The sequence below is a fragment of the Schistocerca serialis genome, chromosome 8, assembly GCF_023864345.2.
Source record: "Schistocerca serialis cubense isolate TAMUIC-IGC-003099 chromosome 8, iqSchSeri2.2, whole genome shotgun sequence".
NCBI classification, from domain to species: Eukaryota; Metazoa; Arthropoda; class Insecta; order Orthoptera; family Acrididae; genus Schistocerca; species Schistocerca serialis.
This window is the reverse complement of record NC_064645.1, coordinates 267606884-267751062: the sequence shown is the minus strand read 5'-3', so window position 1 is coordinate 267751062 and position 144179 is coordinate 267606884. Positions and strand designations below refer to the sequence as shown.

At 41.2% G+C, this 144179-nt stretch overlaps 2 protein-coding genes across 2 annotated transcripts; one reads left to right on the top strand and one right to left on the bottom strand.

The window, feature by feature from the left end:
• Positions 1–35111: 35111 nt before the first annotated feature.
• On the top strand, positions 35112–58172 carry LOC126416801 (NADH dehydrogenase [ubiquinone] 1 beta subcomplex subunit 3). Its single transcript, XM_050084671.1, has 2 exons — positions 35112–35276; positions 57702–58172. Exons 1-2 carry the CDS (start codon positions 35131–35133, stop codon positions 57880–57882), a joined length of 327 nt encoding a protein of 108 aa, XP_049940628.1. The 5' UTR covers positions 35112–35130; the 3' UTR covers positions 57883–58172.
• LOC126416800 (acyloxyacyl hydrolase-like) lies at positions 58140–128678 on the bottom strand. The gene is made up of 11 exons (XM_050084670.1): positions 128361–128678; positions 128088–128244; positions 127845–127980; positions 127489–127662; positions 124080–124343; positions 123841–123945; positions 115408–115601; positions 115159–115331; positions 103594–103712; positions 84511–84684; positions 58140–58538 (listed from the first exon to the last, which is right to left on the bottom strand). Exons 1-11 carry the CDS (start codon positions 128443–128445, stop codon positions 58410–58412), a joined length of 1710 nt encoding a protein of 569 aa, XP_049940627.1. The 5' UTR covers positions 128446–128678; the 3' UTR covers positions 58140–58409.
• Between the last annotated feature and the right edge of the window lie 15501 nt (positions 128679–144179).

Genomic DNA, 144179 nt, shown 5'->3' with positions numbered 1-144179 from the left:
GCAATAATCGCCCCAATAATAATTTTGATTTCAAAGCAATTTTTACAAAAGAACCTTTTTAATTGAACCAACGATCTCCTTCCATTTCCTTTAAAGAAAAGTTTCAGTTAAATTTCAAAAAAAAGAAAAATATTATTTGCAATGCATTTCCTCCAAGCAGTGGCCAACGATAAGAGCAGAAACCTGACATGCAGTTATACTGAGGTAAAAAATTAATTCTGATTTTTGCACAGGGCCAAAGACCGATATTTCGGTTTAATTGAATTTTCATTGCCACTGAAGTTTCATTAGCACTGAATTATCTTTTATTATATTTTTTGTGGGAGCTTACATCTTGAGTCAGATTGCGATTCAAACACTTAATTGTCATAGTCAGTAGATTTTTTATTGGAGGGAGGTTACGTTTGGCTGCATTTCTATTAAAATAATATCTTTTAAATTTTTGGAGGGAGGTTACGTTTGGCTCCATTTCTATTAAAATAATATCTTTTAAATTTTTGTGGGGAGGTTACAACCCCCAGACAGAATCGTTCTAGGAAACCGGATACGTATATACACTCCTGGAAATTGAAATAAGAACACCGTGAATTCATTGTCCCAGGAAGGGGAAACTTTATTGACACATTCCTGGGGTCAGATACATCACATGATCACACTGACAGAACCACAGGCACATAGACACAGGCAACAGAGCATGCACAATGTCGGCACTAGTACAGTGTATATCCACCTTTCGCAGCAATGCAGGCTGCTATTCTCCCATGGAGACGATCGTAGAGATGCTGGATGTAGTCCTGTGGAACGGCTTGCCATGCCATTTCCACCTGGCGCCTCAGTTGGACCAGCGTTCGTGCTGGACGTGCAGACCGCGTGAGACGACGCTTCATCCAGTCCCAAACATGCTCAATGGGGGACAGATCCGGAGATCTTGCTGGCCGGGGTAGTTGACTTACACCTTCTAGAGCACGTTGGGTGGCACGGGATACATGCGGACGTGCATTGTCCTGTTGGAACAGCAAGTTCCCTTGCTGGTCTAGGAATGGTAGAACGATGGGTTCGATGACGGTTTGGATGTACCGTGCACTATTCAGTGTCCCCTCGACGATCACCAGTGGTGTACGGCCAGTGTAGGAGATCGCTCCCCACACCATGATGCCGGGTGTTGGCCCTGTGTGCCTCGGTCGTATGCAGCCCTGATTGTGGCGCTCACCTGCACGGCGCCAAACACTCATACGACCATCATTGGCACCAAGGCAGAAGCGACTCTCATCGCTGAAGACGACACGTCTCCATTCGTCCCTCCATTCACGCCTGTCGCGACACCACTGGAGGCGGGCTGCACGATGTTGGGGCGTGAGCGGAAGACGGCCTAACGGTGTGCGGGACCGTAGCCCAGCTTCATGGAGACGGTTGCGAATGGTCCTCGCCGATACCCCAGGAGCAACAGTGTCCCTAATTTGCTGGGAAGTGGCGGTGCGGTCCCCTACGGCACTGCGTAGGATCCTACGGTCTTGGCGTGCATCCGTGCGTCGCTGCGGTCCGGTCCCTGGTCGACGGGCACGTGCACCTTCCGCCGACCACTGACGACAACATCGATGTACTGTGGAGACCTCACGCCCCACGTGTTGAGCAATTCGGCGGTACGTCCACCCGGCCTCCCGCATGCCCACTATACGCCCTCGCTCAAAGTCCGTCTACTGCACATATGGTTCACGTCCACGCTGTCGCGGCATGCTACCAGTGTTAAAGACTGCGATGGAGTTCCGTATGCCACGGCAAACTGGCTGACACTGACGGCGGCGGTCCACAAATGCTGCGCAGCTAGCGCCATTCGACGGCCAACACCGCGGTTCCTGGTGTGTCCGCTGTGCCGTGCGTGTGATCATTGCTTGTACAGCCCTCTCGCAGTGTCCGGAGCAAGTATGGTGGGTCTGACACACCGGTGTCAATGTGTTCTTTTTTCCATTTCCTGGAGTGTATTTTATCATTGTACTTACAATTAACTATTACGATCGCTGTCTCAATTGGACTGCATTCGACAATGAGTGAAGTATCGTTAATACGTCCTGTTGACGGCTGTAGCTCTGGAAATAGAAATATTTCTACCATTTTTATGACCTGATATTCTTCTCCAAGTAAAATAAAGTCTTCCATTCCCTTTGCGACTATCACAGTATTCCATATCAAATCCATATCATCCTTACAATTGGAAATAGTAATTTTCTTTTCACATGTCGAAACTCAAACACACACACACATATACATACTTTATAAGCCTGATGTTCAAGGTGAACCTATCACATATCTCCAATTACTAAGTATAATACTTCCCCAATAACTGATTGTAGGCGATACGAAACAATACTGACCGAAAATCAGCGTTGGGTCGACATGTCTCGTAAGTTTTTCTTGTGAGTGGTATGACAGTATCTTAGAGAGAGAAACGTAACTGTCTCACAAGCCGCCAGATGTTAAAAACACGGTCGCAACGACTATGTTACTGTCACAAGCGGTCTTGGTTCTATAGGTGCTCATAAGTATTGCTATCGATACCCATGTCAAAATCTATACAAGCCTTATAAATCGAGGTACGGCATTATCTCCGAATGAAGTAGTTTTTACAAACAAATGCTGTGACACTGAATATAGACGGTGATCGCCAGACCAACAGCGCGGTTACACGTCGCTGACGGGTTTAAGCTCGTAATAAAATCACCGAATTTAGAAAGTGATTCGGCTAAGGAAAGCGGTAGGAATCCGGTATTTGAAAACTCCTTCACGTCACTGCTAGATATTTCTCCAATATTTGTAACGCATTCTGTCTCGATGCCATGTCAGAGGTTCTGCGATATATCCACTGGATTACAGTAGATGGTATGCTGATTCAGGTCGTAAGAAATGTACACTAACTTTTCAGATCTCTGGGGCTCTGCTTTCTGATAGAAATGATGTCTACAACTTTGAATCAAGACTTTCAATTAAACCACATACCTGCTTGGGATGCTGTGGAGAAGTCTTTTAATGATTACATTAACTAGTGAATCATATTTCTGGCACTCCCGTATCTCGAAATGAGTCACCTTTTTCGAGCCTATCAGTTACAGTAAAATTGTAGATAGTCCCTATGCATCTTGCAGCTGCCGCTCAGACTCTGCATTGCCACCCTGCAGCTTTGCGCACGTGATCGTTCCAATTTAAGTCTGAATTGAGCAGAAGACGGAGAGAGCTATAGCTACAACATTCTACAACATGTGTAGAAACAGGCTAAGCTGAGTTAGTGTGACAGGACTGTGTTTTGACCGTTCGATGGAAACGCGAACATGTTGTTGTAGCTCCGCCAACAGTGTATGATGTGTAAGGTCAGCGCTAGAGGAAACCCACTCCTGCGACATGAGGTAGTATAAAGACAGTACAAAAAGTTACTGGTAAAATTAGGAAGACTCAACATTATACACAGGGTGTTACAAAAAGGTACGGCCAAACTTTCAGGAAACATTCCTCACACACAAATAAAGAAAAGATGTTATGAGGACATGTGTCCGGAAACGCTTAATTTCCATGTTAGAGCCCATTTTAGTTTCGTCACTATGTACTGTACTTCCTCGATTCACCGCCAGTTGGCCCAATTGAAGGAAGGTAATGTTGACTTCGGTGCTTGTGTTGACATGCGACTCATTGCTCTACAGTACTAGCATCAAACACACCAGTACGTAGCATCAACAGGTTAGTGTTCATCACGAACGTGGTTTTGCAGTCAGTGCAATGGTTACAAATGCGGAGTTGGCAGATGCCCATTTGATGTATGGATTACCACGGTGCAATAGCCGTGGCGCGGTACGTTTGTATCGAGACAGATTTCCAGAACGAAGGTGTCCCGACAGGAAGACGTTCGAAGCAATTGATCGGCGTCTTAGGGAGCACGGAACATTCCAGCCTATGACTCGCGACTGGGGAAGACCTAGAACGATGAGGACACCTACAATGGACGAGGCAGTTCTTCGTGCAGTTGACGATAACCCTAATGTCAGCGTCAGAGAAGTTGCTACTGTACAAGGTAACGTTGACCGCGTCACTGTATGGAGAGTGCTACGGGAGAACAATTTGTATCCGTACCATGTACAGCGTGTGCAGGCACTATCAGCAGCAGATTGGCCTCCACGGGTACACTTCTGCGAATGGTTCATCCAACAATGTGTCAATCCTCATTTCAGTGCAAATGTTCTCTTTACGGATGAGGCTTCATTCCAACGTGATCAAATTGTAAATTTTCACAATCAACATGCGTGGGCTGACGAGAATCCGAACGCAATTGTGCAATCACGTCATCAACACAGATTTTCTGTGAACGTTTGGGCAGGCGTTGTTGGTGATGTCTTGATTGGGCACCATGTTCTTCCACCTACGCTCAATGGAGCACGTTATCATGATTTCATACGAGATACTCTACCTGTGCTACTAGAACATGTGCCTTTACAAGTACGACACAACATGTGGTTCATGCACGATGGAGCTCCTGCACATTTCAGTCGAAGTGTTCGTACGCTTCTCAACAACAGATTCGGTGACCGATGGATTGGTAGAGGCGGACCAATTCCATGGCCTCCACGCTCTCCAGACCTCAACCCTCTTGACTTTCATTTATGGGGGCATTTGAAAGCTCTTGTCTACGCAACCCCGGTACCAAATCTAGAGACTCTTCGTGCTCGTATTGTGGACGGCTGTGATACAATACGCCATTCTCCAGGGCTGCATCAGCGCATCAGGGATTCCATGCGACGGAGGGTGGATGCATGTATCCTCGCTAACGGAGGACATTTTGAACATTTCCTGTAACAAAGTGTTTGAAGTCACGCTGGTACGTTCTGTTGCTGTGTGTTTCCATTCCATGATTAATGTGATTTGAAGAGAAGTAATAAAATGAGCTCTAACATGGAAAGTAAGCGTTTCCGGACATATGTCCACATAACATATTTTCTTTCTTTGTGTGTGAGGAGTGTTTCCTGAAAGTTTGGCCGTACCTTTTTTTAACACCCTGTAGATACTGCAGTCCGAAGCAGATCCGTGTCCCTAAGGGTCCATTCATGTCTATCACCCCAACATTCTATGATCATTATTCTATACCATCGAACAAAGAAAAATTATGAGCTCTAAAAGCTCTCCTGACATCATCTGATAGAAAACTCGACAACATTTTTACCACAGCTCTCCCTTCCCATGTATCGAAAACAAATACCCTCTGCGTGCCGGCATCAAGCATATGTGGCGCTCCTATTAAATATACAGGTATTGATACACTGGAGCAGGCGGCCAGTGATCTAAGTCGCTTTTACAGACCAGTGTCAAGTGTCAGCGCCAACATTATAGGAGGATTACTGTATCCCCCAGACTATACTGTTAGTCGCAAGAGAGGCTCCCTGTGTCGTTGTTCGAAACATTGTCTTCTTTCTGCTGTAGCACGCTTTGTACAGTGCCATACATTTTTTTTTCCACCACGACTTCGAGGTCAGTGTCAGATTCGAAACTGACATTAACATGTTCTGATCCATTTCTCTCACAGAATACTAGACGTAGCATGGTGTAAATCATGTTGTTGCTGCATCTACCACAACACACACACACACACACACACACACACACACACACAATGGATGATTTTAAATAAAAGACAGTCACAACATAAGGAAATAGAAGAGTTTTGCAGTGTTGTGGAGCGTTTACAAACAGCTGGCCAAAGGTGATTGACGACCTCTGCGTTTAAACTCATCTGTCTCAGTGACAGGATAGCTGATGACTCTGCGTTCCATTTCGATTGATTTCTCATTGATGCGCACTTGCCCGCAAAAGGCAAAGGTCCCGAGTTCGAGTCTCAGTCCGGCACACAATTTTAATTTGCCAGGAAGTTTCATATCAGCGCACACTCCGCTGCAGAATGAAAATTTCATTCTGGGAGAAAATTTGTTGAAAGATTCCTTTACTCTGATAATGACAATGATAGGACGGCATGTGGGCTTAATGCCGTTCTAAAAAGAAGTTGGGAACCTTTCAGTGTTTTTAGTATAAACTCATTAGTCAGGTACACAATTGCGCGCCAGTAATGAGTGGCAGTCTTGGGGGTGTACAGACTCTGATGCAGAGCACTTTCCCATATCCCATGTCCATTGTTATGTGCACCAAATGAATTTGGTTATTCAGAATGATTGTAGTAATAACATAAAGTCTGTTAGGTTATTCTTCGCAAATATTTCTAAATTTACTATGTTTTTCTCTTCATTGCCTCAGCAAAGTGATTTGTTACAGATACTCTGCAACAAGAGAATTCCCTCAGATGGAACTTCCAGTCTCATGTAGTAAATTACGTTCAAGAAAACGAACTTACTGGAATGTTTTAATATGATGAGGAAGAAGATTCCTGGGACTACATTACAATAAGAGATGCATTTGCAGTAAGAAATTTACTTCATAATCCAGACTTCTTGTTCCTTCTGAATTTTTTCTACAAGATTATGAAACATGTAGATATTCTGTATAACACAGTTCAAATACTGAGTGCAAATACCATAACTATATCCACTACATTGTGTTATTTTGAGTCAGTTGTTTCTGAAATACGAGAGAACAATGATAGGTATCGAATTTCTGAAGATGATTGTTTTGCTCCTGCACAGAAACTTTCCAAAAACGTGTATGAGAGGAAGATTCCAAAACTCTCCTGTGTTCTGTGGTTTCTAAATTATTGATCCAAAAAAGTTTGCTTTTCTCAAAAAAATATTTCACAGCCACCTTAGCCAATTCTTTTTCATAAGTTACAGTCCCTATACTTGCTACAATAAATTGAAAACTGAACTATCAGTTATTTATCACAGTGATACGTTTAAAGTCATTCATTGGTTTGTGAGCTGTTCACCTTTCTTGTGGGACATTCCTTTAAGGAATCGTTCACTGAGTGCATAAGACTTTTAAAATGGCACTGACTATGTTTCAAAAGCAGAAGCAGAGCTCAGTTTCAGCTCTTTAAAAAGAATTAAGACCTTCCTTAGGAACAGTATGGGACAGGAAAGGCTGAATTTACTGGCTGTTTGTTCCATTCATAAGGAGGAAACCAGTGAAATCCCTAACTTAAACAACGGAGTAATCGATATGTTTACCAGTCAGAAGAATAGGCGTGCACAACTAGTCTATGAGTAACCTGTCAGGATAGGGGCCTCATTAGTTAACGTGCTAGTTGGGTAAAATATATGTGAACCCGCTCCTAGCCATGGTTTTTACTAGAGTTTTTGTCCTTGGCCGTAAGGCAAAATGCATGGGGCCCCTTTTTTTGCTCTCTGGTGCATTCCTAATGGGGAAGAAGTGACTTGTTTCTTCCCACAGTTACAACCATTTTTCTTTGTACATCAGTCAGACTACTAAACTCCAACTAGAATATGCACATCGAGTAGGAGTCCCGGCGAAATTCGGTTTGAACCAAAACAGCTCCAAGCACCTAAAGGTATTCACCACAACACTACCTCACACACTAACAAAAGTACCTGGAAAACCAGTGAAGCTGGTGGACCAGACCAACTACAATATTACACGCACACACGCAAATGGTGAGTTCACATCTCTGTATATTTTATTATTAGCTGCAGTATTTCGTGGATTATATTTCTAACTCCATATTTACTATCTTTAGAATATGTTTAAGTTTCATGACATAAATGAAGATTACATAATGAAATTTCAAAACAATTCCATCATAAAGTTTAATAACTTTTATCAGGACCGCACAAACGAAAGCGAGCATGAGCCGCCATTGACTATCACTGAAGTTTCACTGCAAAATTTTGGAAGTAATAACCAATACGTCTGACTACTTCTTTTACCAGTTTCATATTTGTAAAGAAAGTTACTATAGTGATCGCCCCTCCTTTTGCTATTTGTGATCATAATGCTACATATCCAGCAGCACTTGCGACTGTGTATGCCAAACATCTGGAACACTGAGCAAACGAAGAAGGTAATACTGTCTGTTTTTAATGTCCATAATTTTAGAGGGTGAAAGATGCGAAATAGTGAACCACGCCGCGTTTTAATAATAAACAAGAGTTCTGGCGGTGTGCTAATCCATGGCCGCCGCCATTGGCAGCCAAGGTCGTCAAGCTGACTACGTCGCAGTTCGTGATGTCAGTCCGCCAGCTAGGCCTATGTAGCAGCATAGGGTTAGGCCTTGATTTCGACGAATTTGGACGACATAACAGCTATTCTAAAATTGTAACCAGTTACTTTTTTAGATATGTTTCCAACAAATAACACTGTAACTTCGAAACGCTAATTTCCTACAGTAATATGCCGTCTTTATGTTGACATTACACTCTTTATTCTCATTTCGTCGCAACGATAAACTTTTCGGTAAGTCACGCCTACTTCAAACAGCATGTTATGACACTTCTCATTCGAAGTTTACGGATACAATTTCAGCCATCAGGCAGTCTTGTGAGATGCAGATGTACAGTACATCCAGGCTTGTAGTTTTCTTTTTTTCAGTCTACTGTTATTTGAAAGCTTCAATCATGTTTTTTCCTGTGTATATTGCATTAAACTAGAGTAACAGTTCCTAGGAAACTGCAGAACAGTATCGATTACAGTTTTATATGTCTGCCCCCTTGGCTGAGTGACAGCTGACTGCCATGCATTGCGCCTGGAATCGATTCTCGCTCAAGCGGGAGATTTTGTGTTGTCCTCCTCATCATTTGATCATCATAGACGCGGAAGTCACCCAATGTGATGTCAACTTAAAACACTTGCAATTCGGCAGCCGAACTTCCCCAGGCAGGGGACTCCCGGCCACAGCATTATACATGGCAGTGAAGTAATAATAATAATTTTTTAACAAACTGTTATATGTTATTCATCAGCAAGTTGAACATGGATTTTATCACAAGTCAAACACAATATATTTAAATGCTTTTACACACCTTTTCGAGAAAGAGTGAACTGGGTACTTTTGTGTTAGTTATACAAGAAGCGTAACTGATCCATTATTTTTTAAACTTAAAATTGTCTATGTTTTATAGATTATTTCATATTTCTCACTTATTAATCATGATATGAAAGATTTCAGGTCGTGGAGAGAAAAAGGTACTATAGGCTCCTTGAGCCCTGCAACAACATTGAACATAAAAAACGACAGAAATATTTTTTAAACTGTGGACAATACACATTTTAAACAAAAAACATCGCACCACAAGGGAATTACCAGAACTTATCGGAAATCAGTAGGTTTGACATGAATGTATAGACAAACAAATGATTACAGTTTCAGAAAAATGGATGATTTATTCAGGAGAAACAGCTTCACAAACTGAGAAGATCAACAACACACTGGTTCACCTCTGACCTTTATGCAAGCAGTTATTCAACTTGGCATTGATCGACAGAGTTGTTGGATGTCCTCCTGAGGGATATCGTACCAAATTCTGTGCAATATGAGCTTTAGATCGTCAAAACCCGAAGCTGCTTGGAGTGCCCTGCCTATAATGCTTGAAACGTCCTCAGATGTGGAGAGATGGGTGGGGGGGGGGGGGGGGGGACCTTGCTGGCCAAGGTAGGGTTTGGCAAGCACGAAGACAGGCTGTGGAAACTCCCAACATGTGCAGGGTGGCCGGGGAGGAGGGGGGAGGGGGCATTAGCTTGCTGAAAGATAAGCCAGGGTGGCTTGCCATGAAGAGCAACAAAAGGGAGCATAGAAAATCACCAGTGTACAGCTGTGCTGTAAGAGTGCTGCGGATGACCACCAAAGTGGTCCTGCTACGAAATCAAATGGAGCCCAACACCATCTGTACTGGTTGTTAGAGCGTGCGACAGGCGGCATTCTCATTGCTGTCTGGGGCATGTCGAAACACATCTTCAGTTGTCATCAGAGCTCTCTTCAAACCGAGATTCATCATTGCAGACAATTCTACTCCAATTAGTGAGATTCCAGACCGAATGTGCTCGACGCCATTGCAAATTGGCTTCTTAGTGTACAGATCTCATCGGTAGTCTACACAAGGGGCACCGTGAGCTCAGCCCCCTTTCTTTGAACTGCCTGTTGATGATCCTTGTAATCACTGAAGTACCAATTGCGCGTCAAATCGACGATAATGATGAATCCAGGGCTCAGTATGCCTCTTTGACGACGCTCAGGCCTCAAGTTCTGTCATCCCTTCTAGATGGACAGCTTCCTTCTTGACACTGTGTTCGGTCATGGTTCGCTCATTCCTGCCAACATTGTTGTATAGTGGCATCGCTCCTCCTCAGATATCGAGAGATTCTTCGATTACTCCTGCTGGCGTCTTTGAGCCCAACTACACATCCTCTCTCAAGTCCTGAAATCTGCGTGTATCGTTCATGTGGCTGTCTGTGAGGCATAGTTACTGTCCAACTTAGTATACAGAACGAAATTTGCAAAGCCTTTATGTGCTGGTATCGACAGGCCCCCTGTTTACTATCCTTGCCAGTTGTGGAGTGAAGTTGCACTGCAGCATCACACATTCATCCATCGACCCAGTAAGTTCACAGTTTTGCATTTTCCACCTACACCTATATGAATATCAGTTTGTGATCCACCTGCGTAATTTCTTCGTGGTGCATCGTTTTTTATGTTAGAATGTATAAAACTACTTATTTTAGTCTGTAATACACAGTTTCAAACTGTAGAACATGTTGCAAACATTCCAAAGACTGGTCTGTGGCATACTGTGTACCTATAAGTACATTTGAGATCTATTGCACAATTTGAAGCACTTGTCTACTGAAAACGATTTATCAGCTCAATAAGACTTACACTTTTTTCATAAACTAGTTGTATCGGTGTACAATATGGAACAGTAGTAGATCAAAGAATGTTTCACTATGTTTTATGTGTGCAGCATGGCCATATGAAGGTTCAGCCAGCGCACAGTACATGTATGTCAGCTGTTGTGTGTGGCTGTGTGTGGTGGGCATTCTAGTCCCAGTGGAATAAGGTTGGTATTCCAGCTCAAAACTGCATGTTCCACTAAAGTGCGCGTCATTTATGTTGGAGGCGGAGTTTAGGTTCGTTCTGCGCATCTGACGTCACAAAACACAGTCAGCCAATGAACAGAGAACGATGTTGCCACATCTCGACTGCAGTGCAGAGCATGGACGAGTGTCTTCAGTTTTAGAAACGTTCAGTCATAAATAAAGTAATAGAACAAAAGCAATGTCTTGATAGCAGACATTCTTTTATATAAAGTTTGGAGAAAACATTCTTTATACCAATTGCTTCATATTCTATTAATTAATTAAACCAAACAAGCAATAAGACTCCTAATTCAGGCGATAGCAAGGAAAGGTGTTTGTACCACTCTCACAAACCGCTTTTTCGCAATAAAGAACAGCGGTAATTGTTTATTTCGACGAAGCGTGAGTAATTCATAGTCATACCAACAGTGTTTGTCAGTATTTTGCGTGACGTGTTATACTCCCTCATGGCGTTATGTAGTCAGATGAGGTGCGTTAGCGTAACGGTGAAGGGGTTGGGCTGCTATGCGAAAGGTTCAAACCTTGTGCGGTGCTTAATATTTTCATTATTTAAAAACAATATCGAAGTGCCTTACTTCACGAATTATATTCGTTTGAATGCAGTATTTTGAAATTTCTAGTGCTTTGTCTCTTCATTAACCCTTTCGTTGCTGCAGACACGTGCTCGCCGCGTTCCGCGCTGTGCGCGATTTTGTCGTCACTGCACTGCTCGCCTGTGCAGACACATGGTGTTCCCACTGCTTTGACACACTTATCATTCGACACTCTTATCGACTGATAAGTGTGTCAAAGCAGTCGGAACACTGTGTGTCTGCACAGGCGAGCAGTGCAGTGAGAAAATCGCGCACAGCACGGAATGCAGGAAGCACGTCTTTGTAGCAGCGAAAGGGTTAATGCGGCTGTGGTGGCTTTACTTCATGAACTGCGCGCTCCCCCCTAAACGTAAGCTTTCGAACTATGCTATACTATGGCGCTGCTTCTATGGGCGCGTGCGTCGTGTGCAACTGGCAACGCAGCAATCTCCCGCGTCTGGGCGGGCATGCGCGAGCCGCCAAGATAAAAGAATTGAACAATAGCATATATCTTTTGGTCTTCACTCCAGACATATAGTAATGTACAGGGTGCATCAAAGAAAAACATCCAATTTTGCATGCTAATATTTCTGAAACTAATAAACATATACTATGAATTTTGTTTTTTGATCAACAGCAAACTCAATTTTTTTTTTTGTCATACCTTCTCATAGGTGTTCAATAAGCCCCCTTGAGATGCATGGTGTAGGTCAACGCATAATTCAAATTGTTCCCACAATGCAGCGAGCATGTCTTGAGTTACAGCATCTACAGCTGCTGTTATGTGATGTCTGAGTTCATTCATTTTTGTTGCTAACGAAAGCACATAAAGAGAGTCTTTTATAAACCCCCACAATAAGTAATCACATAGAAAGTGAGGTCCGGTGACCTTGGAGCCCAGTAACATAAGACTGAATCATTTGATCCAGTGTGATTGATCCATCATCCAGAAATCCTTTGATTTAAAAATTCCTTCACTTCCAGATGCCAGTCTGGTGGTGCTCTTCCTGTTGGTAAATGAAGTCGTTAGAATCAGTCTCCAACTGTTAGAAAAGAAATTTCTCAAGCATATCGAGATATGTGCTTCCTGTAACAGTGTTCTCAGTAAAGAAAAATGGACCATACGCCTTTTCCCATGAACCAGCATAAAACACCTTAGATTTTGGAGAGTCCCTCTCATATTGTAAAACTTCATAAAGTTGTTCCATAGCCCATACTCTCACATTATGACAGTTCACCTTTCCATTTAAAGGGAATGCTGGTACGTTACAAAACACTAAGCATGGAAGAAAACTGTCATCTTCCATCTTGTTAAGAGCGAAATTACAGAAATCCAAACGTTGTTGTTTGTCACCTTCATGAAGAGTTTACTGTAGCTAAATTTTTTATGGTTTCATGAGTAAACGTCTACGGAACACACACCAGACGGAGGCATGTTGAGCTATCGAGCTGCATGGTGAACGGATTTCTGTGGACTCTTTGTGAAGCTATGGTGGATGCATTTGAAGTCTGTGTCAGACACTTGGGGACAGCCTGGCGATTAGCCCGTCCACAACAACCTGTTTCTCAGAATTGTTCACGCCATCTAATGTTCAAATGTGTGTGAATTGCTAATGGACCAAACTGCTGAGGTCATCGGTCCCTGGACTTACACACTACTTAAAGTAACTTATGCGAAGAACAACCCACACATCAATGCCCGAGGAAGTACTCAAACCTCCGGCGGGAGTGGCCATGCAGCCAGTGACATGGTTCACGCCATTGTCTAATGCATTGTGCTGTAGGAGGATCCACACCATATCTAGTACGAAAGTCACACTGAACATGAACAGTCACACTGACATGCACTGCGCAAAACGTACAACACAAAACGCTTTCTGTTGTCCATTTTTACTAGAACTGAAGTGGGCACGCATTGCTGCTACCTAGCAGGAACCATGTAAAACTCGAAAGTTTGCTCTTTCTAACAGTAGGTTGTTCATACACATATTTCAAATAACATAACTTACAATTTTTTTTAAATCGAATAATTCTTTTTGATATGTCCTAAGTATATAAACACACAACAACAATAATGGTGTCACTACAATTTTCTTAACTCATAACAATGAACGAAGTTAAAAGGAGGGATTTGTGGCATGACGAAACAGAAATATGAAATCACATTTGAATAGCTGATTGCAGAAACAACACTTGTGTAATTTTGTAGATGTCATAGAAACTGCTTTGGAAGAATTTCTAAAGAGGAAAGAAATGAAGTATTTTCACTTTTCTACAACATGACATCAAAGGACACACAAGATTCTTATCTCCAAGGGCTGATTACTGTAGGTAATATTTCCAGAAGACGAAGAAGAGTATCAGAAGGAGGCAACTGCAAACCAAGATGCAACAACTTTCACTATTTTATTAATTCCAGCACTGGACGATCAGAGGTATGCAAGAAAGCTTTCTTAAGTATCCATGGTGTCACAAACCAAAGGGTAAGGAGGATAAGCAATCTGCTTGCTTGTGAAAAGTCGCCTAGTGACCAGAGGGGTAAAAATGCATCAGGAAATACAATCGGTCGTGCAGAAATAAGTTTGATAATTGATCACATAAATTCCTATCCCCAAAAAATTACTCACTATGGCACAAGAGAACAGCGTTGTTAAATGGCCAACTTAATGTAAAAATCATGCATGAGCAGTTCAGATTACGACATCCCTCAACATCCATCAACAAAGGAGGTGGCTTACAAAACACTCGTTCAACCTATACTTGAGTATTGCTCATCAGTGTGGGATCCATACCAGATCGGGTTGGCGGAGGAGATAGAGAAGATCCAAAGAAGAGCGGCGCGTTTCGTCACAGGGTTATTTGGTAACCGTGATAGCGTTACGGAGATGTTTAACAATCTCAAGTGGCAGACTCTGCAAGAGAGGCGCTCTGCATCGCGGTGTAGCTTGCTCGCCAGGTTTCGAGAGGGTGCGTTTCTGGATGAGGTATCGAATATATTGCTTCCCCCTTATTATACCTCCCGAGGAGATCACGAATGTAAAATTAGAGAGATTAGAGCGCGCACGGAGGCTTTCAGACAGTCGTTCTTCCCGCGAACCATACGCGACTGGAACAGGAAAGGGAGGTAATGACAGTGGCACGTAAAGTGCCCTCCGCCACACGCCTTTGGGTGGCTTGCGGAGTATAAATGTAGATGTAGAATGTAGATGTAGATCCCCAAGCAAGTAATATTAAGTACGACTTTTATTTAAAAATATTCAAAGAACGTTTTTCTCTTACATTTGGTCGACCACAAGTTGACACATGTGGTACTTGTGGAGCGCTTCAAATATATTACGAAAAAAAACACTGAATGAAAAGGCTAAGAGGGTTGCCGCTGCAGAAATGATGGTTCATAAACGCAGAGCTGCAAAGTTTTCTGCTCGTATTCGTGAAGTACAAGTATTGTGTCAAAAAGGCGAGGATGTTGCAGGTATTGCCATAGGTTTTGTGCAAAATGTGTCCCTTCCTACCATTCCAGTTCAGGAAGTTTTCTACTTTCGGCAACTCAATGTTAATGTATTCACTATCCACAAACTGAAGACAGAATATGCAACATTCTACATTTATCACGAAGGTGCAGCAAAGAAGTCTGCACCTTTCTACTGGATTACGTACGAAACGAGTTGCCACCAAACATAAAATACCTGCATATATTTTCAGATGGCTGCCCAGGGCAGAATAAGAATAATACTATGGTCAGGTTCCTCATGGTAGTTGCAGCATCTCAGCTTTTACTCAGAATTTATCATTATTTCCCTGTCAGAGGCCATTCATTCTTATCCTGTGACAGGAACTTTGCAGTGATTAAGAGGAAAATTCGAACTGTCGATAGGATTTATAGCATCATGCAGTTTGTAGAACTTATTGTTGCTGCAAGTACCTTTAACAAATACCAGGTTAAAGTTGTTTCAACAGAGTTTGTACTGCCTTTCAAACAATGGTGGCCTAAATTTTACAAATGCAATGCCTTGTCTTTGGAAACAATGAACAGCAAAGTGCTCACAAGGAATGAGAAACAATCCTTCACCGTTTCAGAATTCATGGAATTTGAATGCAACAGTGAGTGTAGTGGGAACGTCATTGCAAAACCATTCATTGGAAACCTGGTGACCCACACTTTTTGTTTACTTCTTGATTTAAAAACAACAGTAACTCTACCGACGGCTGAAGCATAAAAAAAATGTGTACCACTAAGTGAGAAGAAAATAGCTGACCTCAAGAAATTGGAGCCGTATATCCCTGAAGAGCACCTATCCTTTTAGAGAGCTCTCTACAACTGGCCTTCAGTAGACAGCAGAGGGCCTGACAGTGAATAATAGACATGGGCACAAGCAATAATTGACTAAGCTTGCTATTTACCTGATTGTAGTTTGTAGTTAAAAGTAGTTGTTCACAATCTGTTATGTAGATATAAAATAAGAATTTTGGTAATGAGAAATAATATAGCTGACCTTCAGAAACTGTTATGTAGCCTCATAATAACAATTTTTGTATTGAACACAATAAAGTTACAAATAAACTGCTGAATAACACAGACTTACATTTCTGGCAACCAACTGATTTCAGAAACAGCACATGTCCACAAACTTTGCATATTTAAATCATTATATAATCTAATCATTCCATCATTGAAAATAGTGTCTTAGACATCAACAGGAACTGTGCTGCTCAAAGTAAAATAGAGCTGTCAAAGAAAATAGAATACTCAGGACCACAAACTTATTTTTCCATTTTTTTCAAAATCAACATGCATGGATTAATGCTGTTTCTGCAATCAGTGATTCATTTGCAGCAAAGCGTTAAAAATGTCACAAACTTTTGTCTGATAACAGTTCTCATTCTGACAAAGCATTTATAAATAATATTCCATTTGGCAGACAAAATGATATAGCAACATACGTTAAATTGGAAATAATATGGAATACTAAGGCAAAATAAGGAAATATGCGGTATGTACAAGAGAGATTGACAGCAAAAAGTTCATGAAACATTACAGGGAGGTTTTCCTTTCCCAGTCACAATACAGGGTGTTTCAAAAAGAATACCACAACTTTAAAAATGTGTATTTAATGAAAGAAACATAATATAACCTTCTGTTATACATCATTACAAAGAGTATTTAAAAAGGTTTTTTTTTCACTCAAAAACAAGTTCAGAGATGTTCAATATGGCCCCCTCCAGACACTCGAGCAATATCAACCCGATACTCCAACTCGTTCCACACTCTCTGTAGCATATCAGGCGTAACAGTTTGGATAGCTGCTGTTATTTCTCGTTTCAAATCATCAATGGTGGCTGGGAGAGGTGGTCGAAACACCATATCCTTAACATACCCCCATAAGAAAAAATCGCAGGGGGTAAGATCAGGGCTTCTTGGAGCCCAGTGATGAAGTGCTCTGTCACGGGCTGCCTGGCGGTCGATCCATCGCCTCGGGTAGTTGACGTTCAGGTAGTTACGGACAGATAAGTGCCAATGTGGTGGCGCTCCATCCTGCTGAAATATGAATTGTTGTGCTTCTTGTTTGAGCTGAGGGAACAGCCAATTCTCTAACATCTCCAGATACTGTAGTCCAGTTACAGTAGCACCTTCGAAGAAAAAGGGACCAAAAACTTTATTGGCTGAAATGGCACAGAAAACGTTCACCTTAGGCGAGTCACGTTCATACTGAGTTGTTTCCCGCGGATTCTCAGTGCCCCATATACAGACATTGTGACGGTTGACGTTCCCGTTAGTGTGGAAAGTTGCTTTATCACTAAACACAATCTTTGAAACGAAAGATTCATCTGTTTCCATTTGAGCAAGGATAAAATCACAGAAATCGATTCTTTTATTCTTATCTGCTGCATACAGTGCTTGAACCAATTTCAGACGATAAGGTTTCATAACTAACCTTTTTCGTAGGACTCTCCATACAGTTGATTGTGGAATTTGCAGCTCTCTGCTAGCTCTGCGAGTCGATTTTCCTGGGCTGCGGACAAATACTTGCTGGATGCGTGCTACATTTTCATCACTCGTTCTCGGCTGTCCAGAAATTTTCCCTTTGCACAAACACCCATTCTCTATAAACTGTTTATACCAACGTTTAATACACTACCTATCAGGAGGTTTAACACCATACTTCGTTCGAAATGCACGCTGAACAACTGTCGTCGATTCACTTCTGCTGTACTCAATAACACAAAAAGCTTTCTGTTGAGCGGTCGCCATCTTAGCATCAACTGACGCTGACGCCTAGTCAACAGCGCCTCAAGCGAACAAATGTACAACTAAATGAAACTTTGTAGCTCCCTTAATTCGCCGACAGATAGTGCTTAGCTCTGCCTTTTGTCGTTGCAGAGTTTTAAATTCCTAAAGTTGTGGTATTCTTTTTGAATCACTCTGTATAATGGTAGTGTTATAAATTTGTGTAAACTGTTATGTTTTATTTTTAATTTTCTATTACTTCCTCATTCTGTTAATATCTTAAATATTCGTTTTCGAGTTTGGTGTAATTGTCTACCTATATGTTAAGGATAATGGAAACCAGCATCTTGTAGGTATTAGTAAATGGTCTCGCTTACCAATAATTTACGCATACTGGAAGTCGACTTCTTGTAGACATCAGCAAACGATCTTCCACAGACACTTGAATCTGTACAAACGTTTGTAGACAAATATTTATACCAACTGCTTGGTTCACCACAATCTGATTAAAAGCTGCATAACAGAATATGTAAAAATACCAACTTCCACTACAATATCTGATGGCAAAGCACTACAGACAAGATTTTGAAAATATTTATCTGTACAGTTGTGCCCAAAATAAAATTAGTGCATGTGTTACAATTGAGCAATTACATTGTTTTCTTTTCTGGAGACCCACAAACCTACAGAATAGTAGACTGGTCAATATCAACATTTCCTACACTTAAATTATTCAAAACACTTACAAACTGAGTCATGTCAACATCCAGAAACATTTTATTAGTGGCGCTCACATCATTCGTTACTAACTTACTTTCAGAAAATAAAATAAAACAGAAAGTTGAAGTCTTGAGCATGGCAAGAAATTCTAGTGATAATGAGCTGTCTTAGACATAGGACACTTTTACACTGCCTGTATGAAACCTAGTCTATGTGGATGGGCTTACAGCTGGACCATCTGCAAACAATGTTCCAGCAGACAAAGGCGAATGTTCACAGTCTTACCATGCCTGCTGTCAACAACATATTTGACATGGTATGTGAGTCTATAGGTAAGACTGGCAAACCGTTGGAAAATTAGTAATGTAAGACAGAAAGACGAAGAATAAAACAACAGATAATCGAACTTCCTTAATGTAGGCAGAAATGAACAAACTGAACACAATTCCCTTCATTTCTACATTTACACAGTTGCATACGTATAGTCTGCAGATAAGTGTTCACAATCATGAATTACTGATAGTGGTTCATGCATACAGTGAGTTTACATGGTGTAAATTATGAAATTGTCAAAGTTGCTAGAGTTTATTATTACAAATTTAAAACATTTGTGCATTTTATTATTGTTATTATAGTCATAGTAACCTGCAGCATGTTAAAAGTGTGGATGGTGGTAGCTTAATTTAAGAAGGGGAAGCAGTAACAACTGTGACTCCTCCCCCAGAACAGAAGTCTGTATCCTCCCATTCTATTGTTGTGAGAAGCATAGAATAACTGCTCACTCATCTCTGTGTGCATTGTAATTAGCGCAATTTCGTCTTTACAGTCCCCATGGGAATGATATGTAGGAGCTGTAACACATTCCTAGATTTCTTACATAACTGTGAATCTTGGAACTTTGTGATTAGTATCTCATTGGATAGTCATCATCTATCTTCAAGTGACGCCAATTCAAGTTTTTTCGCAGTATCGTAATGCTCTTCCATAGGTCAAACAAACAAACAGCCATTCATGAAGCCCTTCTTTGCTTATTTTCAATTTCCATTGTTAGTTCCATTTGGCACCAGTCCTATGAAATTTGAGCAATATTCTAGGATGAGTTGCACAAGTGTTTTGTAAATAATATCTTTTGTAGACTGGTTTTATTTTCCCATTATCCTACCAATGAACAGAAGTCTGCCACCTGCTTTGCCTATGTGAGTAGTTACACCCAGGTAGTTGTATGAGTTGAATTATTGGAAAGTGTATCATTGATGTTGTAGTCATAGACTACCACATTTCTGTATTTTTTGAAGTACACGGTTTTACACTTTTGAACATTCAAAACAAGTTTCTAATCCTTGTATCAAATTTAAATCTTCTTCAGTTCTGACTGAATATTTGAACAGCAGTTTTCAGTGGGACTTAGATAAAGCATCGTTTGCAAAAGGTCTGATGTTACTATTATGTCCATTGCCATGTCATTTACGTACAATATGAACAGGAATGGTCCTAATGAGTAGTGGGGTAATAATGGCATGAGCGCAATTTGTTTGTGACAGTCGCATATGTTCAGGGGCAAAATTGATTGATTTATGACCCACCTACCCCCTTAATCTATTGTTCTGCTAAGTGAATTACGACCTCCTAGGGATAATCTGTCCTTCTGAGAAACCCCCCACCCCTCCCCCTCCTCCCCATTCCCCTACAAACATCCAAATCTCCTACATACATGTACACTTTCAGGCCTGAGTTACTCGAAAAGCCTCCTCCCACTCTATCAATTTGATTGAATAATTAATTAAGACAATAAATGAATTAACTCCTCTCCCTCAGGGAAATGCCCCAGCCCTACCCTCCCACTCACCCCTGGAAATTGGCGGGCATCTGCTGGAGAGGAAGGATCTCACGGCAGGAAATTCAATTACACAGTGAAGGATATACTGCTTATTCATAAAATTCGATTTACAGGGGCTGTACCTCTTGCTCATCATTCTCTACTGTTTGAGAATACATAGAAAAGAAGTAATTAAAACGCTCGCTTTTTTCATTCCAATCACTCAAGGAATATCTTCAATGTAACTCACCGCACATCATTACACTGTTAAAATTTTTCAGTTGTGAAGCACAAGTCCACTGTCCACCAGGCCATAGAATGCGCCAGTGGGCAAGAGACCAAACTATGCCCACTCAGACCCCAATGACTGCTGTCAGCCACACCACACATGAGTTGCCTCATACAGTACATAGACTGGATGTCACACTAACCCTTGAACAAAAGCGTCAGGTGACAGCAGCCCTTTGATATTTGGTACCTGAGAAATTCCTGTTGAAACACTGCCCCTCCCCCCCCCCCCCCCTCTCCTCTCTCTCTCTCTCTCAAGTGGATGCTTCCTGTTTGTATGAACCATTGTATGAAAACACATATAGAGCAAGATGCCTCCCATCCCCCTCTCTACCATTCCCCTCCCTGCTCCCCCTTACCACTCATACAGACCTGGCATTAGTAGTTAGTACACCCCTTTGTTCTCACACCTTCACTGCTATGGTAACCTGTAACGGTTGGAACAAAGACATTCAAGAAGAAGTAAGTAGCATCTGTCATGTACGACACTAACCCAACCTTCACCCTGAAAAATGGAGTGGGTACCTGGTAAACTACCCCAGCTGTGATTGTCTTAGAAATAGTCCATCACTCTATCAGATTTACTGATGAATTAATTAAATCGATACCCTTTGTGGGCAACCAGTTTTTCCTTGCATCCAATTAGTGGATACTAGGACTGGTATATTTGATAGGATGTGATCCCACAACTGCCCGGTTTCCAAAACCCTACTGGATTTTTCCCCTTGCCTCCTAGTGTCATACCTCCTACCTCCATTACCTGCCCTCCTCCCTCCCTCTCCCTCTCCTGTAGGTAGTGATACCAGTTTTCCAGGCCTCTTCTAGCCTATCACTGATGGGTCACAAAGAGATCCATCTGCCACCAGTGATATACTGTTTCTCGTCTGCAGAAAACCGTCACAGATGCATAAAAGACTCAAAAGCAGGACGCTTCCTGTAAGTCATTAAACGTGTTTCTCGGAAAGACAGACCCCCCTGGAACAATAACGAAACACTTTCCTATTCGTCATGGATGAAGAACTCAATGGTCAATAGCAGAGTGCTTTTAAATGTTCTGGATATTCCGACACTGTCTGAAAGTGATCCTTGGCTAAGTAAAATTAGTCTTATGTAGGAAAAATATTGAAATAATACATCCCATGTAAATGAGACACACATGAATCTTTATACTAGCCGTCTCACACTGTGACGATCCACCTACCCTGCCACCTAACAGGTGGAGAGCAGTGTCCACACTTGCTAGTCTCCACTCCTGAATGCGGTTATAAACCATCATAACATATGTTTATTCTAATTCTTTAGGTAAACCGTCTGAAGTCTGTCCGGCAGACGTTTCAGATGCTCCACTGTGCTGAATAACAGCTTTGAGCTTTGTGTGAGTGGAAGGATGATATTCGTGCTGTACAGGCAGCAGAGGAATAGACACTAGAAGAATTTTACACAGATCACTTGCTCCTCATGGACTAACATACTGTGTATCTGCTGAAAGTGTTACCATTCCTAACAGCTCAATTGCTGTAATGTTATCTCATTTATTCTTTTTAAGAGAAGGTGACTGAATAAACACAAACACTCATTTGCTGTGTGAAGTATTATCATCACAAATTTTCCAGGTGTGATTCTTACACTTGCTGCAACAAATATTGTACTGACAGATCTCACCACACATCGTATAAAGGGTGTAGTCTTATACTTTTAAAACGAATACTGTGACAGTGCAAATAGTGGATATGAGACTACATCAATGAAAACTCCAGCTAAATAGTGTAAACTCCCTCTCCAGGTGTGATTCTTATGATTGCTACAATGGAATACTGTACCAACAGACTTCACATCATGTAAATGGTGTAGTCTAACACTTTTAAAATGAATGCTGTGATGGGAACAGTACAAACAGCGGTTATAGTTCTAAAATCAAGGAATCTCCAGCTAAATTAGAGTAATCTCACAGACGTGATACGAACTTATGCTTGCTACAATGATTATTGAACTGAGAACATTGAATTTTGCATTCAATGTACTGCAAAATAAGCATCTAAGTAAACCCTGCAGTCCTTAAACATACATTCAGCTAGCAATTTTCAAACACTTTGGTGAGTAGAAGACTTCATGAATAATATAATGCTGGCAGGACCAAACAACAACATAATAATAAATATTGAGCGAACATTTCAGGATGGATAGATGTGGTTTTCTAGGAAGTGGTACCAGAGTGTAACGTAGTCCTCCTACAAGTGAGCAACTACTTGAAAAAATAGGAACTTCTCTGTTCACTATGAGTGCAATCCATCCTTGGTTCTACAGAAAGGCAAAACATACACGAGTGCAACTGAAATAAGTGGGGACAGGGGCCAGTGCAACGTGGAAGTGGGGTGGATGGTTGAGTGTGGAGGACAACCCAACATCCTCAAAACTAAATAAAGTGTATAAATAAAAACTCTACCTTACGTCCTTCTCAAACAGCTCAGCACAGACTGCATCTTTTTCTTGCCAGTTCACAAGTGGGGAAGGATAAGGGAAGTGGGGGAAGGGGTAGTGGAGGAGGGAAGGGCAGGGTTGGGGAATTTCACAGGATGGGGAAAAGTGGTTCAGAACTGAACAAGTGTCCCTTTTCCCAGAGGGGTGGGGAGGGGTAAGGGGAGGATTGGGGGAAAACCACTCACCAGAACAATATGATAAGAAACCCTTGGGGCGAGGAGGGGTGGGGTTTACATGAGAACCAGTCAGAAGAACAATAGTTTAAGGTCATAAATCGATCAGCCACCACAATTTAATTAATTCGCATATCAGTTTGATATCAAAAGTGACCTCATACCCCCATTGCCTCAATACTTTCATTCAGTGTCCCTCTTCAAAAAATGTTCTGCGACCGCCGATTTTACATCTTGTTGTTGGTTTGTGTATTAGTGATGATTCTTGCACATGTCCCGCGCTGTGTGAATTGACCAGCTGATGTAAACCTTCTGACATTTTGTATATACTCTGCTTTGTAAGTCCCAAGTCTTCTTTGACAGAAACGAGAAGTGCCCTAATTTGGGAGGCAGGGAAACACAATCTTAATGTTAAAAATCTTTCAAATTCTTTCAGTTTTAAACTATGTGCTCCAAGCAGAAAGAATAAAAACCACTATCTATTCTCCTCTTCATGGGTCTTTGGGAATGATTCAAACACCATAGCCCAACAGATTTTCCTTAAATGCAGCCGTCAAATGTGAAGGTGCATGCGTTAAACTTTCCCCATCAGAAATAGCATATGCTCTGTGTACGGCACTCCTAAGGCCGCCATTGTGTTCATATAGTGAATGACAGCTCTTAGCTTCAGATACCTCTCAGTATGTGTTGGCTTTTGGTGCTTCCTATGTCCAAGAACCACCTTGTTTTTTGTAAACCATGACAACCAAACATGGAAGCCTCCCACCACTTATGACCTCCCCAATAAATTTAATGCTCAAATGAAGACAGCTATAGTGGTCCCAAAATCAGTTAAGGTTAGAATGACCAAGACCAGACAGATACGTTATTGTCATGTGTTTTGGTTGCCAAGACCAGATTGTATGGTTTGCGTCAGATACATAAGGAAGATGTACATTTACGCCCTAAAGTTAGTAATTGGTAACATTCACTTACAACCTGGCGAAATACTTAAAATCTGTTGTTAGCCTATGTGGTAAATGTGAGCAATATATCTCCAGTCTTGTGGATTTTATCACAGCTAAAATATTTCAGGCTGGATCCTTCAGATTTACTAGTGAATTCTTATGAAATATCTCTATTTGCATGAGTTCCACTGGAACAGTCTTTGAGTATGATTAGTGAAAAACTGGATGAGGGATTAGTGAAGCTTTGTCATCATCTGCTGAGATCCATGTATTTTTTATTTAATGACAACATTTTTTGACAAAGTGTTGGAGAAGCAGTGACTAGCCCTTTATCACTCATAGTTGCCAATTTATTTATGGAGGACTTTGAGGCTAGGGCTTTGCGGACTTCATCTTTGGAACCAATGCACTTTTTGACATGTGCTGATGATATCCTTTACCTTTTATGATACTTCACATCATGACTTCATCCTAGCACTAAATTTACCATGGAAGCCGACAGTGATGAGAAACTTCCAATTTTGGATATCATGTCACTCTGGGATATGGTGTCCATCAAAAGCCAGCACGTATTGACTGGTATCTGCATGCTAAGGGCTGCCATGCAACATACCAAAACAATAGCACCCTTCAGACTGTGGTATGCAGGACATATGCTATTTCCGACACATGCAATTTAATACAGGAACTTGCACGTTTTATGTCTGTGTTTAAGAGAAGATACTCTGGGAAGCAGATTCATCAGGCTGTCCATCTCTGTAGGTGCACAAAAAGGAGCATAGATCTGTAGCCTTTAGTCCTTATGCTGGCAGTGTATCGTTTAAGGTTAAGAATATCGCCGCATCATGATGCTACAACAACCTGAAAATCTGGCAGTAGTAGAACATTATTTAAACAAGGAAGAGGGGATAAAATTTCATGAGACCTTGATAGCTGCTAGGTTTTCCAGTTTTTGGAACAGTACAGTTTGATTCTTGTAAATAAGAAAACAGCAACCAGCTGCAATTGTAATGTTAGTTATTTCCACAAATAGTGCAACTGCTGGTTTCAAACCGACGGGATCATCATCAGACATCTGTTCACATCTGTATGCCATTTGATAAAGTTTGTTGGGTCTTCATTCCCCATTATGGTGAAAGATTCTTAGTATGGTGGTGCCCTATAGTAAAATGTAACTGCCATTAATAATGATTGAACACAATGTAAACAGATCTTTGTGGTTGAGCTGTTGTAGTTATATTTTACTTACATTAAAAACCCTGTGACATTATGTTGCAGTGTTGTTTGCTAGTGTTCACAAAATACTGTAAAGTACTGTATACAAAGAACTTGTTCGATTTTATATGTATCACATAAAGCTCCACATACACAACAAAAAGTTTTGGCCACATGAGAGAATGTATACAAAGATGGCGATATCACAAATACAACACTGCCAAATAAATTTTCTCTCAGAGACAATAGGTACATTGATTTACAATAGAAATTTACAAAGAATAAACACTAAATTATAATATTTTACATCAAATAAGCATTAATTATAAATAAAGTAAATACATGTAGAAACCAGTATGGTGGAAAATGTTACTTAAATGATATTATATAAATATTGTGGTATACATAGGAACAAAATAAAGGGCGAGAAATAAGTCTAAGTAACTAAATAAACATTACATTAGTCGATACTATACTAACATATGATGCCAAGTTGAAAGTTTAAATTTATTTGATATTTGTGTTAACATATGACTGACCAAGCTGTTATACTTTTGTGTAGTGGTTCAATTTGAGTTACTATCTATGTTGTTATCAAAGGAGTAGTGTTTATTTCTGTTTCAGATAAGAAAATAGGTGAATGAAATTTTGTAAAAAGGCAGCATTGGCTAAGTCTGTTTGCTGAGAATATGATGTGGTAATTTCCTTCAGTGGACATATATTTCTATGTCTCAGCACAATGCCACACATGAATGTTGTCTTTAGTGTGTTTTACTCCATGTCTGTTAAGAGTTATGTGCACACATCAAGAAAGTTTTGCATCACCTCAGTTCTGAGAATTCCGGAACCTGTACAGAAAATTGGAATACAGATCAACATAAACATCATTTCTGCCATTTTTATTGCTCATGAAAACCACACATTTCATGCTGTACCAGCACACAGCGAGACCTTCAGAGGTGGTGGTCCAGATTGCTGTACACACCGGTACCTCTAATACCCAATAGCACGTCCTCTTGCATTGATGCTTTCCTGTATTCGTCGTGGCATACTATCCACAAGTTCATCAAAGCCCTATTGGTCCAGACTGTCCCACTCCTCAACAGCTACTCGGCGCACATCCCTCAGAGTGGTTGGTGGGTCATGTCGTCCATAAACAGCCCTTTTCAATCTATCTGAGGCACGTTCGATAGGGTTCATGTCTGGAGAACATGTTGGCCACTCTAGTCGAGCAATGTCGTTATCCTGAAGTAAATCATTCGCAAGATGTGCACGATGGGGGCACGAATTGTCGTCCATGATGACGAATGCCTCGTTAATATGCTGCTGTTATGGTTGCACTATCGGTTAGAGGATGGCATTCATGTATCGTACAGCCGTTATGGCGCCTTCCATGACCACCAGCGGCGTACGTTGGCCTCCCATAATGCCACCCAAAAACATCAAGGTACCTCCACCTCTTCACCTTGCTGCACTCGCTGGACAGTATGTCTAAGGCGTTCAGCTTGACCAGGTGGCCTCCAAACACATCTCTGACGATTGTCTGGCTGAAGGCATATGCGACACTCAACAGTAAAGAGAACGTGATGCCAATTCTAAGTGGTCCATTTGGCATGTTGTTGGGCCCATCTGTACCACGCTGCTTGGTGTTGTCATTGCAAAGATGGACCTCGCCATGGACATCAGGAGTGAAGTTGCACATCATGCAGCCCATTGCGCACAGTTTGAGTCGTAACACGACGTCCTGTGGTTGCACGAAAAGCATTATTCAACATGGTGGCTTTGCTGTCAGGGTTCTTCCGAGCCATAATCCGTAGGTAGCGGTCATCCACTACAGTAGTAGCCCTTGGGCGGCCTGAGCGATGCATGCCATCGACAGTTCCTGTCTCTCTCTGTATCTCCTCCATGTCCAAACAACATCGCTTTCGTTCACTACCAGACGCCTGGACACTTCCCTTGTTGAGAGCCCTTCCTGGCACAAAGCAACGATGTGGACCCGATCGAATCGCGGTATTGACCGTCTAGGCATGGTTGAACTACAGAATACATGAGCCGTATACCTCCTTCCTGGTGGAATGACTGGAACAGATCGGCTGTCGGACCCTCTCCATCTAATTGGCGTGCTCATGCATGGTTATTTGCATCTTTCGGCAGATTTAGTGACATCTCTGAACAGTCAAAGGGACTGTGTCTGTGATACAATATCCTCAGTCAACGTCTATCTTCAGGAGTTCTGGGAACTGGGGCGATGAAAAATTTTTTTTGACGTTTAGACATTACAAATGTAGATTTTGATGGGTGTTCCAAATATGTGGTACAAAAATGTTCTTTGAGCCAAATCTCGAAGCTTCTCCCAGTTTTTCCCGTATAGTAGGAGGAGCAACTCTGGCATCAGCGTTTATTTTTGATCTGTTGTATGCCAATTGTTATTCCTTGAATAGTGGTTGATGTTAGTGGTTTGAGTGGAAGCTTATATGAAGGGCATGCAGTAAGTAAGGCAATATATTTTTTTTTCTGAAAGCATGTTGGTTTTATTTAGGATTCCAATAAACCATATTATTCCCTACTCTCTTGGCTACAAAACCCCATTTTTCCACACAATCTCCATTCAATGTGTCGGCCTTACACCACCTCCTGGGTGGTCCTGTATGCTGCATGATACCACTCTACTGGTCACGCCAGAGCCAACGTCTTGCTGCATCAATAACCTCCACATCGTCCACATACTGCTTTCCTACGGAGTGTATCCTTCATTGGGCCATATACCACACAGATGGTCCTTTGTTGCTTTTTATCATCTTTCGTTAGGCGATGAGGAATCCAGTGGGCACACATCTTTGAGTACCCAACTATTGGACATCCAGTTAAGCATCGACGTGGTTGTGATCCATCGATAACCTTGAATGACAGTGTCTGCACATTTCAACATTGCAGGAGTCATAGGAGCGTGCAACTGACCTACATGTTTGCGCGATCTTGTTGTGATAATGACAGACGCCTCATCCAACGACTCACCATGCTTTTGGTTCACAATCAGGTCTCCGCAACATTCAGTCAGCGCCTGTAAATGTCTGGGATGCTCTGGTTTTCTGCAAAAAGAAATCTAATTACAGTCAGAAAATCTAAGACGGCTCTGGTAGAACAGTGCAGTAGGACTTCAGTCTAAGCTATAAAGCAGATTTGTAACAACTCACATAGTAAAGAATGCAAAGCAAAAGTGTGATAAAAGGCATCCTGTGTGTGAAATGTAAATTCTAGTTATAAAATTTTTGAAAACATTATCAGCGATCTTTAAAATTAAAATTTAAAGATTAAAAACAGTCTTGATCGCAACTTTGGAATAACTGCAACGCTGGAAAAACTGCTCCAGTGTCGAGGGTCGGCGCAACTTGCACCACAGAGTCCACCCACCGTTCTGGGGTCTGAAGATGGTTATTAAATAGAATCGAAACCGGTCACTCCAATAAAAATAAAAAGTTGCGATCAAGACTGTTTTTAATCTTTTAACTTCTGGTCACATGAAAAGTATGAACATGTGAATCTCAAGTTCATAAATAATAATGTTAGGTGGTCATGTCGTAACTGTATTAGTGATGAATACGATAAATTCGAAAGACGAAATAATCATGTTACTGAATAGTAGCATTGAGGCTCTCAGAGAAGAAATAGTAATCTTGAAGCAAGAGAACACGAAACTATTTAATGAAAAACGTATACAGTTTCGTAGAAACAGTGATGGAAAATGGCCACAAAACAAATTCAAAGTGTTAAAAGTGATGAGCAAACCGAATAAGTAATAATAATGACGAAGATCATATAGAAAGAAATATAAAATATGTTGAAGCTAGAAATAAATATAAGGGGATTGCGGTAACGTACAAAAACATAAGAAGAAAGCATCAAGCAAGTGACAAACAAAGCGCCAGAAACGACTTAATAACTGGCGATTCACTAATTAAAAACGTTGCAGTACCGAATACTAAAATAAATGTCCGCCCAGGTATAAGTATACCTCAATTAAATAATAACTTCAAGAACATGCAAACAAAATGCATTCCCGCGGGTAAACCGCAATGAAAACTATAAAGCCACTTTCATCCATATAGGGACGAAATCACTTCGAAACAGCAGCGAAGAAGAAATCTAATACGAAGCACGAAATCAAAGCCGGACAGTGAAAAACGTATACCTAGCATCAAAGCTAAGTTTAAGCAGTATCCTGCACGGAATATCAGTAACTGAAAAATACATAAACATGATAAACAATCGCATCAGAGAGCAGTGCAACTGACATGGTGCAGTTTTTGTGGATTCTAATGAACTTGTTAGTGATAAATGTTTTGGACAAGATGGGATACATCTAAACAGGCTATGTTCGGTTACATTCAGCGATATTTACAGTGATATTTGTAATATCATACTTAGTTGGTAAACTAGAATGCAGACATGAGGGTGTAAAAATTAATGTAAATAAACAAACAGCGTTGCAAAATAGATGCCATTAAGAATATTCAAAAAAGTAACAATACATTATTAATGCACTTGAACACAAGTCGGTTAAGTTCAAACTATACAAATGAAAAGAAACAAAACTTGACGACTTGCAAATCATTTTCTCAGACATACCAAATATCAAAGTTGCGTGCTTGAATGAACACTGGCTTACAAAGGACAGTATCAAAATCTTAAATAACGTTGTTAATTTCAATGTTGCTAGCAGCTTTTGTAGGAGTAATTTAACTTGGGGAGGATCAAGCATAATTGTGGAAAGATCAATGAAATATAAAGCAAGATTGTATTTCGATTCACTTAATGAAGAATGTATATTAGGATGCTGCTGTGTACAGAATTCCAAGTGCAGAAATAACGAAACAATTTTTGTCGAAATTCCAGTGTTTAGATTTAGGACTTTCCAATCATTGTGCTCTGTTTATGAAGCTACCAAAAACATTAGAACCTTGCTCCAAAATAACCTGCACCATATTCCAGTTCAGCACAGAAAATATGAACTTATTCCATCACAGAATAAAAATGAGGTGGCTACAACCCTGTCTCACTCCCTTTCCAACCACTACTTCCCTTTCATGCCCTTTGACTCTTATAATTGCCATCTGGTTTCTATACAAATTGTAAACAGCCTTTCGTTCCCTTATTTGACCCCTGCCACATTCAGAATTTGAAAGAGAGTATTCCAGTCAACATTGTCAAAAGCTTTCTCTAAGTCTACAAATGCTAGAAACGTAGGTTTGCCTTTCCTTAATCTATATTCTAAGATAAGATGTACAGTCAGTATTGTCTCACGTGTTCGAACATTTCTACAGAATCCAAACTGATCTTCCCCAAGGTCGTCTTCTACCAGTTTTTACATTCGTCTGTAAAGAATTCGTGTTAGTACTTTGCAGCTGTGACTTATTAAACTGATAGTTCAGTACGTATCACAGCTGTCAGCACCAGCTTTCTTTAGGATTGAAATTATTATATTCTTCTTGAATTCTGAGGGTATTGCGCCTGTCTCATATATCTTGCTCACCAGATGGAAGAGTTTTCTCATGACTGGCCCTCCCAAGGCTATCAGTAGCTCTAATGAAATGTTGTCTACGACCAGGCCCCTGTTTCGACTTATGTCTTTCACAGCTCTGACGAACTCTTCACGCAATATCATATCTCCCATTTCATCTTCATCTACATCCTCTTCATTTTCCATAGTATTGCCCTCAAGTACATCGCCCTTGTATAAACCCCCTATATACTCTTTCTTTCTTCTCTCCTTTCTTTGCTTAGAACTGGTTTTCCATCTAAGCTCTTGATATTCATACAGATGCTTCTCTTTCCTCCAGAGATCTCTTCAATTTTCCTGCAGGCAGCGTCTATATTATCCCTAGTGACATATGCCTCTACATCCTTACATTTGTCCTCTAGCAATCCCTGGCAGCTACAGAGCAATCCAGCTTAAAAACTGGAAATGTTTAGGATATCCATAATCCTACACCAAAATGACAAACATGGTAATTATAGGAACGGCTAAGGAAATGCTGACTGACTATAAAATAACTTCCAGCTGCTTCAATAAACCTTTGAAGGTAACAGTGGGAAGCAGTGGAAGAATGAAACATGACACCATTCAGGTGACATAGTCTGGTTTACTGATGAGTCGAAAACAAAGATATGGGGTAAACACTAGACTAGAGAGAGTAATTACTCTAGTGACTCTGGTCATGGTATTCCAGGCAGAGAACTTGCATAGGTGCTACAAGGATGGTGACATCTAGATTTATTCAGACAGCCGAGCAGCTGAGAAATCTCTATCAGTCCCTGCAATGAGATCAAAGATGTTGCAGTCTGCCATGACCCCTTATGACACGGTGGAGCAGTGGTGTAATCAAACCCACACAGCTGGATCACTAGACAGTGTTTAGAGTATTGGACTAAGACCAAAAACATAAATATTCCAAGCTAATGATGCCAAAGCCATTCTTTAAGAGAAGTTCTGAAATCCTAGGATTAAGCACAAAACAGATTAAAATCATGGTACTAGTGCCAGAGACTGGCCATGGGAAGTTTGAGAAACTTTTACACATGACAGGTATAGAGAAAGAAGCACCTTAGTGTAGACTATGTGGCTAGGAGGTTGAAACCACATCACATTTAATCTTCAGTCACAGAGCTTTGGAGGTCAAAAGACACAGAAAATGCTGGTCATTAATTCCTGAAAAAACTGTGTCTAATAAAGAACCAGTAAAGGGTCTCCACTACTCTTTGAAATACTGGCTGGCCTTTCTAGAATGACAGGGAGAGAAGCTATGGCTGAGACTAGACCACTGTTGTTTTATCTCCCTGTATATTTCATATTCAAATCATATTAACTCGTTAAACAATGTTCAGAATGCATACATACATCCTTCCCACCTTATCCATAGTATTTTTTTCTTTCTGTGTATCAAGTAACCTCTGTAGAGCTGACCTCTTCAATCTTAAGGAACAGTTATTTAATGAGAATTGTTTTATTAATTTACGTTCTTATTTATGCACAGTGATAGCTTTTCTTCATCTGGGTACTGTGATACCTAACCAATTTTTCGTTTTCATATATCTGACCTTTTTTGTTGAAAACACTAATGAAAGAAAAAATGTCTAAATCCTCAGGGAATATGGTTAATATGTCACTTAAACATAGTAAACGATACAATAAAGACAGATTATAATAACTGTAATTAGTTGCCTCTTCATCTCTATCACTATATTCCTTACTGTTAACATTCCAAAAACATTTTTGAGTACCACATATTTCGATAAACGAACTCTCTAGACCAATGGAGCATATATTTGTGGCAATTTCTGTTTAAATGCTACAGTTTTACTGATGATATGTGATTTATGAACAACTCTGACTCACAGTTTCAGCACATCTCATATTTGCACAAATTTCTATTTCACACTTAACTATCTACCTGTGAGGATGAGATGTGCGCAGACAGATCATTGCGTCTGAACCTGCGTTATTCTCGCCGTGCTCACCATTGTTTCTGATTACTGCAGACGTTACTTTACTTTGCTACAAATCGTGTTTCTGTATAGGGTCTTGGTATGTACTCCTCCATTAAAATCATTCTTTCTTCTAGTTTCATAATTGTCAACTCGCTGTTCGAAAATGGGAAAGAAGTAGGGACGATTCTCACGAATGTTTTTAGGTATGAATTAAATGTCTCATCTAGTGTGTTCTTGGTAATTGGTCGATGAAATGTTGACAAAATTAGGGCCAATTCCTAATGACTGTCACATCACATGATGTACTATCCCATCAAAACATTGTACAATGCTTGTCAAATAGCAGCATCCACACTAGCTGTCCCATCACGTCACGTCACGGAACCGTCAAGGTTTCTCGGGAAGGAAGTTTTGCCAGCTGACATCATCTGCCCGTTTTTGATAACGTGATCCCCATGTTAATTTCCTCTCGTTATGGGGTCAGGATCAGATCTTTGTGGTGGTTTTTGTTGTTAATATCAGTTCATTTTTGCTCATTATGCGTTATAAATTGTTTTGTTTCGTTATCTCATTTGTTGAAGTATATAATAAATGAAGAAAGATTAATTGGAGCAGTGAGGCAGCAGTCTGAATTGTACAACATGAGTGTACTAAATTACGTACTCTCTACTACATTTGGAAAGTAGTTTTTTATACATACCAGTACAGTATTTAATATCTTATAGTGAAATGCATTGCAACATGGCTCCAACTTAAAGTGAAAAAAGTACTATGGGTAGAATCAGATTGACTAATAGATGGAATTTATTTGTTTGGCATTTCTACCGTTTCACAAAGAAATGGATTGAAACTGTTAGCCAATGTGGGTTGTTTCTTTAAATATGTTTGTGGCAGGCTTATTTACTGTTAAGTAATTCACTGGATTGTGTGTGAAACGGCTTAGCCAGCGTCAGTGGCCAACAATATTTACGTGGTCTCACTGCCTAACCCCAAGACAAGTTCTTGAACTATTAAAAGCCAAATGAAATACGGAAAGGTAACCTACAAATCTCGAAGGGAAAAGTATTGAGGGATGTATGACTACTGCACAAAAATTTGCGGTAGACAAGCAGCTCAACCTCAAACCAATTTTTTGCAGAATGTGATGGCTACTCGTAACACAGTGCAACTTTTAGTAACTCTGGGTTCAGTTTGACGTAACAAATGAAAAAAAATTGTGCTTGGACTTCCTAAAATATAAAACGAAGATTCATCTTTCTCGAGTTCCTTGTATAATGTGTGAAGTTCCCTTCTGTACCACTTAATGACATTTTTCGGACCCATACGTCATATGTTGTTTTGCACTCCTGTCTTCCTTCTCTAATACAGAAGCTATCTCTGCAAGCTGTCAACAATTTGAGTCCAAAAAACGTCAATGTCGTACAAATGTGGACTCTAACATCTTCGTACATGAGCTACCACGTTGTGTATGTGCACTTTGCGGGTAAAAACAGTTGAAAATAATCTTGCAAAGATCGTTCCCGCAAAAAAAAAAAAAAAAAGAAAAAACAGGCGAGGACAGCCATGCAAGTTGAGATCACGTGTCTTGAATTGACTAAATGTGCCGTGACGTGACCGACCATAGAAAAATCTATGATCTACGTGACGGACAGTGTGAATACACCTTTTGACGGTTCTGTGAGATACGTCCAGTGTCAATTGGCCTTTAACTGTGACATCTGGTTAATATTTATTTTATTTGTTCATACATCTGTAGATACATTTTTTTGTACTATGTCGTTATTATACTTAGATATACATAATAAATTCATAAAACATACATGTATACATTATTTGACACTGAATTACGTGTGGCTGCTACGAGCAGTCAACATTCAAACTGTATAGATAATAAATCATGGATCTGTAAACACTGTGAAGAGCAAAACAAGTGTTAAACTGCATGCGAAAACTTGCGATATCTCTACTGACACACACATCGACCTATATAAACATACACCCTTGTGCCCACACGGCTGATACCAAAGATAGTAACACTAAGCTACTGCAGGTAGTATCGTTGCACAGGTTCTAGCAGAAATAACAGTAGGTAAAAAATACAATGATTTCAACGTTCTGATTCAGATTTTTTTTTTCCATGTGTGATTTGTAAATTTGAAATATCAGAAGTTGGTTTGCCTTAGCAATGGGCGGAGATCATGGACATGGACACGGACATGGAAAACCATATGAAGTACCGGATTGGCGAATATACAAGGTAGAAGATTGTCCTCAGTTGTTAGCTGTCCAGAAGGCTCTGGCGCAGAAGGGACTTAAGGATCCATGGCTCAGGTAATGCTTACGGTATATTTTTTAAATGAAAATGTTCGATAAAAATATCCGAGCATAACATTCACGTATTTGGTGTAGACAAACACACACTGCTGGCGACGAAAATATCGTTTTGTGAAGTGAGATGTACCTTTTTTTTTCCTTGTAGTTGCTGGAGTCTTCCCTCTGTAGGCGATAAAAGCCATTGTAAGTTGAAATATTTACCCCGTTTTAATAATTGCACAGCTTGTTATTTTGGCTGTGATTGTACCTGTAGGGAAAAAATTAATAGGCTACTGTATCAGTTACGAAATGACGCTATTACGTTATATGTTTGACTTGTTAATTCTCCACTGTTGCTCCATCCTCTCTCTCTCTCTCTCTCTCTCTCTCTCTCTCTCTCTCTCTCTCTCTCTCTCTCTTTTTCCAGTTAAAATCCCTGTCCAGGTATTGTAATTTAGATTTCTCATGATTTTCCCCCAAATTGCTTAAGGCAAATGCTGGAAAGGTTCCATTGAACAGGCATGGATTATTTCCACTTGATTCCTTTAGAGGTGGAGCAATCCACTTCTAATGACTTCATTACTCCAGAATGAGATCTTCACTCTGCAGCGGAGTGTGCGCTGATATGAAACTTCGTGGCAGATTAAAGCTGTGTGCCCGACCGAGACTCGAACTCGGGACCTTTGCCTTTCGCGGGAAAGTGCTCTACCAACTGAGCTACCGAAGCACGACTCACGCCCGGTACTCACAGCTTTACTTCTGCCAGTATCTCGTCTCCTACCTTCCAAACTTTACAGAAGCTCACCTGCGAACCTTGCAGAACTAGCACTCCTGGAAGAAAGGATATTGCGGAGACATGGCTTAGCCACAGCCTGGGGGATGTTTCCAGAATGAGAAAAGTTTGGAAGGTAGGAGACGAGGTACTGGCAGAAGTAAAGCTGTGAGTACCGGGCGTGAGTCGTGCTTCGGTAGCTCAGTTGGTAGAGCACTTTCCCGCGAAAGGCAAAGGTCCCGAGTTCGAGTCTCGGTCGGGCACACAGTTATAATCTGCCAGGAAGTTTTGACTTCATTACTGATGAGACATTAAACTGTAATCTTTATTTCTTCTTTCATGTTTTAAGTTTTGCCAGTGTTTTTTAATATTTTAGAAATTGAATACCATATTGTTTCCACATCTGTTTAGTGAAAATTGTCATCCTGAGAACTGTTGTGCTGTCAACTGTATAAAGCTTCAGAATTTTATTTCACTGTGTTGTCACGCACTTGAACATCTCTTCCTAGCAATTTAAGACAAAGGTCTGCCTCAGTGTCCCAGTTTTCTTCAACACTCAACTTTGTATATATAGTGAATTTTGCAGTTCCAAAAGCTCCAAGTTTTAACTTCATTGGTAAAAGTTTTTGTTATTCACTACCCTTTTTAATTTTGCTAAACTTTTCATCAGTTCTTCCTGTTTCATAGTGCACATATTTATGCATGTCACCAAGTTACTGATGTGTACGTCATTTTCGTATTTTTAATGATTTATTTCATATTTACTCATGATTCACTCAATATTGCATGTCACTTACACTCCTCATTCTAATTAGTCTACTGCATAATCTGCGTGCAGTAGCTTATTCAGTATCTTTGCACCATGTACACAAATACCCTCTGAGCACAAGGAGGCAAAATATACATTGAAATTATTTTTGGCTTGTATTCTGACTGTCCAAATCACATTTCAGAAGAAACTGATTTCTATGATCTGCAACATAAACCTTTAAAGAGTAAATGTACTGGAAAGTGAGTGGGAGAATTAAAGATCCTTGGGGACCTGTGCGAGATGTTTAGTTTCTTACATTACCTGTGGATGATGATTGTGGAACTCACAGATGTGCATTTTCTGTCATATTGGCCATTTACATAATTGATTTCAATTTTCATCTTAATCTACAACAAATTTGAATGAGTGTAACATAACTATATGCATATTGTCCATTAAGAAATTCATTTATGGAGTAGGTGTTGTCAACCAGAAGTGATTAAAGTTCATTTTTAAAAGTTTCATTATGTGGCATCACCTTTTATTTGTGGGGGAGGTTGTCAAATATTTTTGATTGCATACTTTGCAAATTTCTGTGTGAGAGCATGACTTGGCTATGGATAGTGAGGGCTAAATTTGTTCCTAATATTATATTACGAATGTTGTTTCTATAGAGATTCCTTCTGGGTTGTATGGCTGTGGTCCATGGAACTCTTCTATCCCTGACATTGTATCCAAAGCTGTGTTGGGCATCTTCAGAGGTGCTCCTGGTTGTGCTAAGTCTTTCTGTTAGGGATAGAAGAGTTCCATGGACTACGGCTGTACAACCCGGAAGAATTCTCGGTAGCTGAAACATCCGGTCATGAAAGCCTTCATTGTATGGTTATTACCATCATTTATAAATTGTGCCTGATTCTTTCTATCAAAAGACTGTGTATTGAATGGTTGTTGTTAGCGTGCTTAATACTTTAAATAGTTGCCTGGACGTAATTTGAGGAAGGATACCAGGTACTATCTTCAGAGCATGTTTCTATGCCATAAATAATTTTTGCCTGTATGTGGAATTGACCCAGAAACTTGGGATACACTAACAGATACTGAGTGCTTGCTTCATCCAATTGAATAATGATGTGGCATGTGATATCCTGTAAGCAAAAATAGAAAGAGAATACAACACTCACAATGTTTCCTGTAGTTTTTAAAATGTGGGTTGTGGTCATGCTGATCTATTGTGTGGGTGAGACTGACGTTAGGTTGGAAGGTGTGACACTTAGGTTAATGTGGAAATTATTCTGCATGGCATCAATGAATGGAAGTGGGGAAGTCAATTTTTGAGTCATCAAATCACTGAAAACAATAATTGGACATGGAACAATTGTTACTGAACTAAAGTGTTTGAGAATATCATGTGATTAAAAGGTCTGATGGTTTGCAAACCCAAGAGTTTTGAACAGTCTGTTTTACATATTTTTCTTGTGTGTGCTGTTGCTTTTGAAACTGTATCTTACCTTGTACAGAATTGAGTTAGACCTAACAGCCAACCATACATTGTAGTACCATCCATTTGCCCTGATCAGTGGCTGTTCTGTTCTGTGACATCATGGTGGCTTGGTGTATTTGGAATGATTCTGATTTGCAGAGGGGTGTTAGAATATGTGATGATGTTTTCTAGTGTGGGATGTTTGATTCTAAATTTTTTGTGAATGATGGTAATAACTCACTGGATTCTTTTGTTCCATTGGTAAGGATAATACTGTGTTTGCATCAGTTAGTGTTACTTTCATGTTGGCAGTTAGTTTTCAGATTCAGAATTATTGGCATGGCATATTATTTGTGATCATAGGTTTAAGGTTTATTTAATTTCTTTTTTATTGGTGTACAACAAATAGTTTTAAGAGTATGTTCCTGTGTGCCGCAAAGGGGGATGACATGCTGACCACAATTAAATTCGTACCTTAGTCCACTGTAATTGTTGAGAATGTGAAGTGTCATGTTGGCAGAAGATGTACGGGACTCACCATGTTGCTGCATCGTGGTCCATGGGTAAGTGGGTCGGTGTATGGCATTCAGTCTGGAGGGGTTCCTGGTTTGATTGACCATTTAACAGATAGTGTTGTTACTTTTGCTATCGCTTGTCAATTGAGTTTTGTGTTCAAGAGAAGGGCGTTGATGACCAAACTTAGTTCGAACAGGTAGCATTTATGGTTTTTGTCTTATTTTGTTTTTCGTGCGTGTGGGTGTAGGTATGTCAGTTGCATTTGGTGGTAAATTTTTTACATTCTTTTTTTCCTTTAATGTGCAGGGTGTTAATGCAATTTATGAAATTTTTTAAAGGTATGTTGTCAGTTGTTCGTGAATATGCTGGATTTTGGGTGATAGGTATTGTGGCGTTATTACTTTAATTCATACTAATTACTAAAGCTGTGTCCAGACATTATGGGTACGTTTTTCCTGGTCATCCTCATTAACTTACATTTTTCTACTTTTAGAGGCAGCCGCCATTCTCCGTACCAACTATTTGTGTCTGTCATCTTGTCAGTCCCCCCCCCCCCTCCCTATGTCACGAACCATGGACCTTGCTGTTCGTGGGGAGGCTTGCATGCTTCAGTGATACAGATAGCTGTACCGTAGGTGCAACCACAATGGAGGAGTCTGTTAAGAGGCCAGACAAACATGTGCTTCCTGGAGAGGGGCAGCAGCCTTCTCAGTAGTTGCAGGAACAACAGTCTGGATGATAGATCAGGCCTTCTAACATCAACCAAAATGGCCTTGCTATGCTGGTACTGTGAACGGCTGAAAGCAAGGGTCAACTACAGCCTACTTCTTCCCGAGGGCATGCAACTTTACTGTATGGTCGAATGAGGATGGCATCCTCTTGGGTAAAATATTCTGGAGGTAAAATATTCCTCTATGCGGATCTCCAGGTGGGGACTACTCAGGAGGATGTCATTATCAGGAGAAATAAAGCTGGCATTCTACAGATCGGAACGTGGAATGTCAGATCCCGTAATCAGGCTGATAGGTTGTTGTTGTTGTTGTTGTTGTTGTTGTGGTCTTCAGTCCTGAGACTGGTTTGATGCAGCTCTCCATGCTACTCTATCCTGTGCAAGCTTCATCTCCCAGTACCTACTGCAACCTACATCCTTCTGAATCTGCTTAGTGTATTCATCTCTTGGCCTCCCTCTACGATTTTTACCCTCCATGCTGCCCTCCATTACTAAATTGGTGATCCCTTGATGCCTCAGAACATGTCCTACCAACCGATCCCTTCTTCTGGTCAAGTTGTGCCACAAACTCCTCTTCTCCCCAATTCTATTCAATACCTCCTCATTAGTTATGCGATCTACCCATCTAATCTTCAGCATTCTTCTGTAGCACCACATTTCGAAAGCTTCTATTCTCTTCTTGTTCAAACTATTTATCATCCATGTTTCACTTCCATACATGTCTACACTCCATACAAATACTTTCAGAAACGACTTCCTGACATTTAAATCTATACTCGATGTTAACAAATTTTTTTTCTTCAGAAACGCTTTCCTTGCCATTGCCAGTCTACATTTTATATCCTCTCTACTTCAAGCATCATCAGTTACCTTGCTCCCCAAGTAGTAAAACTCCTTTACTACTTCAAGTGTCTCATTTCCTAATCTAATTCCCTCAGCATCACCCGACTTATTTCGACTACATTCCATTATCCTCGTTTTGCTTTTGTTGATGTTCATCTTACACCCTCCTTTCAATATACTGTCCATTCTGTTCAGCTGCTCTTCCAAGTCCTTCGTTGTGTCTGACAGAATTACAATGTAATCGGCGAACCTCAAAGTTTTTATTTCTTCTCCATGGATTTTAATACCTACTCCGAACTTTTGTTTTGTTTCCTTTATTGCTTGCTCAATATACAGAGTGAATAACATCGGGGAGAGACTACAACCCTGTCTCACTCCCTTCCCAACCGCTGCTTCCCTTTCATTCCCCTCGACTCTTATAACTGCCATCTGCTTTCTGTACAAATTGTTGTAAATAGCCTTTCGCTCCCTGTATTTTACCCCTGCCGCCTTCAGAATTTGAAGGAGAGTATTCCAATCAACATTGTCAAAAGCTTTCTCTAAGTCTACAAATGCTAGAAACGTAGGCTTGCCTTTCCTTAATCTTTCTTCTAAGATAAGTCGTAAGGTCAGTATTGCCTCACATGTTCCAACATTTCTGCGGAATCCAAACTGATCTTCCCCAAGGTCGGCTTCTATCAGTTTTTCCATTCGTCTGTAAAGAATTTGCGTTAGTATTTTGCAGCTGTGGCTTATTAAACTGATAGTTTGGTAATTTTCACATCTTTCAACACCTGCTTTCTGTGGGATTGGAATTATTATATTCTTCTTGAAGTCTGAGGGTATTTCACCTGTCTCACACATCTTGCTCACCAGATGGTAGAGTTTTGTCAGGACTGGCTCTCCCAAGGCCGTCAGTAGTTCCAATGGAATGTTGTCTACTCCCGGAGCCTTGTTTAGACTTATGTCTTTAAGTGCTCTTTCAAACTCTTCACGCAGTATCATATCTCCCATTTCATCTTCATCTTCCATTTCCATAATTTTGTCCGCAAGTACATCGCCCTTGTATAGACCCTCTATATACTCCTTCCACCTTTCTGCTTTCCCCTCTTTGCTTAGAACTGGGTTTCCATCTGAGCTCTTGATATTCGTACAAGTGGTTCTCTTTTCTCCAAAGGTCTCTTTAATTTTCCTGTAGGCAGTATCTATCCTACTCCTAGCGATATATGCCTTTACATCTTTACATTTGTCCGTCCCTGCTTAGCGATTTTGCACTTCCTGTTGATCTCATTTTTGAGACGTTTGTATTCCTTTTTTGCCTGATTCATTTACTGCATTTTTATATTTTCTCCTTTCATCAATTAAATGCAATATTTCTTCTGTTACCAAAGGGTTTCTACTAGCCCTCGTCTTTTTACCTATTTGATCCTCTGCTGCCTTCACTATTTCATCCCTCAAAGCTACCCATTCTTCTTCTAATGTATTTCTTTCCCCCATTCCTGTCAATTGTTCCCTTATGCTCTCCCTGAAACTCTGTACAACCTCTGGTTCTTTCAGTTTATCCATGTCCGATCTCCTCAAATTCCCACCTTTTTGCAGTTTCTTCAGTTTTAATCAACAGTTCGTAACCAATAGATTGTGGTCAGAGTCCACATCTGCCCCTGGAAATGTCTTACAATTTAAAACCTGGTTCCTAAATCTATGTCTTACCATTACATAATCTATCTGATAGCTTTTAGTATCTCCAGGGTTCTTCCATGTATACAACCTTCTTTCATGATTCTTAAACCAAGTGTTAGCTATGATTAAGTTATGCTCTGTGCAAAATTCTACCAGGCGCCTTCATTTCTTAGCCATAATCCATATTCCCCTACTATGTTACCTTCTCTCCCTTTTCCTACTCTTGAATTCCAGTCACCCATGACTATTAAATTTTTGTCTCCCTTCACTACGTGAATAATTTCTTTTATTTCATCATACATTTCATCAATTTCTTCGTCATCTGCAGAGCTAGTTGGCATTTAAACTTATACTACTGTACTAGGCGTGGGCTTCGTGTCTACCTTGGCCAGAATAATGCGTTCACTATGCTGTTTTTAAGTTACCCGTACTCCTATTTTTTATTCATTATTAAACCTACTCCTGCATTACCCCTATTTGATTTTGTATTTATAACCTTGTATTCACCTGTTCCTCCTGCCACCGAACTTCACTAATTCCCACTGTAGCTAACTTTAACCTATCCATTTCCCTTTTTAAATTTTCTAACCTACCTGCCCGATTAAGGGATCTGACATTCCACACTCCGATCCGTAGAATGCCAGTTTTCTTTCTCCTGATAACAACATCCTCTTGAGTAGTCCTTGCCCGGAGATCCGAATGGGGGAATATTTTACCCAAGAAGACGCCATCATCATTTAATCATACATGTAATCATACAGCTGATAGGTTAGAAAGTTTAAAAATGGAAATGGATGGGTTAAAGTTAGATATAGTGGGAATTAGTGAAGTTTTGTGGCAGGAGGAACAAGACTTCTGGTCAGGCGAATACAGTGTTACAAATACAAAATCAAATAGGAGTAATGCAGGAGTGTGTTTAATAATGAATAAAAAAAATAGGAACAAAGTTGACAGGTTGAATTCTGCAAAGAGCATAACCTAGTCATAGCTAACACTTGGTTTAAGAACCATGAAAGAATGTTGTATACATGTAAGAGGCTTGGAGACATACATAGATTATATAATGGTAAGACAGAGATTCAGGAACCAGGTTTTAAATTGTAAGGCATTTCCAGGGGCAGATGTGGACTCTGATGACAGTCTTTTAGTTATGAGCTGTAGATTAAAACTGAAGAAACTGCAGAAAGGCTGGGATTTAAGGATATCAGACCTGTATAAACTGAAAGAACCAGAGTTTCAGAGAGCATTGGGGTATGATTGACAAGAACAAGGGAAATAAATATAGTAGAAGAAGAATGGGTAGCTTTGAGAGATGAAATAGTGAAGGCAGCAGAAGAGAAAGTAGGCAAAAAGGCAAGGGCTGGTAGAAATCCTTGGGTAACAGAAGAGATACTGAATTTAATTGATGAAAGGAGAAGATATAAAAATGCAATAAATGAAGCAGGCGAAAAGGAGTACAAACGCCTCAAAAATGAGATCAACAGGAAGTGCAAAATGGCTAAGGAGGGGTGGCTAGAGGACAGATGAAAGGATGTAGAGGCATATACCACTAGGGATATGATAGATACTGTCCACAGGAAAATTAGACACACCTTTGGAGAAAAGTGAACAACTTGTATGAATATCAAGATCTTAGATGGAAAATCAGCCCTAAGCAAAGAAGGGAAAACAGAAAAGTGGAAGGAGTATGTAGAGGATCTGTACAAGGGAGAAGTACTTGAGGGCAGCATTAAGGAAATGGAAGAGGACGTGGATTAATATGAGACAAAAGATAAAATACTACGTGAGGAATTTGGCAGAGCACTGAAACACTTAAGTCGAAACAAGGCCCCAAGTGTACACAACATTCTGTTAGAACTACTGACAGCTGTGGGAGAGCCAGCAAGGACAAAACTCTTTCATTTGGTGAGCAAGATGTATGAGGCAGGTGAAATACCTGCAGACTTCAAGAGGAATAGAGTAATTCCAATTCCAAAGAAAGCATGTGCTGACAGTTGTGAAAATTACCAAACTTGCAGTGTAATGAGTCATGAATGCAAAATACTAACATAAATCCTTTACAGAAGAATTGAAAACCTGTTAGAAGCCAACCTCAGGGAAGATCAGTTTGGATTCCAGAGGAATGTAGGAACACGCGAGGCAACACTGTCCCAACAACTTGTCTTAGAAGATAGATTAGGGAAAGCATTTGTAGACTTAAAAGAGAAAGATTTTGACAATATTGAGTAGAATACTCTTTCAAATTCTGGAGGTGGCAGGGGTAAAATACAAGGAGCAAAAGGCTTTTTACAGTATGTGCCGATACCAGATGGCAGCTATGAGAGTTGGGGTCATGGAAAGGAAGCAGTGGTTGAGAAGGGAGTTAGATAGGGTTGTAGCTTATCCCGATGTTACTCAATCTGTGTATTGAGCAAGCAGTAAGGGAAACAAAAGAAAAATGTTGTGTAGGAATTAAAATCCATAGAGAAGAAATAAAAACTGAGAGGTTTACCAATGACGTTGTAATTCTGTCAGAGACAGCAAAGGAATTGGAAGAGAAGTTGAATGGAATGGACAGTTTCTTGGGAGGAGGATATTAGACGAACATCAATAATAGCAAAATGAGGATAATGTAATGTAGTCAAATTAAATCAGGTGATGCTGAGGGAATTAGACCAGGAAATGACTCATTTAAAGTAGTAGATGAGCTTTGGTATTTGGGAAGCAAAATAACTGATTATGGTCGAAGTAGGAAGGATATAAAATGTAGACTGGCAGTGGCAGGAAAAGCATTTCTGAAGAAGAGAAATTTGTTAACATCGAGTATACATTTAGGTGTCAGGAAGTCCTTTCTGAAAGTATTTTTATGGAGTGTAGCCATGTGTCGAAGTGAAGCATGGAAAATAAACAGTTTAGACAACAAGAGTATAGAAGCTTTTGAAATGTGGTGTTACAGAAGAATTCTGATGATTAGATGGGTAGATCATGTAACTAACGAGGAGGTACTGAATTGAATTGGGGAGAATAGAAATCTGTTGTACAACCTGACTAAAAGAAGGATCAATTGGTAGAACACATTCTGAGGCATCAAGGGGCCACCAGTTTAGTAATGCAGGGAAATGGGAGGTGGGGGGGGGGGTGGTAAAAATTGTAGAGAGAGACTAGGAGATGAATACAGTTAGCAGATTCAGAAGGATGTATGTTGCAGTAGTTCCAGATGAAGAGGCTTGCGTGGGGTGGAGTATCATGGAGAGCTGCATCAAACCCGTTTTTGGACTGAAGATGACGACAGCAGCAACAGTATTGAAACTGTATATTTGCAGAATAAGCAAGTATGAATACAAAATCCACATAGTACAGCATGCTGGTCTCAGAAACTGTGGAATGCCATTTCATTGCTGTAGTGCATTAAAGATCTCTCAAACAGCGATCTTTTCTTTCGTGTTTTGTTGTGCTTCAGTGCATGAAAGTGCGATACCGATATATAAAAATTCCACTTCCCCAGTGGTGGATTCCATGTAACAGAAAGCGAAGATGTGCTAAATAAATCAGTTAACTTGTCTTTGGTTCAACAAAATAGATTCATTTAGTCGCAAAATGTACTGAACTGAGCTTCTTCATTAGTTAATCGATGTGTGTTCATTTTTATACCAAACTGGACCCAATGGAATTTTGCACACAGTTTTTCATTTAGTGTATGACTATTAATGTGTATTTCTGTTTCTAGCAGGTCAGTTTTGCTTTTATAAAATCACAAAATATTTGCTCTTGTCGGGTTAAGACTTACCTGTTCACTATGAACTAATTGTAGGCCTGTACAGCTGTCTACTAAGCTGTGTTGGTAAGGTTGAATATCAACCTTTAAGTGCATTTTTGTCATCAAAAAACTTTAGCCATAGCTCACACTGAGTTGATACGATACGACAAGACATGTGATGCAACTTGGGGTATGATGCAGAACCAACCTGCATTGGCCTTGTCAATAGGAATGTAGTTCGAGCAGCTCAACTGGTTCGCACTGGGACAACATCCAACATACGCCTCTGTATCGCCCATTGCGATATAGAATGCTGATCATCCCATGTAACTTGTCTTAAGATACATGACCAGGGAAATTTCATGTCATCTGATGTGCCTAGAAAGCATTTGTTTTATGTAGATGAAGCAAAGCTACACCCATCTCTGTAGTTACTTTCTGGATAAAACTTTAGCATAAAAAATTAAATACCACTGTCTTGGGATTTGCGTGCATTCCCCACCATGCAGTTTTGAGGAAACTATTCAGTAAATAATAATATATTTTTCCAAACCTTATTGTCTGACATCACGGCTTCGTAATGAACTGGTTTTCTTCTCGTTATTACCAATAGTTACTGTCCTTTCTGAGATAAGTAAATCACCAGGCATATTTTGGAAAGCTTGCAGTGAAGTACGTAGTCATGGGGCAGTTTGTTTGATGGGTTTTAGGTCATGGCTGCGTATGAACTATAGCTAATATATCAAAATTGTTTTTCCATTCATTGGAAAGTATGAGAAAGAGCTATATGTTGGAGATTTTCTTCAATGAGGTTGGTAGCTAGATGTCAAATGCAATGTTAGTAGCACCAGCGTAGTGTCTCCTGTTTCCCCTTCTCATATGCTGTGATAGTAGCTGAAGTGGGATATGAAAAACTTACCGAAATGAAGAAACTAGGAGTCATCAGCTGATGATTCTGACTAGATATTTTTGTCAATCTACGCTCCATGATATTTGGAAATTTTGTGCAGTGCATAAGAGAACTGGAAAGTAAATTCACGTTACTTCTGGATGAGCAGCTGGATGAAGTCGATGAGGACATGCTGGGATTTTTCTTGTTGTGGGCTTCTTCCAATTCTTCAGATACACTGTCTATGCACAGTTCACCACCCACTGCTACTCCATTAGTGGTGACAATATCACTTCAAATACGACGGCATTTCTTCTGAATACTCCCCAAGCTGAATCATGCACTACTTTGTGAAATTAAACAGTTGTAAAAGTACTATCTTAGGTTTATTAAGTTGTAACCATTATTTATGCATGTACCACATTAATAAAGTGCCGTACTAAGTGGTCTTTCAAAAAGTAAACTTTTCATGGTGACATTTTTAATTTCATTCACACACTTTCACGAACTTACCTTACTGTAATGTGTAGCTACCCAGCAGGAGAAATAGCAAGTAGAAAATATGTATCATGCTTTGTCACAGGAGCTGATACCAGTTGCTACAAAAAACGGAAACTGTCTAGGCTCTGTAGAATTCAGAATTCTGTAGAATGGAATTTTTCATATTGAGAGACCTTAAGAGAAACCACACCCATACTATATTTGATATGTGTAGCATTGTATTGGTGCACACAGAGGAAGACCGCACTGCAGTTCCTTCTCTAAATTCTCGCACAAACGAAAAAATGGCTGACATCGAAATAAGTGTCCAAGGAATAGAGAAGCAACTGGAATCACTCAATAGAGGAAAGTCCGCTGGACCTGACGGGATACCAATTCGATTCTACACAGAGTACGCGAAAGAACTTGCCCCCCTTCTAACAGCCGTGTACCGCAAGTCTCTAGAGGAACGGAGGGTTCCAAATGATTGGAAAAGAGCACAGATAGTCCCAGTCTTCAAGAAGGGTCGTCGAGCAGATGCGCAAAACTATAGACCTATATCTCTTACGTCGATCTCTTGTAGAATTTTAGAACATGTTTTTTGCTCGCGTATCATGTCATTTCTGGAAACCCAGAATCTACTATGTAGGAATCAACATGGATTCCGGAAACAGCGATCGTGTGAGACCCAACTCGCCTTATTTGTTCATGAGACCCAGAAAATATTAGATACAGGCTCCCAGGTAGATGCTATTTTTCTTGACTTCCGGAAGGCGTTCGATACAGTTCCGCACTGTCGCCTGATAAACAAAGTAAGAGCCTACGGAATATCAGACCAGCTGTGTGGCTGGATTGAAGAGTTTTTAGCAAACAGAACACAGCATGTTGTTATCAATGGAGAGACGTCTACAGACGTTAAAGTAACCTCTGGCGTGCCACAGGGGAGTGTTATGGGACCATTGCTTTTCACAATATATATAAATGACTTAGTAGATAGTGTCGGAAGTTCCATGCGGCTTTTCGCGGATGATGCTGTAGTATACAGAGAAGTTGCTGCATTAGAAAATTGTAGCGAAATACAGGAAGATCTGCAGCGGATAGGCACTTGGTGCAGGGAGTGGCAACTGACCCTTAACATAGACAAATGTAATGTATTGCGAATACATAGAAAGAAGGATCCTTTATTGTATGATTATATGATAGCGGAACAAACACTGGTAGCAGTTACTTCTGTAAAATATCTGGGAGTATGCGTACGGAACGATTTGAAGTGGAATGATCATATAAAACTAATTGTTGGTAAGGCGGGTACCAGGTTGAGATTCATTGGGGGAGTGCTTAGAAAATGTAGTCCATCAACAAAGGAGGTGGCTTACAAAACACTCGTTCGACCTATACTTGAGTATTGCTCATCAGTGTGGGATCCGTACCAGATCGGTTTGACGGAGGAGATAGAGAAGATCCAAAGAAGAGCGGCGCGTTTCGTCACTGGGTTATTTGGTAACCGTAATAGCGTTACGGAGATGTTTAATAAACTCAAGTGGCAGACTCTGCAAGAGAGGCGCTCTGCATCGCGGTGTAGCTTGCTCGCCAGGTTTCGAGAGGGTGCGTTTCTGGATGAGGTATCGAATATATTGCTTCCCCCTACTTATACTTCCCGAGGAGATCACGAATGTAAAATTAGAGAGATTAGAGCGTGCACGGAGGCTTTCAGACAGTCGTTCTTCCCGCGAACCATACGCGACTGGAACAGGAAAGGGAGGTAATGACAGTGGCATGTAAAGTGCCCTCCGCCACACACCGTTGGGTGGCTTGCGGAGTATCAATGTAGATGTAGATGTAGATATCTTCTCTTCAGAAGAGCTCAAGGTTGCAACTAACCCGACCCCCAAAAACATTCTAAAACCATCAATGAAACTATTAGAAACTCTTCCACAGAAATTCACAGCACCAGTAACTCCATAAGTCATCACCTGTACTTACCTGTACAACCAGCTCCTCCAATCTGTACCAACCCCCCACCCCCCTCCCCAGACTGCTCACGACTCTTTTATGAGTTTATGCTTGGCTACTACATGGCTCCAGCCTTTGCAGCACTACTTCCCTTTCTGTGCTGCAAGCCTGTACTTCCATTATCCTTGTCCCCCTCTGCCTTTCCATTGGATAGTCTTTCTGGTGTAGAACTTAATTGAATGTGGTGCATGATTCAGTACACTGGTTTTTCCGTTTCACTTTTGGTGCTCTCTACACCATTTCATTAATAAACAGATAGTCCCTGTTGGGTTTGACCTGCCACCACTTTTCCAAATTTTCCAGAAGTGTGGATTGTGCTGCAAAGGTCACCAAATGTAGTGTCTGTTCCACCTCTGTGTCGTTGCACCTCCACACCTTTCCTTTCCAATAAGGTACTATGTCCAAAACCCAGCATGGTAGCCATTAGCCATCTTGCAGTGTGGGGGGGGGGGGGGGAGAGGTCTTCAAGAACTTGCATAGTAGTAGCCCCTAACCTCGCAAGAATCGCACTGTTGGGAGTCTGAGATACCTCCCCATTCATGCCAAGGAGCGTGTGTCTGTTGTGACTGGGGCACAGGGACTCTGAGCAACAGGTCGCTGGCCAGGCAGGTGTTGCTGAGGCTGGGTGGCACCCATGGGGAGAGACCCCATTTGGAGTGGGTGGTACCATGGTGGATAATGTGCATGTGAGAGTGATATGACCCCAAAATGTTTCCCTCTATGGCTATGCCATGGGAGGAACGTTGGGTTAAGTGATTAGCAGAGAAATATTCCCCCCACCCCCATCCCACCCTCCCCCAATACCTGGTTTGTAAAACAAACACAGATGGGGATTATTTTTTGGTCACAAAGGCTTTATTCCTTGTAGAGATTATAGAGGACAAGTTGGGACAGTTTCTGTCATCTCCAAAGTGAAGAGTGGATCAATTGTGATTAAAACAACATCCCTGCCTAGTTATGGGCGTTACTTGCTTGTGACAAGCTGGGTAACATTCTGGTGAATATCACTCCTCATAATAGTCTAAACATGGTTCAAGGCATCAGTCTTCATCATGCCCTCCTCTTGCAGTCTGGTGATGAGCTACACACCAACTATGAGTGATGGGATGAACACTTTGTCCATCACGTCCATAGGTGGCCAAAAGACAATAGGGTTGCTACCGGGGCCTTCATATTTGTCTTTCAGGGTAATTCATTGTCTATGCATTTTGATGCTAGCACAATCTGTAGGGATTGCAGATGAACGTTCCTTGTGCTCCTCGCCCTTTCTGCATCGGCTGTGGAGAGCACTTCCCCCGGCTCATGAGACTGCACTGTCTTTCAGAGATAAAAAAAAAAAAACAAGAATATAGGACTCCAGACAGACTGACATACCAGGAGAACAAGAAAAAGTATGAGCATCTACATCGTGCACGCATGACATTGTTGTGCACCACAGCTATGATGATGTTGCTGTCTCTGCTGACGGTACTCTCTTCATTATTAATACTACAACGAGATCTCAGAGCCACTCAATTGTGCCTGCCCCTTGATGGTTGGGGGCTCTCCTCCTGCTGCTTCCCCCATACCCACTTTGGGGGCAATGCCTCTCCACCCACTGTGGATGCAGATTTCCATCCCTCAGCTGGAGAAACATCACCCTCATCTGGCTTCTCATGTCAGGAAGAGGTCCCTCGAGATACTCCCCTCCAAGGTTTCTGCTGGCCTGTAACCAGATATCAGCTAGTGGCTGAAGGAGTCACAGGATGCTGGTCGTAGTGCTTGCCACCAAAACCCATATGTTCTGCTTCTGTGGCAGTGGCAACAATCCCAGTGGCCTCTGATATTCCCGATCACACCACACAACATGTCTTAGAACTTGTCTCATGATCCCATACCTTTCCAACCAGTGGTAGCAAGTGACCCTGGGACATAACCTGACCTCGTGGTCCATCCACACCTTCATGACAGCATGATTCTCCAGTAGAATTGTATTGTTTTTTTCCACCACTTGGCCGAGCTACATCATCTCTTAAGCCCTTCTCCTACTTTCTGCATTGCTGTTCAGGAAACTTGGTTTCCAGCAACATGAACCCGTATCCTTTGTGGCTACTGGGGATATTTTAAGAATTATGAACTCTGTATCTAGCGAACTTGAGCCTCTTGATACAACTTTGGAAGCTGTGGCTGTTTGGGTAAGGGCATCTCAGTATTTACCATCTGTAATGTTTATCTCCCTCCCAATGGTGGAGTGTCTCAGAACATACTGCCTGCATTGGCGTCTCAGCTCCCCCCACGTTACCTAATCATGGGCGACTTCAATGCCCATAACCCTTTGTTTGGCGGAGCCAGGATGGCTGGCCCTGGTAAAGACATCAAAAACATACTAGCAGTTCTTGACCTCTGTTTCTTGAATATTTATGCCTCCACATACTTCAGTGTGGCACATGGAACTTACTCGGCCATTGATCTTTCTGTTTGCAGCCCTGGTCTTCCCATCCATCCTCTGGAGGGACTGCAGTGACCTGTGTGGTAGTGACCACTGCCCAGTCTTCCTGTCCCTCTCTGTGTCACTCCCCTAGGCACCCACCTACATTAGCTCTCCTCAGTGCCAACTGGTATGCTTTCACCTCCACTGTCCTTCTGCTCTCCCAGGTAAATAGAGGCATTGACAAAGCTGTCCAGAATGTAGTAACAATGGCCATTTTGTTAGCAGGAGGCATAGCAATCTCTATTCTTAAGGATCCCTCCATAGGGATCCTCCATAGTACCTTGATGGACCATGGAAATTGTTGAGGCCATTAGAAATCGTAAGCAGGCTCTCAATGCCGTTAATGGCATCTATCAGCCAAGTACGTCATTGCATTTAAACTGCTCCATGTCTGGGTCCACCATTTAAACGACGGAAGCAATAATGCTGGGAATGGTACATTTCAACCATTAGACCATGTACTCTTCCATCAAGGTTTTTGTGAAGATCAGGTGTTTCTATGGATACCAGACCTTTGCAGGTGTAATTGGTATTTCCCTGAACAGTGCTGTTTTCACTGACCCAGACACTGTAGCTTAACATTTTGCTCTGCATTATGCTCAAGCCTCTGTGTTTGAGAACTATCAACCTGCCTGTGATGGCCTTTAACTGTGGATTGCACTTATCTTTCACTATATGCCAGATGTGTACCTGTAATACACACTGCTGATAATTTGGTTTGCCTGGAGTTTGCCATCCGACAGCTTTTGACTGGCGTCATCACCTTATTGCTGTCTTCTTTGACATACAAAAGTTTTATGACATCATGTGGTGACACCACATCCTTGCCACCTTACATGAGTGGGGTGTGTGGGATCCAATTCCAGGTTTTGTCCAGAACTTCTTGTTACACCAAACTTTCCGTGTATTAAGTGTACCTCTGTTTTTAGTGGCCATAAATGGTCTAGCAGCAGCTGTGTGGTCTTCAGTATCAACCTTCTTGTACGCCAACAATTTTTGCTTTTACTATTTCTGGTCTGAAGCTGCCAAGTAATCACAACTAATCCAACTACTCTCTCTCATCCTTGAATATTGCTGTCCTGAAATAGAATGTACTTGGCAGACCTGCAGCTGCTGCTACAGTCGCTATACCCAGCTGTCGTATCCCTGCAAGAAGTGAAAATATGGCCTCAAGACTGCTTTTACCTTTCACCTTGGTACATTACAATCTTCACTCTATCTCCTGGGGGTGTAATGATAGCCGGATTATTCTGGTTGCTCAGTGTTGCTGTTTGTAATTCCCTTCCTGAAATTGCATTTTCTGTTGGAAACATCTATGTACTCTCTTTCCGCTCAGCAACAGTAGTGCCCACCATCCCAATTGGGAGTCCCCAGAGGCTGCACGAAGCAGCTTTCTGTTGGCAGATATTCTGGACCAGCCAAACATTGTTTCCCATAACACAGGTGAACTTCTAGTCTAATCTATTGTCTCAACTGACCATCTTCCATGTGTAATTTGCTTGCTGAACCATATACGATCTGTTTGTAACATGACTTGGCTGCTTTCTGAAGTTGAGTGGAAACTCTGCTTTTTATTTGTGATCTTTGACAAACAATTCCACCAGGTTGAGTACCTTTCAAATATCATCTCTGCTGCTGTACATTCCATACCCTGAATGTCTTCCGTCCCCCCGACAGACCGCATCCCCTTGGTGGACAGAAGACTGCTGATGTGGGATTCGTGTGCAAAGATGTGCTCTTAGTGTCTTTAAACACTACCTCAGGGTGGAGAACTGTGTCTGGTATAAACAGATGCATGCAAAGAGTCTTTGGATCAACAGATAGCAAAAAGAGCCTCTTGGATACACCTTGTTAATTTTCTAGACAAAATCCCTTTTGTGATTTGGGATAAATTTCATAGTGTTTATGGCAACAAGTTTCTTCTAATACATAGTATGACCATTGCAAACAACATTAGAATGGACCTTGTTGATACCTCCAACAGCTTGGCCGAGTTTTTCAGGTACTTAGAGTTCCGCCCATTACAATCCTTCTTTCCTGCCTCGGAAGTGAGTGGTGGACTCTTTCATTTCTTATAATCACAAATGCTCCAGTAATTTTTTTACTGTGAAGGAGCTAGAGAATGTCTCTCCATCATGATATTCCTCTGATCTGAAGCTAAATGACATTAACAATCAAATGTTGTGGCACTTATCTCCTGATGACAAGTGTCTTTTCCTCCATTTGTACCTGGAAGGAAGCCATCATACCACGTGTGCCTAAGCCTAACAAAGAGACATGATCTTTCCCAGCTACCATCCCATTTCTCTCACCAGTAGCGTCTGCAGTGTGATGAAATGAATGATTAGTATGAGGCTAGTATGGTGGCTCATCACAAAAATTGCTAATAAACATTCAACGTTGAGGCATCACTGTGCAGTTGTCCATCTGATTACACTGTAAACCCAAATCGTGAACAGTTTTCAATGTAAGTGCTAGAAAGTAGTAGCTGTAGTTTTTTGATTTGGAAAAGGCATAGGAGACTTGCTGGAGGACAGGTATCATTCCTACGTTACACAGATGAAGCTTTGGAGGCAATACGTCCCACTTCATTAGTGAATTTTGGAGACTGGGATTTTCATGTATGCATGGGTCTGGCTTTATCATACCTTTTATCCAAGGGAATGGGATACCTCAGAGCTCAGTATTGGGCATAACTTTATTTGCTGCAGTAATCGACTCTGTTATTGACTGTGTCCCACCAGCCCCCCCCCCCCCCCTCTCTCTCTCTCTCTCACACACTCTCTCATGAATTTCTGACACCAAAAGGAATTTCTCCCCCTGTCCCTACATCATCAGTCCCACTGCTCTTCCGGTCATCAAAACCACTTGTGATTAACACTAGATAGAGACCCAAATTGATTGCCCCATACATCCTACTTGTCAGCTGGATATGTCCTTCCCTGAATGCCTTGCATGTTCTAAGTCCCACTTCATGGAGAGTGGTCCAGATGGTCCTTCTTAATTTGTATTAGTCCTTTGTCTGATCGAAGCTGGACTACAGAAGCATTACATATTTGTCTGCACAATTGTCCTTTTTTACATCACCTTAATGCAATTCACCACCACAGAAACAGTTTGGCCACTGGTACATTCTCCACCAGTCCAGTAATGAGCCCCAATGTGGAATTGGCTGAATTACTGCTGTCATTCCAGCACAATGTCCTGCTCTGCAAATACGCTTGCTGATTGTCCTCGGTGTCCAGCAACCCATCTAATGCTTACTTTTTTCATTATTACCTTGACAGCCAATATGAGGCGTACTCTGCTTCCATTTTGCTGCCAGAGTTAACTTTCATATCCTACTTTGAAAGCTTCATTTCACATCCTTACCTCTGTGCAAAGGTCCATGCCCATCTTTGACTTACTTTGCTTCCAAAGGAGGCAGCTCTGGCTGTGGTCATTTACTGGACATTTCTGGAACTTCAAATGCAGTTTGGGGACAGCACCTTAATTTACAGTGATGGTTCTTAGTATGACCATGGCACAGAGTACACCTTTGTTGTTGGTGAAGAAATCTTCTGGTATTATTGTTAGACCAGTGACCAATTTTTACTGCAAAGCTGTTTGCCATTTATCAGACCATCTTGTACATTCATAGAGATGAAATTTCTGAATGTACACATACTATCCTATAGTACAGCAGATCCAGAAGTGCCTTCACGTGCTCACTGATGCTAATATTAATGTATAATTCATATAGGACTATAAAATATGCCGGGGGATGAGGCAGCACCTGCTGCTCCTGCTGCTACTACTATGAAACATTCTATCATTTTGGCACAGTCATCCTAATCAGATTAAACCCCTCTCCCCACAGTTCAAGCAACTTCTTCTCGTCCATCTTGTTGTAAGGAGAAATTTTAACTAGGCTGTGTATTGGGCAATGCCTACCTGCAGTCATCGGTTCAGCAGTGACATTGTTCTAGTTTGCTCTCACTGTAATGAACCACTGGAGTGTGCCAATGTCAGTTTTTGGTACACCTTACACTATAATGTGCATTTATCATCACAGCCATCCAAGGTTCTGTAGAACACATTCTATGCTTTACTAACAACAACAACATGGGAAAGCAGCATTAATTTTAGCCCTTGGACACTAGTTGTCTAGAAATTCTTCCCAAATGACCTCTTTAAAAAAAGACTAATTGAAACTGTTGATTTTAACTTCTATTGTTTTTCATTGCCCTTTTCCTGCTTCACTGTCACTATTCATTGTCATTTCATCCACCTACTAATGCCATTTACATTCCTACTGGCATAAAGAACCACAGAGCACTTTCCGCAATCAGTCATTTAAAGATTCTATCCGGACACTTATGACCTCAATTGTTTTGCAACCTAAAGACACTCCCAACCTGCAGAAAAAGGTCCCTAACTGACAAGCTGTGTTCAAGAATGGGATGAAAGAGGCTTAAGCATGCTACCTATTTTGTGAAGTGCTTTATATATTATATTTCATGATGATTTTTGCAGCTAACCTCTGCATGTCATGTGATTTTCTTGCAGATGATTTAATGTGGCTGAACAGCCACTTCAGGTCTTTTCACATGCACGAATGTAAATATTTCACCGTTGTGAGTTTCCAGTAAATGAAAGCCAATGTTGTTCTTGAACAACAATGAATCTTTTCACCTATTTATGCTGACTGAGCCATCTGTCAGTCAGACTTGAGCCTTGAGTCTTGATCCTGTACAGGTCTTTCTGCATGTCACTACAGTTTTATGCTGGTGTGCCTTCTGTATGCACATCACCATCATTATTCCCAAAGGGCCAGGCCAACATTATCCACCAGCTCTTTCATATGTTTGACTGCATCCTTATTGAACGAAGGTACAAATAATTTTGCTGTAAGTAGATGCAACTAATCCATAATACAAACTTTTCACCTAGCATCATTATACTTCAATAAAACTGTGTATCTTCTTTTGAAATTGGTTGAGGGCAACCCAGTATTGACATGCCTCAGAGTTGAGGCATTTGATCAAATTTAGTGCCCTTTTCATCTTGCTGAATCAACTGTAAACTTCAGTTATCACTTTCATCCCATTGTTTGTGTTATCTTAAATCAACCTAGCTGGTCACTTTGAAATATGATTGGTATATAGAATGAGCAGAGTATGTAAACAGATTAAAAATATTAGTTCTCTGTAACCATCGTAGCTGGTGGACACACAAGCAGTCTAGACATTTTGGGTTAGTCCATATCCTTGTTCCAAACGTGGTCACCACTTGGTTTACACTCGTCTGAAACAGCAACCTCAGTTTATACATTGTCTTACTGGCATAGTCATTAATACCTAAAAAGTTCTGGAAAGTGTCGTACGAATGCATTTGTGATCTGCAATGAGCACATGCGGCACCCTTTTTGTGTAAAGCTTTATTATGTTCAGTTCTTGGTGCAGGTGATGACCTTTGATATCTCTAGAGCATTCATAATTTAATACATCTTTAACACCGTGATCCAAAATCATATCATGCACCTTATCTATGATTTCCTGTGTGCTTTGCACTTTTTGGCTGCCTTCATGTGGATTGTCTTGGATGGTTTCATAGCCACATTTAAACCAGCTGCTCATTATTTCATGGTGGAAATTGAAGGTGAAGAGCGACCAAACACATTTACAAGCCGCAAATGAATTTTGGTAGATGTTAAACCTTCTTTTACAAGGAATTTAATCGCTGCACGATACTTCATGTTTTTCCATTTTCAACACCATGTGCATGACAACTGTTTCAAATGACTGTTTACAGTCATCTGCTACCTGAAATGACTTGCATGGCATGTATTAACAAATGTACCAGTGAAGAACTTTGGGTTGGGGGTGGGGAATTGAGTGCATAGTGCTGTGATCTCTGGGCGAGATGAATTTCACAACCAATATTGAAGAAAAATGTGATACTATATGGTATTCTTTTTCAATAAAAGTGACTGACATTCTACAGAAGTTTTGGCTCTAACTAGATGCTGATACCTTTGTATTATAAAACTGTGAATTATGTACTTTTGAAATAAAACAAGCTTCAGAACTACTGCTACAACTAAACATTACTATTGTTTACAGGAACGAAGTGTGGCGATTCCTTCCACAAAATTACGGCACAGAAGGACAGAGGCTCAGAACACTTTTATTCAGGGGATTTAAATACGGTTTTGCAGCTTTCTTAGTAACAATTGCAGTTGAGAAAGCTTGGGAGAAGATGCATCCTGGAAGTGGACATGGGCATGGCCATGATCATCATTAAGAAGTATTTTGTGAAGTCTGCAGATACGTGATGAACATTAGTGTACATAAGTAGCTTTGTTGCATTGTAGTACTGTGATGATTGTTGTCAGAGGCTTTGACACTGTTATAAAAACCCTACTACTGTGTTTCAAACAGGATCTCAGTTGTTTCATACTAATTTTGTATGTGTAACAAGCAAAGCACTGGCTGAGATCTACCATCGTGTGGTAGTGTTGGTACAATAATAGTTACAAGTGACTAAAAGATACACTTGAAAACAAAATAAATACTGTCTTGTAATTGTGGTAACATTGCTTTTTACAAATAATTACAAAAATCATGAGTTTTTATAAAATTTCTCAGACAAGATGAATATTTGTCATTGTCTGTCCCAAAGTGGCTTGATCTTTCTGGAAGAAAATCGTGAGTAACTACAGCATAAACAGTCGTTGTTCCAATGTTTCTTTTCGTAGGTTTTTTTTTTTTCCTTCTTTAAACGAGGTAGTTGCCACAGTATTATTGTCATTGCTCTTGTTTGTCAACTAATTAGTGGCCATTTTGATCACCAAATATTTTTCTGATCTTTTCATTGTGTGGATTGGTTTCACCAAGTGCCTGAGGAAATTTTTTGCTGATGTCCCGCCACAGATTTTCAGCAAGCAATGGTTGAGCAATCTGTAAAAACAAATGTTTATGGTGATGCATATTGTCACTTTCTTTTGAAGAAAGGAAGCAAGTTAAAAATTATAGTTCATGCAGAAATCATGTAAGCACACTACACTTGCTGAAGATATTGGGAAGTCACTCGGATGAACACAAGGTACAAGTAGGAGATACAAAGTTCCAGGATACATTTAATGAACATTGTATTCAAACAGTTTCTTTGGGGACCACCCTTATTGTTAATAAATGCTCAATGAACATCAGCAACAGACAGACAGTGTCTACCACAGATGTACTTACATTCAATACAGAAGGTACTTTGTATGAATAGAGTTTGTAGAAACAAAGTACTTACCAGACATCAGTATTTCTTAAAAGTTATAACTCATGTCACAAAGATTTCTTGGACACTAGAAACTACTGCAATTTCAGTTCAATATTTCATTTACCCCTTTTTGAGGTCAAAATTTACTAATAAAATTAGTATCACCTCTCCAGTAATGATGGATACTGAGCTATGACCATGGGTTTGAATTACTTTTCATTTAATATCTACCCTCATGTTCATAATAGCATTCTACTTACCTTCTGTTGGAAGATATACCAGCACTCCTTGCATTGTAAGTAAACTTGTGCTACAGTGGATGGTATTACAAAGAGTTTCTGTAATATGGTGATCAATGGCGTGTGCACACACGTGATGACACAACACAATGAACCTTGGCAGCAGATCAGGAGATACGACCATGTCAGTCAAGATGTGGATGGTACGGAGGAAAGTTCAGTGTGTTCTGTGGCTTGCTAAGTTAGAATCCATGACCAACTTTAAACATAAATATTGTTGTGTGTACCATGAAGAGCCACCACATAGAAGTAATGTTAATTGTTGAGATAAGCAATTTGTTCGACAAAACACATTCTGATGGGGTAAGTGCCAAGTCTGTAGAAGCTATACGGAATAGCTAACTAAGGAGCCCCAAAAACCCTGCGTGCATGTGTCCAAGTGATATGTGCAAATGATTTGAGTTTGTTACAGATATGCTTCACGAGATCAACTAAAATATTTATGAAGAAGATTTTGTTCATCACTGTCAAAAGATGAGCTTGATGTAACACTCCTAAGGTGAACCTGTGATGTGCCATGATACAATTATAACCCCACTTTTTGTGGGGAAGACTGTGATGTCAAACTATCCCCTTGACATGTTGCAATTCTATGCACTGCCATAATTTGCAAAAGGTGTCACCCTTCAACAAGCCAGCACTCCTCCACACTATGGGAACAATGTTCACAGGTTTCTGGATACAAAATTTTCCCAGCAGTGGACAGAAACGAGTGATTTCAAGTCATGGACAGTAAGATTCCCAGACCTAACACCACTACACTTAAACTGTTGGAGTTATTTGAAGTAACAAGTTTTTACACAAGATACCGTTACATTTGTGTGGGACAAACTACAATATCATTTAGTGGTGTGTAGGGAGAAAAATGGAAGACACACTGAACTGCATTGAACAGGTATGCACACTTGGAGAGTTTCCCTTTCATTTCCATCTTGTTTCACGTACTTTCATTGCTTTTCTGTGACCATTTAAAACTACACCATTACTGTTTGGGCACACTATATATCTGCAGTGGAGAGTAGTGCTACTTACAGAAAAGAGCATAGTTTTACAAACTGTGAAGTAAAATTTGCATCAGTTTGTGTTCTGTCAATGGGTTTTTGTTAAAGTGTTAACTCATGATTTAAATGTTACTATTATTGTGCAGGGAAAAAATCACTTTACTTTGTGGCCAGTTTTGTGTTACCTTTTGACAGCTTATTTTTCAGTATTTCATTAAAAATGAAAACATGTTAACTCATATTTACTAAATGTCATACATCACATTTATATATTGGAAAGAATAAGAAACTTCCAAATACCATATTTACTCGAATGTATGCCACACTTTTTTTGTTTTTGTAATCCAAAAAACTGCCTGTAGCTTAGAATAGAGTGCAAAGAAAGCAGAAGTTCTGAAAAATGTTGGTAGGTGCCGGCACAACTAACTTCTGCCGTCGAAAAAATGTAGCGCTACACAGGCTTGCTTTGCAGGCACAAAGATAAATACTGACGCCAAAACCTCTGCATCATTACATGAATTAAAAAAAAAGGTGGAAGACAAGCTTTTTTTCTCCGCCCCAAGTTTCGACCACTGCATTTTCCTACATTATCCAACGAAGTAAATACAAATTCCGTATTGTTCATCTTCAAATGTAGCAGCATTTCAATGTGCTACGAAAATCCGACTGGCAAGACTGTTTGGGATGTTTGCCAATATGGCTAACTCTACTTTCTGAAGTTTTTCCTAACTCTTCACCATAAGAATAATACGAATATAAACATTTTGCCATGTATTATTTCGTGTTTGCTGCTATCTCATTTAAATCCTGTCTGCATAATAAACTACGAAACTAGAGTGAGAAAACAGCAAACGCGGAAGAATATACATATCATGTCATGTTTATATTCGTATTATTCTTATGCCTAATGGTGATAGTCAGAAATGAAACGGCAATTGAATAGATTTTTAAATCAAGGATGACTCTAATTTCTGTGCAGAATCTAATGTACTAAAAAGGCGTCTGCAAAGATTTTCAAACGGAGAAAAATTTTTGCTAAACTCTCGTTCGGAACATCTTCTGTCATACGCAGTCTATTTTTGGTTCTTGTTGACCATAATCAAAGAAAGCAGCAGTGTAAGTAACAACAAATAGTCTCTTGCCACTGTTTCGCTAATGAGATGATTCCTCCTCCCCCCTTTTTTTTTTAAATTGTAAGCGGCGGTAGCTTGCACGAAAGCAAGCCATGCCGCGAGCGGCGACAGGCCGTAAACACTCATTATCAGAATGAGGCAAACAATGCATGACACAGTACAGTAATGCATTTTCAGCTTAGAGTGACGTAAACACCTATAACAAAGAGAACGGCACTTATCAGATCAAAGAAAAATAAGCAATCAATTCAAACCAGACTAAGCATGTGAAACAGGAAGGGTACCCATATAAAAACGGACGGAGCGCCTGACGCATAGCAATGGCTACATGGTAAAGCTTAACTGCTAAGCTTACGACTCGAACCAAACTACTATAGCTGTATCGTCATTAATTCAACCTGAATTGCCTCATATGACAATGGACCAACTTTGTTTCGATTTGGAGGTGCGGCCTAAAACTTTTCTCTCCCCTTGAATTTCGAGTCTCATTTTTCAGATGCGGCTTAGATTCGAGTAAATGCGGTAAATCTAATCAATAAAAGAAAAAAAAAAGCTCTTCTACCTAAGATAGTGAGTTTCTTAGAAGGAAGCTCACATCCAAGAGATTATATAGCCATTTGGTCTACATATTGGAACTAGCTGAGAAACCCAGCATTGCCTAGGTATTTACTCCAGTCTCCTGTTAGTCCATATCCTGCTTTGGCCCCCTTCTCTTTTTCACCACCTCCTGCCCCATCTCTCTACCCATTACCTCTCTATTTATCCACCTCTGTACCCCCTCTTCCTCTCCCTCACCCCTCTTTCTTTATCCACCTCTCCCCATCTCCTGCCTGTCCACATCATCACTCACCCCAATAGGAGGCTGGTAATTCATGTCCAAAAGTATTTATTACCAGATCATAACTGGCATGTGTGCTAAAATTTGACTATCATTTCAGTACCTTTGCCCACACATGCAGCACATGCCAAATATATTTCGCACATGTTTGGACACACGTTTCATAAGCATGTCTTGTAACTTTTGCCCTGCAGTTAAAGTTCACACATGATGTGTCAAAATATAATAGAGGTTGAAGTCTATTCACAAAAACTTTATTATTGAAATATACAGTTTAGGATTGTACTTAAATGTAATCCAGCATGCCTATGGCCCCCATTTAAACGACGAACAAAATTTTACATTACGGCTCAGTATGTAGACACTGGGATGGCTGCCACTTTGCTATGGATATTTTCTTTCAGTTGCTACAGAAAAGTCTGATTATTGACACACACTTTAGATCTGACATAACCCCATAAGAAAAAAAAAATGCAAGGGGGTAGATTTGTCACCTCTCTTGCAGATAAATTTGCAGGGAAAATTTCACTAACTTGGAGCGTAAACTTTTGGATGTGTTTGCTATGTCTCCGTCTTGCTGAACCATCAAGGTGTATACAGCCCGGGAGATCCGGGAAAAACCCGGGATTTTTTTAGAATTCCGAGATTTTTCATTGTTTTAGATTTCAGTTAAATTTTTGTAGGTTTGATGTGTAAGATCTGATACGCTGATAAAGAACTTTAGCCCACTACTCCTGAATAATACTGCAGCAATGAACCATAAATCAGAGAATAACACCAAAATAAAAGTTTAGTTGCATAGAAAATGGGTAATTTACACAATGCACAGACCAGTTTGCCGACACCGAAAAGTGTCAAAGGCTGTAGGTCAAAGATTATGCAGTACGTCCGTAACAACTAACGTGCATTCGATGTGCGTGACGTCACAATTGTTTACACTTCTGACAGGTCACTGGAAAAAATTGCGAATAGTGGCTTGAGAAGTGTTAGTTTCAAAGTAAATTTCCACGCAAGATGATTTATGTTACGTGTGAGACTGTGCAGTGAATTTCTTAAATCACAGGGCGTCATAACTCTAATTCAAAACGTAACACTTTGAGGATCAGCCATTTGAAAAATTTCGGGCCCAAAAGATAAGTCATTTATGCCACTATTTAAAATTTTACCGGCACATTTGTATATGATATGACCTAACGAGTAACACACGCTAAACAAAAGACCGAGCTTCAAGTTAGTTTTCATATTTAATGTTGTTCTTTCATAGATAAAAAATTTTGCAATCAATGGCAAAAAGTATAATTGACCTTCAAAAAAAGTGCATAATGTGTTACTGAGCAATGTCACAAGTCTCTTCATGCCAGAACACTTAGACTTTTCTATAGTATAGAAAAGACGAAGTGTTCTGGCATGAAGAGCAATACCAGTTCGATTCTTTGCCGGTGAAATGTCTCTTCGTCTCTGAACAGCTCCAACTAATCCTATAAATGGACAACAGAAGGCAGCATCAGTCAAGCAGCGACAGGTAGCGGGACATCCGTACCTTGCTCTCGTAAGAAATTAGTCTAGTTTTAGAGCAAAAACCTGTGTCAAGTGCAGCTACTACTCTAAAATTTGCTTCCAGTAAGGACAAGTATGTCTTTTACTTCTTCCATTCCTCAATTTTCCGGATTTTATTATTTCTATTTAAATAAAAAAGCTTGCGATTTAATCGATGTTAAAGACCTTTTATTATTCTAAAACGAAAGAAAGTAATGAGATATTTTTTCCGTAAAATATTGTGCATTTTTACAGTCTTTTCTTTTCGGATTTTCGTGTTGCTAAATTTTACATCTGATCTTTATTTTCATACTTAATTTCTTAAATTAGATTTATTTTTCAAATATTTTTGAATCACGATAGTTATTGTATGAAATGTATATTTAAACATATTGGGAGTCAGCAGTTTAAAATAAATAACGCTATCATATTCATTTGTTTTAAAAACATTTTATTAAACATTTTAATTATTATTAGACAATACAAAAAATAATTTAGAAGGAAGTACCATGTTTAACAATAAATACTGTAATTTAGGAATTGACTTTGGAGAATAACTCACTTGGAGCTGTGTGCGAGAGCATTGATTCAATCTGTAATAGATTCTCGCTCTATTTGAGCGTTTTGAATGGTCCCCTCAAGTTTTGCCTTATTCTCTTTAAGCTGTTTTATTTCTGCATCAACAATCTTCCTTTTAGTCAGATGATCCATTTTTCTGGATGACCCGTCGTTTCGATTTTTGTGGTCTTCCGCATATCGATCTCGTGAGTTTCTTACAGAGTGTATAAGGAACTTTGTCATAAGCACTCCATGGACTCCGCCGTGTGTCTTGACTGCGTCGTACACCAGTCTTCTGCTCACTAGATTGTTCCCTCCTATTCTCGAAGAGGTACTCTTTGTTCACCGAGAATCCTCACTCCGCAGCTGCTTGACTGTGCAACAAAGTGAGCGCGATTTCCATAGCCTTCTGCAGCTCGTGGCACATTGCATACTGGTTCTTGAGACATTTCATCCAGAACTTATCCAGCCGGTGCTCCTTTTTGTTGAATGTTTCGAATTTTACTTTGCAGTTCTTCTTTACAACACAAGCGTATTGCACTTCTGCTTTATCGGCACATCCATCATCTAACTAATTGCTCTCCACCAAAATCTGTAGAAAGGAATGAAATCGTTTGGAACCAGAATCCCTGCACGCTATTGTGGGATCAAAGCAGCTTACAGCTTTTGTCAACCTAAGGTGTAGGGGAGATTTCTCCATCAACTTTGACACGAGCTTGATCATTCCTCTTCTGCATTCGTTCCAGAACTTACTGATTTCACAGGCTGCGAGAGACCTGCACTTTCTGAACTCATTCTTGACGGTGAACCCAATCTTGATGTGGTTCACACCCAAAAGATTGGATTCTTTGTCCAAATTAACTGATGGCGAGATCTTTGTCGGCTAGACAAATCATGTCATCATTGTCTCCATTATCTCTGTCAAAGCAGAGTGGGGGAACGGTGCTAGTGGCCAGTCGGATTGGAAATCCTTTAGGAAAGGTGTCAAGTCTCCAGCAAGAGTCTTGAAAAAGGCAATTTTCGGACCGAGTAGCTTGTCCTTGAGGTGATCCTCCACTACTCTGTAGCTAGCACATTTTGGTTTGTTTCTTTCTTCCAGCTTAGCAACAAATACTCGTAGAAACGGAAGCATTACTAGAGCTCGCTCAGCAACTTCCACATTCTCCAGCCATCGGATCGCGCAAAACTTTAAGGGACAGAGTTCCGATTCTGTTGTCGAAATATACAGAGCTCTTCTGGCACGGACATCCTTAAAAAGATTGTACAAGGCACGTAAAAACTGAATTATCATCCACTGGGTTTCCTGAATTGTGGACTTGAAGGCGCCGTGAACAACGTGAAGCCTACACGTTCCAATTTCCAATAAAACGGTGTCTACTCAAACAATTTCTTCAAAAAAATTTTTAAGTTCCCTTAAGAACGCGAAGTTGACATTAGGACCGTCGATCGATACTTGTAAAAGTTTTTTTCATTGCTTCGCCGGGAATTTTTTTCTTGGAGGACTCGAGTAGCTTAGCTGCCGTCGAACTACCTAGAAAAGCCGATGCGTAGTAACAGGTGCACACTAGATTTTTTTTAATGTCCCAATAACCCACTAAAATGTCCATTTGGATTCTTTTGCACACCTTGTTCAAGGATTCGTCAAAACAAACAACAATCTGTGATGCGTTTACGAGATCAGCTTTAATTTCCGACTCAAAGAAGGGAGCTAGTCCATATTGCACGATATAACCGATTTTGTCCTTTTGTAAACGCATGCTCCTGGCCACTTCACTGTCTGGGAGCATTGCAGGGAAAAGTAACATGTCGTTCGCAGAACTACGCAGTGACTTGTGTGAAACGATGCACTCCAAACACCAGTGTCTGCAGATGTGGTAGTGGAAGTAGAATCTGTCTGCTGGGTTGAAGTGGTCACCGCCGGTCAGGTGTAGACGTACAAACTTGCTGTGCTTCTCATGGCAGCTGCTTTCACAACGTGCTTCTTGGATTTTGTCATGTGACTTGTAAGAGCCGATCTTCCCATACTACGGATGTTAATGAGGGTCCCTGGACATAATCCACATTTAGTACTATAAGGGCCGGTGGGTACTTTCACCAAGCAGTCCTTGAATGCTGGATCTGAAAGCCAGCTATCTTGAAAACCAATCGACATGGCGTAGTTGCAGTGATTGTTGGTGGGTAACCTGTATTGGAGAAAGAGGAACGAAGGATGTAAATAAGGCTGCGCCTCATTATTAAGCATAATGAAATATGACACAATGAGTGTTACCTATCTTGTCAGTTTATAAAACTTTGCCCCGCACGTGCGCAGAACTGAATTCAATAGTTGAGCCGAAGACACTGACTAATGACAGATTGTGTGATTTGAAAAGCGAGCAAGGCACGCTTGACAACACTGCCTCTGCCAAGCAACAATCAGTGTTAATTATGATATTATTAGTAGCGCTGAGTTTGTTGACCCTTTAAGAAACTATGAGTGACAAGACTTGTCAACCATTCTTACTCCAGTAATCTGTTGCAAGTTTCTAGCTAATTTCACCTCCATTATAAAGACGAAAGATATTAAGGCCACCGCACTTATCAACCAAAGTTCTGAAGGCTTCGCCACCTTTTCGTTCTAGCTTACTCCTTACTATAGGTCTCTCTCTCTCTCTCTCTCTCTCTCTCTCTCTCTCTCTCTCGGCTGCTATTGGTTATTTGGTCTTATCTCCTATTCACGATTTCTAAGTTATGATGTCTGCCGGTTACGAACGGCTTTGCCTCCCAGTTACTTCACAGCTGAGGCGCTCTACTGTACATAAAATTTCTGAAGTGCTTTAGGACTTGGTAGACATTCTGTTGTACATATACCAATTTTAATTTAATGCCTAGATTGTGTACATGTTGATTTACCTGTAGAGGAATGATTTACCCGCTTAATTTTCAAATAGGTTTTAATTGACATCCAGTATATTGATAACGTCGCTTTTTATGTTTTCCTCTGTACCTAGAAATGTAATAAATGCTGTTAAGCTGTTATTGTTGTCTTCACATTATGTTTTCTTGCTGTTCTTTGATGTACTTGCAAAGCCCCCTCTCCATATTTTTCTGCTAATCAAGTTCACAGTGAAGGAAACACTCTGGATGATAATTCAGTTTGTACATGCCTTGTAAAACCTATTTAAGGATTTGCATTCCAGAGTAGCTCTGTATATTTGGACCACGGAATCGGAACGGTTGCCCTTAAATTTTTGCGTGATCCGATGGCTGGAGAACTTAGTTGTTGCCGAGTGCGCTCTAGTAACTGCTTCTGTATCTGTGAATGTCTGTTGCAAAGATAGAGCACAAAAACAACCCAAAACGTGCTAGCTACATGGTAGTCCATGATCATCTGAAGAACATGCTGCTTGGCTCAATAAACTCATATTTCAAGACTCTTGCTCCAGACTTTTCTTCTTTAATTATTGACCAACTTACATAATGTTTTTGTTTACCACTTATCCGCCAGCTAATATTTTCCTGTCATACTGTCTCTAAGTTTTTTTTTTTTCTCTCTTTACATATACCAAGTTATCAGTGGATGTATTATTACGGCGTTTCACGGTATTGGGATTTTGAGCAGGCATGTAATGATGTCAGCTGCAGAAGGCGATGGCTCGTCTTTCAAGTGATCAATTGCTGGCTTGGACATCTCACCTCGCCTCCTCAGCTCGCAGCGATGTCTGTTCCCACTTCATCCAGTCACTGGGTCGCTTTGCATTGACCAGCTGACGCCGTGGTGACTGCTCCTATTCTGTCCCACCCTTCATTGCCACTCCAGTCCCACTCAGGCAGAACGCAGAATGCTCGCAAAGATCCCCAGACCTTGCTGTGTGTGCTCGCAGCCTTATGTCAGTGGGTGTTTAAATGTTGTACAGTATATTCGGGGTTTCGAATAAAAACAATGTAAAAGTTGTTGCATCACTCTTCGAGAAAACATGACACAGACTACAGCTAAGAATAAACTTCACTTTGTAAAGGTTCTCCTAAATCGCTGCAGCCATGATCACAAAATAAAAATTAAATAAATTGTGTTATTGGAAAACGGCTTATGGAAAGCTTAGGGGTTTTATACTTCCAAGCACTTTAGGAAACAAAATTCAGCAAAAAACAACATGTTTTGGTAAGATCTTTGATTCGCATCAGCATTTGAACTGCATGTTTGCATAATATGAAGGTAGATGTATGAAATACATCAAATACAGCAGTTCAGTTTCCAAAGCATTCTTAGGTTCCTGCCTAACCATGCCCTCTGGAAAAAACAAAAAACGTTGTTAATGCCCAATATTATATGTGAAAGTTCAGCTTTTCATGAAGATATAGTGTACTTACATTACTTTAACCCATTAACCTTCCGTCTTTGTATGGTCGCACTGCTTAACAATGATGCTGCTAGTGGTTGATTACATAACGTGGCTTCTGCTCTGAACGAGGCCCACGAGAAAGGCAGACCACGGCGCGTACGTCACAAAGGACGGCATGAGCTCGCTCGTTCCCGTAACTCAGCGGGCAAAATGCATTTTTAAATCTGTCACCTCGCAACTGGGTGCGTGCGTACTAATGAGAATTGCATCTTGTACTGGAATCTGTTATTATGAAGTCTTACTGATTACTGTTCATACAACAAAATTTAAAATCAATTCTCGATAGAAATGGTGTAACCGCTCGTTTATAGCATTTAGTCTCTTCTTTGTAACAGTTCTCTTTTCATAGAAGGTGTGGTGCCTTTAACCAACTGATAATAATTTTGACATGATTTTAATTGCCAAATTAGAGCCTCTTAGTAGGCCCACGGACTTCCTATCATTGTAGGATTAATAATAGTGGATTCCAATAGACGATGCAATTCTCGTTCGTACATACACATCTAGTTAAGAGTTGACCGGTGTACAGACGCACTTTGCTGAGTTGAGCGAGCTTAGCCTACCTTTGTAACGTACGCACCGCGGCCTGTCTTTCTTGTAGGCCTCGTGCTCTGAATAACTGCTGTCATTCGCTAGCGAGACCACGTGACATGAGCTATGACTGGCTGACAAAACTGCATTGCTCAACACAATCTCTATTTTAGAGCTTCGGAAGCTACCGTGCTGTAATTTATGTATATACTTTTGCAATACGAAAATAAACTGTGCATACTGTCTTGCATCAAACATCTTTCCAAACACATTGTTTTTCCTGGAGTTCTTATCCTAAAGTGCTGGGACGTCCTCCGCCAGTATAAGACCTTTACGATTCAAAGGACTGATAGGTTTTACAGCTCCGAGTGAAAGTATTCTGTTGCTTAACACGGATGTATTTTCACCCGCTTTATATGTAATTTCATCCGGGAATTTTTTTTCTTGTCCATGTGGACACCCTGACCATGTTCTTTGGTTATAAGTAGGGAAGTTTTGCAATTCAGGCACCAAAAAGTCATCACATAATGTTCTGAACTCACTGTAACTGCATGACCACTCTCATCTCAAAGTACAGGTCAGTTGTTCCTTGAGATGATGTCAAAGTAACTTCCGGCAAATGAATGCCTTTATCATGCTTCTGTTAATATTATTATTATTATTATTATTATTATTATTATTATTATTATTATTCATTCCATGTAGGCTTTCACGGCCGGCGTCTTTATCAGTAAACTCTTCCGGGCTAAGTTGCCGTGGTCGATCTGTAGAACTTCTTCTCCCTGACGTTTCGTTCTCCGTAGTTAACGAAACGTCAGGGAGAAGAAGTTCTACAGATCGACCATGGCAACTTAGCCCGGAAGAGTTTACTGATTATTATTATTATTATTATTATTATTATTATTATTTATTCCCCCCCCCCCCCCCTCCAGTAGTGGTGGCAGTTTTGCTAATTGACATGACCGTTCAGGTGAAAATGAGCCTCGTCAGAAAACAAGACAAAGTTAAATGAAGGACACTCAGTCACATCATTAAAAAACTACAGCTTATGTCTGGCATCCTGAGGTTTTAATTCCTGCACCAATTGGATTCTGAAAGGGTGCAGTTTAAGGTCTTTGCAATTTGATCAGTGTTGAACCAGTCTCACCAAACGTTTTGATCCATTTCCAGATAAGAGGAATGCTTAGATCATCATTTACATTATGAAATCCACAATCACTGCAAAATTTGCTCTGTGCTATAGTCGCCAAATCAGGTTTTGTAAAATTCTCTCACACAGAATGTGCAGTCTGCTCCTGAGAAGCAGTCAGTATAGACTAAATTCCTAAAAGCCACGCAAACAATGAACATAGCCCCACTCTCCTCTGATTTGTTGTGCATGCACGGAGAGCTCTTAAATTGTAAACTTTCTTTTGAGACACCCTATACAATGATACCATTCACAGGTATATCCAGTGGTATGTGCCTACTGCCTACAACTAATTCTATTCACAACATATTTTACAAAGATGCAATAAATTAAAATGTCACAAATCTCAAGTGTTTATAATGTCATATTCCTTGAACTGTGAAACATTCCACGTGGGAAAAATATATCTAAAAACAAAGGTGATGTGACTTACCAAACGAAAGTGCTGGCAGGCTGATAGACACACAAACAAACACACAAAATTCAAGCTTTTGCAACCAACGGTTGCTTCATCAGGAAACAGGGAAGGAGAGGGAAAGACGCAAGGATGTGGGTTTTAAGGGAGAGGGTAAGGAGTCATTCCAATCCCGGGAGCGGAAAGACTTACCTTAGGGGGAAAAAAGGACGGGTATACACTCGCGCACACACACACACATATCCATCCACACATATACAGACACAAGCAGACATATTTAAAGACAAAGAGTTTGGGCAGAGATGTCAGTCGAGGCAGAAGTGCAGAGGCAAAGATGTTGTTGAATGACAGGTGAGGTATGAGTGGCGGCAACTTGAAATTAGCGGAGATTGAGGCCTGGTGGATAACGGGAAGAGAGGATATATTGAAGAGCAAGTTCCCATCTCCGGAGTTCTGACAGGTTGGTGTTAGTGGGAAGTATCCAGATAACCCGGACGGTGTAACACTGTGCCAAGATGTGCTGGCTGTGCACCAAGGCATGTTTAGCCACAGGGTGATCCTCATTACCAACAAACACTGTCTGCCTGTGTCCATTCATGTGAATGGACAGTTTGTTGCTGGTCATTCCCACATAGAAAGCTTCACAGTGTAGGCTGGTCAGTTGGTAAATCACGTGGGTGCTTTCACATGTGGCTCTGCCTTTGATCGGGTACACCTTCTGGGTTACAGGACTGCAGTAGGTGGTCGTGGGAGGGTGCATGGGACAGGTTTTACACCGGGGGCGGTTATAAGGGTAGGAGCCAGAGGGTAGGGAATGTGGTTTGGGGATTTCATAGGGATGAACCAAGAGGTTACGAAGGTTACGTGGACAGCGGAAAGACACTCTTGGTGGAGTGGGGAGGATTTCATGAAGGATGGATCTCATTGCAGGGCAGGATTTGAGGAAGTCGTATCCCTGCTGGAGAGCCACATTCAGAGTCTGATCCAGTCCCGGAAAGTATCCTGTCACAAGTGGGGCACTTTTGGGGTTCTTCTGTGGGAGGTCCTGGGTTTGAGGGGATGAGGAAATTGCTCTGGTTGTTTGCTTCTGTACCAGGTCGGGAGGGTAGTTGCGGGATGCGAAAGGTGTTTTCAGGCTGTTGGTGTAATGGTTCAGGGATTCCAGACTGGAGCAGATTCGTTTGCCACGAAGACCTAGGCTGTAAGGAAGGGACCATTTGATGTGGAATGGGTGTCAGCTGTCATAATGGAGGTACTGTTGCTTGTTGGTGGGTTTGATGTGGACAGACGTGTGAAGGTGGCCATTGGACAGATGGAGGTCAACATCAAGGAAAGTGGCATGGGATTTGGAGTATGACCAGGTGAATCTGATGGAACCTTAATAAAAGTCCTCAATCTTTCCTCTCCCACATCCACACCGGCTGTTCACAGCATCCTCCTACAGGCCAACCAAAATTAGAACAGCATGCCACCCTCCACCTCAAAAAACTATCCAATCTCCTGGTTTCCCACCTCCGGAAAGGCAACTCACTCACCCTTCACAACCTTTCTAGCAAACCTCAACCTCCTCTCATTGCACACAGACCCAGTCCCTCCCATCTACTCAATCTCCCACTTCCAGCTCCACTCCCCCCACACCTCAAAATTCCAATCACCACAATCTGGAACCACAACACCCTAATTCAGTACCTCCAAACCTCTCTCCCAATCCGAAACCTCTGTCCTATCCAAAGGCCTCACCTTCAGCCCCACTCCCAGATTCAACCAAACAGCCCTCGTCAAAGATTTATTGTCCTACACTCGTACTCTCTGCTGGAAATATCACTTTGCCACGAAGAAAAATGATCCTAATCGTACTCCTAATGTTCCAACTACCCAAGACACTATCCAAATTGAACCCTGCCTGGAACAGTTCCATCCTCCGTCACAGTGGGACCCACCTCCTCTTCCTCAAAATCACCCTCTCCAAACCTTCCAAGAATTTCTGACTTCCAGCCTTGCCTCTCAATCCTTCTTAAAAATCCTTAATCCTACTCCCAACATCACCACTGCTGAAGCCCAGGCTATCCGTTATCTGAAGGCTGACCGATCCATCGTCATTCTTCCGGCGGACAAGGGTTCCACGACCGTGGTACTTGATCGTCGTGAGTATGTGGCTGAGGGACTGCGTCAGCTTTCAGACAACACTACATACAAAGTTTGCCAAGGTAATCCAATTCCTGATGTCCAGGCAGAGCTTCAAGGAATCCTCAGAACCTTAGCCCCCCTACAAAACCTTTCACCTGACTCCATCAACCTCCTGACCCCACCGATACCCTGCACCCCTACCTTCTACCCTCTTCCTAAAATTCACCAACCCAATCATCCCGGCTACCCCATTGTAGCTGGTTACCAAGCCCCCACAGAATGTATCTCTGCCTACGTAGATCAACACCTTCAACCCATTACATGCAGTCTCCCATCCTTCATCAAAGACACCAACCACTTTCTCGAACGCCTGGAATCCTTACCCAATCTGTTACCCCCAGAAACCATCCTTGTAACCATTGATGCCATTTCCTTATACACAAATATTCCGCACGTCCAGGGCCTCGCTGCGATGGAAAACTTCCTTTCACGCTGATCACATGCCACCCTACCTAAAACCTCTTTCCTCATTACCTTAGCCAGCTTCATCTTGACCCACAACTTCATCACTTTCGAAGGCCAGACATACCAACAATTAAATGGAACAGCCATGGGTACCAGGATGCCCCCCCCCCCCCCCCCCCCCCCTCATACGCCAACCTATTCATGGGTCGCTTAGAGGAAGCCTTCTTGGTTACCCAGGCCTGCCAACCCAAAGTTTGGTACAGACTTATTGATGACATCTTCATCATCTGGACTCACAGTGAAGAAGAACTCCAGAATTTCCTCTCCAACCTCAACTCCTTTGGTTCCATCAGATTCACCTAGCCCTACTCCAAATTCCATGCCACTTTCTTTGACGTTGACCTCCATCTGTCCAATGGCCAGCTTCACACATCCGTCCACATCAAACCCACCAACAAGCAACAGTACCTCCATTATGACAGCTGCCACCCATTCCACATCAAGCGGTCCCTTCCTTACAGCCTAGGTCTTCGTGGCAAACAAATCTGCTCCAGTCTGGAATCCCTGAACCATTTCACCAACAACCTGAAAACAGCTTTCGCATCCCGCAAATACCCTCCTGACCTGGTACAGAAGCGAATAACCAGAGCCACTTCCTCATCCCCTCAAACCCAGAATCTCCCACAGAACCACCCCAAAAGTGCCCCACTTGTGACAGGATACTTTCCGGGACTGGATCAGATTCTGAATGTGGCTCTCCAGCAGGGATACGACTTCCTCAAATCCTGCCCTGAAATGAGATCCATCCTTCATGAAATCCTCCCCATCCACCAAGAGTGTCTTTCCGCCGTCCACCTAACCTTCATAACCTCTAGGTTCATCCCTATGAAATCCCCAAACCACATTCCCTACCCTCTGGCTCCTACCCTTGTAACCGCCCCCGGTGTAAAACCTGTCCCATGCACCATCCTACCACCACCTACTCCAGTCCTGTAACCCGGAAGGTGTACACGATCAAAGGCAGAGCCACGTGTGAAAGCACCCATGTGATTTACCAACTGACCAGCCTACACTGTGAAGCTTTCTATGTGGGAATGACCAGCAACAAACTGTCCATTCGCATGAATGGACACAGGCAGACAGTGTTTGTTGGTAATGAGGATCACCCTGTGGCTAAACATGCCTTGGTGCACGGCCAGCACATCTTGGCACAGTGTTACACCGTCCGGGTTATCTGGATACTTCCCACTAACACCAACCTGTCAGAACTCCGGAGATGGGAACTTGCCCTTCAGTATATCCGCTCTTCTCGTTATCCACCAGGCCTCAACCTCCGCTAATTTCAAGTTGCCGCCGCTCATACCTCACCTGTCTTTCAACAACATCTTTGCCTCTGTACTTCCGCCTCGACTGACATTTCTGCCCAAACTCTTTGCCTTTACAAATGTCTGCTTGTGTCTGTGTATGTACAGATGGATATGTATGTGTGTATGTGTGTGTGTGTGTGTGTGTGTGCGCGCGCGAGTGTATACCTGTCCTTTTTTCCCCCTAAGGTAAGTCTTTCTGCTCCTGGGATTGGGATGACTCCTTACCCTCTCCCTTAAAACCCACATCCTTTCGTCTTCCCCTCTCCTTCCCTCTTTCCTGATGAAGCAACCATTGGTTGCAAAAGCTTGAATTTTGTGTGTGTGTCAACCTGCGTGCAAAAAGCATTGCAAATAGATAGTAGCAACAAAGTAATTTAAATGTTTTGTATGATGCACTAGTTTTTCATGTATTCTGTGTTTATGGCAGTTAAAGAGATATACAAGTGCTGTGAGTACTGTCTGCAAAGTGTGTCACAAATACCATTACTAGTAAAGAAGTAGTAAATTAAAATGTCATGATTTATGTGGCAGCTCTCCTGCATTAACAGAAAAAAATGCAGTAAGCAATAAACATTTTTCCTTTCATCATTTTGTAGGGGTTGGCAGCGAGAAAAAGTGTTGTAAAGATTTGAATTTATGTGTATAGTTTGTTGCAAGTCTCCAAGTGTTCTCATTCTCAAACAATGGTAACTGAAGTATGGATATTCTCGCATTGGGAGCAACACTGCCTTTTCACCTCCTACCTGTTTAATAGGTGGATGATTCTTACCCCCCCCCCCCCCCCCCAGTGATTCTTCCATACATTTTTATAATTCGTATTGATTTGGAAGACAATGCCTTCATCCCAACAACTGAGAATTTTTGGTTAGAGTTCCACTACCTGCAGACAAGGAAAGCTGCTTCTCCACTCAATTTGGAAAGAATTAGTATCCTTGCAGAATATCAACACCTCCAGAGACCTGCCATTTCAGACATGTGTGTCACTCTTTCCCATGTTCTCACTGACAGGGTCTGTCATCCTAGGGTTAAAACCAGAACTGAAGGCTGTAAATGTGGTCTTGTATGGATCTATGTCCATGAAAGTCGTCATCCTGATTTGAAGGTGTGACCCAGGGTGTTTACATGGTTCCTTCGCCTGTGCCTGTAGTATTCCTCTTCCTGTGGCTCAGAACTTGTTCATTTCATCAGCAAAAACTGACTTTCTCACACTAATGATGCCTTGTTCAAGCAATTTTAACTTGTAGTAGTTCACTGTACACATATTTTCAAAATAGTCCACTTTCCATCATATTTATTATCTATACTCTTTGACTTAATATTGCAGAGTTAAAGTTCTCCTGAAATTCAGCTCCCATGCCATTCCCAGCACTTAACTTTCTTGGTCTCCACAATCGTTCCTAAAGAGGTGACACATTTGTTGATATATTTACATTGTCCATTGATGAAACAGTGTGGAATAACACTACAGAATGGTGTATTCATGCTATACGAATTGTCAACACGAATTGTCAACACAATTTCAGGTCACTCAGTTCAACAATGAAAGTCATGATGAATGTGCCAGTCTTACAAAAAGGGTGAATATAGTGTTAGCAGTTTCACTGGTGGAAGCAATTCTGAATGGACATTTTTTGTGAAGGTTGTCCGGTAAAGTTTAGACACTGCTGGGAAACTGGAAGACCAGGAATAATATCAGATAAACAATACATCAGAATTTATTTGCTTGAAAAAGTATATACGAACAGATAAAGTAGTTAGGATGCAGTAAATATAATTTTGTTTTATGAATTGCATTTTGTTTTTGTGTGAGGCCAAATAATGACAAAATACCGTGTTTTTCTCCCTCAGGACAGCTGATTTTTGCTTATTGAAAATTTTCTTCTTAAAATGAAAACTGCTTCATATATGTTGTTGTTGTGGTGGTGGTGGTCTTCAGTCCCGAGATTGGTTTGATGCAGCTCTCCATGCTACTCTATCCTGTGCAAGCTTCATCATCTCCCAGTACCTACTGCAACCTACATCCTTCTGAATCTGTTTAGTGTATTCATCTCTTGGTCTCCCTCTACGATTTTTACCCTCCACGCAGCCCTCCAATACTAAATTGGTGATCCCTTGATGCCTCAGAACATGTCCTACCAACCGATCCCTTCTTCCAGTCAAGTTGTGCCACAAATTCCTCTTGTCCCCAATTCTATTCAATACCTCCTCATTAGTTACGTGATCTACCCATCTAATCTTCAGCATTCTTCTGTAGCACCACATTTTGAAAGCTTCTATTCTCTCCTTGTCCAAACTACTCATCGTCCATGTTTCACTTCCATACATGGCTACACTCCATACAAATACTTTCAGAAACGACTTCCTGACACTTAAATCTATAATTGATGTTAACAAATTTCTCTTCTTCAGAAACGCTTTCCTTGCCATTGCCAATCTACATTTTATATCCGCTCTACTTCGACCATCATCAGTTATTTTGTTCCCCAAATAGCAAAACTCCTTTACTACTTTAAGTGTCTCATTTCCTAATCTAATTCCCTCAGCATCACCCGATTTAATTCGACTACATTCCATTATCCTCGCATTGCTTTTGTTGATGTTCATCTTATATCCTCCTTTCAAGACACTGTCCATTCCGTTCAACTGCTCTTCCAAATCCTTTGCTGTCATCGGCGAACCTAAAAGTTTTATTTCTTCTCCATGGATTTTAATACCTACTCCGAATTTTTCTTTTGTTTCCTTCACTGCTTGCTCAATATACACATTGAATAATATCGGGGAGAGGCTACGACCCTGTCTCACTCCCTTCCCAACCGCTGCTTCCCTTTCATGTCCCTCGACTCTTATAACTGCCTTTCCTTAATCTAGCTTCTAAAATAAGTCGTAGGGTCAGTATTGCCTCACGTGTCCCAACATTTCTACGGAATCCAAACTGATCTTCCCCGAGGTCGGCTTCTACTAGTTTTTCAATTCGTCTGTAAAGAATTCGCGTTAGTATTTTGCAGCCGTGACTTATTAAACAGATAGTTCGGTAATTTTTACATCTGTAGCACCTGCTTTCTTTGGGATTGGAATTATTATATTCTTCTTGAAGCGTAAGGGTACTTTGCATGTCTCGTACATCTTGATCACCAGATGGTAGAGTTTTCTTAGGACTGGCTCTCCCAAGGCCATCAGTAGTTCTAATGGAATGTTGTCTACTCCCGGGGTCTTGTTTCGACTCAGGTCTTTCAGTGCTCTGTCGAACTCTTCACGCAGTGTCATATCTCCCATTTCATCTTCATCCTCTTCTATTTCCATAATTTTGTCCTCAAGTACATTGCCCTTGTATAGACCCTCTATATACTCCTTCCACTTTTCTGCTTTCCCTTCTTTGCTTAGAACTGGGTTTCCATCTGAGCTCTTGATATTCATACAGGTGGTTCTCTTTTCTCCAAAGCTCTCTTTAATTTTCCTGTAGGCAGTATTTATTTTACCCCTAGTGAGATAAGCCTCTATATCCTTACATTTGTCCTCTAGCCATCCCTGCTTAGCCATTTTGCACTTCCTGTCGATCTCATTTATGAGACGTTTGTATTTCATTTTGCCTGATTCATTTACTGCGTTTTTATATTTTCTCCTTTCATCAATTAAATGCAATATTTCTTCTGTTACCCAAGGATTTCTACTAGCCCTCGTCTTTTTACCAACTTGATCCTCTGCTGCCTTCACTACTTCATTTCTCAAAGCTACCCATTCTTCTTCTACTGTATTTCTTTCCCCCAGTCCTGTCAATCGTTCCCTAATGTTCTCCCTGAAGCTCTCTACAACCTCTGGTTCTTTCAGTTTATCCAGGTCCCATCTCCTTAAATTCCCACCTTTTTGCAGTTTCTACAGTTCATAACCAATAGATTGTGGTCAGAGTCCACATCTGCCCCTGGAAATGTCTTACAATTTAAAACCTGGTTCCTAAATCTCTTTCTTACCATTATATAATCTTGATGGTGTTAGGACAGCAACCAGCCACAAATTTACTTTCAGTCCTAACACCATCAACATTTGTCTTCAAACAACAGCCATGGTCTCCATCATGTCATCATATGACAAAATTGCATTATATGATCTATCTGAAACCTATCTCCAGGCTTCTTCCATGTATACAACCTTCTGTTATGATTCTTGAACCAAGTGTTAGCTATGATTAAGATGTGCTGTGTGCAAAATTCTGCCAGGCGGCTTCCTCTTTCATTTCTTACCCCCAATCCATATTCACCTACTACGTTTCCTTGTCTCCCTTCACTATCTGGATAATTTCTTTTATTTCATCATACATTTCTTCAATTTCTTCGTCTCTGCAGAGCTAGTTGGCATATAAACTTGTACTACTGTAGTAGGCGTGCGCTTCGTGTCTACCTTGGCTACAATTATGCGGTCACTATGCTGTTTGTAGTAGCTTACCCAGACTCTTTTTTTTTTTTATTAAACCCACACCTGCATTGCCTCTATTTGATTTTGTATTTATAATCCTGTATTTGCCTGACCAAAAGTCTTGTTCCTCCTGCCACCGAACTTCTAATTCCCACTATATCTAACTTTAACCTATCCATTTCCCTTTTTAAATTTTCTAACCTACCTCCCCGATTAAGGGATCTGACATTCCATGCTCCGATCCGTAGAACGCCAGTTTTCTTTCTCCTGATAACATCCTCTTGAGTAGTCCCCACCTGGAGATCCAAATGGGGGACTATTTTACCTCCGGAATATTTAACCAAGAGGATGCCATCATCATTTAACCATACAGTAAAGCTGCGTGCCCTCGGGGAAAATTACGGCTGTAGTTCCCCCTTGCTTTCAGCTGTTCGCAGTACCAGCACAGCAAGGCCGTTTTGGTTAGTGTTACAAGGCCAGATCAGTCAATCATCCAGACTGTTGCCCCTGCAACTACTGAAAAGGCTGCTGCCCCTCTTCAGGAACCACACGTTTGTCTGGCCTCTTAACAGATACCCCTCCATTGTGGTTGGACCTACAGTACAGATATCTGTATCACTGAGGCACGCAAGCCTCCCCACGAACGGCAAGGTCCATGGTTCATCTATACATAATCTTTATTACCATGTATTGTAAAACAATTTTTTTTGCAAGCAGAAATATCACTTGTACTACGCAATAAAATGTAGTATTAAGGAGTTATAGCTTTGTAAAATCCAGGAGTACTGCGCAACCGAGTACGATGACAAAAAAAGTTAATTTGCAATGCTAGCAAATAATGTCTGTGTTAGAACTTCCTTCCTGAGAAACTTTGACAGTTTCAATGTTGCCATTTGAAATGAATTGTGTTGTTTCGACATTTAGTTTGATGCCCTCAGTACAACTGCCTTCAATTGTGAAACTGACAGTGATATGATACAGCCACAAAAAGCCATATGGAACTACCATGTATTACTGTTCATTTACTGGCACAGAATTCTAGTCTATCTTCCGATAATGTGAAAATGTCACATTGTCAATATCTAATGTAATAGAAAAGTCCATTAAATCAGCCAGTTTCCCATCATCATCTCAATTGGATTCTCATAAACAATGGTAGAATTTGTTCATCTAGCAAGCAAATGTTACCACCTTCATCACAGAAGTTCCTTGTCTTGTGTCTTCTGACATTGAATCTACAGTATCAGTTCTTTAAGAGTATGCTGAATAGTCAATTTAATAGTGGAAATAACTGAGAGCTCAGATTTACTATATTTTTATGCAGGAAATGAAGTCACATTATTGTAAAACTAATTATGGATCCCATTGTGGTTGCCTCTTTGAGGTGAGGGCTTGATATCATCAGATGGGGACTGCTGGTTAGTGCTCGCAAGCAGCAACTGTTGCCATCAGCTGCTTGCCTGCATGCCTTAACCACCAGTCTTCATCTGATATCAAGCTGTTGCCTGGAAGAAATATTGCGAGATAAACAGAATGACCTCCATGCCAACCAACGCGGATTCCAAAAACATTGATCATGGGAGACCCATCTTGCACTTTCCTCACAACATACTAAAAACCTTGGATCAGGGCAACAAGACAGATGCAGCATTTATCAATATCAAAAAAGCATTTGACACTCTATCAGCGAACCCTCGGTAAGTGCCAGAGCCATCATAGAGGTTGTCGAGATGGCAGCTAATGCAGCAGTGTAAGCAGCATGTGTGGATACAATGGTTAAAGGGTTACCTACCACAGCTGCAGCAGAGGTTCTAAGTGATCATCAACAAATGACAAGCTACAGCCAGGTACATTTGTTCTCCTGAATGAAGACAATGTGCTACCCATCTTGTGGCAGTCAGAGGTCATTGGTTGCACACAGTAATTGGAACCCAACTTGTGGTGACAGCACACAGCAAGTAAGGCTACCTGGGTTTCCACACAATGGGACAGCCACACAAGGGCAGAATAAGGGGAGGTGGGTCATGACTGTCAATCCATGCAGATGTACCTGTAATTGTCTCACAATGCTACGTTAAATATACAGTCCACTTTTATCAACCATAAAGAGGGAGGCTGTGCAGAAACACAATTTCCGTGTCTGCTTAAAACCATGGGTCAAGATAGTCTGGCAGATGCAGATGCCTTGATTTCCAAAATGCATTTCACTCAGCACTGCAACTACTTATTATTAGAAGTACAATTGTACAGGGTATCAAGCCATATTTGGCTGGATTTTTTTTTTTTTTTTTTTTCGAGAGGACACAGCAAGTTATCTTCGGTGGAGAGTCATCACAGATGTAGAAATTACTTAAGAGTATGGCCCAGGGAAGTGTTGTGGCCCTGGCTGCTTATGTTGCATATTTATGACCATGTGGACATATTAACAGCTCAGACTTTCCACAAATTATGCAGTTATATGTAATGTACTGTGTGAAATAAGCTGCATACATATTTAACCAGATCTAGATAATATTTCAGAGTGTTGCGAAGATTGGCAACTCCACAACATTAAAAAATGTATCCTGTAATTATATCAGATTCACAGTTGGAACTGATCAACTTGTACAAAGAACTGGGTGTAACACTTCATAGGAATATGACATGGAGTGATCACATAGGCTCAGTTGTGGTAAATTAGGTGGCAGTCTGTGGTTTACTGGTAGGATATTGTAGAGTGCAATCAGTCTACAAAGAAAATTGGTTACAAATAACATGTGTGACTTGTCCTAGAATATGGATCCAGAATATTAGACATAAACCAAATTTGACTAATATGCAATATTTTAATGTCTTCAGAGAAGGGATCACAAATGGTCACAGGTTTGTTTGACCAGTGTGTGTCACAGATGCTAAAGAAACTGAACTGGTAAGACTCTTGATGATGATGAAAACCATCCAGAGAAGGCCTGTTTACAAAGTTTCAAGAACTGGCTTTGAATTGTGGTGCTAGGAATATACACTGTGATCAAAAGTATCCAGACACTTGGCTGCAAGTTCGTGGCACCCTCCGTTGGTAATGCTGGAATTCAATATGGTGTTGGCCCACCCTTAGCCTTGATGACAGCTTCCACTCTCGCAGACATACATTCAGTCAGGTGCTGGAAGGTTTCTTGGGGAATGGCAGCCCATTCTTCACAGAGTGCTGCACTGAGGAGAGGTATCAATGTCGGTTGATGAGGCCTGACATGAAGTCATTGTTCCAAAACATTCCAAAGATGTTTTATAGGATTCAGTTCAGGACTCTGTGCAGACCAGTCCATTACAGGGATGTTATTGTTGTATAACCACTCCGCCAAAGGCCGTGCATTATGAACAGGTGCTTAATCGTGTTGAAAGATGCAACTGCCATCCCCGAATTGCTTTTCAACAGTGGGAAGCAAGAAAGAACTTAAAACATCAGTGTAGGCCTGTGCTGTAATAGTGCCACGCGAAACAAGGGGTGTAAGCCCTCTCCATGAAAACCATGACCACACCATAACACCACCCCCTCTGAATTTTACTGTTGGCACTACACACACTGGCAAATGATATTCAATGGGCTTTCGCCATACTCTCACCCTGCCACTGGATCACAACAGTGTGTACTGTGATTCGTCACTCCACAAGACTTTTTCCACTGATCAATCGTCCAATTTTTACGCTTCTTACACCATGCACAGTGTCATTTGCCATTTACCGGTGTGATGTGTGGCTTATGAGCTGCCGCTCGACCGTGAAATCGAAGTTTTCTCACCTCCCACCTAATTGTCATAGTACTTGCAGTGGATCCTGATGCGGTTTGGAAGTCCTGTGTGATGGTCTGGATAGATGTTTGCCTGTTACACATTACGACCCTCTTCAACTGTTGGCAGTCTCCGTCAGTCAATAGGCGAGGTCGGCCTGTACACTTTTCTGCTGTAAGTGTCCCTTCACGTTTCCACTTCACTATCACATCGGAAACAATGGATCTAGGGATGCTCAGGAGTGTGGGAATCTCATGTACAGACATATGACAGAAGTGACACCTTATCACCTGACCACGTTCAAAGTCCATGAGTTCCGCAGAGCACCCCATTCTATTCTCTCATGATGTCTAATGACTGCTTAGGTCACTGATATGGAGTACCTGGCAGTGGGTGGCAGCAGAATGCACCCAATATGAAAATAGTATGTTTCTGGTGGTGTCCGGATACTGTTGATCACTTAGTATACCACAACCCCCTACATATCACTGTAATAGGATCGCGAGGACATGATTAGATTAATTGCAGCATGCACTGAGGCATGTAAAAGGTCATTCATCCTGTGCTCCATACATGAATGGAACAGGTAAAAATTCTAACAGGTACAATGGGATGCACTCTTTGCTATGCATTTCATCGTAGTTTCTGAGTAGAGATGTAGATGAGAGCCAGTGGTGATCCCAAGGGCCATGTATTGAACGTTTTTCACCAGGAAAGTCAGAAGATTTGTCGATATAAATTACTTTTTAATTTGGTCTGTTACTCAGTGCAACTTATGATAGAACTACAATGATTTATTTCAACTATAAGACAAGTTGCATGCTTAACATGGCAAGTTTCTGAACAAGTTTACAGAATACTGCCATAGCTTTTTAATGAAAAGAACAAAATGATCTGTGCAACTGCAGAAACAATAAACAAAGCAAAGTGGCAGTTAATATTTTTTCACTTTTTTTTTATCAGCCCAACGTGTAGCTATGGGCAACCGATAGAGAAAAGACTTACTTACTTTGGGGTTTTCCAGTTCTTGCAAATTTACTTACAGTTCCAGGTGCTGCAATAAAGACTAGCTTAGTTTCATTTACACATTTCAAATACTTAAGCTCTTTATTCACTGAAATTAAGTTCTACTCAAAAATGTTACTCCTTTTTCTTGTTTTATTTGTTGCTACAGCAAACTATATTATAAATAAGTGGTTTATCAGTATGTGCAAGGGTGTATCAGTTAAATATGATGGTTACAACATACATTTCCATAGCTGTAAAAGATCATGTTATTTGTTTACTATGGAGATCTGCAAGTCTCAAGAGTATAATTATCAGACATTAGAATGAGTTTTGTATTCCTCAGCAGTTCTGTTGAAGTTTGCAAATGTGTAAACTTGCGCTGTTGGCTAGCAAGTCAATTTTAACATTATGCAGAAGTTCCTCTAAGCAGAATTTATAAAGCCATTGTTTACATAGCAACTTAAATGCTGCAGCTACACTTCTTTTATTGGTGATGGTTGAGTAAAAAGTAATGCAAGGGAACTTCATGGACTCTAACACCAATAAGCAGTAACTAATTTGAAATGAACACTCATTGGTGTGTGTGTATGTGTGTGTGTGTCTCAAAAACATTCTTCTCAAAACCATAAAATATCTTACCTGATTGGGATGAAAACTGTCAACTGGATCCAAAAGCTGCCATACTTGGTTTCCTTTCTCAGTCCATTCTTTGAATACTTGATGTATAGGATTTTCCAGATAAAACACCTCAAAAGATGAAAACTTCTGCTCTTTTGCTATGTTTTCTAGAACATCAGACAGTTCTTGTGCCCTCTGAAAAAGTATCAATTTTATCATACATCTCCAATCTGTAGAGAAATGTCACAATAGTTTATAACAAAGTAGTGAAAGAATGAACTTAATTTTTCTTAAATGCTATATTTAAACTTTTGGAATTTGACCACAGAAATGGAAATTTTCAATCATGAAAGTCGTAAAACAGAGTTTCGTCAGAAATGAACTTGTGACAACAAGAACTAATCTGTGGAATTGTCATACGAGACTTAAGCAGCGTTAATTCACACTACTGAATGCTTACAATACAGGTGGGCAGTGTGGGAGAATGTCCAATTTATGAGAAGGGCCCAAAGCTTATTGTGGTCAGCTGAAATGAAATCAGTAACATGTGTTTATTTTGGCAAAAATTTATGCCAGAGTTTTTCATACACAGATCAGCAGTTTCACGTGAAAGGAACAAATGTATCGTGACTGGTAAAAACAATGAAATTACTGACAGCTTGGGATGATAGTGCTTGAACTGGTCCCTCTTGTAAGAAGCTGAAAGGTGTAGGGGGAAGACAATCACATATGGCCACATTACAAAAATGGCAACAAGCTGATTTCCCTCAGAAGCATATTATTTTGATCATGTTGGAATGTTCTATCAAAGAGGTATCTACTACAGCCTGCTCTTATTTTATTGCAAGTAATATTAGTAGTTACATACACCAGAACAATTGTAGGTATCTACAGTACAAAAATGTGTACTAATATGATAGCTAAAAGGTAAGAGTGGTTCTTGAATGAGTCTGGATTAATTATACCAGAGTCTATCACTCACACTGAGTTGGACCTTCTGCCTGGTTTGCTGGAGAATTTCATTCCATAATTGCAAACAGTACTGTGCTCACCTTTCTTGAGATTTCCTGCCATGCCCATGGCCACCATCACCACAGAATTTGCCTCCATTTGCATAACTTTTTTTTTAGAGAAAAATATTCACACAATCATTTACTAAAAATAAGTGGCAATTTAAGAGTTTCCATTTGAGGGCATTGCCACAACGTAGCAAGACTCTGATGTGGTATATAAGCACAAACACATAGACAAGGAATTAATGTGGCATTCACGTCTTTCTGACATGCATGCTGTAAATTCAGAATTGTGAACAATGGTGATATTACAAAATACATCCAAACTGAACCAGTGTTTTTATTTTTTACTTGACTGGAAGAAACACCAGCTGACATGCATCACAGAATGAAGAAAGCATATGGGGCAGCATATCTGTCAAAAACCATCATTGTGGAATGTCGTGCAAAGAGGTGCCGTTGCTTCATCATAACGCATATCTTCCTATCGCAAATCTCGTAATGCAGAAGTTATACCAAATAAAGTGAGATGCACTCAATGACCCACCCTATAGGTCCGATCTCTCCCTATGCGATTATCACAACTTCGGTCCCATAAAGAATGCCCTTGAAAGGCAACAATTCCTATTCAATGCACGTGGAGTTACAAACTTCTTCAAGCAGCAAGAGACTGGTTTACCGAACCAGTACCTTCAACCTGGTACATTGATGCCCTCAATGCTTGCGGCAATTTTGCCTGATTGCCATACCAACTATAGATTGTACAGCCGTGTATTGGAAATTTTTTGATCATCTCTTATACTTTGCACTCATGTGATGGAAGTGATAGGACTGTTCATTAATGAAACTTTCAAAGGGTTTGTTCTATAACAGGTGCACTACAAATTGGACTTGTGCAATATGCCATTAAAACTTTGTACATTCCTCCCTCCTCCCAGTTATAATCATAACCAAATAAGTAAGGGCATGTCAGCAAGATGACAAGCTGTGCTTTGCAGTTATAGATTTGAATTACTTAATGTTTTATCTTTACACTGCCACCACATCAACTGGAACTCATCACTGTGTTCCTCGAACCACTACATTGTACTCCTGGCATTGTGACATGAAACATTATCTTGATGGAAAATGCCACTGTTGTTGGGAAACATGATAATCATGAAAGAGTGTAGGTGGTCTGCAAACAGTATAATTATACTACTTGGCTATCTTGGTGCCTTGCTCAAGCTCCACTGGACACATGGATGCCCATGTGAAAGTTCCTGAGAACATAATGGAATTGCCACCAGCTTGTCTCCACCCCATTTATAGTGTCAAGGAGCTGTTCCCCTAGAAGACAATGGATTCATGCCCTCCAAGTGGCATGATAAAGAACGCTCTGCCACTGCGTAATGTTCAGTGATGATGCTGAGATGTTAATGTTGGCATGTGCATGGGTCGTCTGCTCTGGAGGCCCATCGTTAGGGGTGTTCGGTGCACTATGTGTTCACACACTTGTACTTTGTTTAGCATTAAAGTCTGATGTTAGTTTCGCCACAGTTCACTGCCTGTCCTGTTTTACCAGTCTGCTCGGCTTATGATGTCTGGAAGTAATGTGTGGTTTTTCCACTTGGTGAAATCACTCGCCATAGCGCTCCTCAAACACCTGAAAAATTGTACCAAGCCTCCAGGCCATAAAAATCTGCCCTCAGTCAAATGCAGATAGATCATGCGCCTTTCTCCTCAGTTCCTAGGTAACTTTCAGGACTGTGTTGCTCCTTTGCTAGTCATGCTAGTGTCCTCCTGGCCATGCTGCTGAGTCCTGTTCCCACTCTGCCAGTAGTGATGCCCAAGGGACACCATCTGCTGGCAGACAGAAACACAGAGACCATTGGAGGGAATGTAGGAACCAGTGTGCTGAGGTACAGAGACTGCAGCCTTGGCAGTAGCATCAGCAGGCTCATTTCCTGTAATACCCACAAACTTCACAGTGGCTCCACCAAGAGTGAGCAAATGACAGCCAGATGTACTGCATAGTCGGATACTGAGCGAAGAGCTCTGCTGTAAATACTGAGCAGTGTTCCAGAAGCTGATACCAAACATGCCAGTGCCAATAATGAAGACACAACCGACACCACAGTCAGTCTGAGAGCCATCAGTGTACACAAAGGTACTATAGTGAAGTCCCTGTGAAGGACGTGAAACTAAAGGTGATAGAGTGAACTGGAATAGTGTCCTTAGGGAGCCAATGAAGTCCAAGGTGAACACAGGGTGTTGAAGCAAGAACCAAAAGTGAACTCCAGGAGGGGACGTGCCCCATACCGGCATTCAATGGAATTATTCAAGGAGGCGGCATACAATGGATGGCCATGCATGGCAGACAAATGGCATGCATATCTGTCGAGGAGAAAGTCACAACTGTAGGACAGCGGTAATTCAGCAGCTTCTGCATGCAGGCTCTCAATCGAGCTAGTGTAAAAGGCGCCAGTGGCCAAATGGATGCCACAATGGTGGATATTATTAAGATGGCATAAGAAGGAAAGACGTGTCAATGTGTAAATTAAACACCCATTGCCCCATTTTGAATGGACAAGGGACTGGTACAATTGGACTGTGGTACAATCTGCTCCCTAGGAAGTACCACTGAGGACATGTAGAACATTTACAGTGAGCTGCCAGGTAAGGCTCATGGGAGGACCAAGAAAGTTTCCTATCATGCATGCGCCCCAGGAATTTCATATTTTCAAGAGCAACAGGCCCCAGATGTAAAGACAGTTGAAGAAACAACTGTGCCATCAGAAATTTATAAAAAATGGTTTTGTCAGTGGAGAAATGAAATCCATTGTCAATGTTCTATGAACGAAGGCAATCGCGACTTCTCTGAAGTCGCTGCTCAATGAGACAAGTCCGTGGATAACTGCAATAGATGGCAAACATCGTCAATGAAAAGGGAACAGGAGACGCCCGGAAGAAGACAGGTCATGATAGGGTTAGTGGCGATAGCAAAGAGGACGACGCTCAGGACGGAACCCAGAGGCTCACTGTCTTCCTGGATAAAGGTGTCCGACAAGGCAGAACCCACATGTACCTTGAAAACTCAGTCTTTTAAAAGTTCCTCAAGGAAATGGGGCAGGCGGCCATGGGAGGTCCCACGTGCAGGTAGTACGGAGGGTACCGGTCCTCCAGCAGGTGTTGTAGGCTTTCTCCAAATCATGTAACATGGCCACAGTCTGGGATGTCTGCAGAAAATCATTCATGACATGGGTGGATACAGTGATGAGGTGGTCAACTGCAGAAGGGCGCACTCAAAATCCACACTGTGCAGTGGTTAGTAAATTGTGAGACTCACGCTACCATACCAGCCAGGCATCAGTGATACAGCTGGTGAGAGAAACGGGGCTGTAGTTAGTAGGAAGATGTTTTTCCTTCCTGGGCTTAGGTATGGGTATGACAGTAGCTTCATTCCAGTGTCTGGGAAATGTACCCTCTGCCCACATGCTGTTGTACACATTAAGCAGAAAGTGCCTGCCCACAAGAGAAAGGTGCTGCAACATCTGAATGTAAACATCTTCTGGCCCTGGGGTGGAGGATTGGAATGAAGCATGATATAGCTCCCTCTAGTAAAGGCGGCATAGTAGTAATCATGATTCTGAGAAGAGAAGAGTGTTACTCGAGCCACCTCCACTTGTTTCCAATGGAGGAAGGCAGGGTGATTGTGGGAGGAGCTCGAAATGTCCGTAAAATGGCGGCTCAAGGTGTTGGAGATAGGCAGTAGGGTCCACTATGACACTGTCTTATACTGTCAGGCTGGAAATTGGGGGAATGTATCCTGATGTATCCTGGTCCAAGAGAGCTGCCGGTGGTTGGCCCACACCATGGAAGGTGGAATGGAACTGTTGAAAGAACTACTGAATGAAATCCAGCTAGCTTTCTTGCTATCACAAAGATTGTGACGACACTATGCACACAGCTGTTCATAATTAATGCAATTTAATTTCTTAGGAACATGGTTAAAAATGCGGAGAGAAAATCTTCGTGCAGGAATTGCATCGTGGCATGCCTTAGTTCACCAAGGGACCGGGACAGGATGTGGTAAAGAGGAAGCTTGAGGACTGGAATGTTCTGTGGCAGTAAGGATAACATTTATAAGATATTCCACCTGGTCATCACAACTGGGGAAAAGTTGTTCATCAAATGTCGCCAGGGAGGAGTAAAGTCTCCAGTCGGCCTTACTAAGCTGCCATTTGGGTGTGCACATAGGTGGGGTAGGAGTCAGCAAATGGACAGCTCACAGGAAATGGTCACTCGAGTATGTGTCACAGAGAATGGACCACACAAGATGTTGGGCAAGCTGGGTAGTGCAGAAGGATAGGTCCAAATGGGAATAGGTGTGTGAAGAGTCTGAAAGGAACACGGGTGCTCCTGTGTTAAGGCAGAGGAGGTCAAGTTGATTGAGAAGAGCAGCCAAGAGGGCTCATCTCGGACAGGTTCTGGGATAACCCCAAACAGGATGGTGCGTGTTGAAGCCAATGAGAAGCAGAAAGGGGAGGCAGCTGTCCAATAAGCTGGAGAAAGTCTGCCCTGGTGACAACGAATGATGGAAGGATGTAAATAGCACAAAGGGAAAAGTTCAAGTTAGGAAGGCAGGTTGTCAGTTGACTATGAACATCACACATCACCCCATATGAGCAGCACGACTATGATTCCCCTACGAGATGGAATGCCATCCTCAGGGGAAAGGTCAAAACGGTCTGGGAAGAAATCCGAAGGCTCAAAGCGGTTGTGAGGACAAAATTTTTTTGATTCCTGAAGGCAGAGAACAAGCAAATGCTGTGATTCCAAGAGCACCAGTAAATCCTCTTTGTTGGATCGAAAGCACAAACGTTCCATTGAAGGAGAGCCATAATGAGGAAAGACGAGGATGGAAAAAATGAAGGGATGTCACCTTGGCAATTGTTGAGTGCCAGCCTTCAGAGACTCACTGCTACAGAGGGCAGAGGCTGGACGATCCTGCTATCTGAGATCTACAAAGGCGTCGGCACTCTTCCTCTGTCGATCTGCAGAGCAGTGCAGAAAAATGGTTTGCAGGGCGCACTGGCGACATTGTGTTTGGCGAGGCAATGGCATTGCATGGCGACACTGTCAAAGAGGATCTCCGATTTGTCAAAGAAAGACTAACAAGGAGACGGCACGACCGTGGGGTCGGAGATTTGTCCGAACGTTTGTGTGGTGAAAGAGGACCCCTAACACCTCACGTGGTTAAAATATTAGGACGCACTACCCGGAAAATCCCGGGAAAAATTGATCCAAAGTTTCTTAGGTGTCCTGTGAGTATAAAATGTTAGTCCATTGCCGAGCCGCCGTCTGGCCTAGATGGTTAGGGCTCAAACATTTACGCCAGAGGTCTCGGGTTCGATTCCTCCTCCGGCATTGTTTTTTCTGTTTCATTTTCTCTTGTTATTCCACCAATTATTCAGAAAGTTGCCCAAACCTACATTATCTTTAACAAATTAGTTACATTATTGAATAAAAATTATTTTCTATTTGTCCAACAACACAATTCATGGCAGTGGATTTTCCATTTTTCATTGTAAAGTATATGAGGAGAAACACTGGGTTTTTAATCAGAATAACAAAGTCGATTGGGAAACATTCAATTTTTATACATATAATAATTATAAACAAGAACCGCAGTGGTAATTATCGTAAAAACAAATAAAGCAATAATTTTTCCGACATCTTGCGCAACATATAAAAGCGGATTTTTTACAATCACAGGGCATTTGCAATAAATCTGTACAAAGACATGCCCCATTAACATTTACGAAAACGTTCTGAGTTTGTGATAATTTTGATGCAAACCAGGCATATTGAATCATGTCTCGGGATATTGGTGACGATAATTGATAGTGAATTATAGAATGAATTTTTATACCATCTTCCTGGGAATTAATTTCACGATTCTCCTGTAACAATGCGCTGCAATTTTGCAAGCGCTTTTTGAAATTTTTAACTTGCCTGTAAAAGTAAACATCACAAGGTTGCACCAAAGAAGTGCACTTTGGAGGTATGACTTTTACAGACCAAGTTGGCATATTTTTGTCATCTTGAAAAATTGCATCATATATCTTCGGATTCGTTTGACCTCCCCAAGAGTCAATGAGAAATAAATATTTATTCTCCCCGACATAAGATTTTAAACATTTCCAAAGAAAATCCATGTATAAAACTGTTGTTAATTTTCCGGACTTCGATGATGTTATGATGACGTTCGTATAAGTATTGGCATAACCATCTATTAATTTGGGAATACGAGGTCCGAAATGACCGGTCACTTCTTGTAAGCATATGCAGACATGTGGGAGCAGTTTTCCGGATAATGTTATTGAATATTGTGCGGTGTACAATTGCGTCACTTTATACAAATCCAACTTTTTCACGAAAACTGTTTTACTCCCTTTTTCAGTGAGAGTCCTGTTGAAAACAAATTGATATTCGCATCCTGAAAGAATAGTATTTTTAATATTAAATAATATTCAAATGTGTATGTAAATATCTTTTTTCTATAATTAAATTTGAATTGATATATTTTACATCGGTAAAAACATTTTGTATGCAGAAAATATGCATTTACCTGTTTGGTCAGTATTTATCACGTAATCCTCACGGTATTGAGGGATTAAACGGCACATCTGCCAACTAAAGGTCTCGCCTGGATGTCCTCCATTGACACCACTTCTTTTTTCGAAACCAGTTTCGTGATCTTGTGTTGTGAAATTCTGTGCTTCTGTTTAAATGCCGTGACCCACCAATCAGACACCTTGAATTTGAAATTGATGAATTGTGCAGCCACAGCCAATGCTCATTGCTGTAAATTTCTTGTCGTGACTTGCTGATATTGCTGTCTTGCTTCCCCACAACGGACGTAGGTCCACGAATCTATTGCCTCAAATTTATCCATTCACGTACCACCACTTTTAATATCTTTCTCCCATTGTGAAAGATATTCTTTTCTCTTCAATTGGCGGCATCCTTTTTTTTTTTTTTGCAATGTCACCAAGGACCATGTCGGGTGCGCTTTAGCAATATTCACGACTTTGTAGGCAATGGGAATCATGTCACTTAAATCTTTTCGGTGATGGTTTATATTCATCTGGAGACGAATAACTTTGCGGCACTTCGAACTGTTGGTCGTTTTCCTCACATTCTTCACAATCCTCATGAGCATGAATTATTTCCTCTTCAGTTACGAATATTTTTTCACCCAAAAGTTCCAGTGTACTATTATAAAGTTCTCCGGCCAATAACATAGCATTGCAAGAAATTTCTTCCAAAGATGTCGATGCAATTAAATTATTTTCCATCAACAGCTTTTCATAATACACCACTGCATCCTTCAATCGTAATTCTGATAGATCACTATGAATGGATTCTTCAGGAATTTCTTCTCCTATTCCAGATGAGCCAGCAACTTCTTCAATCGAAAAGTTTAACCTCAGATCGGAATAACACGATAAAATTTGAAACAGGTACATCTGTTCATGACAAAATCGAAAAACAAACTGTTTACTTCTCACGGCTCGCGCACAGTCCTATGTGCAGATGACCATTATAATCCCAAGGGGACCCTTACAAAGCCCCTTTAAACCTTGAAACCCCAAAAAACGAAATAGAATAACGAGCACGAATATTTTTCAGTGAATGAAAAACTTTACGTTCTTGAGCTAAAATAATGTTTTAAAAATAAAGTAGGTTTGAGAAACTTTTTGAATAATTGGTGGAATAACAAAAGAAAATGAAACAGAAGGAAAAAAATGCCGGGGAGGAATCGAGCCCGAGACCTCTGGCGTAAGAGTCCGAGCCCTAACCATCTAGGCCAGATGACGGCTTGGCAATGGACTAACATTTTATACTCGTAAGGCACCTAAGAAACTTTAGATCAATTTTTCTTGGGATTTTCTGAGTAGTGTGTCCTAATGTTTTAACCACATGAGGTGTTAGGGGTCCTCTTTCACCACACACAGTTTCGGAATAATCCCCGACCCTACGGTCGTGCCGTCTCCTTGCCAGAAGTATGTTGGCTGGAGGGACGTAGGAAGTCTTCATAGGAGTATAGCAGCCAGATGTGTAGCAGATGACTTCACCCTAGGAGGCGAATGTTTGGTGGCTTGTTTCGCAGCTGGATGAGGAGACAGCGATGCTACCATGACAATGGGCGATTTCATAACCTCAGTGCTGAATATGAGGTTCCACGTCTGTGTGGCCACGTCCTTCATGGTGCTAGATGTAGCAAGAACAACACTGTAAGTGTCAGATGGTAGAATGCAGGGTTTGTGACTAGCCTAAAGCTTGTGAGCGACCAGGTAGGGCACTTTTTCCTTTATCCGGATCTCCTGGACATGGGACAATCTGAAGAGGCGGCAGCATGGTCATTATTGCAGTTGATACAGCGGGGAGATGGAGGCAGACAACCGCCCTCATGTGCATTTCTACCGTAGGTTACACATTTTTCCATGTGTCAACAAGAATTTCAAGTGGGGATGACACTGCTAACAGCGCATAGGGTTTGGAATCTACGGACGGACTGTCTTAACTTCATAGCCTGCTTTGATCTTGGATGGAAGCACCACTCTATCAAAGGTGAGAAAAATTTTGTGTGTGTGTGTGTGTGTGTGTGTGTGTGTGTGCGCGCACACACCATGAATGCATTTACCTTTTTCATCACCTAATGGGTGGCAGTGACACCCTGATCAGAGATGTATGTTTGGATTTCTGCCTTGCTCAGACCATTGTGCAGTGTAGTGTAAATAACACCATGGGAAGAACAGAATTCTATGGACCTCAACACAAACAGGATAGCCATGGAAAGCGAAGCAGCAAGCAGTTGCTGTATTTGAGAATCAGCAGCAGTCTCCAAAAGCAAAGTGCTATTGCATAAACAAGAGCAGGATTTCACAGGGCCAGCAGTTGCATCATCATCTTTCTGAATTAGAAATGGATTTACTGTTGCCATGGACTGACCACCTTCAGTACGTGAAACCACGAGGAACCATGGTGCAGCTGGGAGGGTCTTTGAATCGGGAACTTCATTCCGTTTACATTTGGTAGACATGGACTGCAAACATGATCACTGGCTCATTGTGAGTAAATCTCTCATGACTGCCAGCATCTCCAGTGGCGTGCTCCTTCGAACTGCCTTATGTGATTCTTCATACATCAGGTCATACCTCTGGAACACCTGACAGAGGGACCAATTGGCAATTTGGGAAGGTAGAAGCTCAGGCAATCACCTCTCCCTGGGCCTAGCCCGTACCAGGTGTTACATGCAAACCATACCCGTCAACCTGTGGCTGGAAATTACGTGTTATCCTGTCACCTGTTACCCATCAGACCTGGGGCTGGCTTTCGGAAGCCTGCAGGGAGGAACAAGAAAAAGTAGAGAGAGAGGAAAAAAAGAAATGAAAAATTAGTGGTGAGACTCTTCTTATGTCAGCTATGGAAATGCAGAACATTCCCAAAAATGCCCCAGACATGTTCCCCAATGGAGGGGAAAAAGAACAGCAAGAGGATAGGCATGCAACACAGAAGGGAAAATATGCTAAAATGGCTGGGGCCCCATGGTAGCCAAGCACGAACCTGCCAAAGAGCAGCAAGCCCCCTGTGTTGAGAGTTCCTTGTGGTTTCACTACTGAAGACAGTCAGTCCTTTGCTACAGTAAATACGTTTATTATTCTGAAAGGTGTTGATGCAATTGCTGACCCATGAAATCTTGCTCTCGTTAAGCAATGGCACTTTGCTTTTGGAGACTACTTCTGATTCTCAAGCCCAACAAGTGCTTCAGCTTTGCTCCTCCACAGCTGTTCTGTTCATATGGAGGGTAATGTTATTTACACTAAGTTGCTTGATGGGCTGACCGAGACATAAATCCAAACATACTTACCTGATCAAGGTGTTATTGAAGATCAAGCAGGCTATGTCTGAACTTAATGTGCTGCTTCCAGTGTCGTCATTACAATCACACTTGAATGTCTGCCGACAACTGACCAAGTGTGTAACCTGTGGTAGAGATGCTCACAGGGGTGACTGTCCACCTCCTTCCCCCTGCTGCATCAATTTCAATGTCAACCATGCCGCCTCCTCCCTAGATTGTCCCATGTATCTTGATGAGTGGGCCATCCAGGAGATCTGGGTGGAGGAAAAAGTGCCTATCCTGTTACTCACAAGCTGCTGGTTAGTCGGGAACCCTGTGTTTTCCCATCAGGCACTTACATTACAGTTCTTGCTACATCTCTTTTCATGAAGGACACGGCCATGCAGACATGCCAACTCAAATTCAGCACCGTGGTTGTAAAATCGCCCAGTGTCATCACAGTATCCCTGTCTCCTTCTCCTCCAGCTGTGAAACAAGCCACCAAACTTTTGCCTCATGGGCTGAAGTCACCTGCTACACAACTGGGCAGGCTGGAGAGGGCAGAAGGAATACCCCTGCAAAGATTTTTTTATGTCCCTCCAGCCAAAAAAAACCTTCTGAATCATCACTTACACCTCAAAAGCTCCAAGAAATCAAACAAAGGCAAACAGTCTTCTCCTTGGTCCTCTTTAATGGTATCACCACTTTATTCCCTCAACCGGCCAACCTCCGTGTTGTCGGTGTGCACCGCCAATCACTTTCTGTCCTCTACTCCGCAGACCAAAAGAGGTAGAGTGCTGATGCCTCTGTAGATCTCAGGGAGCAGGATCCTCCGGCCTTTGTGGCCTGTAGCAGTGAGTCTTCTAAGCCTGGCACTCAGCAACTGCTGAGTGCCTCTCCTCCAATGGAACGTCCATGTCCTTTGATTCAACAAAGAGGAATTACACCTGCTCTTGGAATCGCAGTGTCCACTTGTTCTCTGCATCCAAGATGCAATTGCTGACCCATGAAATCTTGCTCTCGTTAAGCAATGGCACTTTGCTTTTGGAGACTACTTCTGATTCTCAAGCCCAACAAGTGCTTCAGCTTTGCTCCTCCACAGCTGTTCTGTTCATATGGAGGGTAATGTTATTTACACTAAGTTGCTTGATGGGCTGACCGAGACATAAATCCAAACATACTTACCTGATCAAGGTGTTATTGAAGATCAAGCAGGCTATGTCTGAACTTAATGTGCTGCTTCCAGTGTCGTCATTACAATCACACTTGAATGTCTGCCGACAACTGACCAAGTGTGTAACCTGTGGTAGAGATGCTCACAGGGGTGACTGTCCACCTCCTTCCCCCTGCTGCATCAATTTCAATGTCAACCATGCCGCCTCCTCCCTAGATTGTCCCATGTATCTTGATGAGTGGGCCATCCAGGAGATCTGGGTGGAGGAAAAAGTGCCTATCCTGTTACTCACAAGCTGCTGGTTAGTCGGGAACCCTGTGTTTTCCCATCAGGCACTTACATTACAGTTCTTGCTACATCTCTTTTCATGAAGGACACGGCCATGCAGACATGCCAACTCAAATTCAGCACCGTGGTTGTAAAATCGCCCAGTGTCATCACAGTATCCCTGTCTCCTTCTCCTCCAGCTGTGAAACAAGCCACCAAACTTTTGCCTCATGGGCTGAAGTCACCTGCTACACAACTGGGCAGGCTGGAGAGGGCAGAAGGAATACCCCTGCAAAGATTTTTTTATGTCCCTCCAGCCAAAAAAAACCTTCTGAATCATCACTTACACCTCAAAAGCTCCAAGAAATCAAACAAAGGCAAACAGTCTTCTCCTTGGTCCTCTTTAATGGTATCACCACTTTATTCCCTCAACCGGCCAACCTCCGTGTTGTCGGTGTGCACCGCCAATCACTTTCTGTCCTCTACTCCGCAGACCAAAAGAGGTAGAGTGCTGATGCCTCTGTAGATCTCAGGGAGCAGGATCCTCCGGCCTTTGTGGCCTGTAGCAGTGAGTCTTCTAAGCCTGGCACTCAGCAACTGCTGAGTGCCTCTCCTCTAATGGAACGTCCACGTCCTTTGATTCAACAAAGAGGAATTACACCTGCTCTTGGAATCGCAGTGTCCACTTGTTCTCTGCATCCAAGAAACACAATTGTGTCCTCATGACTGCTCTGACCTCTCACATTTCTTTCAGGCCCGGTTTAAACTTCTCCCTGAGGATGGCATTCCATCTCGTGGGGGAGTCATGTTGCTCATGTGGGATGAGGTTCACAATCTAACCATCTTCCTGACCACCTGGCTGCAAGTTGTTGCAGTCCGCAATTTTCAATCCTCACTTTACCTTTTCCCTTTGTACCATTTACATTCCTTTGTTCTTCGGTGTCACCTGGGCAGACCTACTCCAGCTTGTTGGGCAACCCCTCACCCCTTTTGCTGCTTGGTGCCTTCAATGTGGACCATCCCTTTGGAGGTTCTCCCAGTGTCTGTCTGAGAGGTGCCTTCTTGGCTGACCTTCTCAATCAATTTAACCTTATTTGTCGTAACATGAGAGCACCCACGTTCCCTTCAGACTTCACACACACATATTCCCACTTGGACCTCTCCTTCTGCACTACCCAGCTTGCCCGGCGTCTCGAGTTGTCTGTTCTCTCTGACATGTACTCGAGCAATCATTTCCCATGTGCTATACATCTGCTGACTCCTACCCCACGTATGTGCATACCCAGATGGCATCTTTCTAAGGCTGACTGGAGGCTTCACTCCTCCCTGGAGACCTTCGATGAACATTTCCCCAGTTACGATGACCAGGTAGAATATCTTATGAGCATTATGCTTACTGCACAGAACGTTCCATTCCTCACACTTCATCTTTACCATGCTGTGTCTTGGTCTCTTGGTGGACTGAGGGATGCCAAGATGCAATTTGCACACAGAGACATGCTCTCTGCATTTTTAACCATCATCCTATGACAGCAAACTGCATTTGTTATAAACACTTGTGTGTGCAGTGTTGTTGCATTCTCAGGTAGCAAAAAAGCTAGCTGGATTTCATTTACTAGTTCTTTTAACAGTTCCATTCCTTCTTTCGTCATGTGGGCTAACCTCCAACAGCTCTCTGGGACCAAACTCCATTCCTCAATTTCTGGCCTGACCATAGCAGATGATGTCAATGTGGACCCTATTGCCATCTCCAACACCTTGGGCCATTATTTTGTGGAGATTTCGAATCTCCTCCCACTATCAACCTGCCTTCCTCCATCAGAAATAAGTGGAGGCAGCTCAAGTGATACTCTTCTCCTCAGAATCCTGAGTCCAACAATGCTGCCTTTACTGCGAGGGAACTAGATCATACTCTCACTTCATCCCGATGTTGCAAAACATTTCATTTGTGGCCAAGCACTTTCTCCTTCAGATGTATCACAGCATCTGGGAAGAGGGCTCATTTCCCAGATGTTAGCACGAAACCACTGTCATACCCATACCTAAGCCCAGTAAGGACAAATAGCTTTCTTCCAGCTACCACCCCACTTCTCTCACCAGCTGTGTTTGCAAGGCGATGGAACGTATGATTCATGCCCAGTTGGTATGGTGGTTTGAGTCTCATAATTTACTAACCACTGCAGAATGTGAATTTCGAGTGCACCTTCTGCAACTGACTATCTCATCACTTTGTAAACTCATGTCATGAATGTTTTTCCCATTTGGAAAAGGCCTATGTCCACCGATAGGGCTTAATGTGTAGTCATGTTTAATTCCTTTTTTGTCTTCGTGTTCTACAGTTCTGACAGGGATGCCATAATCTTCCATCTATTGTTCACAATAACCAAAAGCTTTTATGAAAAATTTGAGAGGAGCGAAGATTACAATACACTTTCTGACTTACTTAGCTTTTGGTGTAGAGTTGGCTCCAGTTCTTGTCTATGGGTCTGAGTCTTGAAGCTGAAGTTCTCACAATTTAGGTCCTCGTAGTTGAATTGATCTAAATAAATTTGAGGATTGTTGTTGCAAAATTTTTGTCTTTTCGTTAATATATTTTGTCACATTGACAAAGCCGAAATTTCATTGTTTACTCAAAATTCAAAAAGATGTCCAGTCATGTCAGAGGCATGCTTACTACTACAACACTCTGTGGTAATAAGCATATCCTGAAGGGCTTACAGTTTTTCTTAACAAATGAATTTCTATTAATTTCAATTATTATTTCATAAATTAATCCAGAAATAAACATAGTAAACAGTACTAGATTGCATAATTAACGATAGAAATTTTAAGTGTGCCAAATAATTCATAATTTCAAACATTTTTTAAAAAAAAGTAATTTTAACTGTACATTGAGAGCTAGTATTTATCGAGAATAAAGTAATTCCTTTTCATAAATTTTGGTTTGAAATATAACGTACTGTGTATAAAATTATATGGAGTTTTTAGAAAACCAGCTGAGATAATACTGACCTGTCACAAATTCAAAAAATAATACAGGTATCAACAACTACTGCTGAGGAGAAGTAATGCTAGTGGAGGATGTCTCATTACAGTGGATGTGACCCTAAACTAATACAAAATACAAATAAAAACTGTCAGTGGCCTTCCTGAGGTCATCCAATGTGTGAGGAGGGTTATTGTGACAATACACTTTAAAGTCGGCACCAAGCACGCTCGGTGTTGACTACAGGGCTGGACACTACGTTGGACGATCCTGTCCTGTGTTCTGATACTGCACGAACCTCAAATTATTCTTGATAATTATGAAAGGTGTCCAGCATCCATATATCACACTGGCCCAAAACATGACCACCTCCCTGCAAACTTGGGGGACTGCATGGCTGAGACCTGGAGTGATACTTGTCTGCCACCAAACTCTTCCATGACCATCAGATGTCAGGCAACTGCAGCATTCATAGGTCAGCGAAACCAACTCAATTGATCCAGGTGTTCCCTTGTTCACCTTCTTCATCTATCATGGTGTTGCCTATTTATGACATGAAGACAGTTATGTATTGTCTGGATAAACAGCCCTCCCAGTTGGTTGCAGAATGAAAGTGCACAGTCCTGTTTAATTTTACTCGGTGTACCTTTCAACCAAAACACGTAGGCGGCGATTAATATCAGAAACTGTTGATGAGGGGTGACCACTATGTGATGGATCTTCAATGTTTTGTCTCATTATAATGATTCACTGTTCAGATGAGCTCATTGTGGAGCACAAGAATACGTCAGATAACTTCTTGTGCTTACAACCATTCTTGCCCCAATGTCATGATGTGTATACAGTCCAAGCTTGAATGACACTTCAAGGCATGGCGACGGTCTGAACTATATACTCAAGCTGCTTTGTCCCATTCACAACTGAAGAAACTTCACTGAGAATGCAGGTTTACTTTAACATTTTGGTGTTGTTCCCAATTACAACCATTGTGTGGGAATTTCCTGTGGTCAACAGAATATTCAGAAAAAGATTCTGATCAATATAACACAAATTATGCAAGACTCAGGGTGTATGCTGTTTAGAATTCCAGTTCTGAAGGAAATGTTCATTAAGAGATGTATGGTAAAAATCCTCTAAAACATGACTGAGTTTCCTTAACAGTTCTTCCTGTTACACTGTATCTTACATGACAGACAGATCAACAAAAGCAACACTACTGATCTCCGTTTCCTCAAATCCACTCCCTGTATCATGAACAAAGTTTAAGAATAGCGCACAGCAGGATTACCCACATTTCAAACCAGAGTAGACTGGGATAAGCAGCCACCAAGATTCAGTTGAGTCATCTGTTTCAAAAACTTAAATGTGTGACAAGTTAGAGGTGTGAATACTCTTTGGTTCATTGATCTGCTTTATCAGTTTAATAAGTTCAACATATGCTTATTTAAAAGTGTTCTGGGATGAAGCCCTTAATTTTCTCATAATAAATGACATTCAAACAGCAGTAGTAACGGATTTTGTTACCACCAAGTGCATGAATAGATACTTTAAGCAATGTTTCAGTTATATTACAACGTGGTGCAGCATTTCCAATGTCGAAGTCATACAGCAGTTCTTAAAAACGTAAGGGTGACTTCACCAGCATTATGTCAACATGATTCATAATTCTTACATCCAGAACACTAAAATCAGAAATAGACGGTAACAGTTATAGATAAAGAGGCATGTTGTTGTTGTTGTTGTTGTTGTTGTTGTGGTCTTCAGTCCTGAGACTGGTTTGATGCAGCTCTCCATGCTACTCTATCCTGTGCAAGCTTCTTCATCTCCCAGTACCTACTGCAATCTACATCCTTCTGAATCTGCTTAGTGTATTCATCTCTTGGTCTCCCTCTACGATTTTTACCCTCCACGCTGCCCTCCAATGCTAAATTTGTGATCCCTTGATGCCTGAAAACATGTCCTACCAACCGATCCCTTCTTCTAGTCAAGTTGTGCCACAAACTTCTCTTCTCCCCAATCCTATTCAATACCTCCTCATTAGTTATGTGATCTACCCACCTTACCTTCAGCATTCTTCTGTAGCACCACATTTCGAAAGCTTCTATTCTCTTCTTGTCCATACTAGTTATCGTCCATGTTTCACTTCCATACATGGCTACACTCCATACAAATACCTTCAGAAACGACTTCCTGACACTTAAATCTATACTCGATGTTAACAAATTTCTCTTCTTCAGAAACGCTTTACTTGTCATTGCCAGTCTACATTTTATATCCTCTCTACTTCGACCATCATCAGTTATTTTGTTCCCCAAATAGCAAAACTCCTTTACTATGTTAAGTGTCTCATTTCCTAATCTAATTCCCTCAGCATCACCCGATTTAATTTGACTACATTCCATTATCCTCGTTTTGCTTATGTTGATGTTCATCTTATATCCTCCTTTCAAGACACTGTCCATTCCGTTCAACTGCTCTTCCAAGTCCTTTGCTGTCTCTGACAGAATTACAATGTCATCGGCGAACCTCAAAGTTTTTACTTCTTCTCCATGAATTTTAATACCTACTCCGAATTTTTCTTTTGTTTCCTTTACTGCTTGCTCAATATACAGATTGAATAACATCGGGGAGAGGCTACAACCCTGTCTCACTCCTTTCCCAACCACTGCTTCCCTTTCATGCCCCTCGACTCTTATAACTGCCATCTGGTTTCTGTACAAATTGTAAATAGCCTTTTGCTCCCTGTATTTTACCCCTGCCACCTTTAGAATGTGAAAGAGAGTATTCCAGTCAACATTGTCAAAAGCTTTCTCTAAGTCTACAAATGCTAGAAACGTAGGTTTGCCTTTTCTTAATCTTTCTTCTAAGATAAGTCGTAAGGTTAGTATTGCCTCACGTGTTCCAACATTTCTACGGAATCCAAACTGATCTTCCCCGAGGTCCGCTTCTACCTGTTTTTCCATTCGTCTGTAAAGAATTCACGTTAGTATTTTGCAGCTGTGACTTATTAAACTGATAGTTCGGTAATTTTCACATCTGTCAACACCTGCTCTCTTTGGGATTGGAATTATTATATTCTTCTTGAAGTCTGAGGGTATTTCGCCTGTCTCATACATCTTGCTCACCAGATGGTAGAGTTTTGTCAGGATTGGCTCTCCCAAGGCAAACTTTGCATATCAGACTATCACTGTGGTCTACATCCAAGTAGAACTGCAACATGCAAGTATTTAACATACAAATTTAAATGTGTGGCTGTGTATACTGAACACTACACACTCAAGAGGTATTACGAATCCTAGAATTTTATCTTTAAGCTTTTTTTATCATTTTACACAGTATGTCAAAACATTATTATGTGAGAATGATGATACAAAAGCCAGAGTTGTTGATGATGATGATGATGATTGGTTTGTGGGGCACTCAACTGCATGGTCATGAGCACCTGTACAAAGTCCCAATTTCTACACAGCCCATTTTCTTTTCACAATCAAATCTATAGTCACTCTCTCAAATGATTATGATGGTGAAATGATGAAGACAACACAAACACCCAGTCCCCAGGCAGAGAAAATACCCAACCTGGCCAGGAATCGAACCCGGGACCCTGTGATCCTGAGGCATCAACACTAGCCACTAGACCAAGAGCTGCGGATAAATGCCAGACTGAAAGAACTTTTAAAGTAAAAGTTCAAATTGTTGCCAATTCAAATACTATATTTTTATTTTCAGTCACATTGCACTGCTTATGTTCAGGATGAGCAAAATTCTCTCTTACCTGTGAAGTGATTTGCCTCAATGTTTCATTTGATGTCATCCAGCCAACACAAGGTCCAATTTCCATGCATGTGAACCACTTATACACATCACGGTAACGAATGTCACGTCTGAACTTGCCTAAAAGGGAGAAAGATGTTAATGAAACTTTTGGTGTTGTTCCCAATTACATCAATTGTTCTATTTTACTTGGCACCGATGATTCACTTATAGGTCTCAAGGTAACTAAGAAGTATGGAGCTACACTACTAGCCACCGGAGACCCTACTTCCTTCAGTGTATATCATTATGTGGACTGCTATGGTGGGTTTTGGTAAGCCCCACAAAAATTAACTCTCATTGAGTTACATTAAGTTTCAATTAAAAACTACCCAACCTGAGACTTCTGAAAATTTTTAGTGATTCCTGTATCTATTAACATCTGCAGTTTTATCACCAGTCTTATGCCTACATAATGAGCCTGACAGTCACAGGAGCACTGCTCTTTAAGCACAAAGTTTTAGCAGAAAAATGACATTTGCAGTTTGGAGAAAAAAAAAATGGTTCTTTCCTGTACATTTGGACAGTATACTTGAGGAAGTATTATGTGGTTGATACACCTACATCTCCGCAAGTCACCTAACACTGTGTGGTGTAGGGTATTTTGGGTACCACTTACTGATCCCACTGTCCCTGTTGCAATCACGAACAGCAAATAGGAAGGATGATTGTAAGTCCCTGTATTACCTCTAACTTCTTGAATTTTCTTGGCCACTGGATTCTGATGAGGATCTCTGTAATGCTCTCACATCAACTAAATGATCCCATGACAAAACGTCTCACTTTTCATTCGATCTCTTAACAGTCCTACCTGGTAAGGATCCCAGACTGATGAACAGTACTTAAGAATTGGCTGCACAAGCACTTTGTAAGCCACTTCCTTTGTGCATGAGTTACATCTCTCTATGATCCTTCCAGAAATCTGTCTAGCACGTGCTTTTTCCAACTATTTGTTATATATGGTCCTTCCTCTCAAGGTCGCTCTGGACAGTTACTCCTAGTTATTGTGCAGTATATACTGTTTCCAGCAATTTGTCATCAATAGTGTAGTTGTACAGTAATGGATTTATTTTCCTATGCAAGTGCAATACGTTACATTTAATTACGTTCATGGTCAACTGCCAGAGCCTGCAACATTCCTCAGCCTCCTGCACGTCATTCTCCAAATGCATACTGTCTTCTGGCATTGCTACTTTTTTATACGCAATTCCACAGTCTGTAAACAGTAATGTTCTTATCATACTTCCTTGAGGTACTCCAGAAATTACCTTTACATTTGTTGATTTTCTTCTGTTAGTATTGAGTTCTATCTGCAGTGAAGTATTTAATCCATTCGCAAATCTGGTCCGACAATTTCCGCATTTTTTATTTTTTTCGTGAAACTGTGTCAAATACATTACTGTAGTTAAGAAACATGGCATCAACCCAAGTGTCATTGTTTACAGTGCTGCAGACCTCGTGGAGGAACAAAGCAAGCTGAGTTTCACTAGATCTCTGTATCTCTGTTTGTTTTTAGAGGAGTTTTCATCCTCCAAAATTGACAGTTCTTGAGCATAAAACATGTTCCATAATTCAAACAACACATTGACATAAAAAATATAGGCCTGTGGTTATGTGCAGCTGTTCTAGACCCTTCTTGAAAACAGGAACGTCTTGCACTTTTTTTCCAGCCACTAGGAGTGTTTCATTGCTCCAGCAATCACCTGTAAACTGCTGCTAGAAGGAGAGCAATTTCTTTCACATGATCTTTGTATGATCTTATAGGTATCTCGTATGGCTTCAATGCCTTTCCACTACTAAGCGGTTGTAGTTGCTTTTCTCTTCCGCAATCAATTATCTCAATAGCTGCTATTTCAATGTTCATACGATGACCGAAGAAGGGACCATGTTATGGTCTTCCATGGTGAAACAATTTAGGAAGACCAAATTTACTGTTTTGGCATTCTCTCTGTCATCTTCTATTTTGGTGTCAGAATGATCACTGAGTGAATGAATAGGGAATTTCACTGCTTACTGATTTTACACAAGACCAGAACCTGTTTAAATTTTCACTTAAGTCTTGTTGACAAAATTTTACTTCCGAAGTCATTGAACCCATTGCTCTCTTTATACTTGTTCAGCTTTTCTTTGTCTGCTAAATTTTGGCTTCTCTCAAATCTGTGATGAAGCTCTCTTTGTTAACACAGCAGTTTTCTCACATTGATATTAAACCATGGTGGGTCTTTCCCATCTCTTATGATCTGTTCAGAACATATTTGTCTAAAGCATATCGAGTGAGGCTTTCAAATTATTTCCATTTGTACTCCACATCTTCATCCTCAGCAATGAGTATTTGATGCTGACTACTCAGATACTCAGCAATTTCTATCCTGTTTGCTAAGTACAGATATTTTCCTACCTTCTTTTTAACAGTCATTGATAACTTCCTCTATAGTAACTGATTCGATAAGTTAAGCTCTGTTTGTTGCTAGGAAGTCTGAGACATTATCTTCACAAGTTGGTTCTCTAATTAACTGATCAAAGTAATTTTCACACAACATATTCAGAATAATGTCACACAAATCCCTGTCTCTGGTAGCAGCTTTGATTACTACTTCTGACCAATCTTTGATGCTTAACTTCACTCAGATTAATTCGCATTCAGAATCCATGATAACTTCCCTAGATATTATCAAATTTTTTACTGTGATAAATAATCCACTACCATTAATGACTGACCTATCCTTACACTAAATAATCCAAGCTGAACTTAGGATTTGTTGCTATTCACTGCTGCTTTCAACTTACTTTCTGTTCCCAACACTATCTGTGCATTGTAACTTTCAATAAGCAATACTAATTCTGGGACCTTTCCTTGGATGCTCCTGCAGTTTACCAGTGAGCATTCTCTGATAACATTGTGGCTGATGTAACTTCGATTTTGGCAGGCAATTTACCTCCCATTCCAAGACCATTAAAAAGAAAACCATGTGGATGCCACACATTATTCGCTACCCTAGTAGCCCTTTCTTGCATGTAGGGAATGCCTGGTCTATTAAGCAGAACCCCACAATTCTCCTCCCAATAGTGGAGGCTGAGGAATTCACATCGCATACCATTGCAGAGTCATCTGATTCTCTGGTTTAGACCTTACATTCTCCTCCAAATCAGTGGACCAGTCAACCCTTGGGATGATGCTGTAGTCAGCTTAGCCTGCACCCCACACTTCATGCTAGTTGTCTTCACCAAATTACCTGTCGACCAAAAGGAACTGGGGATAGCCTCATAATCTTGGTGGGGAGTGTCTTTCGTGGCGACATGTGCCACTATTTGCGATCGGGGTCGGTTGAACACACTGCGCTCAATAGATGCCAGCAATACCTCTTCCATATCACAGACGAGAGACCCCCAACAAACATAATGAGTGCACATGGGCAATCTTTCCCACCCTGCTTGTTATTTCCCTAAGGGGCGCCATTACCTGCCTAATGTAGTAGCTCTCTATGGCTAGCATACCAGCCCTCTGCACTTGTCTGGAGTGGGCAGGAGAATCGACCATTGGCTCAACAGGAGTAGTAGGGAATTAATACCATAAAATCTTTTTCTATGACTGTTATAGGGGCAGAGCCTGTTCAAGGATCAAGTTTCACAAGCTATAATCCATTCATTATAATAATAAACCTGATGTAAACATTGCAATATGTATTCTTCCGCGTTTGCTGGAACCTCATTGGATTTCCGTTTCACGTGGGGCTGCAGCCAAGTTGTCTCGAGTGCTGCCAAGCATGATAATAAGGGTACGTTTTGTGCTGTGTGTTATGCGTATATCGACTTAGGGATAATATGAGACAACTGCTTTACTGGCGCGTTTAACTTGGACAGCACTGGCCAGTCAGCTTTTAGCAGAAGCAGAAACAAATAATACACTGCAAATCTCCCACAATATTCTCCTTAGATGACTCGACGAAAACTGCAACACATTATCATTTTTCACTATCGTATTATTGCATTTAAAAACAAGAATGATGAAAATTCATGACTTAACCACAGGGCAATTTTTCTGCATAAAGCTGTGTGTAATGTAAGAGAGTACTGAAGGATCTCACTGTATAGTTGATTACTGATGCCACTGAAAGTATTACTTACAGTCAGTCATCTGGTAATCTGTTCGCTCCTTCCTTATCCGAATCCGAGAAATACATTTCATTTCTGGAAGTGTCACCTGCTACGTTGATAATGAGCCTATCAACAACAGAATCCATGAAGTCAACCAGACACAGCATTTTCTCTTCTTCTTTTATATCGAGCCGTTCAACATCCCGCCAACATTCGGCAGCGATGTGTGAAAAAGCTGCGTGCATTAGTTCCAGTACGTCTGACAGCTCAACAGTATTGTTACTTCTTGGAACAAATCCCACAGCTTGGCTCCAGATCAGTTCTGTTGGGTTCATATTGTAATGGTACAGCAGCAAATGTAAAACTGCAGCATTTGTATGCTGTGAAACATGATTGTTTTTCACGTTTCTATGATATTTATCTACCTCTGCGGTATAAAACGATGTACACAGTTAAATAAAGAGGATTTGGTTTTTCATTTTTACCTTAAAAATTAAATTGTTATGGTTTCTTAATTTAAACATTTATGAACAGTCTTTCATAAAACATCGATAATTAAGAATTTGTATTTGAAACAGAAAGAGGAATTTTGCATCAAATTGTAATTAGAACAAGACAACATGCATTATTCATATAAAATAATGATGAGTTTTATAATTACAAGACATAGGTATTTCAAATTGAATGAGAAAAAAAATGATACTGGGGAGATTTGAACCAACGCATGAATATCTGCATTTTGTTCACATTCCATTACACTACCTAATTCGCCACGAGTTCAATGTGGGTTTCTTTACCAACAAATCTGGGAAAACTTCAAAGACTATTATCTCTGTAAATTTACGAAAAATATTAATAACAGTCTATTTCTTGGCACTTTTTAACAATGTTCCATGCATGTATTTCACTATGGAACAGAAAGCAGCCTGAGCCATTTTCATAAAGCACATTAACAGTGCGACAATCAGAGTACAACACTAAAGAGGCTGTGATTGTACACGATTTTTGAAATAAAAATGGTGTAGCTAAAGCATGATTAAAAAAACCATTGATGGCTGTTAATACAATTGAATATCTTAATGTTTCACTTAATGTAACTTAGTAATAAGATATCTAATACACAAGTAGGACCTACTTTAAAGAGTGTAACAACACCAGCATACCTCTGCTGTGGCTTGTGACCAATCATTGCGTTTGTGTTTGTTTGCATCTGGTTTATTCTTATGATGAACGGATTACACTGCTTGTGGAAACAAGCTGAGAGGAGTGCAAGATGTGTCACAGCTTTAAACTTTCTGCACAGAACATATCACAATTAGTAGTGGCAGCTTATGGCAACAGCCTTACAAGGTTTCTAAAGTACAAGATTAGTATCACAATTATTACCAAACCCTGATATGGTGGAAGATATATGAGGGGAAGATGGTGATGGGAGGAGGGAGGGGGACACCAAATGGTTAGTTGCCTGAGTTGAAAAATGTTCTCGAACTGGCTCTGTACAGCAGCACAAAAGTGTAAGAGTTAAAACAGTAAACCTGTTTTCCAGTTCTAAATTTCAAGCAGGATTTTAATAGTTGGTAACAATGTTACAATGTGATTATTTTAAAATGTTACCAATAAAACTGAACGGTGATACGTATTGTCAAAGATCAGTCTAATGTCATAGTGTCATTTTGTCATATTTGCTTGTTTCACTCTTACAGATGTGAAGTTTAATGTGTTTTTTGTGATGGTAATGTTGCCACTGCTATATTTATGATGGATTATGAAGCAAACATAAATATTACATAAATAAGTGATAACAATTAGTGCTATACTTTTTTTTTGAAACCATCACAAGCAGACACACATGTCCTCAGTTGGAGCAAGTACTAGTATTGGTAGTTGCCAGGAGAGAGTATCTGTAGCATGGGACACTGGGAGCAAATTGCTGACACCAGCAAGTCTTCTCTACATAATCTGTGCATAGAATCATACAAGCCCCTCCACTGCTACTGACATCCAGACTGAAATGGGCAAAAAAAAAAAAAAAAAAAAAAAAAAAATTATGTTCTTTGTAGCTTACTTTTGACCAGTCATGGAAAATGCTAGTACACATTACAATGTCTAATATGTATGTAAGTTCATATAGATAAACATCACTGCCCACCTCACGCGAACTGCTGGAGAAAGGCTTCGTAGATCATTCAGCTATATTCTGCTCCATGTTTTCTAATGTTATCGAATACCTTCCAGAAGTCAACAAAGAACAATCTTGGTCCATCTGTCATCCATTTGCCTAGCTACATTTTCAAACCATCTTCATTACAGTCATAATTATGAATATTTCCAATCTGCACCCTAATCCATACTGTACTTTGCTGTATCATTAGCTATTCCTAACATCCCTCTTTTCATTGCTCCCTAAGCAATCCTCAGTTTTCCAGTAGTTTTTGCACACAAATTCCACATCTTACTGCTGTAATTAAAAACTATCCAGACATATTGGAAACTTAGTTTTGAAAACCCTACTGGGTTTAATAAAAGCACCCCAAACATTTTTACTTTTCTGTTTATTTCTTTCACTCTTCACCCACTCATTGTCTTCAATTGCACTAAATACACAACTCATTAATTGGCTCTAGGACTTCATTGTTAATCTGTAGTATTTTCTTTCCAGCGAATTATTTATAACTTTAGTCTCATTGTAACTACTTTCAAAGCCAGTCTCAATCTTGTTCTATTAAGTTCTCCCTTTAGCACTGGATTTTTAGTTCCATTAGAGGCAAACAGTACAAGTCAGCATCATAAAGAAGGTGGTCCACATGATTAACCCATAGTCCTCATTTTTCCCCCGTTTCAGGATCTGAAAGATGTTCTTGGATATATAGAATCTCTTTGCCCAACTCCTCATTTATTTTTGAATATCTAGCTATCCTTATTGAACTGTAGCTACAGTTCCCTTTTTTTCAATACAGTAAGGTAATAGTTTTAGTTATGACATCTTGCTGATCTGGTTTGAATTTTGTCCAATGTCGGTGTTAATGGCAGACATGGTCAACGACAATGAAGCTGCTGTCACATTTTCAGCATTGTTTGAAATGATCGGTCAAGCTGCACCACTTCCTTCAACACCACCTAGGAACAAAGCCTACACACGTGAGCTGAGTGGGCTTTGTCCCTAGGTGGCATTGCTTCCTTAGATAGTCAGTGGAATACACTTTGTTGCCTGCACCATTACTGTTTCCGTAACTATGCCATGAGGTGCAAGGTTTGGCTCGTATATCTCAGTGCATCCTTATAGCGATGCCTATAATTATAGACTTTGCGAGGAAGACTTGACTGCAGTATGAAGCAGTTCTTGATTAGTGACATACATCAAGACAGCAGTGGTCCGTCAACTGGTGGAGGGGAAGGAGATCCTCCAAAGGCAAAAATGAGGAGGTATGATGATAACTATTTATTGCTAGGCTTCACAACAAATTAACGGGAAAACCAATTTTTTTTTCCAGGAAACTAAACATTTCATTATTTACCTAGAAGAACTTTGCTAGAATGACGAATGTGACGCTAAGGCCCTTTTAGCCTCTTATCAGATTTCTTGCAGAATTGCTAAATGCAAGAAACCAAACACAGCTACAGAAACTCTGGTTTTACCAGCAGCAATTGATATAATATCAACAATGTTTGGCAGCTCATTTGCTCAACAGTTGGAAAGTATTCCTGTCTCTAATGACACAGTGTGTAGCAAATTTTTTGACATTACTGAATATTTTCTTGAGCAGTGGACAAAGCAACTGACATTCATAAAGATGCTCATTTGATTACTTATGTTTGTCTCATTAATGAATTTAACATTTGAGCAGAATTTCTTTTCTGCAAGCCAATACTGAAAACAGCTACAGCTGAAAACCTTTTTGATATGCTCAATACTTTTTTAAATCAAAATGTTATATCATGGAATTGGTGCACTGGAGTATGCACAGATGGAGCTTCCTCAATGTCTGAAATTCATGGTGGATTGCAAGCAAAAGTTAAAGCTGTAGCTCCTGATGCTGTATGGGGTCACTGCACAATTTGTTGGGAGGCTCTGGCCACTAAAGAACCTAGCCCAGCCCTTCAAGCAGTTCTGAAAACGGTTATATGAACAGTTAATATTTTTAAGGCAAAATCTATAAATTAGAGGCTTTCTAAAGTGCTATGTGAGGAGATGGGTGCTGAACACTCAGTCGCTCTTTTTTAGTAATTTTCAATGGCTGTCAAGGGGTAAAGTAGTGAAAAGAATGTTTGAACTGGGGAATGAGGTACTCTGTTTTCTGAAGGAGAGAAGTTACTCTTCTGCACACTGTTTCAACAACAAAGACTTTTTACTTAAAATGGTTTACCTCAATGTAGTTTTGAGAAACTAAATGTTCTTAACACTTCACTTCAAGGTAATTAGGCAACTGTTCTATCTTGGAATGAAAAGGTGAAGGTGTTCATTAAGAAATTAGAGCTGTGGCAAAACTGAATGGAGTATGGCATACTAAATATGGTCCCTACTATAGTGCCACTGTTAGAGGATACTGATAATCCAATATTTACAACGGCGATAAAAGCTTGCTTTCATCATCTTGCAACATTTAAAGTTCACTTCAAGAAATATTTAAGCAATGATTTTGATAAATTTAATTGTATTAAAAATCCATTCAGAAATGCTCCTGGACCGTCATTTCTAAACAAAGAAGAGCAAGAACAACTTACTGAACTCACTTGTGATACTTTACTCAAGAGTACATTTAATGGTGTCTTTGTTGGAGGTTTGGATACATATTAGCAAAGACTTCCCTACGCTAAATCAAAATGCAGTGAAGATCCTGATTCCTTTTGCAACAACATACTTGTGAGAGAATGGCTTTTCAGCTTTGTCAGCTATGAAGTCTACTACCATTCAAAGCTAAATGTAATCAAAGCACTTCAAAGAAGTGGCTGTTTCTGCTATTCCTCCATGTCTTAAGAAACTTTGCTCTCAAAAGCAAGCTCATCCATCACACTGATTTTTTAATTTGAATTTTTATTGCTCTTTTAATTCTTGTTTGCTAAATTGTAAATAATGTTCATTTCACAGTTTTTTAATAAATGAAAATGTGATAAAGATAACGAATTTGTTCCATACTTTCATTATAATAAGTCACGTTATTTTTTGGTTTCTGCTGTGTAAAATCCTTTTAAATTGAGTTTGGTAAACATACGAAGGAAAAAATATAAAATATGACTATTTTTATCAATAACAATAGGGTGGGGGTCCTGATACTATTTTTTCTACTGAAAGGGGGGGGGGGGGGGGAGGGGGTGCTTGAAAAAAGTTTGAGAACCACTTCTCTACAGTAAAAGATATGACAGTTGTTCTTACAAAATCACAAGTGAAAAAGTGCTGGTGACACGTTGAAAAACTATGCCAGTAATCAACCACTAGCTAAATTTGGACCTGGGGCCACTGCATCCTACGTAATGAAATGTAAAGAAACTAAATCACATGTGATGGTTTTGGCAATTGTATATGAAGTGAATCTGCACTGCATTACAATAATTGTAAACTGATCAAAACTTTATGAAAGACTAATAAGGAAACTTTGAAAAAAAAAAAAAATCAAGAAATAGCAAAAGATGATGCTGTACAAAATAAGAAAATCCACAATGGAAGAAGACAGCTACTGAAGAGAAACCAAAATTTCAAACAGACAATAACAGGAGCATGACAGAATATGCTGAATTAAACAAAATTATTTGTAAGCACCTTTGAGAGGTTGTGAGAAGGTACAATAAGAAACTGGTGAAAGAAGCAAAAGATAACAATAAAAGCAAGAAGAAAAAAAAAAGTTAATTTATTGGATAGACTCGCAGTATATCTGTTCAGACTGGCGAAGACATAACACAGAGAAAACTGTCTTACTAGCATTCCTAATTTTTTGTAATGTTCACATAGTTCCAAAGAATAATAATCAGGAACAATGGTAGTACACAATGAAAATGACATCCCACCATTAATGGCAGATGAGATATGTACCAGTAATTGACGTACAAATTAAGTTAAGACACCTGGAGATGATATTTCAGTCGAAATATAGTACAAGCTGGAGGAAAAGTAGTACAAAATGAAATACAACATTGTTTACAGGATAAACTTTTTTGGTAGCTTATTGGCCAGACCGGAATTCAAACATGGAACGCTGCCCTTCACGTGCTGACTCCCAGTCCGAACCCACAGTTTCACTTCTGCTAGTACTTTTTCAAACGTTTTTACATATTTTATGTGAAAAATAGACAAACAAGACATCATCAACAGTGAACCCATTAGTCTTATTTCTATAATTTACTAGATATTCACAAAAATTATCACCATCCGCATATCAGGCAAAGGAAAAAAAAAATCACTTTTTATGTGGCTATGTCACAATGGACCATTTTCAAAACACAAATAAAATTACAATACAAATTATCACTCTGTCTGGAATTAATATATTTTGGAAAGCTTAGACTGAGACTTGTAATGTAGAGTTCTGGTGGAATGTAAATAATTTTAGGAGGAAAGAAAGGTAACAATTCACCAAATAGTGAAGGTACCAAGTCGCTGAAAGGCACGTAAACAGGACTAAGAACTTTGCTAGCTTTTGGATAAATCTCTTCCCCACTTCCATTAGATTTCCTCTGAATGGTGACTAATTTAGAATTTTAGGAGTAGATTTAGTGACCCAAGAAAAATTCTCACCAGCTTTAGAGGAGGCTTTCAGATCCTTCAACAGGGTAAATTAAGGAAAAGTGGAACATATTTCAAACACTTTTTTTGTGATTATGAAATTATTTAGCTCCAGTGCAGCTGAAAATAAGTTCCAGAAATACTGATACAATGTGCGTAGCTTACAATTTGTGTGTTAACAGTTTACATAGTGAAACTTTGTGTGAGAGCATTCAAGAGATGGATGAGAGTTTGTAAATTTTATTTTTATTTTTTCCAACCCAACCTAAGCCTCGGGCTTCACTAGAGATCAGTCCTTGAGCACATTTACTTTTCTTCCCACACTCCACACCAAAAATGAATCAATTTCCATCTTCTACTGAAAGAAATAATGAAATTCAGTGATACTCATTGGCTATCCAGGAGAGCAGTGAGCTGATCACAAGCCCCTCTGTACCTGCATCTGGTGATGCCTAAGGGCGAGAATGATATGGCGGCTGGTTAGTACCGCTGGGCCTTCAAGGCCTGTTTGGACGGTGTTTGTTCATTTGTTTTACCACATACTATCATCGAATTGGCTGTTGCCATTGGAAACAAACTGCCAACAGCAGCATGCAACGAAAGAGCATGGTAAACTGTTTGTGTATTTTAGCCCCTGTCATTCCTTACACAGTGGTCTATCTTCCAAACTTCAGTTCAATAACTAACTGAGCATTTTGTCCTGGGAGCAAATCATACCTAAAGGATGGAACCTATTGGCCATCTCCGGATAGATGAAACTCCCATCAACCAATCCAATTAGAAGTACATGACTTCCTTTGGGAAGCATAGTGTCCAGTGCACTCAGCACTTCCATTACATTTTTCCGGTACTCTTCTGGAGTAGTCATATTGGATATAGTGTCCGCATGACTGAAAATCAAATTACGACAAAATTAAAACAGTTTTCCAGTCCATATAACAATCAAACTTTGAATCATCAACTTACTTGTTACAGACATCATTTCCAAACAAACTGTATATAACAAGTGCTGGTTTGTCCCTGTTCTTGTTACGAGCAATGCTTTTCACACGCTTTACAGCATCAAAGCTGGAATCTCCATTACGACAAATATTTTGATAATCCCTGTGGTTACACAGATTGCGATCTCTTAGCCTCAGATAGATGGAATCTGTCCGACCCTGAAATAATTCATTATTTAATTAGTAGAGAGACTGAGACAAGATATACAAAGAAAATATACAGCATAGAGTCAGTGAAGGAAACCATGATACAAATTTCAGCTGATAATCAAAACTGAACAGTTTTCACAAAATGTTTTGGATGTAGGGCAGTTTCACATATTGAAATATCTGTACACTGTTATCCAAAATGCGGACAGTGTCTCTCCCCGTAAGCACTTTCTATCCCTTTACTCATTCAACGTCACCCACAAAGCTTTCCCTGTCAGAATGTACAACTTGATTCTTACCCATAATTGGACCCGTTATTTACATCTAGCACAGAAAAGACCAACAATTCTTTTCAAAGCACAACCCTTACAATAACTAGAGAAGACATACAAATTAAAGTTCGCTGAGCTTAGGCAAACATCAGAGCACAAGAATCAAGGTGGTAAGGTAAAAGGAAGGAAGATAGGGTTTAATGTCCAGTCGATGATGATATCTTTACAAATATGTAACAAATTCATAATGGCGAAGGAAATTTGATGTGACCTTTCCAAGCAACCATCCCACCATTTGGTTGGTTGGATTAAAGGGGAAAGGGGATGGGGGGACCAAACTATGAGGCCATCACTCCCTTGTTCTGAATAAAACAATTCCACAAGTGTGAGAATAAAACAAACGAGACTGCCAACACAAATCGGAATGAAAGGAAAACTCACAAGAACAATGAAGGGCAACAAACTTGTAAATGGACAAAAGAGGGACAAGAAAACCACAGAAACGCAAGAAATGGGATGAAGAGTGTTAAACAACAAAGCAGATGACCATGGCTGGCTGACCATGAGAATAAAGAGGAGAAACCAGCCACTCTGCAACACATTAAAACCTCCACCCTAAAAGCACTAGGGTGGGGGATACAGTGGGACAAAGGACATGCTCTAAAACTTAGATCAAATGATAAAACCCACCCTCACAAATAAAATGCAAAACTAAATCGGCCAATGAGGCATTGTCAGATAAAATTAGTGGCAACGAGTCCTGTAACCCAAGATTCTGTCACTGAGCAGTCAAAGTGGGACAGTGTACCACAAGATGGTCACTGTCAACCAAGCACCGCACCAACACTGAGGTGGGTCTTCAAGGCACAGGAGATAACTGTGGGTCACCCAAGCATGGTCAATGTGGAGCCGGCAGAGGACAACTGATTCCCTGCGAGAGGCCCGCATGCAATACTTCCACACATTTGTAGTATCCTTAATAACACGCAGTTTGTTATGTGTACTGTTATGCCATTTCATCTCCGAAAGCCTAAATACCCCGAGCCACAAGTCAGAACGCAGGTCAGGTTCAGACATGACCATCTCCAGAAGCAGTTTCCACGTAGCCTGTTTGGCCAGCCTGTCGGCAAGTTCATTGCCTGGGATTCCGACGTGACCTGGGGTCCAGACACACACTACTGAATGGCTGGACCATTCCATCACATAGATGAACTCCTGGATGGTCGCTACCAAAGGATGACAAGGGTAGCACTGGTCGACAGCTTGTAGGCTGCTCAAGGAGTCATTACACAGCAGAAATGACTCACATGGGCATGAGCGAATATGCTCAAGAGCACAAAATATGGCCGCCAGCCCTCCAGTGAAAACTCTGCAGCCATTGGGTAAGAAGTGCTGTTCTATATGTCCTCCATGAATACAGGCAAAGCAAATGTGATCATCGGCCATCGAGCAGTCAGTGTAAACCACTTCATGGCCCCGGTACATGTCAAGAATCGAGAGGAAGTGACAGCAGAGAGTTGCAGGGCTAACTGAGCCCTTAGGGCCACGTGAAAGGTGTAGGCGAAGCCGTGGCCTAGGTGTACACCATGGAGGTGTACGTGAGTGGAGGGGAGGACTCCAGTTCAGATAGAAGGGATTGCATGCAAACAGCAATGTTAGCCCTGACCTGGGCTGCCGATGCGGGAGACAGGCTGCGCGGGTGGGAAAAGGAGACAGTAATTCGGATGTGCAGGAGAACTATGAACATTTACTATGTAACTGAGGAGCAGTTGTGCATGCCTAACCTACAATGGAGGGACTCTGGCCTCCACCAGGATACTGGCAAGGCAGGATTGAACAAGGGCTCTGTAGAGCTGCAGAGCGTAGAGTGATCTGCACCCCAGTTGGTGTTGTTCAGGCAGCGGAGGGCATTGAAGTGCTGCCAGCATTTCAGCTTAATCAGACGAAGGCGAGGTAGCCAAGTCAATACGGCATCAAAAATCAGTCCTAAGAATTGATATGCCTCCACTACAGTGAGTGGATTGTCAGTAAGATAAAGTTCTCATTCCGGATGAACGGTATGACGCTGACAGAAGTTCATGACACAAGACTTCGCAGCTGAAAACTGGAAGCCATGAGCTAGAGCCCATGACTCCGCCTTGTGAATGGCTCCCTGTAGACGGCGCTCAGCAACACCAGTACCAGAGGAACAGTAAGAAATGCAGAAGTCATCCGCATACAGAGAAGGCATGACGGATGGCCCCACAGCTGCCACTAGACCGTTAATGGCCATTAAAAGAGAGAAATACTCAACATAGAGCCCTGTGGGACTCCATTCTCCTCTATATGGATGGAATTATGGGAGGCACCAACTTGGACATGGAAACTATGAAGCTACAATAAGTTTTGGATAAAATACAGGATTGGGCCTCGGATCCCCACTCGTATAATGTGCCAAGGATATGATGTCGTCAGGTCGTGTCATACGCTTTTCGTAAATCAAAAAAGATGGCAACAAGGTGTTGGCGTATGAAAAAGGCTGTCTGAATGGCAAACTCAAGTGACAAAAGATTATCAGTGGCAGAGCGACCCTGGCAGAAGCCGCCCTGGCATGAAGCCAGTAGGCCAAGTGACGCCAGGACCCAACCCAACTGCCCACACACCATACGTTCCAGCAGCTTACAAAGAACATTGGAGAGGCTGAAGAGCTGATAGCTATCCACATCAAGTGGGTTTTTACCGGTTTTAAAAAAGCACCAGTATGATGGTGCTCTCCCACCATTGTGACTGAAAGACGCTATCACACCAGATCTGCTTGAAGATGATGAGATGTCGCTTGTAGTCATATGAGAGATGTTTAACCACCCGACCATGGATCCAATATGGCCCAGGAGCTGTGTTGGGGCAATGTGCAAGGGCACTGAGGAGCTCCCACTCCGTAAATGGGGTGTTATAGGGTTCACTGTGGCATGTAGCGAACGAGAGGACTTCCCTTTCCATCTGCCATTTGAGGGTGCGAAAGGCTGGGGGGTAGTTCTCCGATGCATAGGCTCGAGCATAGTGCTCAGCAATCGCATTTGCATCGGTAGACAACATGCCATTGGTGTTAATGCCAAGGACACCTGTTGGAGTCTGGTACCCAAAAAGACATCTGATCTTCGTCCAGACTTGGGAAAGTAACGTATGGCATCCAATGGTCGAGACATATCTCTCCCAACACTCCTGCTTCCGTTGTTTGATAAGATCACAAATGTGGGCACAAAGCCGTTTAAAGGCTATGAGGTGCTCCAGAGAAGGGTGCCGCTTATACCACTGTAGAGCTCGCCAATGCTCCTTAATTGCCTCAGCGACTTCCGGCGACCAGCACGTGACTGCCTTTCACCGTGGACACCCTAATGAGTGAGGGATCATATTTTCTGCCGCACTTGCTCAACCATCACATCGATGTTACTGTGTGGGGGAGATTCAATGGTGACGGAAGAAGTGAAAGTTCCCCAGTCCGCATTGTTTAAAGCCCATCTGGGCAGGTGCCTGTGTGCCCGACACTGGGGCAGTGACAGGAAGATGAGGAAGTGGTCACTATCCCACAGGTCGTCATGAGCACTCCAGTGGATAGAAGGGAGAAGGCCAGGACTGCAAACCGAGAGATCAATGGCCGAATATGTGCCATGTGCCACCCGTATTTAAGAGGCAGAGATTGAGTTGTGACAGCAAATTTTCGACATCTCTGCCTCAGCCAGTTAGCATAGTGCCACCCCACAAGGGGTTATAAGTGTTAAAATCTCCCAAAAGTAGGAAAGGTTTAGAGAGCTGATCAACCAGTGCAGCCAATGTGTTCAGGGGTGCTGCACCATCTGGAGGAAGATGTACATTGCAGACAGTTATTTCCTGTGTCATCCTTATCCTGACAGCCAAAGCTTCAGGGTGGGTTTGAAGCGGCACAGGTTCACTGCATATGGAGTTAAGGACATAGACGCAAACTTCACCTGACACTCAATTATAGTTGTCAAGGTTCCTGTAACATCCCTTACAGCGTGCAGAGCACAGTTCCGCATTGCCGAGAACCAGTTTTCCTGGAGGGCAATGCAGAAAGCAAGTGTAAAGCTTAACAGTTGCTGTGGCTCAGCCAGGCGGTAGAAAAAACTGCCGCAATTCCACTGGAGGATGACATGATGGTGAGGCATGGAATATTCAATGAGGCAGTTTATGCCTCAGGGTCACCTGCTGCCACCGATTTATTTCCTGAGCAGTCTGTATCCATGGTGGCTGAGGGTCTGGTGAGATCTAGGTCCTCAGCGAACGCCAGAATCTCCACTTCATTCTCAGAAGCAAACTTTCTAGGTATCGGTAGTGTGGGTGCCACCGCAAGTCCCTTGGTCTTGGGGGTCTTCTTTTTGGATTTCTCTTGCTGCTCCTTGGGTTTCTCTGGGTGGCAGAGCTTGACTGATTCAGTCTGCAGGACTGAGGTGATAGTGAAGCCCTACGACCAGCTACTTTTGGGCACTTCAGCCACTGGCGGCAGTGATCTTTCCCACTAGTGGAAACCTGGGAAGGGAGTGACCCAAGGGTCACTAGCAAGAGGTGCCAAGAAGACTTACACTTCTCCGGCTGAGAAGTCGGGACTGGTGTCCCCGATTTGGGGGGGAGGGGGGGGGGGCAGTGCTTCCGAGGTAGGTGGCGTGGGAGCAACTGGGAGGGAAGTGCCCTCCACCATCAAGGGGGCAGGTGTCTGGCTAGGAGAGTCCACCGGAATTCGCAGAACGGATGGGGCTACAACTGTTCTCATCATGGCAGCGTAAGAGATGGTCATAGCCACAGGATGAAGACGCTTAAATTTCCAGTTAGCCTCAGTGTAGGTCAGTCAGTCCAGGGTCTTGTATGCCACGATTTTCCTTTCGCGCTGTAAAGTCCTGCAGTCTGGTGAGCAACGGGAATGATGCTCTCTGCAGATGACACAGATGGGAGGCGGGGCATATGGAGTATTGGGATGTGACAGACGTACACAATCTCGACATGTGACGCTGGAAGTACAGCGGCAAGACGTATGGCCAAACTTCTAGCACTTAAAGCACCGCATAGGGGGGAGGGATAAATGGCTTTACATCACGGTGGTAGACCATCCCCTTGGCCTTCTTGTGAAATGTGTCACTCTTGAAGGCCAAGATGAAGGCACCAGTGGCAACCTGATTATCCCTCAGACCCTGATGGACGCGCCGGACAAAATGAATGCCTCGTCACTAAGTTGGCATGCTGCTCGTCGTCAGACTGCAGAAGAAGGTCCCTGTGGAATATAATATCCTGGACCATATTTAAGCGCTTATGTGGCGTGATGGTAACGGAAACATCCCCCAGCTTGTCACAAGTGAGTAATGTCCGTGACTGGACAGAAGATGCTGTCTTTATCAAGACTAACCATGACCGCATTTCGGACAAGCCCTCCACCTATCCAAACCTGTTCTCTAAATGGTCTACAAAAGATGGTGGCTTCATCGTACGTACTGATTCACAATAGGTCTGAGTTTTCCATGGATTTTATTTTGCTTATCCTAGTATTGCCGTTTTAGACAGGGCTGTTTTTGTGTCTTGTTCTACCTGTCTTTCATATTAAGATAACCTTACTTTCACTTCAAAACATTTTAAGCAACCAAACTAAAATTTGTGCACCTATTCTGAAGTAAAAAATATTCTATTTTCTGTTTCTTTTACTTAATTGTTGGTTCTGACTTGCGTCTTCAAAAGCTTTGCTGAATAACTCTTAACTGCTGCATCTACTTCAGTATGCCTTTACTGAAACTAAACTCACTCTATGGTTTCCACAATATCCTAAAACATGCACCCCTTCTTCACAAGCTTTCCTCTCAGTGTGTTTTACAGAATTTGAAATCATGAACTATCTCATTAAACAAATATTTGGTTTCCTGTTTAATGTACATAATTATAAGAGACAGTCATAGGGAAAAAGTAAATAAACTGTTTATTAATTCAAAAGTAATGATCATAACTGTTAATACATTTATCTCACTGTGAAACAAAATGGTCAGTGCCTTCCTGGAGAAATAATGTGATTGCTTAGGGAACAACAAATTTACTCTAGTGTACACCTCTTCATCCCAGCAAATAGACAGCCACAAATGTCTAGTTTCGAGGCTCCAAAAAATGTAGAAATTGCATGAGGAATGATCAGGACTGAGTAGAAGATATGTAAGGGCTTCCCAGTGAAATTTCTGCAGCATAGTTGAAATATTCTTGGTAACACATGACCCTACAACAGAATGATGTCTTCTGTCAACATTCCTGGGTTTTTGGACTTGACAGAAAGCTTTAATTTGTGCAGAATGCCCATGGTTGATTGTGCGTTAATTGTAGTGGTGTGTCCTAGAAAGTCAATGAGCAGCAGTCTCTTGCATTTTGTGATACAGATGATCATGACTTTCCGGAGGCTGGCATGTCTGTAGTTTCGACAACACTGCAGAAGTTTCACTGGGAATGCCTTACACATTCTCCAAGGAGTTCCAATCTCTCCCCATGCAATTTCCACATTTTTGGAACCATGAAGAGTGACATTCATATCCATTGATATGCTTTGGATGAAGAGGTGCATGTTTGGGTACAATCATGGCTCCATATGCAACCACAAACATTTGTCCATGAAGAGACTGGCTGTCTTGTCTCACTGTAGGATTAATGCATTTACAGTTATGGTGATTACTTTTGAAGTAATAAATATTGCACTTATATTTTTCCATCTACTTTGTTTGCATTTGACTATACCTTACACTTCATCCATAAATAATGGCAATTTTTTTCTTTGACAGCAACAAGATGCCCAAACACTTTTATCAGTATTCGTAAGCTATGTTCGGTGGGCATACAAGGAATTCCAGAAACTACTGAAGTACGGTCTCAAGTTGTTATCATCATTCTCCTATGAAGCAATTTAGTTTCCCTATAGTGTAATGCAGAATTATTTTAAAGGTGAAGGCAGTAACACCAAGAGAGAAGGAGCTACACTGCACTGCAGAAGATTTGCTGGGATACCATTACATATCCTCCATACATTTCTGATATCTCTCTCTTCCCCTCTCATCGCAAATGACAAGGAAAAAAAAAAAAATACAAATCAGATTACACAACTGTGATAGCAAAACCAACTCTTCTATATGGGAGTGAATGACAGACTCTTCACTAAAATGAAAGTCAAAGTAAAGAGAGCAAAGAGAGATTTTTCTCTTATGAAGTGAGAAGTGGAAATATAAGAAACAATGGCATATGGAAGAAATGGCACATGTGTAAACATAACGATCTAAATGGCATCATCGTGGTGTCAGGATGCCAGAGAAATAGGTTACCGCATCAAGTGCTCCAACATCAAAGCTAAGAAAGGAGAGGTTTTGAAAGATAAGTAATACCTTGATGGATTGAACAGTGTTGTATTTCCAGAATACGAGCATCGTAAATAGTATTACTGTATGGTGGTGAGTAATGCTCTAGCTTCATTGGATAATGATGGAAAGAAAATTGGACTTTGCCTCATCAGATAAATCATTTAGGCAACCCACAGAGCAGCTCAACCTAAATGATCAGATGGGATATGAAACTCCACTTTTCTTGATGTCAGATCAATGTCCCAAACATACTGTTCCCTATTCACTTCATTTTGTAACTGAAAACCACTATACGCAGCTGTGTTCTGCTTTGTAAAGATTATTAGCTGTACCACAAGACTTCTTTTAATGATAAGCTGCAATGATAGAAACATTTACTGATTAAACAGTTACATTTAATGGTTTCTGTGGTTTATTTAAAAACTGTTACTAATGTTAAAGTAAACTACAAAGTGTATTTATATGGTTTCTATTTATCAAATGACAATGAAATGCATGCACAGAACTCTCATTTTGCACACATAAAAAAAAACAAGAACTAAAGGATATTAGGAACTACCTAAATTCAGGATGAAAAAATTAAAACTCCTTTTCGAAGCTCTATAAACATACCTTTATAAGAAGTGGTTCTGTAGTGTTTGTAAACCCTGTGGCATATCCTAAATGTGGCCAGTCTAGCTCATCTAGAAGATGTTCTGTGTAATTATGAAGAACATACTGAAATGAAAGGAAAAAACAGCAAATTTATTAAATGCTCGAATGTGAGTTGTAAATCTATTCAAAACAAAGGAAAATAAAAGGCAATAATTTGAGCAACAGTTTGAAATGAATACTCAATTCATTTTACTTACATTTGAGATCAACAGTGGATTCATCCAAGCTTCTGGGAAATGGAAGTGTGCTGAAACTGAGTCTCCAATTATAATCAATCCTCTTGAACCTGTCTCTTTACAAAATTCATCCTCATACGGTTTTCCACTCTTCTGATCTATGCCCCAGATGCCATTGCAGTTATAGTCTGCTACTGTGTCTCCATTTTCTGGTTCACGGCCAGGGTATGCTAACGGGTTCCAGTCTTCACAGTCTCTGCCCCTCCAATGGTAGCCTCTAGCTGTCTGTAATAACCAGCTGTTTCTAACTTACATTACAACAAATAACTCTGTTTTAACTTTTAACAATAATAATCAACTTTTGAAAATGTAATGTAATTGGATAGACAAAAAGTCTACTGCCAGTATTAGGCATTGCAGTTCGCTGTCAAACAGCTTCGAAATAAAGGAGATGGACTGTCACAAATTTTATTTAACCTGGTTTTGGACAAAGTAGTGAGACAGTGGTGACAACTAAATAGTAACATGAAGATCAAACATGTGCAAATAGGATAGAAGGTCAAACATAATGCAACATTGACTGCCTAGCATTCACAGATGACATGCCACTCTTACATGAGACAGAAGAAGAGGTAAAGACAGCACTAAAAAGTCTAGCCGAAACAGCAGGAGAGGTCAGACAGAAGATTACATATAAAAAGACCAAGACATTGAACACTGAGTCTGGCTGAAAGCTAGATGGCCAAGAGGTTGAGAAAGTCAACAGTTCTCGTTATTTGGGGGAGAAGATAACTGGTGGCATACAGAGCAACAGTAGTGCAGTAGACAGGGCACAGCTTTTGCAGAAGCTTCGGTACGTGGTGAAAACAACACATGGCAAGAAAAATCTATCATGAAATGCCAGACTGTGACATGACACAGCAACTGTAAGAAATGCAGCCCTGTATGCATCAGAAATGAGCACACCCAGCAAGAGAGCTTGTATATAGTTGGAGGAGGAGGAGCAGAACATTTTGAGAGACATGGGGCACCAGAAAACATGGGGATATCTGGATACACAGAACATGACAGGAACTGTATGAAAATATTGAACCCATATCGAACTAGATATGAAGAGGAGATTAAGATTTGTTGGGCACATCATGAGGATTTACGAGGAGAGGTTGACTAAGAAGATATGGAATGCACCATGTCATACGGGAAACAACTGGGCAAAGGAGGTCAGCGATGACTGAAAGGAAAGAATCAGCAGGCAGTAGTACAGTACAGAGAAGTACAAAGGGTCGGTGGATGGTCACAGATGGCCGCACACCAAAATCAAAGTTGTCTTAACAGAAGAAGAAAGAAACAGAGTAAGTGAGAGAATGGAGAGGTATTGGGAAGAAAGAAGACATGAAAAAGAAGCCACATGTGATCCTGAAGGGTCCTAACGAAGCAGAAGAAGAAAATGTCTACTCACCAAGTGGCGACAGCAGAACACACATATTGAAAACTGCATTTTTGGAGTCGGTGGGACCTCTCCTGGGAGGATGGAGGAAGGGAAGGAAGAGTTGTGAACAAAAAGAACTGATGAGGTTTAGAAAATGGGGAGAGTTCAGAAAAGTCACCCAGAAGGTGCAAGACTGCTCCAATCCATCCAACCACCCAGTACTTGCTATTCCAGTCCTATCACAGGCTTATCTTACCCCATCAAAGGCCAGGCCACCTGCAAAAGCAGCCATGTTGCATACCAGCTGTGCTGCAACCATTTTAACCTACAAATTTTATATTGGTGTGACTACCAACCAGCTGTCCACCAGGATGAATGGCCACTGCGAAACTGTGGCCAAGAGCAATGTTGATCACCCTATGGCACAACATGCAGCTGAACATAACAGGCTTGATTTTAATGGCTGCTTTACAACTCTGGCCATCTGGATCCTCCCCTCCAATATCAGCTTTTCTAAACTGTGCAGATGGGAGTTATTCTTACAACAAATTCTCCCTCTCAAAATTATCCCAGCCACAACCTACAGTAACCTACTGCAGTTTATGCCCCTTCTGTCCTATCACCTCTTCCCTTTCCTTTACCCCCCCCCCCCCCTCCTACTGTATGCTGCCCTCTGCCAATGCATCCACCTGTCCTTTCCTCTCCCTGCTCCTCTCGTTTTCCATTCATATCCCCGCCCTCCCCCCTCCACCTCCCGATGCTTTGCCTCGCAGTCCCATCAGGCTGCCATCTAGTCCCTGCTTGCCCTGTCAGACAGTGTTCTTCTCTCACTCCACCCACAGCCTGTTATCCACCACCCCCCCCCCCCCCCCACCGTGGTCCAGATTGCTTTTCAAATAATGACAACTGCATTCTGGGTACAGCTGCTAGTCATAGCAGTCATGTATACATGAGGGGGTGTGTGTGAGGGGGGGGGGGGGGGGGTGCTGAGAAGGCTTTGGCCAAAAACTATAATGTGTACCAGTCAACAGGTCATCTTTATGGTAAGTAGGAATCAATCCTCTTCCTAATATTGATGATATTCCAACACAGAGTGTACTTAATCAGTTCTACTAGCTTCACTACATGATATAGTTAAGAATAATTATAAAATTGCATACTGAGCTCCAGAGCACTCCCATGCAATGCTTGAGACAGTTACATTCTGTTAGAAGTTTGACCAGTGTAAGCAGCTTGTAACTGTCTCCAAGATATTAAGGATCCTTAATCCATAGAGAAAAATTCACAATATCCATAAAGAAAACAATTGTAACTGTTTCTGTGATCCAATTTAATGACAGAAACATAAATGTAATGCTGGCAAATATTTCTGCATTAGACACAATGGCTATTACCTGGCATAAACCGTTCTTGACAAGAATTTGTAAATAGAGACCAAAATAGAAACACACCAAACAAGTAAAATATTTATACTTCATACACAAAAGGAAAGGAGAGGCAGTCTGTCATATTATATTTTCATCAATTATGCTTATGAATAAAGTAACAAAACACACATGTTGCAGTATTTTTAAGTTGCATGTGCTGCTATTTTGCTCAGTTCATAATATGTTATGATGTCTTCTGTTATTCTTATATTGTGATGTGAATCCAAATATTTTATGGAAATTGACAATGACCACACAAGCCTTCTTTGTGTCGGGTATGAATCAGTACTCTACATAGCCCCTGTTAATTTAGGTGCTGCTGTATAATATATGGAATCTTCGTAAAATAAAAGGATTTAAATTAATATTCCAGTCGGGATATGTAAGTTCCCTCACTTAAAAAAACCTGAATACATGATAAATTACCTGAAGGGTATTTGTTACCATACCATACACTAGGCTTAAACTGGATCATATAATTAATCTGCAAATTAGTGCACTGTGATATGCTGGAACAAAGCAGTCTAACAGACTATCACAGCAAAACTTCCATGGTGGGAAAATTCATACTTACATTGACTATACTGAAGCGGTCACCATCTAGATCAATAGCAGGCTCTGTTTTCATCCATGTTTTATTGAACATATCACATATCTGTTTTATTCCAGGAATATGACATAAAGCAATTCCTAATCTCTCTAAATGATGCTGATATTCTTTCCCCCTTCCGTTTTGTGCTGTTACTTTCTGGAATAATTGTACAAAATTATCATCATCATTATCATTGTTTGCTGACATTTTGCTGTGTAGTAGTGTCGTTGAGAGATCAAAATTCCTATAACGTAACAAATATTCAAGCAATTATACAGACTAAGCCATTTCTTTTATTTTGGGAGGGCAATGCTGCACAATACTGATGAAACACCTACCTTTATTTGATGCACTGTATTCCTAAAATTCGACAATGGCCTTGGGAACAAATGACAAAAACCAGTATTTTCTTCAGTGTAGCACACATCAATACCATAGCAAAAGACATCTGGTGTAAAATATTTGGAAACTTCCCTGAAAGCAAAATAAGAAAAGTATGGACTGAAGGCAGTAGTCTTCCCAAATGACAAAACAACCTAAATATTTCTGACAACTGTACCTCTGTCTATGGGCTGCCTTACCTATTTACTAAGAGTGGCCACACAAGTTTAACAATGTCCCTACAGTAATCGTTTCCCGGCGAAGGCAACATATCACAAACTCGTAACGAACCAGCTAAGAGGCTTTCATTGTGGATTTCTGCTAACTGGTCTGCGAGACCAAATACAATGGTACAAGCTGCAACCGAAAACGAGATTATGCGTAGCAGAACAAACAAGACCTGCAATATGACAAGTGATTTAAGGAATAGTAATGGATTTTTGTTTTGCGATTGTAGTGCTTCACATACTTACCAGCACAAGACAAACCTCCATTAACACCTCTAGCTTCGCAACCACTCACTAGGAGTATAAGAAATGCAGCAGCGCAAAAAGACATTATGAAGCAGACTAGTTAGATGATATCAGGGAAAATCTGGTTGGCTGCCAATCACTTCAAGATAATTATGTTATCGTCATAAATCTCTGAGAGCCATAACGAAAACTTCGTAAAAGAGAACATCACAACACACAAAGCCAAATGTCTACCACCCTATGCACAACATTATGGGGTGACCGTCATACATTTCTTTTTAAATCCGTCCTTTTAATCGTGTATTGGTCGATAGCACAGAACACTAAGATATGTCGATAAAAGGAATATCGATCTTTTATACCAATTGTACTGTTGGTCGAGAGTGCTAGGGTTCGATAACGAGCCTATCGACCTATCATTTCATCAGGTCAGGAGCTTCGACCATAGATGGTCGAAGGTCAGGAGAGAAGGTAAGATCGATCGTAGGATCTTTCTCCCGTACCTGTAACAGCACTTTCGGATTGTTACAGACAGAGATTAGTGAATGCAACATAGAAACAGGGAGCTACGACATGCGACTCTAAAAAATCTTGGAGAAAGAAGAGTATAAAAAGTAAATACACAAACCCACCGTATCTCACTTCGCTGTTCTGGGTGAACATTGTACAACATTAAATATGCTAGCAGCCAATTTTCATCATTGCCATTCATTTCAAACCTAACATGTGATGAATATCATTCCTTCGATGGTATGAGGTGCATTCAAGTTCTAAGGTCTCCGATTTTTCTTCTAATTAACTACTCACCCGAAATCGATGAAACTGGCGTTACTTCTCGACGTAATCGCCCTGCAGACGTACACATTTTTCTCAACGCTGACGCCATGATTCCATGGCAGCGGCGAAGGCTTCTTTAGGAGTCTGTTTTGACCACTGGAAAATCGCTGAGGCAATAGCAGCACGGGTGGTGAATGTGCGGCCACAGAGAGTGTCTTTCATTGTTGGAAAAAGCCAAAAGTCACTAGGAGCCAGGTCAGGTGAGTAGGGAGCATGAGGAATCACTTCAAAGTTGTTAACACGAAGAAACTGTTGCGTGACGTTATCTCGATGTGCGGGTGCGTTGTCTTGGTGAAACAGCACACGCGCAGCCCTTCCCGGACGTTTTTGTTGCAGTGCAGGAAGGAATTTGTTCTTCAAAACATTTTCGTAGGACGCACCTGTTACCGTAGTGCCCTTTGGAAAGCAATGGGTAAGGATTACGCCCTCGCTGTCCCAGAACATGGACACCATCATTTTTTCAGCACTGGAGGTTACCCGAAATTTTTTTGGTGGCGGTAAATCTGTGTGCTTACATTGAGCTGACCGGCGCTTTGTTTCTGGATTGAAAAATAGCATCCACATCTCATCCATTGTCACAACCGACGAAAGGAAAGTCCCATTCATGCTGTCGTTGCGCGTCAACATTGCTCGGCAACATGCCACACGGGCAGCCATGTGGTCGTCCGTCAGCGTTCGTGGCACCCACCTGGATGACACTTTTCGCATTTTCAGGTCGTCATGCAGGATTGTGTGCACAGAACCCACAGAAATGCCAACTCTGGAGGCGATCTGTTCCCCCAAAACTATTCTCTCCACTTTCTCGATCATGTCGTCAGACCGGCTTGTGCGAGCCCGAGGTTGTTTCGGTTCGTTGTCACACGATATTCTGCTTTCATTAAACTGTCGCACCCATGAACGCACTTTCGACACATCCATTACTCCATCACCACATGTCTCCTTCAACTGTCGATGAATTTCAATTGGTTTCACACCACGCAAATTCAGAAAACGAATGATTGCACGCTGTTCAAGTAAGGAGAACGACGCCATTTTAAGTATTTAAAATAGTTCTCATTCTCGCCGCTGGCGGTAAAATTCCATCTGCCGTATGGTGCTGCCATCTCTGGGACGTATTGACAATGAATGCGGCCTCATTTTAAAACAATGCGCATGTTTCTATCTCTTTCCAGTCCGGAGAAAAAAAATCGGAGGCCTTAGAACTTGATGCACCTCGTACAGGCTGCAGTCGAACTGGCAGATTAAGCATAGCAGAGTAAAGGAAACCTGCAACCTGATAAGTGATTTCTGGAATAATGTCTAGATTTTTGTTTTGCTTTTGTACCGCTCCATGTTCAGTCAGTCGACAAAACGAAACTGCTCGAAAGGCCTTGAGTACCGGTACCTTCGGTACAGTTCACACTAGTGGTAACACTCGCAATGGCGGCAACACCACATGTAATACACTTGAAGCAGTGTCTTTGTTTCCTTCTTATTGTAACGATTTTACTTACGGACCGTCTTGATTTTTTGTTACTTTGTATAATTACCGCATATACTGCTGGAAAAAATGCAACACGGTGAAGGACTGTGTTAAGTCGCACCAGGTATGTATGTACAAACTGAGGGGTTGCGGTATTATTGATTCATTTGCCACGGCCGTGGCGATCAGATGGCGCTTCATGCGCCCACTGTTTTGACTCTACAGGCAGAAACTGGGCTGAATTTATTGGCGAACATTGTTTGCAACATTCATTGTAGGGTACAACCTGCGATGTTACAAAATAAAAGTGATGTTGTTATTCAATGGAAAGTTGGAAATTGAGATTTAGCTTACTGTTTTATCAATCACAATTGGCGTAAGAATCATGGATTGACCATTGTCATAAAATATTGCATTATGAGATGTGATTAGTTTTTACTTGCAGTTTCGCGTGGCTTGAGGCAGTCACAACTAGCGTGCCATGGATTAAGAAATCGCATTATCGTCTTTCTAATTACTTCATGATCGTAGATACGATCATACCCGGTTGTGAAGTTATTGTTATGACAAAACAATTTCCTAAGGGACCAGAAAGTTCTTAAGGGCGCAAAAACAACTGTAACATCACACAAAAGGGAAATTCAATATTAAAGCTGATGCAAGAAGACGATAAAACAGTTTTCTTTTTATCAATGTAACACACACATTGGACTGCTGATCTCCGTGTCTGTAATCTTAGCAAAATGCATAATTAAAATGAAAATAATACTGAGGAGATGATAGGAATGAGCACTGCTAAATGATTCAGTATTCCCAGAACAATTATTTATTATAAACTAAAAAATATATCGTACCTTAAGCTTAGTACTACAATGACGGTAGATTTTTATGTCCATATCATGTCCATTGAGCGCTCTTTTATATGGCCATTGTCTTCTTTGAGTCGCTCGTGCGTCGTCACGGTAAGTTATAACAGTTCTTTACACTCACTCAAACTTAGACATAACACGTTTTTATACATTTAGTAAAAAGAAATTAGATCAGACTGCCACAGATCTGCGTCCGTCTTACTTGAGAAAAACAGTCCAAGTCTTTTTAGCGCTCAAGGCTTCATTTGTTCTCCAGCGAACAAAATAGTGAAGGATCGCATATCTATCCGTATTTTTCTGTTTGCCGCCCAAAGACGACGAATTACATTATTTAGAAAATTCCACAGTCGCCATGCGACTCCTCATTATACATTAATCATTATTTACAAACAAGTATTTGCCTTCTGGCTGAAAGTATTAACTACTCGTATTTGCTGTTTTAATGAAGTCAAAAATAGCGAATATTACAAACCATGCCCTACTGAAGAGTACATACTCTTGTTGAATAGTTTCAAGTCGTTTGAACCTGCAGCAAGCTGGTTGGACGAATCGAAGGATTGATGCACGTCTTGGCCACAATGTATCGGTGGTGTGTCACTGCTTTCAACTATGGTCTGTGAAAAATTCCCGTATATAAGAGGGTTGGAACTTTAATAGTGGCAACTATTTATTTACAGCTCGTGCAAAACAGGTCATGCAGAAAGTGTCAGCACTTCTGTCTCTAAGCTGGTCATAGGTTGTGTGTCAAAAATGAACAGCATAGTGACAGAAGTGATGATACTGTCTGCAGGACCTGACCTCATTTTGCAGGACAGTGCTCAAGCATGTACAGTGCAAGCTGTTACTGATTTGTTTGACTGATGGGGCTGCTAAGTGCTATACCACCTACTGCACTCCCCTGACCTAAACCGTCATGAGTTCGACTCGATTTCTTAACTGAAGGAAATACTTCACGGCATTCGCTTCAGAACTGCTACAAATTCGTCGGGGAATAGACCGTGCCACTAGAACTGTCAACACAACTGGCACTGCTAAGAGTATCCTACGACTTCCACATCGCTGGCAGTGGGTTTTACACAATGCTGGTAACTGCTTTGAAGGTCAGTAAAACTTTGAAACACGCATCTATTTTGTATGAGCTGTAAATAAATAGTTGCCACTATTAAAGTTCAAACCTTAGTACCGTATAAATCAGGTTCCGGACGTTTGAATAGCACAGATGCATGTCAAAATGGACTCATTGTACGAACCGCGGTGGCTGGCAGTACATCATCCAGGGACGAAATCCGGGCACATGTTGCATCTGCATTGTCATTAGGGACCATTGGGAACCGTCTGCTTGCTGTAGGACTTAGAACAAGAGTGAATCTGGCCAGGCTACCACGACACCACCAAGCATTTCTACTTTGGCGCCGATAGAGAGTCGACTGGAGAGTGGAGTATCACTCTTTTGTCTCCAATTGTGAGAACAGGTTCTGTCTGCACGCGAGAGATGGACATAGATGTATGGCACAGACCTGGTGAGCTGCCTATTCCAGAGAGCATTGGCCCACGACATCCAGGTCCCATCCCTGTGTTCTTGGTGGGGGGGAATCATTTACAACTTGTGGTTACATCTGGTGTTGTTCCAGGGGAATGTAACCAGTGCCACAGAGTTGTACAGGCTGTTATCCCCGTACTACTGCCACTTCTCTGACAGGAAGGTCATGAACCTTTTCAGCAGAACAGTGCAGCAGTGGATGCCGTGACGCAACACGTGCTTTGTAGTGTACAAGTAGCGCCCTGGCTAGCAAGATCAACAGATCTCTCTCCAATTGAACATGTATGGGTCTTGATGGAGCGGGAATTTACTCGTTCTCCAGGGTCTGCAAGAGCCATTGCCGAATTTCAGCGAAATGCGCAAGATGTTTGGGACAATCTATTACAGGATGCGATTTGGCACCTTCGCATGCGAGGATACACGCCTAAGTTGCTCCGAGAGGTTGGTACACAGTGTATCGAAGCAACTGTTTGGGCACTCTTTACTGTGAGTGTGCTTAATTTGGTCTGAATTTATGGTGTACTCTTACAATGATCAGCTACCTGTCTCCTCACTTGTCAACAAAATGACCTTGTCCTTCAGGCTGCTGTATTTTTTCGGCAGTGTGTTATACATTAATAACGCTTACTTTTATCTATTTGAAACATTACGGTGCTTTTACTTCGAATAAATCAATTAGAGTAAATCGGTATTGTTTTCTGGTAACTACGTGGCAGTGTCTGAGTCTCCAAAATTTCGCAGAAGTAATTAGGGTTCACATCCCTTCAATACCATACTTTCTTTTACATTTTATTATTTGTTAACATGTTGCAAGGGTAACACGAATATAGCTGAAGTATGCCGAACATTGTAACACATTGTACCACAGACAAATATATGACAGTCATTTACTGTCAGGATGTCTCAGCATAGACAGGTCAGGAGAGAGATGGAGTCTTGGCACTTGTGTGGTATGATGATTTCAGTGTGTATGTGAAGGAGCAGCCAGGTGTGGCGTTCAATCTCACTACGCCCAGAAATGGGTGAGGCAGTGGTGTGAGACAGGTAAGTGAATGGCTTTGAAGGTTGCACTAAAAACGTTGTGCGTTAGTTCGCACCGGTGTGGAAGGTCCGTTTTTAGAGTCCAACTGAGATTGAGACAAATTTCCCTGGATTCTCACAAACCGTTCACAACTACCTATGGAATGCTGACCTTAGAACCCACAGGGCTGCTAATAAAGAGGTTCTGTCTGATGATCACAAACTTTATACGCTTTCAATCACTGAACTGAATACAGACCTGACTGGCACCATGTGATCTTTACACATGAGTTAGTAGTTACCTCAGAGAATGGTGGTCCACTAATGGTCTACAAGACATTTGGGGTAAGTCTCGACTCATAGTACACGGCGCAACGTTCGCGTGTTTGGTGCTTCATAGTCTCTTGCTGGGCGCGAGTGTCATCAGATGCGGCAGGGAGACTTCATCGAATTTATGATCATCTCACAACAGATCAGTATGTAAACCTGACGTCGACCTGATTAATTGGCCTGTTCGAACGCTGGACTTGAATCCCATTAAACATTCGTGGGCAAAAATGAAATGTCACATGAACTGACACTGACTGATGCGGATCTCATGCACATCTGACAAACTGTGAGACCTAATATTGGGTACAAGGGAGAGTCTCGCAGAAGGTGAGACATATTTTCAGAGACTGACCGCCTTTGTGTCTCATCAGATGAGACAGGTAATTTATCCCAATGATGGATGGACCTCCTACTAGCCTCATCACTGAGTGTGACACTTCCTTTGTCTCACATTACTCCACTTTGTATTACAACATTTGAGGTAACTATGTTTGTTAATTTGGGAATCTATGTGGAAACACTGTACTTTAAATTTTATTGATGTGATTCGCGCTACTTAATACACGTCAATCTGAAAAAAAGAAGAACCGACAGTTCGGTTTGAATCGAAATAGAAATGGTGTCCTAACATGAGAAAGTCAGGAAAAATACTTAATGTGTTGTTTGAGGCTTTCCCGACGGACATGTATATATGCTTCTCGGGCGAGACGTCGGATGTCGTAGTGAAAACTCCACAATATTTCATCAGCGCAACTGGCCGACATCTTCAGGTGCGACGGACACACTGCTAAGGCATGACTAGGGCCTGCTGTTTATGCCGGTCTTAGGCAGGAAGTGTGCATGCGTGGAGGCGCCAAATTCGATGGCCAGTAGCGACGATATCAACCGATAGCTGGAAGGACAGCAACACCACCTACAGGATGAAGAACCAAAGACTTTGGCGCACGCGCGGAGGCTGCCGCTGCTACTGTGCGCTGTCATCCGCCGCCCCAGCGACCTCTGTCGGAAGCCGCAAGCAAAAATGCGCGTCCGAGTTGGCGCGTGACCATCCTCCCGTTGTCAACAGAATATTTATGTTGCTGGCGAATCGTCATTCGTCGTATGACCAACAGTACTCCTCTCTGATCGATGCGACTTCAATATGGCCACTGCTGGATCACAAGCTGTACTGAGCTGAAAGCCCGTGTCTCTGTTTGCAAGATTCGTCGAGCTACGTATTTCCACTGCTTTCTTAATAACACTGTCCCAGTACGAACTCGTCGATGCAAGAATTTTGGTGTGTTGATAATTCATGGAATGGCCTGTACAGAGACAATGCTCGGTCACTGCAGACTTCTCTGGTTGCTCCAGACGAGTGTAGCGTCGGTGTTCAGTACATCTCTCTTCTACAGTGCGACAAGTTTGTCCGATGTACCACATGGCGCAGCTACAAGGAATCTCGTAAACACCGGGTCTTCTTAGGCCAAGGCTGTCCTTAGATGAGCCCAAAAGAGCTCTAAGTTTTGCTGGCGGACGAAAGACACATTTAACTTTATGCCTCTTCAATAATCTACCTATTTTTGAAGAGACACCGCCGATGTATGGCAAGATGACTATTCCCCTTTGTTCTTAGCCTTCCAGTTCCTCATGTTGGGTAACCCGCTCCGGGCGTAAGGCTCGGCGAATCTCCCGTTCGGAATATCCATTTTGTTGGTCATGCCTTAGCAGTGTGTCCGTCGCACCTGAAGATGTCGGCCAGTTGCGCTGATGAAATATTGTGGAGTTTTCACTATGACATCCGACGTCTCGCCCGAGAACCATGTATACAAAATACTTAATATTGACCAATATAAGAACAGATAAACCCTGAAATAGTAATATCCTCTTCCGTACTGCCTCTCCAAAATTTTCTGCATTTATTGTGCTAAAGAAGTGCAGTCAGGACACACACACAAGCTCTTTTTCAAGTTAACATTACTTGGAGACCAAAATTTTTGAACTCATTGCTCAAATTTGCCCATATCTCTGTGTTAAATTTCAGATTATACATCCAGTGTCTTCTTTAGATTGCACCCCGTTAAAAATTTACGTAATAGTGACTTTTACATAATTTTCCTGAAAGAAAAACACTCTTTCCACATCATTATGAACTATAGTGCAAAAGTATCCATGCAACATGTAATTTACTAACTAACCTGACAACAGTACATGTTTGTCTTTCCCTAAGAGGTGCCGAGGTACGTGCACCCTTGAATGTCAGACTTCTGGTGTATTGGGAAGTCATTTTCTCTGAGTAAATACTGTTACATGGGAAGAGTTGTGTTTTCAAGACGCCGTTTACAGATTTTCCATTGTCACTGCTCTCACGCAAACCGCTCCAAACAACCTCACATCAAGAAACCAGGATACTTCTTGACCTAGGTTATTTGCCACCAGGTTTCTGTTTCTTGGCCAATAATGCTTTTCAGGTAGTCCCGTGAATTACACACAAGAGGCTGCATTTCAAGTGTGGAATGAGGTCATGAGTAGATGATGTGGACACGGTTTTCTCTTTCTTCGACAGTCACACAAATGTGACGTAACGCCCATCAATTATTAGCACAAGAGGGTCATAAGAAGATGGCTTCAGAAAGTTCACAAAATTGTCAAACCGCTTAGGAAAATTCATTATAGCGAATTAAAGAGTACTTTCTGAAGTATAAAATCATATGACTATTGTCGCAACAGTTGCTCATCACCAGATATCAAAGCCCGACAAGTACATACACTCAAAAAACTTGAATGCCCATATTTTTAAAATTAAGGATTCTTCATAGTGTATAGCTCTATAATGGTCTTATTGCCACTGCTCTATGTCTCAGGTGCTGTGAGAACTAACTTGTGATACTTTACAACAGAGCTTAACACTTGTTTAATCTCACATTAGCGAACTGCTAGACAATAGGCATCTTTGCTCTGTATCCAAAATCATTTTCAGTAGTGACAGAATCTTCCAGGTAAATTAAAAACGATGTCAAAATCAGAACTTGGTCATTTTCTCATTTTGCAATAAGGCAAGGCAGAGCGCATTCCATAAGCTGATGTCTGCAGTTTCACACCCACAGACCACCGAAATTCGTTGAAAATTAGGGAGTAACGAACCATAATGTCCGTTAGCAAACCATGCTCCACGCTTGTCCTTTCAATTGGAAGGTCTTGCAGTTTCCTATCTGCTTATCTCTTCTGAATCATTACACACGTCCAGCCGGATTTAACAAATATTGTCTGAAAAATTTAAACGTCTTATTCAGATCAATGCGCTGAATACGTGAACTTTTTTCCTTATCATATTTGTAATTTTACTTAGAGGCTAAAATTTGGGAACTCATCGTTAAAAATTTATTCAATCTTACTCAGTTTCATCCTCATGGTTTGGAAGTTAGCCTGTGGTCGCGTGTGGGTGTACCTACAGTGCGTAGGGCGAGATAAGAGCTCCGACAGTTGACGCGGCTTGGCGCACGTGTTTCGCGCATCCACGACGACCAATCAGATCGTGAGCTTTAGTTTACGTTTCCGTGGCAACGCCCCAGTGTTGTCGTAGTGCTAGGCGACCGCTGCTGGCTCGCTGCCCGTTCGTGTCGAATAGTGGCAACTGTGCTGCCAGCTGTTAGAGCTCTTCTCTCGACGTACGAAGTATAACCACAGTCTAACGTAACAGTCGCGACACTCAATGCTGTGAAAGTTGGTACCGTATGACAGATGGAGCGACACTAGCGCTCCACGCGGCGAGTAACGTGAACGTCAGACGCGTCGTAAGCATGTTTGTTTTGCATCCATTTCCTGCGTAATTTACGAAATATTTGAGTTATTTCGTTGCCTCCAAGGGTTGGTATAGTATCAGAAGGCATATATGTTTCTAAAAATGATTCTAAAATAAGAGCAAGTATGGACAAAAACCATGAATCGAGTGGCAAGCTACAACACATTCGTGAAGAAACACTTGTGACGTTGGATAGAATTGCAGCTTACCACGTTGATATCAAACGAACATAAACACACAGATTCAAACATAAGAAGAACAGACATGTACCTCTACATGCAAAAGCGATGGACCGCTCATTTATCGTTCTGTAGACCTACTGTTTTTGTCATTGTCGCTTGTTGCCACAAGTACGCCCTTCATTTTATAGTATTCTAAGTGGGACAAGCAAGTGCGAACAATGGGAGAAATATGTTGAAAACATTATAATGAGCTGATTACATTACATTTCACGCAAAACCAAATATTTGAATAATTTTCAAACAATCTGTCAATGAACAAGGTGCTAACAAAATAATGTCATCACACGAAGGAAGCAAGGAAAATTAAGTGACTAACAACAGAAGTGAATGAAATACATATCAAACATTACGTTTTTGTAAGACACTATTAACTGCACTTAATCTAACCACTTTATCATCAAAGCAGGTCTGTGTTGACGAATCACACGAATATGACACTGATACATGGAGAGTTGAACTGGCTGCTTCTGTGTCATGGGATTGTTTTGCAGCTTTAGGTGGATTGTCGAATCTTTATGGCAGTCCCCTCTTCATCGTCAGTTGAGGTGGCTTGTTTGGGAAGTCAAACAGTGTGGTACTGCATTCCACACGAGTTTATTGTTGTCTGTGTTCATGAACTGGTTTTGTTATTATGCAGATAAACTGGGTCTTTTTTTCATAAGGTATTCTCGTCTGCTATTAACTAGCCTTTTTCTGCTCCTAAACCGAAACATTAATCATTAATACACATGTAGTTTGCAAGTGAATCCTGACGATACATTTAGTACGATGATGACGTATACCACTTAGGAAACCTTAAAAAGACAGCTGTGGTGAGTTCTTCTTGTTGTTGCTGCAATTTATTGCGCTACAAACGCTCCCGCTTGTAAAAATCATTGTAGAAATCAAAATAAACAACCACAACTCGCTTTCACGATCACGCCGAACTCACAGTTTAAGTTACTTGCCGCTTGGCGCGCTGCTGGGGCGGTAGGCAACAAAAACGAGGTGAAGTGTCGCGACTGTTACGTTAGACTGTGGTATAACGGACATGCACATTAGGATCAGAGTGAAGCTCTGATGCATACCATACTCGAGAGAGCGCATATGAAATGTACGCAGGGAAACGCTGAATTAATTTGGTCCCCATGCAACCTGTCTTGAGTCAGCTTAACTTTACATAAATTTAATTAAGAGATTGGTTACTATTTCCCCTCCAAAATAATGACGGATGGAATGAAGGAGTATTGTGGAGTTCAACAGAGAAATTGTTACCTAGAGTATTATAATAAGATTTATGGACTCAAAGACAAAGATGAGCATGAAATTCAAATATGAGCTGTATGAGAATCATAAACGCCCTGAGTTACTGACAAATTTACCGACAAAATTAGACAGAGGCACTGGCAAAATTCAATAGAGGACCTATCTGTACAGATTAATGTGAGATACACATATATCACTAGGGCCACAATAAGAAGTAAATTAATTGCAATCGAAATTAACATGTCAGTGATCAAACTCCACCACCTTATTCCCAATGGAAGGAAAGTGGTGCTAAGTGCATCCATCCACTGTGAAATCAAAACTACTGCGCTTCCCTGTTAGCGGGAGCAGCGTGTACTACGACAAGCAGCAAATTTCAGCCTGTAGACGATGGCTGCGATTCGTGGTAGAATGCGCTGTGATGAGGCTGATTGTGTTCGACGTAGTATGCTCCAAAGTGAACCACAAAACACTGTTTGTCTGTGTGGCCGGACAGGTAAGACTCTAACGAAGTGCATAAGGATAAGTAACGACCGACTCTACTGTGTTCCCTTCGCCACAGCTGCTCCATATTTTCAGCTCTGTTACGCTAGTCACAAGCCGGTAGTGGACCAACAATAGTTTTTCCGCCAATCATAGCTATTAAACAAAAACAACATGTCTCCCATTACAAAATTATGTCATCGTAATGGTCAATGACAGCTCTTCCCACTAACCTCTACGGAGACCATAATTCTGAGCTGGTGTAAGAGTCAACCCTCCAATCGCAGCCTCCACGAGAGCACGAGATGTCTGTTTGGAAAGCTCTCGGACGTGGGACACTAACGGACTAAATTAATAACCGTGCTTACGTGAAGGGCCACAGAGCCGCCTCCCCCTCCACCCGCTTCCATGAAGCCCCAGCAGACAATGTCATACGCTGTAGAATTTATGTTCCAGCATCTATCTCAATCTTTGGCCCACGTAAAACAGCGTCTGGGGCGTCCGCTAGCTGCCGATTGCTAACATCAGAAGGTGAACCGTAGGCGACAGTCTTAGGTACCTATCCTACAGCTGGTAATCTCGTCCACCCTCAGCCTGTTCACCATTGGGCCAGTGTGGGTATTATGCAGGCTAGCCGCATTTCTGGGAATAGTCAGCTTTCTTCCTTCGCCAAACACACTCAAAGCTGGCACCCGAAACCTCCATAGTGGTCGCAAAATGGAAGAAGAACTGGTTAAAAAAGTAATATCCATCACACATGCAAATTATTTCCCTTACATACTAGTACAGAGCATCCAAACATTGATTAACATAGGTCATCACATATTAGAGGCAGTTTGTACATATGAAGAATCAAACATAATAAGGGAAGAGTACTGGTGTGATGCGTCTACTACCATTTGTGGATGGGCCGCAATGCCTGCCTTCTTACATTTACCCCACAGCAGTGAGAGATTGGTGGCTCAGGACGCATTCAGATGTCCATAGCACTGTAGAAAAATCCAAGCGGCGCACATATGCATATCCAACAGCAACTGGGTAACTGTGTAGTAAGATGATTAGTAAATCCTAGAATTAACTGGTGAAATCTAAGACTTATACCACAGTGTGGTAAAAGTCCGAAATTTCTTATTATATGCATAGATTTCGAACTTTTACCAAGAGACGTTAGTAAATCTTAGGATGTACCCATACCAGCTGGTAAAACCGTTTTCACTGGAAAAAAATTAGCTTAGCATTTTATTGAAATAGTTTGTATTTATTGCAGATTTATGTATTTTTAACATTCTTGCATTCCAATGTGATTATAATGAGTAGCCGCGCGGGATTAGCCGAGCGGTCTCAGGCGCTGCAGTCATGGACTGTGCGGCTAGTGCCGGCGGATGTTCGAGTCCTCCCTGGGGCATGGGAGTGCGTGTTTGTCCTTCGGATAATTTAGTTTAAGTAGTGTGTAAGCTTAGGGACTGATGACCTTAGCAGTTAAGTCCCATAAGATTCCACACACATTTGAACATTTTATAATGAGCAATATTCCATATTAGTAAAAAATGTTACGTTGTGAACGTTAATTTTTGTTACAACAAGGTTGATTACTGTGGCATTTCGAATTACATCATATGGAAGACGATTTACACAAGCATGTTTTCGTTGAACACTTTTTTAAGCAATTGCACTTTTTGAACCCTTGTCCTCCAACAAAAGATCGTTTGGCAACAACTTCCTGTAGACTAATTTCTTCTCTTGCTACTTTTTCGACGTTGATAAAATTTTCCTTACGCAATGTAAATTGGTTCCTTGTGTACAATGACTTCAGTTTACCAGCTTTGGTATCAAGTTCATAAAATTCGTCGTCCTGAATATTTATCACTACTGCCATTATAGATTTTGCTTCCATTTTTGCCTTGTCTATATCCGGTGCTTTAATTCTCATACTCTGTCCAACTGACGGTTTTGGAATTTTGTTGCATGAGGCTGCTTTCATTTTCTTTGCCTGCAATTGAAGACCTTCTTTGGCAGCTCCTCGGATCCGTTTCACTTTATTAACACTGTTGGAACTTGTCAGTGTCCCGTCACAACCATCATCTGGTGCCAGTTTCTCGTTGTTAACTGTCGTCAAATCCTATGTCCATGGTGCTTCCTCACCTGCTGCAGCCGCACTTTCTACCTCCGTTCCTTTTGTTCCAGTACTTCATTCACTGACATCAATTCCTTGGCCGTTGTTTTCAATTTTCTGTGAGTCAGTGGAAGTAGTGTTTAACATTGTTACCAAGTCTTCTTGAGTGTTTATGCTTTTTTAATTGAATCACGTGGAGCAACTGAGGTCGCAATGCCCATTTTCATTGGAACCCCAAACATGGCTCCATATGGTGAACATCTGATCCCTTCATAACAAGCCCTATTTTTCATTGCTTGCACAAAACTCAACCCTTCAGACCGATTTGAAGTTTCATTTGTTTACACCAAAGTTGATAACATATTTTCGATGTCTTGATTTTGCTCTTTCGACTGATCCCCGAGACTGACTGTGCTTCGGCTTCCCGTGGACTATCTTTATATCACTCCACAACCCACATAAACTTTGAATGACGTGGTTACAAAACTCTCTACCATTTTCAGAATGAAGGCTACGTGGTGTACCAAAGGTGGTAAAAATGTCCAAAAGATGATATGCTAGCCGCGCGGGATTAGCCGAGCAGTCTAGCCGGTGCAGTCATGGACTGCGCGTCTGGTCCCGGCGGAGGTTCGAATCCTCCCTCGGGCATGGGTGTGTGTGTTTATCCTTAGGATAATTTAGGTTAAGTTGTGTGTAAGCTTAGGGACTAATGACCTTAGCAGTTAAGTCCCATAAGATTTCACGCACATTTGAACATTTGATGATATGCTACTTCATCAGCCCTTTTCGAAGTTAGTGTGCGGAGGATAACAAATTTTGTCAAATGATCTTGGTATACAAGTATGAACTTCGATTTGGCATCGTAAACTCATTTCACTGTGTTTGATAGGTTTCACTACAACGTCCCTTTTCAATGTTTGTTTGCTTTTGCTGACATGGTTCACACAATATCAAATAAGTAACTATTGATTCGACACTCACAGTCTTGTACTTACGGTTCTGTTCTACAGTCATTCGTGTTCGGCCGCCACGATCTGAGTCAATGCAGTACGTTAAACAGTTCATCAAAACGAACGTAATAACGAATTTCTTCTTTTTCAGCAGACACTCGTGCTATGAGTTTCTCTTCACCTCCGATGTTGAGAATATCATCCCGCTTCAAACGTCTGTAGTAAACAGATTTTTATTGGAAACGATTTTTGCATTTTTCGCTTCACTTAACAGAATATTATATTGATCAGCAGTTACATAAAAATTTTTGTCCTTCTCTTTATTCACTGACTCACTTAAAAGCTCGTAAAATTTGTTACGCATAACATCTCTCGTTCTGATGCAAAGCTGCAGAAGAGAGACCACTAAAACGAGTCGCAAAGATGACCGTACGCACGGTGCTCGACACTGACTAAAACTACACAGCGGTGAGCGGACTGAGAACTCATCATTGCCAACAAACAAACTTATCTGAACTCAAAATTGGCAACAATGAAACTTGTCTGAACCTGCACGACGGAGGCGGGAGTCTTCGATCCAGCTTTTACCAGTATGCATTGATAAACACTATGATTTACCAATGTCTCTTGGTAAAAGTTCGAAATCTATGCATATAATGAGAAATTTCAGACTTTCATCACACCACGATGGCAAACCTTAGGTTTCACTGGTTAATTCTAGGATTTACCAATTATCTTACTTTTACAGTAACATAATATATACGCTCACAGCAGCGAAGAGATTAACTGTGTCCCTGTCAGCCCGAGTATCACATGTTACTACAAACAGCAAATTTTGGCGAGTAGACGATGGCTGCGATTCATGGCCAGGGGCGCTGCAATGAGGCTGATGGCATCCAAGGTGGACAGCTCCAGACTCTAACAAACAACTCCCCGACAAAGTGTAGAAG

What these genes read in the sequence shown, in the direction of transcription:
- LOC126416800 (XM_050084670.1), bottom strand. Translation starts at nt 128,445, where the DNA reads ATGTCTTTTTGCGCTGCTGCATTTCTTATACTCCTAGTGAGTGGTTGC. An exon ending in ATACAGTGCATCAAATAAAG is followed by an intron (nt 127,663 to 127,844) that starts GTAGGTGTTTCA and finishes CAATTATTCCAG; the next exon opens with AAAGTAACAGCACAAAACGG. An exon ending in ACAGTTTTCATCCCAATCAG is followed by an intron (nt 58,539 to 84,510) that starts GTAAGATATTTT and finishes TTGTTTTTACAG; the next exon opens with ATTGCTCAACCATTGCTTGC.
- LOC126416801 (XM_050084671.1), top strand. Translation starts at nt 35,131, where the DNA reads ATGGGCGGAGATCATGGACATGGACACGGACATGGAAAACCATATGAA. An exon ending in CTTAAGGATCCATGGCTCAG is followed by an intron (nt 35,277 to 57,701) that starts GTAATGCTTACG and finishes TATTGTTTACAG; the next exon opens with GAACGAAGTGTGGCGATTCC.